The sequence below is a fragment of the Salvelinus alpinus genome, chromosome 36 (assembly GCF_045679555.1).
Source record: "Salvelinus alpinus chromosome 36, SLU_Salpinus.1, whole genome shotgun sequence".
In the NCBI taxonomy this organism is placed as follows: Eukaryota; Metazoa; Chordata; class Actinopteri; order Salmoniformes; family Salmonidae; genus Salvelinus; species Salvelinus alpinus.
In genome coordinates this window covers 20,355,342-20,498,511 of record NC_092121.1, presented here as the reverse complement: position 1 = coordinate 20,498,511, position 143,170 = coordinate 20,355,342, and the positions used below count along the sequence as shown (strand labels likewise).

General features: G+C 44.3%; 7 protein-coding genes, 1 long non-coding RNA gene and 3 pseudogenes across 20 annotated transcripts; 7 read left to right on the top strand and 4 right to left on the bottom strand.

The window, feature by feature from the left end:
* Positions 1-2,157: 2,157 nt before the first annotated feature.
* LOC139564775 (tumor necrosis factor receptor superfamily member 16-like) lies at positions 2,158-44,415 on the bottom strand. Its single transcript, XM_071384568.1, has 6 exons — positions 44,204-44,415; positions 38,751-38,913; positions 29,370-29,732; positions 11,628-11,865; positions 10,039-10,232; positions 2,158-2,758 (listed from the first exon to the last, which is right to left on the bottom strand). Exons 1-6 carry the CDS (start codon positions 44,240-44,242, stop codon positions 2,712-2,714), a joined length of 1,044 nt encoding a protein of 347 aa, XP_071240669.1. The 5' UTR covers positions 44,243-44,415; the 3' UTR covers positions 2,158-2,711.
* Positions 44,416-55,743: 11,328 nt separating this feature from the next.
* LOC139564776 (uncharacterized) lies at positions 55,744-59,367 on the top strand. The gene is made up of 2 exons (XR_011672827.1): positions 55,744-55,950; positions 59,111-59,367. It is a non-coding gene; the product is annotated as an uncharacterized lncRNA (long non-coding RNA).
* A 2,079-nt stretch (positions 59,368-61,446) lies between these two features.
* On the bottom strand, positions 61,447-65,898 carry LOC139564868 (uncharacterized; annotated as a pseudogene).
* A 5,000-nt stretch (positions 65,899-70,898) lies between these two features.
* Positions 70,899-73,908, top strand: LOC139564747 (migration and invasion enhancer 1-like; annotated as a pseudogene).
* Positions 73,909-74,094: 186 nt separating this feature from the next.
* On the top strand, positions 74,095-76,616 carry LOC139564746 (migration and invasion enhancer 1-like; annotated as a pseudogene).
* Positions 76,617-79,635: 3,019 nt separating this feature from the next.
* LOC139565131 (band 3 anion exchange protein-like) lies at positions 79,636-91,186 on the top strand. The gene is made up of 20 exons (XM_071385234.1): positions 79,636-79,773; positions 83,400-83,486; positions 83,633-83,688; positions 84,257-84,360; positions 84,475-84,521; positions 84,627-84,792; positions 84,984-85,192; positions 85,347-85,389; positions 85,755-85,939; positions 86,098-86,305; positions 86,548-86,751; positions 86,892-87,040; positions 87,255-87,449; positions 87,639-87,884; positions 88,091-88,180; positions 88,328-88,494; positions 88,576-88,817; positions 88,963-89,132; positions 89,612-89,785; positions 90,172-91,186. Exons 2-20 carry the CDS (start codon positions 83,460-83,462, stop codon positions 90,247-90,249), a joined length of 2,760 nt encoding a protein of 919 aa, XP_071241335.1. The 5' UTR covers positions 79,636-79,773; positions 83,400-83,459; the 3' UTR covers positions 90,250-91,186.
* Positions 91,187-91,898: 712 nt separating this feature from the next.
* LOC139565132 (nucleolar transcription factor 1-like) lies at positions 91,899-113,793 on the top strand. 8 transcript variants are annotated; one of them, XM_071385241.1, is made up of 22 exons: positions 91,899-92,039; positions 92,959-92,995; positions 94,949-95,001; positions 95,196-95,368; positions 95,522-95,605; positions 95,788-95,943; positions 96,116-96,180; positions 108,054-108,180; positions 108,318-108,428; positions 108,548-108,681; positions 108,796-108,937; positions 109,041-109,082; positions 111,340-111,438; positions 111,642-111,797; positions 112,022-112,168; positions 112,274-112,384; positions 112,472-112,560; positions 112,668-112,857; positions 112,960-113,007; positions 113,137-113,205; positions 113,305-113,415; positions 113,529-113,793. In XM_071385241.1, exons 3-22 carry the CDS (start codon positions 94,965-94,967, stop codon positions 113,646-113,648), a joined length of 2,211 nt encoding a protein of 736 aa, XP_071241342.1. In that variant the 5' UTR covers positions 91,899-92,039; positions 92,959-92,995; positions 94,949-94,964; the 3' UTR covers positions 113,649-113,793. The 8 variants fall into 8 exon arrangements, with proteins under 8 accessions (XP_071241342.1, XP_071241340.1, XP_071241338.1 ...); XM_071385237.1 differs by having other exon boundaries at positions 91,927-92,039; positions 94,949-95,046; XM_071385236.1 differs by having other exon boundaries at positions 92,022-92,039; positions 92,898-92,995; positions 94,949-95,046.
* Positions 113,794-116,327: 2,534 nt separating this feature from the next.
* Positions 116,328-126,551, top strand: LOC139565261 (ataxin-7-like protein 3). 5 transcript variants are annotated; one of them, XM_071385445.1, is made up of 14 exons: positions 116,328-116,664; positions 117,031-117,110; positions 117,251-117,363; positions 117,493-117,625; positions 117,727-117,898; positions 118,019-118,119; positions 118,225-118,247; positions 118,837-118,882; positions 121,909-121,946; positions 122,035-122,103; positions 122,240-122,283; positions 123,938-124,009; positions 124,373-124,509; positions 124,601-126,551. In XM_071385445.1, the coding sequence occupies exons 3-14, from the start codon at positions 117,313-117,315 to the stop codon at positions 124,795-124,797; spliced, it is 1,083 nt and encodes a 360-aa protein (XP_071241546.1). In that variant the 5' UTR covers positions 116,328-116,664; positions 117,031-117,110; positions 117,251-117,312; the 3' UTR covers positions 124,798-126,551. The 5 variants fall into 5 exon arrangements, with proteins under 5 accessions (XP_071241546.1, XP_071241545.1, XP_071241547.1 ...); XM_071385444.1 differs by having other exon boundaries at positions 118,225-118,283; positions 124,601-124,883; XM_071385446.1 differs by lacking the exon at positions 123,938-124,009 and having other exon boundaries at positions 118,225-118,283; positions 124,601-124,883.
* On the bottom strand, positions 125,000-131,785 carry LOC139565262 (transmembrane and ubiquitin-like domain-containing protein 1). The gene is made up of 3 exons (XM_071385449.1): positions 131,483-131,785; positions 128,888-129,453; positions 125,000-128,767 (listed from the first exon to the last, which is right to left on the bottom strand). Exons 2-3 carry the CDS (start codon positions 129,436-129,438, stop codon positions 128,398-128,400), a joined length of 921 nt encoding a protein of 306 aa, XP_071241550.1. The 5' UTR covers positions 129,439-129,453; positions 131,483-131,785; the 3' UTR covers positions 125,000-128,397.
* A 146-nt stretch (positions 131,786-131,931) lies between these two features.
* LOC139565184 (ankyrin repeat and SOCS box protein 16-like) lies at positions 131,932-134,939 on the bottom strand. Its single transcript, XM_071385331.1, has 7 exons — positions 134,622-134,939; positions 134,023-134,399; positions 133,537-133,804; positions 132,969-133,377; positions 132,713-132,796; positions 132,347-132,460; positions 131,932-132,253 (listed from the first exon to the last, which is right to left on the bottom strand). Exons 2-7 carry the CDS (start codon positions 134,354-134,356, stop codon positions 132,068-132,070), a joined length of 1,395 nt encoding a protein of 464 aa, XP_071241432.1. The 5' UTR covers positions 134,357-134,399; positions 134,622-134,939; the 3' UTR covers positions 131,932-132,067.
* A 31-nt stretch (positions 134,940-134,970) lies between these two features.
* LOC139565183 (homologous recombination OB-fold protein-like) lies at positions 134,971-140,019 on the top strand. Of its 2 annotated transcripts, none has more exons than XM_071385329.1 (10): positions 134,971-135,125; positions 135,324-135,374; positions 135,607-136,677; positions 136,814-136,897; positions 137,041-137,175; positions 137,794-137,902; positions 138,764-138,849; positions 139,024-139,152; positions 139,305-139,500; positions 139,603-140,019. In XM_071385329.1, the coding sequence occupies exons 1-10, from the start codon at positions 135,114-135,116 to the stop codon at positions 139,653-139,655; spliced, it is 1,926 nt and encodes a 641-aa protein (XP_071241430.1). In that variant the 5' UTR covers positions 134,971-135,113; the 3' UTR covers positions 139,656-140,019. The 2 variants fall into 2 exon arrangements, with proteins under 2 accessions (XP_071241430.1, XP_071241429.1); XM_071385328.1 differs by having other exon boundaries at positions 134,972-135,125; positions 136,811-136,897.
* Positions 140,020-143,170: the final 3,151 nt, after the last annotated feature.

Below are 143,170 nucleotides of genomic sequence, written 5' to 3'. Positions count from 1 at the left end.
AGTGGTATTATGCCAATCTGTTGGTCCACTGGGTCCTACTGCACTTCCATTGTGGAGCAATATGAATCACACTGCTGTCAATAATATTGTGTGAAACACTGTGTGTGTGAAGCCACTGGATATGTCACAAGCAGAGAGAGGCCTCCAGGGGGAATATAGTGTGGGTGTGTTGGTCTGTTTTCTATTTAAAGCCTCAAAACTCACTACTATGAGAGCGTCTTCCCTACTGTATCTTTGCTACACCAGATTATCTCTCTCTGTTTCTCTCTCTCTCTTGCTATCTACCTACATCTACATTCAAGCATCAAACCACACCAAAGGGACCCTGAGTAATCACATGTCCCTGGGAATCAAACCTGGACTTACAGTTAGCGTAGCTACATTGCCAACATCTAATACCCACTGCGTGATCAGTATGCTGCGTGCCAATATAGATACATACAAAAGTGATCAAAGGCAACAAATACATAAAGTTTATCATCAGAGAGAGTGTGGTGGGGGGGGGGGGGGGGGGTGTCTAAGTGCTTCAGACCACTATTGTGATACAGTAAAATGTCACTGCTCTCTCAGACAGATGAGAGGTGAGCAATGGTAATGTCACATTGTTGCCACTTTAAAAGCGTCCTGTATGTCTCTGTGCAGTACAGAACAGAGGGATCCAGATGAGAGCCAGCTGACTGAGTGAAGCTAAATGAACCTGAAACCCTGAGGTAAATATACCTGCCTGTCAGGAATGTCTCCCTAATGGCCCCTGTGTTTACTCCCATACCTCTACCATACCATACCGCAGCAGACACATTAGCGCCACCGCACACTCTTTAGCACACACACATATCTGCACGTGAGTGTGTGTGTGCAAGTGCTCGTGTTTATTTCAGTGAGACGGAAGTCTCTGACGAGTGTCCCATGTCTCCACTCATTAGCAAGTACAATATAATGGATAATTAAGGGGAATCTTGAGTATAGCCTACTATACAGTGTTTGTATATATACTCTGTATACTATTTCTAGCCAACTCTCGTCAGTCTACCATGGAACAGCCTCGAATACTGATACTGCAGAGCCTCTTTCTGATGACGTCACAGTTCCATTTTTGGCAGTTGGACATCACATTACGTGTCAGGTCAATGAGTCAGCAATGTTCAATAGTCCAAAAATGCTCCTCATATTGCATATCACAGCTCCTGGGGTAATGGAGCTGCACTGCTGAGGAAGCCTTGTAACTCAAACCACTAAGAGAGGCAGATGCGCCACAAACAGACATGAGAGAAACATCTAGAATCTGTTACATTCAAAGCATGAATCATTCCAACAGAATCCTGGAGTCCATGTTGGATGGAGAAAAGGAGTCAAGTGTGTCAGAAAACAGAGGAGGAATGGTGTATCATGTTGTGGTGACGGAATGATGGAATGATCCACAGCCAATGAGAATAGGAGAGCACAGTAATCAGAGGCAACAGTATAACAACAACACAAATGTGTCAGTCCCTGTACACCTTAGGAATGTCTGTGGCTGTGGTAAGAAAAAGGATAGGAGATTTTGGAGTTGGTGACTAATGCTGCATTTAGACGAGGGATGCAGAAACCATCATACAAGAAGAAAGCAAGCCAGGACGACGGTATGGTTGCTATGGTGATTTCGGTAAACAAACAGTGCAAATCAACATCCGGAAGAAAACAACGCTACGACAGACAACAAAAGTTTAAATATTTTAACTCTGGTGGCATGTCCCGTCTACTGTGGCGGCTGACGGTATTTACCGTCGTGCTCTCATTGAAAACAATGACATCCGAACGCCGTCTACCTCGTACCATCTAAACGCAGCATAACCGTTCCCCCACTGAGTTATGGTGAATAGTATCCCACTGTTATCTATCAGACAGGATCACATGGAGGATTACAACAGGCTGCTGAGGTCTGAGAAGACAGTCTGGAGGTGTGACGGAGTCACTGAGAGACTACTGCAGGACTAGCCCTGAGAACACACTAGGATAGGAATAGATGGAGGGATAGAAAGAGGGACAGATAGTTACACGCTGAGAGAGAGAGAGTACAGACAAGGGGAGAGAGGGGACAGAGAGTTTATCTACCTCTGAGGCACAAACATTTGATGATGTGAGTGAGTAGGGGGGAATCGGGGGGTGGATGAATAATAATTTTTGCAAATGGTCAAAGGAAGTTGGCAGTGAACTTACGGGGACACATGATAAAACTCCTTCATGGGATAACATACTAACACACTTTTCATAATGATTGGTCAACACCAGCTGACAGAAAAGACAGAGACCAGGATATCTAACACAGTGATGCTTCTTGGATTATGGGTGGTAGTGATATTGCAACTTTAGTGACTTGAGGCAGACATTTGGTGTTGGGGTTGGTGTTGGTGTTAGGGTTGGTACTGGCGGAGAGGTTAAGTGTTCAAAGACACACTGGCAGAGTTGGGTTCTGTGTAGAGATACTGGGTCAGCCTCTGATGCTCCAGTCTGTCCAATAAGGGTCCATACTGGGACAAGAGGCCAGTCAGAAACCAGTGGCCACCCTTGGTGAAAAGGGGCGATAATGTCGTCAACTTCCTTGTTGTATACAAGAAGCCCACTCAGTCTGTACTCTTATACTGTAGGTCCATTCCCACAGCAAGGTTTCCATGGCAACCCCACTTCCCCCTCTCCTCCTTTTCCTCCTTCCTGTCAGCGGCTTCTCCTCTTCCTCAGACCTGGGGAGGAGGTGAGTCAGGTCCCCCATCCACCCTCACCACTGAGAGAGAGAGAGAGAGAGAGAGAGAGAGAGAGAGAGAGAGAGAGAGAGAGAGAGAGAGAGAGAGAGAGAGAGAGAGAGAGAGAGAGAGAGAGAGAGAGAGAGAGAGAGAGAGAGAGAGAGAGAGAGAGAGAGAGAGAGAGAGAGAGAGAGAGAGAGAGAGAGAGAGATTAAAAACATATATGATCAGTGGTGAAGCATGCAGATGTTCTCTGGTCGTATGAAGTAACGCAGTATCAGTGGTCAGCGGTCTTTGATGCTGTGTCCACTCTGACACACTTTGCCCTGTAGGGGGCCTTGTGAGGTCACAAACTCATCAACCCCTCCAACTGTTTCACTGAACTCATTACTACAGGGAGTGAGGAAGAGGGACAAATGTCCCCTTTTCCCACAAGCCCTCAACCTGTTGTCAATTGAGGGGTGCCATGGAAACGCTTCCGGAATGCAGAGGCGTTTTTTAGAGGAGCTCCGAGCTCACTGGTTGTTTTCTTGTCTTGATCAATGCACCCCTGTGCCAGCCAGAAGAGAGCTCTAATTCTAAAGGTTCACAAGAAGGGCTTTTTTGTATCAACCACGCTATGACATCATCAGGCCTGTTTAAGTGTATGTGGTGCACAGAGGCGGAGCTCGGCGAAGCCTGCTACAGTCGATCTTCTCTCATTCTACAAACATTCCATTTCTTTCTGAAATCCTCTGGCTCTCCTTTAGCTCTCGTTATTCATGTTGATTCTCTCCAGAGCACGTCATGCAGTCTGTGACTTGTTCTCCTTCCTGTTTAGACAGCCATCCTGCAGGCATGACAGACACCGCAGACAGACACTGCAGACAGACACTGAGCAGTCTAGCTGAATCATTCTGTCTTTTCATACTTGTGTTCCTCTTCAGGATCTCCACTTTGAATGGTTCATGCAGCCCTCCCTAGACTGCAAATGTAAACCTACTGAGGCAGTTGGTGGCTTCCTTGATAAATATTGTTGACACAGAAAATCTAATGGTAGCTTTAAATGGGAACCACTGTTTCACCCATTCCAATTCTAAGCTATTGACCAGTCTTTATCAGATGAAATTCTACTGGGCATGTTCAGAATAGTCGATCTAACAGTCGATCTTCCATTAGCATGTTCAGCCGATGCTGATTTAATTTCAGGCCACTCCGAAGCTTTAAAAGATAGCTGATTAAGACTGCGATTGAGATCGGTAGTGAATAGGCAATCAACTGCTCTCCTCTTAATGGCAAGAATGGAATACAGGATACATGCTGATTACCTTCTGTTGCCCCAGGGTCATTTGACCAGGACCCCTCATACACTACCTGTCAATCAGCCGGCAGTTACATGTACCTCATTGCCTCTGGCACCTTGAGGCGTCTCACATTCCTCCTCACATTCGATTACCCTCTCTGTGATGTGATTTTGCTTAAACAGGGACTGTGATTTGTGGTTGTCTTACCTACCTTAATTGAATGCACTGACTGTAACTCTGTCTGGATTAGAGCGTCTGCTAAATTTCCAAAGTGTACATGTAAAATGTAAATGTGACTTGGCCCTAGCTTCTCTGTCTGATTGTCACACTTGTACCCCTCCCACCACTGACATCCCTCTTTCTTTTAGAACTGAGTCAATACAGACTCAAGTTATTCTATTTTACTCAGTACAGAGGTCCTCACTACAATATGTTACATTTATTCATGATTAATAACAATAATGGATTAGCATTTATATAGCTATTTTCATTTAGTCTCAAAGTGCTTTGGACAAAGCAATACGTCAGTATTTGTCCTGCTCTAAAGCTTTTGCTGTCTACCTCATCCACATCCCAGGGCTGCCTCCTCAACAGAAAGGGTTTTACTCCTTACTACACCAGCTTTATACTGCACTAACTACTCTCCTACCCCACTAGCTACTCTCCTACTCTACTAGCTACTCTTCTACTACACTAGCTACTCTTCTTCCCCACTAACTACTATCCTACCCATCTAGCTACTCTTCTACCCTACTAGCTACTCTCCTACTCTACTAGCTACTATCCTACTCTACTAGCTACTCTTCTTCCCCACTAGCTACTATCCTAACCATCTAGCTACTCTCCTACTCTACTAGCTACTCTCTTACTCTACTAGCTACTCTTCTACTGCACTAGCTACTCTCCTAACCATCTAGCTACTCTCCTACCCTACTAGCTACTCTCCTACTCTACTAGCTACTCTTCTACTACACTAGCTACTCTCCCACCCCACTAGCTACTCTCCTACTCTACTAGCTACTTTTCTACTACACTAGCTACTCTTCTTCCCCACTAGCTACTCTCCTACCCCACTAACTACTATCCTACCCATCTAGCTACTCTTCTACCCTACTAGGTACTCTCCCACCCCACTAGCTACTCTCCTACCCCACTAACTACTATCCTACCCATCTAGCTACTCTTCTACCCTACTAGCTACTCTCCCACCCTACTAGCTACTCTCCTACTCTCCTAGCTACACTCATACCCCACTAGCTACTCTGCTACTCTACTAGCTACTCTTCTACTACACTAGCTACTCTTCTTCCCCACTAGCTACTCTCCTACCCCACTAACTACTATCCTACCCATCTAGCCACTCTTCTACCCTACTGGCTACTCCTCTACCCCACTAACTACTATCCTACCCATCTAGCTACTATTCTACCCCACTAGCTACACTCCTATCCCACTAGCTACTCTCTTACCCCACTAGCTAGCTACTCTCCTACCCTACTAGCTACTCTCCCAATGCACTAGCTACTCTCCTAACCATCTAGCTACTCTTCTACCCTACTAGCTACTCTCCTACCCCACTGGCTACTCTCCTACCCTACTAGCTACTCTCCTACCCCACTAGCTACTCTCCTACCCCTCTAGCTACTCTCCTACCCCTCTAGCTACTCTCCTAACCCACTAGCTACTCTCCTATCCCACTAGCTACTCTCCTATCCCACTAGCTACTCGCCTACCCCACCAGCTACTCTCCTACCCCACCAGCTACTCTCCTCCCCCACTAGTTACTCTCCTACCCCACTAGTTACTCTCTTACCCCACTAGCCACTCTCCTACCCCACTAACTAAACTCCTACCCATCTAGCTACTCTCCTACCCATCTAGCTACTCTTCTACCCATCTAGCTACTCTTCTACCCTACTAGCTACTCTCCTACCCATCTAGTTACTCTCCTACCCCACTAGCTACTCTTCTACCCTACTAGCTACTATCCTAACCTACTAGCTACTCTCCTACCCCTCTAGCTACTCTCCTAACCCACTAGCTACTCTCCTCCCCCACTAGTTACTCTCCTACCCCACTAGTTACTCTCTTACCCCACTAGCCACTCTCCTACCCCACTAACTAAACACCCTACCCATCTAGCTACTCTCCTACCCATCTAGCTACTCTTCTACCCTACTAGCTACTCTCCTACCCATCTAGTTACTCTCCTACCCCACTAGCTACTCTTCTACCCTACTAGCTACTATCCTACCCTACTAGCTACTCTCCTAATGCACTAGCTACTCTCCTACCAATTTAGCTCCTCTTTTACCCCACTAGCTACTCTCCTACCCCACTAGCTACTCTCCTACCCCACTAGCTACTATCCTACCCCACTAGCTGTTCTCCTACCCCATTAGCTACTCTCCTACTACACTAGCTACTCTCCTACCCTACTAGCTACTCTCCCAATGCACTAGCTACTCTCCTACCCTACCAGCTACTCCTCTACCCCACTAACTACTCTCCTACCCCACTAGCTACTCTCCTAAAGCACTAGCTACACTCCTACCCCTAATAGCTACTTTCCTACTACACTAGCTACTCTCCTACTACACTAGCGTTGTACTACACTAGGTTTAGCCCACTGCCCCTCCAACCTGGGACGAGCAGACTTTGATTGACAGTTTCCGTGACTATCGTTCAGGTAGAGAATGGGATCAGATTAAGGACAGAGGCACGATGATGAGAGATGAGTGAGAGGTTTGAGTCCCATTGAAATTTTAAACACCCCTCTGCCCCTTGAGGAAGGAATACTCCAGCGTAAAGGGGAAGGGGCCTCAGAGGGAAAAGACAGATTGCTTTTTAAAAGATCACCAGATTGCACTGGAGAGTAGAGAAGACTTATTATAGATGTCTGTAAGTCTTTTGGGAGTTCTTACCCCAAGGCAGGGACGCGGGGAGTCATTTTGAGCTTGTCAATCAAAGCACAGGGCATCTTTTATAGATTTTCATATTTCACTTGAAATCTTAATTGACTTGTTTTGACTGGGTATGACACCGTCTACAAAGACTGCTGTGGGCTTTTCAGTCATACTGTATGTGTAAAATATGGTTCATTTGAAAAGGGAAATCCATGTGATTTTATGGATTTATTGTACATATTCTCACCCCCTTGGGTGTTTTATATTTTAACAAGTCCCCATTTACTAGTGGAGTAGCTGCCCAACCCACAGCATGCTGTGTGCAGTACTGTATTTTAATGGCTTCTGCGCCAAAAGACAGCGCTAACGCTAATTAGCAGACATTAAACACTGTTGCTGGATCAGATTTAAACAGGCAGGGGGATCGGGCCTGGCCTCCATCACACAACACCTGCTAATGAGCCAATCACACACAGAAACAAGGGTTAAAGGGGCGGGCATCTACTTAATGACCCAATCACATGCTAATCCCCAGGAAAAGATGCCCCCTTTTCTCCATTATACTGAGGCTTTGCATTTCTGAGTGGGGGGAAATGAATAGAATTCCCACAACGCAAAATAAAACAATAGCAGCATTTCCCAGGCTTCCCAGACATCACATGGGCATGGGTATGCATTTAGGTTGTGGGTAAGATCCAAAACAGCAGAGGTCCAGGGTCAGATCAGGTGATGGTGCATAAGTTAACTCACGATTCACGAACATAACTTTATAATTGTCTTCTGAACTACCTCATTACTATTCATAACGTCTTCAGTTATGCATTCATGACTGCATAGAGAGAGACGCTGAGTCACTGGATGTGTAGGGCCCCTTAGGCTCTGGCTCAGCACTTAGGAGGTTGGAAAAACAATCTCTTCACTCTGTAGTTGGTCTCCTCTCTTCCTTTTGACGACAAAGCTCTCTCTATCACTCCTCTGAGGGGATAGAAACTGTGCCACGCCACTGAGACTCCAGAGAGAGAGAAATAAAGAAAAGGGGAGATAGAAAGGGAGGGAGAAAGAGTAGATATGTAGAGAGACACAGAAAGAGAGAGATAAGTTGAAAGAGCTAAAGAGATGGAGAGAGGAGTAAGTAGAGCATGGTTCTCCTCAGTATAAGAGGACTGACTGTGTCTCTGCCATGGATTTCTGAATTAAAGGAAGATAGGTTGCTCCAGGCTCTATAGAGAGACCACTTCACATTCCTGAAGCTCTTGCTTTTGTTTTCACTTTCTTGTTCCGGTTAAAAAGTTGCTCTCCTCCTTCACGACCATTCATCATGTATTTCCCACAAGGCAGTGGTGCTGTCTCCCACAGAATACTGGACCACTCTCTCTCTCTCTCTCTCTCTCTCTCTCTCTCTCTCTCTCTCTCTCTCTCTCTCTCTCTCTCTCTCTCTCTCAATTTCAATTCAATTCAATTCAAGGGGCTTTATTGGCATGGGAAACATGTGTTAACATTGCCAAAGCAAGTGAGGTAGGTAATATACAAAAGTCAAATAAACAATAAAAATGAACAGTAAACATTACACATACAGAAGTTTCAAAACAATAAAGACATTACAAATGTCATATTATATATATGCAGTGTTGTAACAATGTACAAATGGTTAAAGCACACAAGTTAAAATAAATAAACATAAATATGGGTTGTATTTACAGTGGTGTTTGTTCTTCACTGGTTGCCCTTTTCTTGTGGCAACAGGTCACAAATCTTGCTGCTGTGATGGCACACTGTGGAATTTCACCCAGTAGATATGGGAGTTTATCAAAATTGGATTTGTTTTCGAATTCTTTGTGGATCTGTGTAATCTGAGGGAAATATGTCTCTCTAATATGGTCATACATTGGGCAGGAGGTTAGGAAGTGCAGCTCAGTTTCCACCTCATTTTGTGGGCAGTGTGCACATAGCCTGTCTTCTCTTGAGAGCCATGTCTGCCTACGGCGGCCTTTCTCAATAGCAAGGCTATGCTCACTGAGTCTGTACATAGTCAAAGCTTTCCTTAAGTTTGGGTCAGTCACAGTGGTCAGGTATTCTGCCACTGTGTACTCTCTGTTTAGGGCCAAATAGCATTCTAGTTTGCTCTGTTTTTTTGTTAATTCTTTCCAATGTGTCAAGTAATTATCTTTTTGTTTTCTCATGATTTGGTTGGGTCTAATTGTGCTGTTGTCCTGGGGCTCTGTGGGGTGTGTTTGTGTTTGTGAACAGAGCCCTAGGACCAGCTTGCTTAGGGGACTCTTCTCCAGGTTCATCTCTCTGTAGGTGATGGCTTTGTTATGGAAGGTTTGGGAATCGCTTCCTTTTAGGTGGTTGTAGAATTTAACGGCTCTTTTCTGGATTTTGATAATTAGTGGGTATCGGCCTAATTCTGCTCTGCATGCATTATTTGGTGTTCTACGTTGTACACGGAGGATATTTTTGCAGAATTCTGCATGCAGAGTCTCAATTCTCTCTCTCTCTCTCTCTCTCTCTCTCTCTCTCTCTCTCTCTCTCTCTCTCTCTCTCTCTCTCTCTCTCTCTCTCTCTCTCTCTCTCTCTCTCTCTCTCTCTCTCTCTCTCTCTCTCTCTCTCTCTCTCTCTCTCTCTCTCTCTCTCTCTCTCTCTCTCTCTCTCTCTCTCTCTCTCTCTCTCACTCACTCACTCACTCACTCACTCACTCACTCACTCACTCACTCACTCACTCACTCACTCACTCACCCACCCAAATATCGAAGGCTGGGTCACATGTAGCATGGGTAAAGGGGTATACATTGGTAAAACACAGATATCAGATGTAAATTGTGTAGACTACTCATCCTTCCCTCCTTCATAACCTCCCATGTTAAGACTTCTTTTGTGACATTTCCAAAGTCGTATCTAAGTATGTACACACAACGGGATAATATCTGAGACTCGCTATGTACAATAATAAAATATGTATCCTAAATTCACTTTGTTACCACTTTCATCTCTCACTTGTATATGCCTAGTCCAGCTAGCATAGAATCTCCTAACAGACCCAACAGGTGAACACACAGACATCCATTACAGCATCTAGCTAAGTGTACAGTGTGTGTTGTAGGGTAACAGTGTAACAGTGTTATGGGAGCTCACCTATCTGTTCCTGTCTCTGTGTCTGGACCTGGGCCTGGGCCTGGGCTGCATGCTGCTGCTCCTGCAGACTCTGGCTGTCCACTGAGATGCCGCTGTCGCTGTGCAGCTTCTCCCCCTCCGGCGTCACCGTTTGATTGGCTGCTGTGGCTTGGTGGTTGTTAGCCGGCTGTTTGTTCTGCTTGCAGCTGTTCCACCTGGGAAGGTGTGAACGGAGAAGAAGTGAGTCATGCCCGCAACACTGTGTTCCCAGAAGTGGTTTAATTGATGTGATGCAAGTAATGGACGTTTTGTGGTTGGGATGGTCATCAGGAAACGTGGAAGGGACGAGGAGGGATCAGTCATCAGACATCTCTGAAAGTCTTCCAGTAAACCTAAAGGACCAGCAGGGAAACAAGCCTTCTGGCCTCATCGTGGTTTAATCCTCCGTCATTTTTACTGTAATGTTGTCTCTGGCTGGAGCAGCCTCCTAGTCCTAATGATCTAATCAATCAGTCAATCAAAGCCTTTTAACAGACAGTGTTGGACCTGTTTATACAGTGGAAGGAGACAGATATTAAAGTAGACCCGTAACTGTTTGTGTTGACGAAGTAGCCACTCGGATTTCAACTGGACTCCACTTTACAATCGATACTGGATTTGATGATGAGCTTGTTTACTTGGTACATGGTGTGTTTGAATCGGCGTGTGTGTGTATGTGTTGTGTGCAAATGCTTGTGTGTGTATGTGTTGTGTGTATGTGTGCGTGTGTCTGTGTGCGTCATTTCTAATGTTTAATATGTCACTCACCTCTGTCAATCCTTTTACTCTGAGTGTGTGACCTTTGAAATGCATTATGGTGTGTGTGTGCGTGTGCGTGTGTAATCATGTGGTGTAACTGAATATTTCACCATACAGTCGCTCTCTATCTGGCTCCCTGCCTTTCTTTAGCCATGGGCTACATCACTCAAACACCATCCTGCCTGTCATTCCCCTTCCCTGACTAGTCAACCTCTCTGTCCTAGTTCACTCTCTCTCCCTCCTCCAGCCTGAGCCCACTGTCTGCATACATGTATCATCCTCCCTGCTTTGTCTCTGGTCCTATCTGTGTGATAGCTGCTTCTATCTGTGTGATAGCTGCTTCTATCTGTGTGATAGCTGCCTCTATCTGTGTGATAGCTGCTTCTATCTGTGTGATAGCTGCTTCTATCTGTGTGATAGCTGCTTCTATCTGTGTGATATATTCCTATATCTGTGTGATAGCTGCTTCTATCTGTGTGATATATTCTTATATCTGTGGGATAGCTGCTTCTATCTGTGTGATATATTCTTCTATCTGTGTGATAGCTGCTTCTATCTGCGTGATATATTCTTATATCTGTGTGATAGCTGCTTCTATCAGTGTGATATATTCCTATATCTGTGTGATAGCTGCTTCTATCTGCGTGATAGCTGCTTCTATCTGTGTGATAGCTGCTTCTATCTGTGTGATATGTTCCTATATCTGTGTGATAGCTGCTTCTATCTGTGTGATAGCTGCTCATATCCTATCCTACCTGTGCTCATATCCTATCTCACTGCTTTGTCTATGCTCCCACTCCATGGCCCCTCACCTTTTGAAGACGATGTAGGCCACCAGCCCCACCACCACAGCAGCCAGGATGGAGCAGTAGATGGGGATGAGGTTCTCGTTGAAGCCCGGTCTGATGAAGTGAGGGCTGGGCCGGGCCGTGGTGCTCTCTCCCCCCGGGGAGGGGCTGCTGGAGCTGTCTGGTGGGAAGATGTCTGTGAAAGAGGGGGAAGACCGGTCCGGGGGAAAGGTGGGAGACGTGTAGGACGGGAAGAGAGGATCTAAGGAGAGTGAAGGAAGAGAGGTAAAAAGAGAGAATGCTATTATATAAGACAGGAAAAGGTCATTTTCATATGAGGTCATTATTTTACGGTAAGAATGTTTTATTAAAATAAATCACACACTTAACCAGTAGTAATAAGAGCCAGTTTAGGAATACATTATCATTGGCTAAGCAACCTACATCAATTCTCCTTGGAACCAGCACATTGTACTGTAGTTAGTACACCAGTATATCAAAAAGAGAATTTACAATGGGGACCAGGGAAATAAAAACAAACAAAAAAGATATGTTTCCCCATAATGAAAAAATAAAATTTCATAAACTATAACTGTATACATCCTTCTTCAAGTAGTTCTGAGCCTGGGTTTATGATGATGTCCCTAAGCAGATGTTTGAGTGACAGTGCACACATGTGAATGCTTGTTCTTATAGGCAGATGGGCTCCGGTAAGATGCTATCTGGAGAAAAAGGGGGAATGCTTCGAGAGGAGGAGGAGGAGATGGGAGGCAAACTGTCACTTACCCACATAATAACCCAAGCCCAGCAGCACATCATGACTCTCTCACCAGGGCCGCATCCCAAAGGGCACCCTATTTCCTACATAGTGCATTACCTTTGACCAGAACTCATAGGGCTCTATGAGTAGTGCACTATTATATAGGGAATAGGGTGCCATTTGGGATGCATTCCAAGTTCTTCTCTATATGGGAGCATGACTGTGATCTCTGTACATAACATGACACACACACACACACACACACACACACACACACACACACACACACACACACACACACACACACACACACACACACACACACACACACACACACACACACACACACTGTCTCTCTCTCTCTCTCTCTCTCTCTGCTACTGGAGGGGTCTGGTTTTCATCAGGCTTAACTCACTAAAGAGGAGACATTTTTATAAATTGTCCCATTTCCTCTCTCTCTTTCTGTTTCTCTGTAAATTGCATTAATGATCAACTGCTATTTTCCAGTGTGCCAGCAACACCATTCACCATGGCTGCCCAGAGGCCTTCTTGCTTCTGCTTCCCTGGCAACGTACATACAGCACAGGACAACTCAGTCATGTTCTTTGTAGTGGTTACCCTGTTATCTGCTGTGTCACGCACTCCTACTGTGTATGTTGTGTAATAAAACTGTTATGCTTCAAGCATTAGATGTAGCTACAGTATGTCTGCCAGTATCCACACCCCGAGGGGAGTATGGTGGATGGTGGAGATGGGTCTTGTCTCTCTCTGTGGTGGTGTGGATATGAAGGAGTAATCCCCAACAGAACAGAACCCCATGCAGGCTTCCTCAGCCCTCAAATAATATGATTTTCCTGTGTTTTATAAACACCGGGTCAGATCTAAAAGTCGGAAACTTTCCACAGGGATGTTGGTCTGTTGACATCAGGCAGGATGGGTCCATGGACTCATGCTGCTTACGCCAAATCCTGACTCTGCCATCAGCATAACGCAACAAGAACCGGGATTTGTCGGACCAGGTGACGTTTTTCTACTCCTCAATTGTCCAGTGTTGGCGATCGCGTGCCCACTGGAGCCACTTCTTCTTGTGTTTAGCTGATAGGAGTGGAACCCAGTTTGGTCGTTTTCTGTAATAGTCCATCCGTGACAAGGATTGACGAGTTGTGCGTTCCCGAGATGTCGTTCTGCACACCCCTGTTGTACTGCGCCGTTATTTGTCTGTTTGTGGCACGCCTGTTAGCGTGCCCGATTCTTGTAATTCTCCTTCGTCGTTGCTTATCCACAAGCTATTGTCGCTCACAGGACTACCGTTGACTGGATTTTGTGTTTGTTGCACCATTCTCTTCGTAAAAAGCCCAGGAGGCCAGCTGTTTCTGAGATACTGGATCCGGCGCGCCTGGCACCGATGATCAAACCAGACTCAAAGTCACTTAGGTCACTCGTTATGCCCATTGTAACATTCAGTCGAACAGTAACTGAATGTCTCGATGCCTGGCTGCCTGCTTTAGATAGCAAGCCATGGCCAAGTGACTCACTGTCTGTAGGAGCCATCCATTTTTTGTGAAACGTGGTGGTGTACCTAATAAACTGGCTGGCGAGTGTATCTTTCCACACTATGAGTGAGGTTGGTATAATACTGTGAAAATTATGATAATGCCATTTTAGTGAAAGAGCTGTTTGAAAATACTGCCTGAAATTTCTGCCTGTTTTGGTGGCATGGAGTTTTGACATCACCAGGCTGTAAATTAGTTAATAAACCAATAAGAAAGAGTTCCAGCTTGTTTTCAGTTTCCCCCACCCCACTTGAGAAATTGCTCTTTGCTAAGAAGCTATTTTTCTTTCTTTTTGACCATTTTAATTCAAATTAGGGTACATTTGTTAAATTCTGCAGCTTGTTAAGATTCAGATATCTCCTGGCTGTTTCCTTGGCGATGACAGGACATTCCTTTGTCCGTAGGGAGGGATAGGTTTACTGAAACTGTAGAGAATACCGTTCCACACTGGACATTCCCTGCTCACAGCCACGTCACACCAAGACACAAAAATAAAACTCAACCTATTTAAAGGCATGGTATCGATTTCAGGGAATTCTTTTAGGCCAAGGTCAGGTCACAAGTGTGTGGCCAGTAGGAATGGTAGTCACGTTTCCAGTCTGTCAGTCCCAGTGCAGGTGTAACAGAACATGCTTGAACTTTCAGGAAGTGCGCTTCTCCTTCCATCTCTATTCACCAATCAGTTACAGTCAGTTTAGCATTATGGTGATAAAACAAGAGGATCCCAAAGATGAGATTTCCACAATCACTTCAAATTCCCCTCTTTCCACTTTTTCCACTGTGTGAGTCATACAGTGCATGCAGCGACTATGTCAGCCATATAATTCTACAATGACCACACACACACACACACACACACACACACACACACACACACACACACACACACACACACACACACACACACACACACACACACACACACACACACACACACACACACACACACACACACACACACACCATTTATTCACACCTTTGGAGACGGTGTGTGTGAGTTCTGATAGCAGTGTCCATTTCATCCGGTACCGTACGGATGGCAATCTGGGGTGATCACAGTAAGTCAGACTGACTCAACACTCACTGTCACCAACACAAACTTTTTATTTTCCTCCTTCCAGCTGTATCTCTTTTTTCTCTCTTTCTTTCTATATTCCTCTGAACCCCTTGCCCTCTTTCTCTCTGCTTTTCTCTCATATCTCATGCTTACCTGCATGTATGCATCAGCCCTGTGCTGATCTAGAAGGTAAGGCAGTTAACTGGGAAATAAACCTGCGGCCCCAGTGCCTGTCTCGGTCTCGGTCGGCTAAGCGTGTTACCCAAAGGCGGCCGTGGTTTAACTGTTTTATTTCAGCTTCAATGGATTTTAAAACGTCTCTGAAACAAATAAAACTTCCCTGAGCTTTTATGAGCTCAGGCTCGTGAATAACTGTTTATTAGGGGGACTGGAGGAGGATAGAGAAATGCTATTTTATTTGGCATTTTAGTTTTTTTATTGTTAAGTTAACCCTATATAATGCCTTCAGAAAGTATTCATACCCCTTGACTTACTCCACATTTTGTTGTTACAGCCTGAATTCAAAATGGATTAAATAGATGTTTTCCTCACCCATCTACACACAATATGACAAAGTGAACACGTTTAAAAAAAGAAATTTGCAAATGTATTAGAAAATGAAATACAGAAATATCTCATTTACGTAAGTATTCACACCCCTGAGTCAATACTTTGTAGAAGCACCCTTCGCAGCAATAAACATTTGCAGGTCTTGCCATAGATCTTCAAGTAGATTTAAGTCAAAACTGTAACTAGGCCACTCAGGAACATTTACTGTCTTCTTGGTAAGCAACTTTAGTGTAAATGTGGCCTTGTGTTTTAGTTTATTGTCCTGCTGAAAGGCAAATTCATCTCCAAATGTCTGGTGGAAAGCAGACTGAAGTTTCCTCTAGGATTTTGCCTGTGCTTAGTCCATTACATTTATTTTTTATCCTGAAAAACTCCACAGTCCTTAATGATTACAGGCATACCCATAACATGATGCAGCCACCACTATACTTGAAAATATGGAGAGTGGTACAGGTGATGTATTGATTTGCCACAAACATAACACTTTATATTAAGGAAAAAAAGTTTTCTTTGCCACATTTTTTGTAGTATTACTTTAGTGCCTTGTTGCAACAGGATGCATGTTTTGGAATATTTGCATTATGTACAGGCTTCCTTCTTTTCACTCAGTTAGGTTAGTATTGTGAAGTAACTACAATGTTGTTGATCAATCCTTAGTTTCCTCCTATAACTGCCATTAAACTCTATAATTGTTTTAAAGTCACCATTGGCCTCTTGTTGAAATCCCTTGTAACTGAGTTAGGAAGGATGTCTGTATCTTCGTAGTGATTGGGTGTATAATTACACCATCCAAAGTGTAGTTAATAACTTCCCCATGCTGAAAGGGATATTCAATGGGATATTTAACCCATCTTCCAATAGGTGCCCTTCTTTTTGCGAGGCATTGGAAAACCTCCCTGGTCTTTGTGGTTGAATCTGTATTTGAAATTGACTGCTCAACTGAGGGACATTACAGATAATTGTATGTGTGGGGTACAGAGATGAGGTAGTCATTCAAAAATCATGTTAAACCCTATTATTGCGAACAGAGTGAATCCATGCAACTTATTATGTTACTTGTTAAGCACATTTTTACTCCTGAATGTATTTAGGCTTGCCATAACAAAGGGGTTGACTACGTATTGACTCAAATACATTTCAGCATTTCATTTTTAATTAATTTGTCCAACAACAAAAAAAGTATAGAAACATAATTCCACTTTGACATTATAGGGTATTGTGTGTAGGCCAGTGACAAAACATCTCAATTTAATACATTTTAAATTCAGGCTGTAACACAACAAAACATGGAAAAAGTCAAGGCACTGTATTCCCTCCTTGCTTCCTTGCAGTCAAGTTGGGGTGGAGGACAGTTATCAAACACAGCACACGCACAATGACCTCTTTATCTATCAGAGAACACTCCCCCACTGTCTCATTACGGCCCATCTCTATCTGTCTAGGCCTCTTGTAAACACCACACACACACACGCACACACACAGTCAGACACTTCTCTCTCCCCGGATGAAATTATTCAAGTTGGCGTTCTGCTTTCCATAGAGAGTGAGAGTTAATAGGGAGAGTGGGGGTAGAGAGAGTCAGAAAGGGACAGTATTAGGAGAGTGTATGGGAGAGTGGGGGAGAGAGGAGGAGATGGGGGAGTAGAGAAACAGAAGCGCTGCTGTAAAGTGCTCTGATTAGCAGGAGTAATTACACTGCAGCAGTGAAGCACTGAATGACCCACTCCTCCCCTCATCCCTTTTCCCCCTCTTTTCCCTCGGCCTAACCCCTCAAGGCTGCTCGGGGAGAAAGGGAGGAGGGAGAGAGCGGAGGTGAAGAGAGGCTGAGAAAGAGAGAGTGGGGAAGAGATAAGGAGGGAGAGAAAGAATTTCTCCCTCTATCTAAGAAGGGTCTGTAGGTGATAAACTGAGTCATGAAAAGCTAAACTTTAGTGTTTAAGGAATTGTGCAATAACCCTGTCACACACAGTCTGCACACTCACCGATACACACAACCAACCGCATGGTGGAGGAGAGAGACAGCTGAACTGAGAGATGAAGAGATGAACAGAGAGGGATGGAGAGAGAGAGAGATGTGAGCTGAGAGAGAGAGATGTGAGTTGAGAAAGAGAGAGAGAGAGATGTGAGCTGAGAGAGGATGAGAGAGATAGAGATGTGAGCTGAGAGAGGATGAGAGAGAGAGAGATGTGAGCTGAGAGGGAGAGAGATGTGAGCTGAGAGGGAGAGAGATGTGAGCTGAGAGAGAGAGATGTGAGCTGAGAGAGAGAGATGTGAGCTGAGAGAGGATGAGAGAGAGAGATGAGAGAGACCCCTCCTGTCTCAGCCTCCAGTATTTATGCTGCAGTAGTTTATGTGTCGGGGGGCTAGGGTCAGTTGGTTATATCTGGAGTACTTCTCCTGTCTTATCCGGTGTCCTGTGTGAATTTAAGTATGCTCTCTCTAATTCTCTCCTTCTCTCTTTCTTTCTCTCTCTCGGGGGACCTGAGCCCTAGGACCATGCGTCAGGACTACCGGGCATGATGACTCCTTGCTGTCCCCAGTCCACCTGGCCTTGCTGCTGTTCCAGTTTCAACTGTTCTGCCTGCGGCTATGGAACCCTGACCTGTCCACCGGACGTGCTACCTGTCCCAGACCTGCTGTTTTCAACTCTCTAGAGACCGCAGGAGCGGTAGAGATACTCTTAATGATCGGCTATGAAAAGCCAACTGACATTTACTCCTGATTATTATCTGACCATGCTGGTCATTTATGAACATTTGAACATCTTGGCCATGTTCTGTTATAATCTCCACCCGGCACAGCCAGAAGAGGACTGGCCACCCCTCATAGCTTTGTTCTTCTCTAGGTTTCTTCCTAGGTTTTGGCCTTTCTAGGGAGTTTTTCCTAGCCGCCGTGCTTCTACACCTGCATTGCTTGCTGTTTGGGGTTTTAGGCTGGGTTTCTGTACAGCACTTTGAGATATCAGCTGATGTATGAAGGGCTATATAAAATAAACTTGATGATGTGAGCTGAGAGAGAGAGAGAGATGTGAGCTGAGAGAGAGAGATGTGAGCTGAGAGAGAGAGATGTGAGCTGAGAGAGAGAGAGAGATGTGAGCTGAGCGAGAGAGAGTGTCTAAGTCTGTGTGGGTCCTGCTGCAGAGTGTTCGGTGCTCATAAAGGTTACCCAGCGAAACCCTCTCTCTCTCTAATCATTCTCTCATTGTGAGTGATTGCCACTTGGAAACAGCTGGATATGAAGGGAGTATGTGAAAATGCCTGCCGCAGCTACTTAAACACACATGCACACACATGCACACACATGCACACACACACACACACACACACACACACACACACACACACACACACACACACACACACACACACACACACACACACACACACACACACACTGTGTCAGCAAGATTGAAATCTAGTATCACACACATTGACTGAGTTAGGCCTAGATTCAATCAGATCAAGCGTTAACCGCCGAAGTCTGGATAATTCTTTGCAAAAACGGTTTGAATGGTCCACTGGCTCCCAGAGGCAAGATTTAGATTGGATGTTACATTTCAAGAACCCTTCCCCACACGCCCGTAGAAGGGGTGCTGTGTGTTATGTGCGTCACTGTTATCCATCCAGTAGTTGTGGCCTATGCTAGTTTCAAGTTATGAAAGGTGGCCGACAGTCTGCGATTTATTTTCATTGAAATTGAAAGTGGATTATACTGGTAAAGTCAAACATCACAACACGTTCTAAACCACTCTGGTGACAGACTTTTTTCCCTGTCTCCATTCATCACATGGCTGCTTGCTGCACTTTGTTACCACCGCAAATATCGTAAAGATTGCCCATTATATTTGATTTTGTAAGGACCCAAAAAACTGAGGCAGTGGGAGAACCTAGAAAGTAAATACAAAAACAATGTATTATTAGCTAGCTAGCTGGCTACAGTAGGCCACTTGTAGGGTAATGCCAGGTGTGCACTACATGACTTAACATGTAGTGGCTGAGCCTCAGCCACATGTAGTGGCTCAGCCTAACATGGCTGAGCCTCTCACACTAAACGACCGTCTTTCCTGTAATATTTTGTTGTCTTGCCAACATAGTGGTGCAATACTAAACCATGTGGCACAGACAGGGGTCACACACTAAACCATGTGGCACAGACAGGGGTCACACACTAAACCATGTGGCACAGACAGGGGTCACATACTAAACCATGTGGCACAGACAGGGCTCACACACTAAACCATGTGGCACAGACAGGGGTCACATACTAAACCATGTGGCACAGACAGGGGTCACACACTAAACCATGTGGCACAGACAGGGGTCACATACTAAACCATGTGGCACAGACAGGGGTCACACACTAAACCATGTGGCACAGACAGGGGTCACACACTAAACCATGTGGCACAGACAGGGGTCACATACTAAACCATGTGGCACAGACAGGGGTCACACACTAAACCATGTGGCACAGACAGGGGTCACATACTAAACCATGTGGCACAGACAGGGGTCACACACTAAACCATGTGGCACAGACAGGGGTCACACACTAAACCATGTGGCACAGACAGGGGTCACACACTAAACCATGTGGCACAGACAGGGGTCACACACTAAACCATGTGGCACAGACAGGGGTCACACACTAAACCATGTGGCACAGACAGGGGTCACACACTAAACCATGTGGCACAGACAGGGCTCACACACTAAACCATGTGGCACAGACAGGGGTCACACACTAAACCATGTGGCACAGACAGGGGTCACACACTAAACCATGTGGCACAGACAGGGGTCACACACTAAACCAGGTGGCACAGACAGGGGTCACATACTAAACCATGTGGCACAGACAGGGGTCACACACTAAACCATGTGGCACAGACAGGGGTCACACACTAAACCATGTGGCACAGACAGGGGTCACACACTAAACCATGTGGCACAGACAGGGGTCACACACTAAACCATGTGGCACAGACAGGGCTCACACACTAAACCATGTGGCACAGACAGGGCTCACACACTAAACCATGTGGCACAGACAGGGGTCACACATTAAACCATGTGGCACAGACAGGGGTCACACACTAAACCATGTGGCACAGACAGGGGTCACACACTAAACCATGTGGAACAGACAGGGGTCACACACTAAACCATGTGGCACAGACAGGGGTCACATACTAAACCATGTGGCACAGACAGGGGTCACATACTAAACCATGTGGCACAGACAGGGGTCACACACTAAACCATGTGGCACAGACAGGGATCACACACTAAACCATGTGGCACAGACAGGGCTCACACACTAAACCATGTGGCACAGACAGGGGTCACACACTAAACCATGTGGCACAGACAGGGATCACACACTAAACCATGTGGCACAGACAGGGCTCACACACTAAACCATGTGGCACAGACAGGGGTCACATACTAAACCATGTGGCACAGACAGGGGTCACACACTAAACCATGTGGCACAGACAGGGATCACACACTAAACCATGTGGCACAGACAGGGCTCACACACTAAACCATGTGGCACAGACAGGGGTCACATACTAAACCATGTGGCACAGACAGGGGTCACACACTAAACCATGTGGCACAGACAGGGGTCACACACTAAACCATGTGGCACAGACAGGGATCACACACTAAACCATGTGGCACAGACAGGGCTCACACACTAAACCATGTGGCACAGACAGGGGTCACATACTAAACCATGTGGCACAGACAGGGCTCACACACTAAACCATGTGGCACAGACAGGGGTCACACACTAAACCATGTGGCACAGACAGGGCTCACACACTACAAGATTCCTCACTTGGTCGTGAGGATTGTCGATTGCACGTTCTATGGTATATTGGTGATCACACAATTGAATGTGCATCCCGCCACCTACTATGCGGGAGAGAAACAGGATTCCCAAAAAAACTGAACAAACTACCCAAAAATAAATAAATAAAATAAAATAAATCAAAACGTTTTGTTAAAATATAAAACAGATCTGATCCCTACACAGGCTCAGGGGGAACCTGGAAGGGCAGGTCTTCCGGCGCCAGTACCCCTTGAAAGTCTTCAGATGTAAAATCCTTAAGTCAGTTTGTCCAGTTTTCTAGACTTCTTTGAGACTTGTGCTGTATAGCTTATAACTGTGGAAATGAATGCAACAAATTCCACCCTTTTAACCCACAGGGTATCTTTTGTCTGGAAGCAAACATTTACTACAGGCTGTGGTGTATCCAGTACCATATCTTCACTTATGCTGCTCAGGTCAATACAATTCTGGTCTGACCAATCGGATTCCATGCTTCAAGATTGCTTCGATCACGTGGACTGGGATATATTCCGGATAGCCTCAGACAACAACATTGACGTATACGCTGACTCGGTGAAGGAGTTTATTAGCAAGTGCATCGGAGATGTCGTTCCCTCTGTGACCATTAAAACCTTCCCTAACCAAAAAACGTGGATTGATGGCAGCATTCGCACGAAACTGAAAGCGCGAACCACCGTTTTTAATCATGGCAAGGCGACCGGAAACACGACCGAATACAAACAGTGCAGCTATTCCCTCCTCAAGGCAATCAAACAGGCAAAGCGTCAGTATAGAGACAAAGTAGAGTCTACAAAGTAGAGTTGCAATTCAACGGCTCAAACACGAGACGTATGTGGCAGGGTCTACAGTCAATCACGGATTACAAAAAGAAAACTGAACTAAATGACTATTGCCCCGTAGCACTCACTTCTGTCATCATGAAGTGCTTTGAGAGACTAGTCAAGTATCATATCACCTCCACCCTACCTGATACTCTAGACCCACTCCAATTTCCTTACCCCCCCAATAGGTCCACTGACAATGCAATCGCAATCACACTGCACACTGCCCTCTCCCATCTGGACAAGAGGAATACCTATGTAAGAATTCTGTTCATTAACTACAGCTCAGCATTTAACACCATAGTACCCTCCAAACTCGTCATGAAGCTCTGGGTCTCGACCCCGCCCTGTGCAACTGGGTCCTGGACTTTCTGACGGGCCGCCCCCAGGTGGTGAAGGTAGCAAACAACATCTCCACCCCGCTGATCCTCAACACTTGGGCCCCACAAGGGTGTGTTCTCAGCCCTCTCCTGTACTCCCTGCTCACCATGACTGCCTGGCCATGCACGCCTCCAACTCAATCATCAAGTTTGCAGACGACACTACAGTGGTAGGCCTGATTACCAACAACGACAAGACAGCCTACAGGGAGGAGGTGAGGGCCCTCGGAGTGTGGTTTCAGGAAAATAACCTCTCACTCAACGTCATAAAAGCAAAGGAGATGATCGTGGACTTCAGGAAACACCAGAGGGAGCACCACCCTATCCACATCGACGGAACCGCAGTGGAGAAGGTGGAAAGCTTTAAGCTCCTCGGCGTACACATCACAGACAAACTGAAATGGTCCACAGTGCCTCAGGAGGCTAAAACACTCACAAACTTTTACAGATGCACAATCGAGAGCATCCTGTCGGGCTGTATCACAGCCTGGTACGGCAATTGCACCGCCCTCAACCGCAAGGCTCTCCAGAGGGTAGTGCGGTCTGCACAACGCATCACAGGGGGCAAACTACCTGCCCTCCAGGACACCTACAGCACCCGATGTCACAGGAAGGCTAAAAAGATCATCAAGGACAACAACCACTCGAGCCACTGCCTGTCCACCATAATGCCACTTTAATAATGTTTACATACCCTACATTACTCATCTCATATGTATATACTGTATTCTACACCATCTGCTGCATCTTGCCTATGCCGCACGCCATCGCTCATCCATATATTTACATGTACATGTACATATTCTTATTCATCACTTTACATTTGTGTGTATTTGTGCGTATAAGGTAGTTGTTGTGAATTTGTTAGATAACTTGTTAGATTTTACTGCATAGTTGGAACTAGAAGCACAAGCGTTTCACTACACTTGCATTAACACCTGCTAACCATGTGTATGTGACCAATACAATGTGATTTGATTTGACTTGTTTTCTCAATTATTTTAATTGCCTACACATAGGAGATTTGATTGACAGCTCTAACTTTTGCCACCTTCTTCACCTTCACAGGGCACTCCAGGAACTCAGGATCATGATCCCCACCACAATTGCAGCACCATCATCTTTCTACACACCATTCTTCAGAATACTCTGTTCGTCTGCACACTGTTGAAACGTCTGCACACACTTGAAACATGGCCAAATCCTTTAATATTCTTACACTGCAGTGGTTTGGGGACGAAAGCTTCCTACATAACCAAACTTCACATGCGTAGGTGTTTGCTCTTTATCAAAAACCAACAGAACCGACAGACTTTCTTCTATTTCTCCATTCCCCCAGCGGTTCAGACGCCGGGCACCAACCACACCAGGAATTCTCTTCAGGTATTCAACCTGAACATCCGTCGTCGCCCCTGAGATGACTCTTTTAACGGGTGCTCTACTCTGAAGTTCAAAACATTAAAACTTCTGTTGTCCGGATTCTTTTGAGTCCCACTGCAATCTTCCTCTGCTCTTCAGAAATACAATGAATCAAAATACGCCATTTTAGACACCTCAAACGGGTTTCCCACATATGCATCCTTACTCAACAAACGCATCCCAACAAGAAGCAATTCATTATCATTCACTCCAATTTTAGACAATTTCAACTACTGTTCTCCATTCAGAACATTCGTCTTCACCAAATTTGCTCAACGCGCTGCTTGATTCCAACTCAGCATCCACTTCCGCCATCTTCCCACACTCTAGTCGACACATTGAAATGAAAGTGGACATGTAAACATTAATGACAGATAAACCAATACATGTATTGACCCAAATTACTTATTGATATTGGTATGAGTGGGTTCATGTTGTTTTATAGATCTACACAAGCTGCGGTTTGCTATGTAGAGTTGATGAACTAGACTTTCCATTGCAATAATGATGTCATTTCAGTTAACGTAGCTACAACAAGCTTTGGCTCAAAGCAGCCTCATAAATGTTTTCAGTCAGACATTCATGCCACACAGAGTTGAAATGTCTAGCCAACACTTCAGAGCTGTAACGATTTAACGCTTTGGTTAAAGGCAAGTATAAATGCATACCAGTAGTAGTCATCGTTCCTGCTGGAGAGTCTACACATTCTGGGTGACGCGAAACAATGTCAACATCTCACTGGCTTCTTCTCTGGCGAGCTCTCATTGGCTATTGCTGATCACAGTTCTAAAAGCTTGTTGTTGCACATTTCACACTACAAGAGCATTGCAGATTTTGCTCTGGTAAAATCAAACATGTTTGAAAATATCGGGCTGTCTGGGACTGCCTGAAGACGAGATCGGTAGCCCTCAGATTGCGTCTCTGACCCGTTCAAGTTAAATGAGCGTTGGTGACGGCCGCACGCCCTGAGGAGGCAACGACATGGGGATTTTGTCTCAGATTTCAGGGACAGCTAAAACTGTGTAGTGTACACCCGGCATCACTCAATGGAACTGATAATTAGCTGACTTTACACACTGTTAAGCTAAGTGAATTAAATGTCCTCAACTAGCAAACTTCCTATTAGCTAGCTATCTTGATGTAATCATTGTTAATTAAAAACACAGTCTCCAAATGCATTTGTAAATAATAACCATGGAAGAGGGTGAAATTGAATCTCCAGCTGTCAGTAAAGGGAAAGTGTAGGCTACTGGACAGGGCAGGTCATTTTGCTGCAGGACATTATGAAAAGATTGTCCAGTTCCAGTATCTAGAGGGGAAAGGTTTGAGGACAGCGAGATAATAGCAACATAATATTCTGTGTAATTGAAGTATAATGAAGCCTGTTTCTTTGTGATGTTTTCTGTCTTCAGATATGGAACGCTGTGAAAGCCTGTTTGTGTCACACCCTGATCTGTTTCACCTGTTTTGTGATGGTCTCCCCCCCCTCCAGGTGTCGCCCATCTTCCCCATTATCCCCTGTGTATTTATACCTGTGTTCTCTGTTTGTCTGTTGCTAGTTTGTTTTGTTCATAAAACCTACCAGCATTTGTTCCCCTGCTCTTGCCTGTTTTCTTGCTCCTGTTTTCTGGTCCTTCCCGGTGTTGACCGTTCTGCCTGTCCTGACCCTGAGACAGCCTGCCGGTTTGTACCTTACCCCACCGTTCTGGATTATTTACCCCTACCTGCCCTGACCCTGAGACTTCCTGCCGTTCTGGACCCTTTACACCCTCTCTGGATTATTGACCACTGCCTGCCTTGACCTGTTATTTGCTTGCCCCTGTTGTTGTAATAGACTTTTGTTGCTTCGACACAGTCTGCATCTGGGTCTTACCTAAACGTGACAGTTTGCCGATGAAGAGAGAGGTCCCAATGAAGGTTCCAAGAGACTAAGGGTATATCCTATATGCCATGGGTCATTGTGGCTAGCTACTTCTTGTCCCTCATGCTAGCCTTTACAACCAAATATCACTTCAGAAATGTCAACATTTTAAATATTGACATGGCCAGCATTGTAGACCATTTCTTCCCTCTTGCTGCAGATTTAACTGATCTAGAAATAACATAGAAATGCTGTGAAAACCAGCGTGTTGTAAATGTTCTCAAATGTTTTGTCACCACTTCTTCTTTTGTAGAATTTTTTTTGTCCTCATGCACAGTTGCTACTAATCTGGTGAGCATCAAAGTTGTCCTCATAGACCACCGGGGTGTCTTGGGAACAGAACAGTCATGGCAATGGTTCGACGGCGTCCACATGTTTCCGTGTGACCTTATGGGTCCTTTCACATGCCAGAGTCCCCCTGACACACCACACAGGGCAAGGTCACCCAGAGCCACCCCATACTGTCACTACTGTCCCTAGCACTGTCCCTAGTCCTGTCCGTGGCCAGCGGAACACAACACAGGGTCACAGAGAAGAAGACAGAGCCCCGAGGTCAGAGGTGAGAGGCGCTCTGGTTGTGTGCTGTCTTTATCTCCACTGCTGGTGGTCCTCTATATGGTACAGCACAAGGCTGCATTGTACCCTACTGTACATCACTCATAATAGAAGGCCTGACATAATGTTCACTCACTGTATGAGGCACACATGGTGCGGTTTGCCTGGATTTCTGCAGTCCATATGACTCTCTGACTCTCACACAACGTATGAGTGATATAAGTGATATTCCCAATTCTCATATTTAATACTTTATTTTTTAGAGTCAGTGAGAGAGGGAGAGAAAGAGAGAGAACACTGTATATAGACATAATATGACATTTGAAATGTCTTTATTCTTTTGGAACTTCTGTGAGTGTAATGTTTACTGTACATTTGTATTGATTATTTCACTTTTGTTTATTATCTACTTCACTTGCTTTAGCAATGTTAACATATGTTTCCCATGCCAATAAAGCCCTTGAATTGAATTGAGAGAGAGAAGAAGGTAGTGAGGAAAACAGAGAAGGGAAGAGAGGACACAATTTCTTACACTTTCATGTCTGGACTGGTTCATGTGACTATGAATTGGGAAGGTTCTGGACTGGTTCATGTAATTATGAATTGGGAAGGTTCTGGACTGGTTCATGTGATTATGAATTGGGAAGGTTCTGGACTGGCTCATGTGATTATGAATTGGGAAGGTTCTGGACTGGTTCATGTGATTATGAATTGGGAAGGTTCTGGACTGGTTCATGTGATTATGAATTGGGAAGGTTCTGGACTGGTTCATGTGATTATGAATTGGGAAGGTTCTGGACTGGTTCATGTGATTATGAATTGGGAAGGTTCTGGACTGGCTCATGTGATTATGAATTGGGAAGGTTCTGGACTGGTTCATGTGATTATGAATTGGGAAGGTTCTGGACTGGTCCATGTGATTATGGTGCTGGGACATGTGTCCTCTTTTTTCCTCACTACCTTCTACTCTCTCTCTCTCTCTCTTTCGATCTCTTTCTATCTCTTTCTGTCTCTCTCTCTCTCTCTCTCTCTCTCTTCTCTCATTTTAATCTCCCTCTCTCTGAACAGAGATGTCCCTGGCTGATCAGAAGCAGGTGTTTCTGCCTTTTTGAGAACACAGAAACAGCTGTCAGTGAGGAGGAGGAGTCTGCCTCCTAAATGACACTTTACTCACTATGTAGTGTACTACCTTTGACCAGGACACGCTACGGGCTCTGGTTAAAAGCAATTCACTATATAGAGAATAGGGTGCCATTTTGGACACAGCCTATGTGTGGGCGAGAGAGTGTTTTCTCCTCTCCTGATCTTTCTGGGTTTATCTTTTCTCAGTCTGTTTCACAACTAACTGAGAACTGCCAGCCGCGGCCAAGAGATGACAGAACATTAAAAGAAGAGCGATTTATGACCCCCATCTGCCTGACAAGCATCTCCAGCACAGTGCAGCAGGTGTCCACGGATATCCCACTTGCATTTGCAACGTGGCATTTCTGGCCCAGGCAGCATCCAAGTCCAGCACACAAACCTCACCCAAGTCCCCCATCCAAAAAGTAACTAATCCTAGTAAGTGTCCAAGTTCCAAATTCCGAACCTAATATCAAAACCATTACGGAAATCTTGTTCCCAAAACCCAAAATTAATGTACATGATCAAAAAACAATATCAAGCCTGGTTTTTTATCACCTTTACGAAACCTTGGAACATTCTAGTCCTACTGTACCAAAGGTCATCTGGAGGGGGCGTTAAGGACCTCTGTTATAAAGTTGATAATTTCCTTCATACAGTATATTTACTGGAACTCAAACCTGCTGGTCCCATAGACCTAACCCAGCCTGTGGAGCCAACACAGGTCCCATAAACCTAACCCAGCCTGTGGAGCCAACCCAGGTCCCATAAACCTAACCCAGCCTGTGGAGCCAACCCAGGTCCCATAAACCTAACCCAGCCTCTGGAGCCAACCCAGGTCCCATAAACCTAACCCAGCCTGTGGAGCCAACCCGGGTCCCATAAACCTAACCCAGCCTGTGGAGCCAACCCAGGTCCCATAAACCTAACCCAGCCTGTGGAGCCAACCCAGGTCCCATGAACCTAACCCAGCCTGTGGAGCCAACCCAGGTCCCATAAACCTAACCCAGCCTGTGGAGCCAACCCAGGTCCCATAAACCTAACCCAGCCTGTGGAGCCAACCCAGGTCCCATAAACCTAACCCCTGTGGAGCCAACCCAGGTCCCATAAACCTAACCCAGCCTGTGGAGCCAACACAGGTCCTATAAACCTAACCCAGCCTGTGGAGCCAACCCAGGTCCCATAAACCTAACCCAGTCTGCTACCAAAGCAGGGAGCTCCATATCTTGTAGCCCAAGCAGCAGTGGACCTCCCAGAGGCTGGGCTTATTATTCACTGACATGGCTGATTTCATGCCACGTCCACCCTGCTGGATTGACAGCTTCCTGGGTATGTGCTCCAGTGCTGCAGCCTGCCCTGTAGTGCATCTGTGTTCACCGTGCCCGCAGAGGGAATACCTGGCCTCTAGTTAGAGCGTTTGGAGATTATGCACTGTCTCTGTGTTGACACTCCACCACTTCTTGACCTCTGTGACCGCTGTTCTGTTTTTTCTGCCGTCTGACAATTTGGCCTGCATGGCCCTCTGACCCTGACTGTAGAACAGACACATGTGGAAGTCACCCCTGTTGACCTCCTAAATTCACATGAGAAAGAAAACATTGTGATAGAGACATACAGGCCTTTACTATACGACCCTGATAGGACAGGAGGGCAAAGGTTACCATAAGTTCCCAGACGTTACTGCTACTGGCTAGCGTGCAGGTTGTGTGTGTGTATGTTGCTGTGAGTGTGCGTTGGTTCTCTTACTGTGGCAGAGGGAGTCGCTGACGGGGGTGCAGGCGCTCAGCTCCACCTCGATGCCCTCATCACATATGGTGCAGGGCAGGCAGGGGTCCAGGGAGCTGTCCCGGTCGGAGTAGGTGTCGTCTATACACTCCTCACACACCGTGTCGTGGTTGACCTCGCAGTGTGCCAACACGCCCTGGCCCGCCAGGCACACCGTGCAGGGCTCGCAGCGCCCAGACACCTCATTCAGGTAGTAGTTGTAGTCACACACGCAGATGGCATTGTTGGAGTCAGTGCAGGGCGTCTGCATGCGCATCAGACCTGTACACATGGTGCAGGGGATACATGTGTCTGTGTGGCTGTAGCTCTCTGAGTAGGTCTCACCTGGAGGAGAAGAAAGAAGAAGGGGATAGAGAACAATGAGGGGAGGATGAGACAGAGGGGTGAAGGGGAGGGGGGATGGAGGGAGGGAGGAGAGAGGAAAAATGTATATGAGGAGGAGATGAGAGAGAGACAGTCAGTCTAATGACATGAATCATGTTTACTGCTGCTGTGTTCATCGAGAGGGGGGACACAGTGATCCAGTGGGCTCTGGATGATTTGTGTTCTGAGACATGAAAGGTGCTCTTGTTGAGGAAGGAGTCTGAAGCCCGCCGCGCTCATTACTAGATTGATCTCTGTGTGGACTGTACCGACTGTACTGTAATCATATAGCTCTCTACTGCTCTGAACAGACGACGAGATGGCCTGTATTCAAAGTTAGTATTCAAAGTATTCAAGCTGGGTTTGGCACAAATGATCACTGATCATTTGATGCTTGGCCACTCTTCATCATTTTAAAGTATGTTTCAAGCTATTTCTGAAAAGAATACATAAGTCTAACAATATTGAGATGAATAAACTTAGCGCACGCCATACGCATGTTTCCCATTGTAATTCAGACTTGTCATGAAAGTGTGCGTGTGTGAACAAGCATTATAACTCTGCCAGGAAAACGCCCTCCATTCACCTGACTATAACACCCTTCAACACCCTTTATTTGCTGCATGATTTGGAACTGTTGGAATTAGGCCATGGGACGGCAGTTTCTAAAAGAAAGAGCAATGGCGAATTTGATCACATTTCTGTAGAGGTGTGGGCAGAATGTTTTAGTGGCCAATTGTTGTGGACTTGTCAACAATGTTTTGATTTCAATTCCAAAAATAAAACACATTGATTTTTGTTCTTCTCACTAACAGCAAATGGTTGCATCTTGTTATGATATGTTTTTATGAATAAGCGTGTCCTCATATCCCCCATTTGCACAACATACTTACTTGCCTGCTTGCAATACAATATTACAACTAATAGAAAATGTGCGTGGAGGAAAGCACATTCTCAAGCCAAGTTCACTTTTTATAAATGACAACTTTTGCGTCCAAACTGGCGCATGCATGTTTTGTGGTATATTTTGTAGCTACGCAATGTTTATAAAGGAGGCCCCTGATGACTATTTGCTGAGCCAGTTGTAGTTGTCTTTATGAAGTTCCATTAGTAGAATGTGCTCTTCAGGAATGTTGGTGCTAGAAGTTGAGCCATGAAGGTGTTGACCCCAAACTGGGTTATTCTCATGCTGAGAGTTCTTAGCGGTACAAAGTCATCCATTAATATTGCATGTTCTTATAGAATTTTTTTCAGATATAATTGGAACCCTGCTGAATTATTCATAGAGTCTGTTATTTTCGTGGCTGTAGGAGATGGGAGTGATGTTTTGCGGGAGAGGAGCAGAGGGAGGATGAGAGAGGAAGGGAGGAGAGGGAAGAGATGAGGAGAGGAGAGGAGAGGAGAGGGTGGAGAGGAGAAGAGGATAAGAGAGGAGAGGATGAGAGGAGAGGAGGAGATGGTGGAGAGGAGGGGCAGGCTGGTTTGAATAACAGAACAGCAGGATCCCAACAGGATATAGGGTTCCCCAAATCCCTCTGTACTCCTGTGTGATGCTCTTCTAAATGGGGAACAGGAGAGAGGAGGCATCTTCTGCAATCTGTTCAATGTAGAGCTTTAGAGGCTTCCCTTGCTATTAGAAACAGCAAGTGATGCATGTTTTTGTGTGTCTGCATCTGCGTGAGAGTACCGTGTGTGTGTGTGTGTGTGTGTGTGTGTGTGTGTGTGTGTGTGTGTGTGTGTGTGTGTGTGTGTGTGTGTGTGTGTGTGTGTGTGTGTGTGTGTGTGTGTGTGTGTGTGTGTGTGTGTGTGTGTGTGTGTGTGTGCACATGTCTGTGTGTGTCTGTGTCAGGACGAGCAGTGAGAAGTGTTGGATGGCAGTTGTTGTTGTGTTCAGTAAGAGAGAGAGAGCGTATTGCTGGTGTGAAAAGCCCTGCAGCAATGTCCCAGCACTTGCCTTGCCTTGGAAGCTCCTCCAGCATCTAAACACTAGCACAGGCTGAGCCTAATATCTCTAACACCTTGTAAACAGCAGCACAGCTTACTACCTGACAACACAGGGTGTCATCTCCCTTACTTTAAACACAGTGGAAACAGAGAATGTGAGAGGTAACGACATTGAAACATTAGTGGAGGATAAACAGAACAGGATTGGATAAAACAGGCTCATACTGTGAGAACAGGATTGGATAAACCAGGCTCATACTGTGAGAACAGGATTGGATAAAACAGGCTCATACTGTGAGAACAGGATTGGATGAAACAGGCTCATACTGTGAGAACAGGATTGGATACAACAGGCTCATACTGTGAGAACAGGATTGGATTAAACAGGCTCATACTGTGAGAACAGGATTGGATACAACAGGCTCATACTGTGAGAACAGGATTGGATAAAACAGGCTCATACTGTGAGAACAGGATTGGATAAAACAGGCTCAAACTGTGAGAACAGGATTGGATGAAACAGGCTCATACTGTGAGAACAGGATTGGATAAAACAGGCTCATACTGTGAGAACAGGATTGGATAAAACAGGCTCATACTGTGAGAACAGGATTGGGTAAAACAGGCTCATACTGTGAGAACAGGATTGGATAAAACAGGCTCATACTGTGAGAACAGGATTGGGTAAAACAGGATCATACTGTGAGAACAGGATTAGATAAAACAGGCTCATACTGTGAGAACAGGATTGGATGAAACAGGCTCATACTGTGAGAACAGGATTAGATAGAACAGGATGTATTAAACAGGATCATACTGTGAGAACAGGATTGGATAAAACAGGCTCATACTGTGAGAACAGGATTGGATAGAACAGGATTGAATAAAACAGGCTCATACTGTGAGAACAGGATTGGATAGAACAGGATTGGGTAAAACAGGCTCATACTGTGAGAACAGGATTGGATTAAACAGGCTCATACTGTGAGAACAGGATTGGATAAAACAGGCTCATACTGTGAGAACAGGATTGGATTAAACAGGTTCATACTGTGAGAACAGGATTGGGTAAAACAGGATCATACTGTGAGAACATGATTGGATAAAACAGGCTCATACTGTGAGAACAGGATTGGATTACACAGGCTCATACTGTGAGAACAGGATTGGGTAAAACAGGATCATACTGTGAGAACAGGATTGGATAAAACAGGCTCATACTGTGAGAACAGGATTGGGTAAAACAGGCTCATACTGTGAGAACAGGATTTGATAAAACAGGCTCATACTGTTAGAACAGGATTTGATTAAATAGGTTCATACTGTGAGAACAGGATTAGATAAAACAGGCTCATACTGTGAGAACAGGATTGGATGAAACAGGCTCATACTGTGAGAACAGGATTAGATAGAACAGGATGTATTAAACAGGCTCATACTGTGAGAACAGGATTGGATAAAACAGGCTCATACTGTGAGAACAGGATTGGATAAAACAGGCTCATACTGTGAGAACAGGATTTGATAAAACAGGCTCATACTGTTAGAACAGGATTTGATTAAATAGGTTCATACTGTGAGAACAGAATTAGATAAAACAGGCTCATACTGTGAGAACAGGATTGGATAGAACAGGATGTTATTAAACAGGCTCATACTGTGAGAACAGGATTGGATAAAACAGGCTCATACTGTGAGAACAGGATTGGATAAAACAGGCTCATACTGTGAGAACATGATTGGGTAAAACAGGCTCATACTGTGAGAACAGGATTGGATTAAATAGGCTCATACTGTGAGAACAGGATTGAATAAAACAGGCTCGTACTGTGAGAACAGGATTGGGTAAAACAGGCTCATACTGTGAGAACAGGATTGGATTAAAGAGGCTCATACTGTGAGAACAGGATTGGATAAAACAGGTTCATACTGTGAGAACAGGATTGGATAAAACAGGCTCATACTGTGAGAACAGGATTGGATAAAACAGGCTCATACTGTGAGAACAGGATTGGATAAAACAGGCTCATACTGTGAGAACAGGATTGGGTAAAACAGGCTCATACTGTGAGAACAGGATTGGATTAAACAGGCTCATACTGTGAGAACAGGATTGGATAAAACAGGCTCATACTGTGAGAACAGGATTGGATTAAACAGGCTCATACTGTGAGAACAGGATTGGATAAAACAGGCTCATACTGTGAGAACAGGATTGGATAAAACAGGTTCATACTGTGAGAACAGGATTGGATAAAACAGGCTCATACTGTGAGAACAGGATTGGATTAAACAGGCTCATACTGTGAGAACAGGATTGGATTAAACAGGCTCATACTGTGAGAACAGGATTGGATTAAACAGGCTCATACTGTGAGAACAGGATTGGGTAAAACAGGCTCATACTGTGAGAACAGGATTGGATAAAACAGGCTCATACTGTGAGAACAGGATTGGGTAAAACAGGATCATACTGTGAGAACAGGATTGGATAAAACAGGCTCATACTGTGAGAACAGGATTGGATTAAACAGGCTCATACTGTGAGAACAGGATTGGATAAAACAGGCTCATACTGTGAGAACAGGATGTTATTTCCTCTGGGTTTCCAACTCCAACCATTTGAGGTAACACAGTGAAAAACATTGACAATGGTCCAAAATTGGTCCAAAAAAGACCATCAAATAGTAAATATACATTCATATGATTCATAAGAATCAGGGAACATGTGACAGGGCAATGGAGAGACCTGAGGTTGAGTTCCCTCCACTGACAGGTGGTAGCCCAGGTCCAGTTTGGCAGTGAGTGTTTCAGATGGTGGTCTGGTCTCTTTATATGGCTCTGGCTAGAGGTAGCAGAGCAGCTCTGACATTGACTGAGTGAGCGGGGCCTTCGATCTGGTGGAAAAATAACTGACCTTAGGGTAAATAATGATTTGAAGTAGGACTCAGATCCTTTGTTTTCTTTTCAGTCAGGCTTGACGGTACAACCTTTCCTCAACCTCCCCAATTATCCCGCAGTGCAACAGGCCTCTACCTAATTTTAGCTCGCATGCATAAATCCCTATGCAGTCATTGTATATAAACATGTCTAAACGTGACCGTATGCTCCAGAACCACGCACATGTTGGAGGGAGGGAGGGAGGGAGAGAGGGAGGGAGGGTAAAAATCAGTTACCATGCCCGTCACCACCTGAGACCATGCAGAACATTAAGGTTAGCAAGATCTTTCCTCTCTTCCTGAATATGATCCTCATGGTTCCTGTCAACCTGACCACCCTCCTCTAGATATCTAGCAGTATGATCCTGTCAGCAGTTAGTGATTGAAGGCTGATGGATGTAGTGTAAATGTGCCAATTCAGCCTGAGAAGGCCCCTCCTCTCACATCGAAGTGTTTCGACCCCATTAGATTAGCATCATTAATAATGCAGGTCTGGACATCCTTAAGTTTCTCCTGTGTCCATCCTCTTTCATCTTCTCCATTGTCAGCACTATCCTGCTGTGTTCTTCTAGGGGACCGTGGCCAATGGCCATTTCCCCACTAATGTCAGACAGCTTTCCTTCCTTAACTCTTTTCATTCTTCTGCTATGCTAACATAACATACTGACCTTTCACTGGCTCTTGTTTCTCTGTAGGGCTATACGTTAAACGTTCTGAAACCTGCATGCCGGTTTCTATTTGTCTTTTAAAACTTGAAACATTTATTTAACAGTGTGTAATTATCGCCACGCTTCAGTGGTCTGCTTGGCTCGACCCCAAGGTTTACAACATCTGTTTAGGGTATTATTAACGTTCCTATAATGCTATTATTAGGATGTTAAAAAGCGAAGTCATATCTGGTGACAGTTATGTGTTATCCCTCATTAGCTCACCTAGTGTTGTTCTGGGGTCAGTGGAGTAATGCAGTAGTTTCCGCTGTAGGAGCCACAGAGGACTCTCAAACTAATTTCTCCTCATTCCCCCCATTACCCACTGATCCACAATCAGTCAGTCCTCTTTTACACACTCCATTGACTAAGGAAGCTGTGGTTCTCCTCTCTCTATGTCCTTCTCTCTGTCTCTCTCTCTTTCCCTCTCTCTCTCTAAATCCCCATTCAGTCAGAGAACTTTCTAAACGCTTTATTGACTGGCCTTTTCTCTCTCCATCCCCACTGATCCCCAGTCAGTTGCAGCCCCCTTTGTGACGCTTCACTGAGAAGCAGCTCTGGATGTGCTGTGTCCCATGACAGGCAGAGAGAGAGAAAGTGGAAATAAATTATTTAGCGGTGCTGACGTTGGCAGGCGTCTAGACCTGAAAGGATAGGGCAATGAGGAGGGGAGGTGTTTGCGGGACAGGAAGTAGAGTATCCAGAGAGGAAGAAGAGGTAAACAAAGATGCACCCATATTTACCATGAAACAGGAAATGGATGCTCAGAATTTTTTTTCACCTTTTAAAATATTAATACCTGCGCTTTATGAAATACTGCTTCTATCTACGTATATAGCTTTGTTATTCAGGTAAAGGTCCGTGTTTTCAGCCACTGACATCCATTTATAACACTCTCAGGCCCTATTTTTGTTAGTGTTTCAGGGATGCATCAAGCACATTAACATTTTATTGGGACTAACAAAAACGGACAGGCAGAGAACAATTGTAAATTGACTCAAATTGTCACAAACTAATGCGATTCTGCTGAATTGTGGAATGTTTACCACATTATTGATACCATGTCTGTATCGTGGCTCAAGATAATTGTTTTCTAGGGCTTCCCGAGTGGCGCAGCGGTCTAAGGCACTGCATCGCAGTACTAGAGGTGTCACTACAGATCTGGATTCGATCCCGGGCTGTATAGCAGCTGGCCGCGACAGGAGACCCATGAGGTGCGGCTGACTTCCGGGTTAAGCGAGCAGTGTGTCAAGAAGCAGTGCGGCTTGGTGGCGTCGTGTTTCGGAGGACGCATGGCTCTCGACCTTCACCTCTCCTGGGTCCGTACAGGAGTTGCAGCGATGGGACAACACTGACAACATTGTTTTCTGCATCCCTGTGTAGGATATCAAATGGGCGCAGCGCACTGGTAGAATTAGTCTGTTTAAATGTGTAAAGATGCAGTCATGTAACACCATGCAAGATGAATGAGCAGACCCTGCTCTTTGGTGCTTGATGCTCCCTCAGACCAGTTTTTGTCCCCGTTACAGCCGATGAGTCACATAAAGACTGGTAGGGAATGAGAGTGGAGCGCTCAGTAGTAGTTTATCATTTCCCATGAAAAAAGTGACAGCATTTATACATTTTAATTTATAAATGAAGGACTCTTAGGGCAGGGTTCAGTCAAACCTTAGAATACAAGTCCATATTAGGATGTCTGCTGCTTTTGCAGAGAAGCCAAGTGGCTCCAGTTTCCTGCTGTAATCCATCACTTTGTGTAATTTGCTGATAATAATGATGAATTAGTCTCCATTCCTCATCCCCTCCCTTCCAGTTGTTCTTTTACCTCTCTATGTACACTGTCTGGTTGGCTGTTCACCACCTGACCAGCTGCTGTGGATGAGACTTTGATCTTAAACTGCCAAGTTCCAGGAATGTTTGGAGGTTACATTAAATAATATGTGCATACCATGTCTTTACACATTGTTGGGCAGCAGTTCACAGGCATCCCAGGTCAGTGTTGTGTCTGTAGGAGCTTGTTATGGTAATACTATATCAAGCAGCAACACAGGCCATCTTCTGACTAAATTACTTAATTGATCTAATTTTAGACCTCGTCTGTTCTGTGTCCTGCTCAAATTGTGTTGGAAGACACTGGCATTTCTGGGATTTGTAAAGGACCTCAACTGAAGAATACTTTGTCTGTGAATTGTCACAGTTGTGAAAGAAGATCCTATTTGTACGACTCAGTCAATAGAGCAGACCTGACACCAATCACGAGTCACAATGCACTCTGACATTCTGCTCATCCACCACAACCATGCAGTGACCTTTGAGCACTACATTTTGACTTATAGAAGTGCTGTAGAATCCAGCTGACTCTCTCTGGATTCTATTTCTATGCTATGCAGTGACCTATGAGAACTACACTTTAACTTCTACTATGCATCTTAATTACTGTAAAGGACAACAACAGAAAGAGAGTGAAAATGGTGAAACAAACCCTAAGATGAAGTGTATATGTATGTTTGCATAAAGGCTCTTCCTCTCTGTAGGACGTTCTAGCACAACATTGGCACCTCTCCCGTCCCATTTATCCTCCCTCTGAATCAGTGCTAATGGGTTTCAGCCTGAGTTGTAAGTGAACACATTTGGCCCCACTTACAGCCATCAAACATAGGAACCCCTGCCTGTTTATAAAGAACACTTTGCTATTAAAGCAGGGACAGAAGGCTTTTTTTAGTCATCTGCAAATTGGACAGTAACATTTTTGTTCAGGCTTTTTTCTGTTTTGATTGGATGGTTTTAGACGGTGGGGTATTAATGTGTAAATTGCCGTTGGTGGTGTAAATGAGTGCATATAAGGTGAAATGTGTAGTTCAGGGATTTTTCTGCCATTGAAATCATTGAGGTGGTTAAGTCCAAACAGTGTAAAAAAAGTAATAATATACCCTATATATACTTTTTAAAATACATTTTCGGGATATAAAAACACTTTTAGTGTGTACTTAAATGACTAAAACCAGACATAAAGTGTGTAAAAAAGATAATGGACCTATATATTTTTTTATAACATTGAGAACTAACAATCCCCAAAATAAAAACTAGACAGTCAGGGAGAATTGAAAATTCTAAAAACAATGAATTTAGCATTATAGATGTTGTTATTATGTTTGAGCAAAAGAACACAACATTAGCCATTCTTTACCCCGCCAAGATGGGAGCTTCTAAAATTATAACGCGCCGACGGGCCAACCGCGCCCCCTGCCATGCCTACCACCTAAGCCCCTTTTTGATCCAGAAGAAAACCTCTAGTTGTGCACCTGAAAATAGCTGTGTGTGCGTGCCTATGTGCATGTGCATAATACAGTATGTCTGTATAGATGTGTACATTTGAAGGATGAACTCACTGTCTAGGCACTGGGCGCAGACGGTCTGGTTGGCACCACACCTCCTCACCACCCCCTCTCCAGGTGGGCACACCTCGCAGCACTCTCCACCCTTGGTGTACTGGCCTGACTCACAGGGCACCTGCACCGCCCGCTCCGTCTTAGAAGCCACCAATACCCCAACCTGGCACAGACAGAGGAACAGACAGAAGGGTGTTAAAGCAGAGGTCACCCATAATACTGGCTCATAGAGGGGAATGTTTTGAAGGCAAAAATGACAGCCAGATGCGTATTACAATCATGTTCCTAATCTAACCTCGTATCATGATTCGCAATAAATAATTTTGTCTACATCTAAATCAGAGACAAATTCTTCTACAGAGCAATACATTGTCCCATCCTCAGAGAGCCTTCAAAGGCACATAAAGGCAAGCCTCAAGGTGCTCACCCATGACTGGTCCAAGTAACACCTTTAAACATATGTGCCTAATGCACAACCTCGTGTTGCATGTTAGCACTTCAATATATCCTCCCCATACACACACACACCCATGATTGCACACACATACACACACACACACACCCATGCATGCACACACTCGTGCACCCACACACATGCACACACACACACTTCCCCCCAGAATTCCTGTTCCGATCATCCATGTCCAGCCCACTGCCCTTCACACTGAAGCTGTCAGTCTGCAGGGTGTTTACAAAGTCTCCTGAACCCATTCATTTATAAGGAGAAGATCTACCTTTGTTTTTCTAAAACTTGATTTGTGTTTTCTTCCCCATAGGGGTTAATCTCTTCCTTATTTATTCGCTTGTAGTGCAAATGTTAGTTGAATACTGCTGGCTGGAGCATACTGCAAGTCCAGGCGGGACTGTTTCGGGAAGTAAAGCATTTGAGGAGCTTAACTTTTTCTTTAAGGCCAAGACAAACGGAGCTGTCTACAGGGCTATTGGTCAGACTCATTACTGTTGATGGAGGGCTTGGGAGAGTTAACGTCCTTGTTTTTCATTCTAATTGCTAGGTGTGGTAAAAGACAGATTCCTCTCTGGAATTTGCATAACAAGTCCTCATATTGCGCAACTTAAAACTATAAATTCACACACGCACGCAAAGGCATACACACATGCTGCTTCCTGCTACACACAATCTTCTCTCTGTCTCTTTATTTCCACTCTTTTTCTCACTGCCTCTCTCCACTCTCCCTCTCTCTCCCCTTCGCTGTCACTTCCTCTCTCTCACTCTGATATAAATGCCAAACAGCTTCACAGGCACAGGACTAAAGCATGTTTTCATACATACAATACATTTAACTAAGGAAACAATAATGTGAAGCACATTCTGAAGTCATAATCATCAAAACCATTAGACTGAAACGCTTTAATGTTTAATGCCTCACATTTTACTAAGAAAAACTGCTGGTCTCTCTCTCACTGAGATGCCTTCTCTCTCTCTTTAACTGTCCCCCTCTCTCCCCCTCCCTCAGCCCCTGCTTTCATTCAGAAACAGATGCACTGAGAGCAGCCGCCAGCACAGCTCTCTCTATCTCTCTCTCTCTCTCTCTCTCTCTCTCTCTCTCTCTCTCTCTCTCTCTCTCTCTCTCTCTCTCTCTCTCTCTCTGTCGATCGACTCTCATCCGCTCTGTACATTTCTCCCTCTCTCTCTTCCCTCTATCTTCTCTGTATTGTCCTAAAGCACACCGTTGCCTCGTTTTGTAACACAATCCAATGATAAAACTGAGGAGGAACAAATGCAATTTCAGAATCCCCCCCCCCCCCCGTCCCCATCCCCGTCCCCAGTGAAAGTTGCGCTTGTGACCCCTCTACTCTTGGCATGTCTCCCTCTGTTGGAGAATTGCCCAAAGCATTGTTAAACCACACATCAGCATATTTTCTTATCCTTACTAATTTATGCAAACCTTGGCTCTAAACCTCTGTTTTTATTTGAATATAGTCTTACACTATAATCACCAGGTCGGGGAATTGTGAACTTGGAATGCTGCCCAAACCCCCAAGTTTATCTGTATTTGTGTGCATCTTGTCAGTGAAATAAACTGGCAATTTACCAGCTTCACCTCTGATAAGGAGCCTGCTACTCTCAACATGATCTGAGTGACTGAAAGGTGCTGCATGGTCAATCCGACGTCTGCATTGGCCGTGCAGCATTTAGGGTGATATGGCCTCTGCAGAAGTCAGGGTATTCATACTTCTTGAGCTTAGCGGAGCAGCGCAGAACTGTTGTGAAGGAAGTTGTCAAGGAAGTCAGTTTGTGTTTATACAGGACCTCCTGACCTACAGTGGAAGTGGGAAGTTTACATGCACTCATGTTGGAGTCATTAAAACTTATTTTCAACCACTCCACAAATTTCTTGTTAACAAACTATAATTTTGTCAAGTCAGTTAGGACTGTACTTTGTGCAGGACACATGTAATTTTTCCAACAAATGTTTACAGACAGATTATTTCATTTATAATTCACTGTATCACAATTCTAGTGGGTCAGAAGTTTACATACACTAAGTTGACTGTGCCTTTAAACAGCTTGGAAAATTCCTAAAATGATGTCATGGCTTTAGAAGATTCTGATAGGCTAATTGACATAATTTGAGTCAATTGGAGGTGTACCTGTGGATGTATTTCAAGGCCTACCTTCAAACTCAGTGCCTCTTTGCTTGACGTCATGGGGAAATCAAAATAAATCACCAAAGACCTCAGAAAAACTATTGTAGACCTCCACAAGTCTGGTTCATCCTTGGGAGCAATTTCCAAACGTCTGAAGGTACCACGTTCATCTGTACAAACAATAATACGCAAGTATAAACACCATGGGACCACGCAGCCGTCAAACCGCTCAGGAAGGAGACGCGTTCTGTCTCCTAGAGATGAATGTACTTTGGTGCGAAAAGTGCAAATCAATTCCAGAAAAACAGCAAAGGACCTTGTGAAGATGCTGAAGGAAACAGGTACAAAAGTATCTATATCCACAGTAAAATGAGTCCTATATCGACATAACCTTGAAAGGACGCTCAGCAAGGAAGAAGGCACTGCTCCAAAACCGCCATAAAAAAGCCAGACTACGGTTTGCAACTGCACATGGGGACAAAGATCGTACTTTTTATATAACTGTTTGGCCATAATAACCATTGTTATGTTTGGAGGAAAAAGGGGGAGGCTTGCAAGCCGGAGAACACCATCCCAACCGTGAAGCATGAGGGTGGCAGCATCATGTTGTGGGGGTGCTTTGCTGCAGGAGGGACTGGTGCACTTCACAAAATAGATGGCATCATGAGGTAGGAAAATTATGTGGATATATTGAAGCAACATGTCAAGACATCAGTCAGGAAGTTAAAGCTTGGACACAAATGGGTCTTCCAAATGGACAATGACCCCAATCAAGGTATTGGAGTGGCCATCATAAAGCCCTAACCTCAATCCTATAGAACATTTGTGGGCAGAACTGAAAAAGCGTGTGTGAGCAAGGAGGCCTACAAACCTGACTCAGTTACACCAGCTCTGTCAGGAGGAATGGGACAAAATTCACCCAACTTATTGTGTGAAGCTTGTGTAAGGCTATCTGAAACGTTTGACCCAAGTTAAACAATTTAAAGGCAATGCTACCAAATACTAATTGAGTGTATGTAAACTTCTGACCCACTGGGAATGTGATGAAAGAAATAAAAGCTTAAATAAATCACTCTCTCTACTATTATTCTGACATTTCACATTCTTAAAATAAAGTGGTGATCCTAACTGACCTAAAACAGGGAATTTTTACTAGGATTAAATGTCAGGAATTGTAAAAAACAAATGTATTTGGCTAAGGTGTATGTAAACTTCCGACATCAACTGTACCTATCATCAACCAATCATGTCAATGAGGAGCTATACGGAGCCCTCTGCATTGTCACAAAATTTGAGACGCGCACAGCGACGCGGTACGGAGCTCATTTTTGTCTCTGCGTCCCTCCCCTCCGTAGACTCCGCAATTGCATCACACCATCCATACGGAGCCTCCGACCACATTTTCGGATCAAGCATAAATTGGCTTTAAGTCTTTAACTCAAACGTGTAGAATAAGGCAATGCCCTCACACACACACACACACACACGCAAACACACACACACACACACACACACACACACACACACACACACACACACACACACACACACACACACACACACACACACACACACACACACACGCAAACACACACACATACACACACCAGGTCACATTCCCAGCCTTGAGATGCCTGCTTTGCACTCTCCCTGATTTCATAGTCAATTAGAGACTATTTCTGAATCTAATTCTACAAACATGCTCTATACTACCACAATGTTGTAAAGAAGCTGTCAAAACAGACTGCTCCTGAGTAATGTAGAGGGCTGTTCACATGGTGAGTGAATGAACAAGCCTTATTAGACCAGCAGGTCTTGAAATATCAGGAGGATTAGCCTATGACAGCCACTCACCAAATAATAGCAAATAGTTTGTAATCATCCCCATCACCATTATCATTATCATCACCCAACTATTGAAAATTCACATGCATGTCATGAATTGCTCAAAACTTTCTGAACTTCAGATAAGTCACTACCTCCACTTCAACAGAAGCCTACTGCCAAAAAAAAGAGAAAATATGGTTATTTTAGGATTTCATAACAGGTTCATGCATTAAAACTGTCATTAGATCACATACGGACTGAAATGTTAAGGGTTTGATCAGTCATCAGTAAATGGCACAGATCTGTTTCATATATGCATACTCAGTGTTGGGGAAGCTACTCTGAAAATATATTTTACCAAGCTACCAATTACTTGACACTGGAAGAAGTTAAACTGGGTATATGGGTGAAGTAGGCAATCATTTTCTTTTTTTCAGCATGAGACCTGCCTAATTCTCACTTGAAACGTTCGTTTTTTTGTTTCTCGTGCTAAATGACACATTCTGTTAACATATGACCTCAATTGCAATTTATCTATGGCATTTCAGGTGCACATATGAACGTTTTTTAAGAACTAGTTTGAGAACAGTTTTTGAATGGATGGACCTGCTATGAAATCCTACATTGTAAAAGGAACCTTGGGCTACGGCACCTGCCTATGAAAACCTTCCAGGATGGTTGTTCTATAAAGGATTCAGATGAAGAGCATGGGGAACTATAACTGTTATTAGAAAACACACATTCCGGTTTATTATGATCAGTTCTGAGATGAGGGGGGGGCTGATAAGCACCTTCCCTCCAGCAGTTCTCCTCAGATTAGTATCGTGACTAATTTGCCAGCATTAGATGGAGAAATACGAGGGACAGTGCGGGGATCCCCAGTCCAATACAACTACAGTGTTATAACGCAAAGTAATAAAATGCAAACAATGAACACGTTTCTCCCATGCTACCTATTCAATCAAAATGAAATATATCTTTATGAAATCAGAGTTATAAATCATGCCATTACTCACCACTCCAAACAACATCACCAATGATAAGGTACCCGCCATGCTTCGGTTTCCTACAGTGTCATAAACAAATAGACTATACTAAATGGATACTGCAAAGGAACATACAGGACGAATTGTTCATTTTAATTCCAGTGGCAATTCTTTATCAATGAGTCCGCAGTCAATTCCCCATGCTCTTCGCTGCCGTGTAGCGTTCGAGACCTTTTGAGAGTGAGATGCGTCGCATTGGCAGGTCACTGGTGCGTGCGTGCAGCGTTCCGGCGCAGGCTGACTGTACTGAGCGCTATCCAGCAGTGCACTGCGGAGGCAAGAGTCGTGCACGAACTGAAGAGAGGCACGTCCACTCTTTCCTGATTTACCCTGTGACTTCTACAGTAGACGACTTGGACGATCTACACCTGGGATCATCAGCTAGATTCAGACGCGCGTCAACTTTTTCTTGAGTGGAAGGTTGGGGAGCAAGAACAAAATTACAAATCATTTGTAGACTTCAGATTTACCGCATTAATAAGCCCAAACAGATATAATATTTGACTAAAACATAATAATTCCAATCCTTGCATGTATTTGCATATGGTAATGTGTCTCTATATTATGCATGGAAATACTTGGAAACAGATATTCCAAATTAAAATAATTTGGAGCTGATTTACATTGTTTTATGTCCAACAATGAAAATGCAACAACAAAAAACACCTGCAGTACAAATTCGGCACTCGGGCCGGCAGTTGGGGGACCCTGATTTACATAGACATGGATCAACTGGAGTCACTTTTCTGACACTTCATCTATATCTCGCTCTCTCTCTCTCTCTCTCTGTGTTTCTCTCTATCGCTCTCTCTCGCTCTCCAGCTTTCCCTCCAAATCGTTGCATTGCATGTTGTTTGCCAAAGAAAGCATCCCCGGAAATCTACCTGAAATCTACTGGGCAGATGCGTTTTTCACATGCAGTTTTATTGGTCATTACTAATTTATGTGGTCTGTATTATTGCGTCAACTTTATATTAATGAATGAATTTAATGAGCTGGTGCACACCCCAAAAGTTGGTAGAGGTGCTGGCCAACGGCGAGCAAACTAAGCAAAAAAAAAGCGTTGCATACTCTATATACAAGCTCCCGGTAATGTATTGGGTAAACCACCAACGTTTTGTCATCACTGTGCCTTCTTCAGGGTCTGGTGTCAAGCACATCATCATTATAGGCACAGCTTGATTCTTGCGCTTTTTACATGTTTACGTAATAGTAGCCTATAGCCTACAATATTTACCAGATGCACCCCAAAAAATTATTTATATACAGTATATGTAGCGAACAAAAGAAGTGGGAAGCAAATCCAGGCGTGAAGGGCAAACACCCTACGCAACGCGCCAATAGGGTTAACCCACTTGGTGGGAATTGTAAAGTGGCTCATATATCGAGGACCGCCATACTGCCCCTTTCGAGCCGGTAGGCACGTCGACTTTCTTTCAAACCCCTTCACAAGTATCTCTGCCTTTCGATGGCCCAACGGCCGCCATCCGACTTGACACCAACGTAGCGAACAGAGGGAGCGGCAAGCGAATCCTGGTCTCCGGCGTGAAAGGCAAACACCCTATGCAACGCGACAATAGGGTTAACCCACTTGGTGGGAATTGGAACATGGCTCAAAGAGCTAGGCTTTTTACCAGCCACACCACAGTATCTTACACAATATAAGGATGCACCACAAGAGGGAGACTGCTTCACTTGCATAGTTGGTCATCCCTGAAGTAACACCACTGTGAATGATCAGGCTATCAAGGTAAGACAGTTCAATGAGGGATGTGCACTTTCAAGAAAGAAACAACTGAATTAATATTGACTCATGTTTTACAATCCATTTTATAACATCATTTCATGTCATGTAATTTCATACCAAGGCTTACAACCGTTGACCTACCACTTGTACATATCGTACCATGACACAACGCCATATGGTAAGTGAATAGAGTGAGAGACAGTGTGAATTTTCAATTGAGCCATTATGCTCATACACACACCTCTGGGATATGTTCTGTATTGAACCTGTCCATCAAAGCAGATCACATGGTCCATTATGTGGAGTTTTTGGACAGGCTCCATAGTCCTTGATGATACACTAAATTTGGGAAGGCCACTGAAAGACCACTAATGCACGTCTGAGTTCTATAATTGTGTTTACTGCTCATTGAGGTATTTACACTTAAAGGCAAACTAGTGTTGATGGCTATTGATCTCAGACAATTTGGCCAGCAGAAGCCACCAATCAGGTTGCAGCACACTGAACCTGCTACCGTCACGTCCCACCTCCACTATAACCTTATTGTCCCCCTGACCCTGTCTGGCTCCACCCCTTCTGTACCTATCAGCTGAGGGGGTCTGCGCTACTCTATGGGCCCCCTTGTATTGGCAGGCTGGTTGGGTTTCACGGTTGAGATCTGAATACTCTCCTTTATTGATCTCTGGACACATCAATGATCCCACATCCTCCATCCTCCCAGAAGACCAGCCCCCACTCCTCACACCCCCACGTCCCCCATCCAGAGGACACGGACCAACCAGTCAATTTAATCTAAAACATTGCATAGGAAATACACAAGTAAGAAAGTCTTCTACTGTGTCACTGACCTTTACAGATGGTGTCACTCAAGTTGTTTTTTGTTTGGATGCATGTAGCCACAATATGACTCTTAAGACTATATTATTATCCATTATGGTAGGTGGTAGGCCTACCATAGTTTGTTGTCATACACTTGGTTGGTTTGTTAAGATGATTGTCATGGCAACTTGCTAATGGATAAACAGTCCATTGAAAGAGGTGATGATGAATATGATGGTGATTACATGGTTATGGAGGTGTATAGAACTTCTTGCTGAACAACTGGCCATAAATAGCAAATAGTCAGTGAATGAGGGCTCTTTAAGTAGTGTTATGTATATGCTGCTGGTGTGCTGACAAGGCCTTCTATGAGTCATACATTATTCTCGCCCCACATATCATGTTCCTGTCCTTATGATTAGTCAGCATACTGTAAGCCAATGTCATTCCACTCGGCAAGGTCACTCATAAAATATACTCTTGATAAAGATTTGATGAGGCTGAACGTTTTAAAGGTTTGAATTGGTAAAGTAGCTGAATGGCCTATTCATTAGATTAAGTCATGAAACATGATACGTTTCTTAAAGTACCTTACTGTATGACTTTGCCTCATACAGTCTGTTACAGTTTGGTATGGTAACATGGACAGTCTCACTAAGAAGACACTAGAGAGGGTTGTGCTGAAAGCCTCAAAGATTACTGGTTGTCCTGGGACCTTCCCTCTGTGAGCTTTCTGTACACCAAGCGCACCTCCAAATGTGCAGAGAAAATCATCAATGACCCCTCCCATCCATCCAATTACCTCTTTCAGCCCCTCCCCTCTGGTAGACGCTACAGGCCATTGACCACCAAAACTGAACGTTTTAAAAACAGTGTTTTTCCTGCAGGAGTCAGAACTTTGAACTCCCTTCGATAATATAGAGCTACACTAGAGGGCCAATGGTATGTGGACACCCCTTCAAGTTAGTGGATTCACCTATTTCAGCCACACCCGTTGCTGACAGATGTATAAAATTGAGCACACAGCCATGCAATCTCAATAAAAAGACAGTGGCATTAGGATGGCCGGTACTGAAGAGCTCAGTGACTTTCAACGTGGCACCGTCATAGGATGGGACCTTTCCAACAAGTCAATTTATCAAATTTCTGCCCTGCTAGAGCGGCTCCAGTCAACTGTAAGTGCTGTTATTGTGAAGTGGAAACATCTAGGAGCAACAATGGCTCAGCCGTGAAGTGATAGGCCACACAAGCTCACAGAACAGGACCCCAGAATGCTGAAGCGCGTAACTCCTAAAAATCGTCTGTCCTCGGTTGAAACACTCACTACTGCTTTCCAAACTGCCACTGGCAGCAACATCAGCACAAGAACTGTTCGTCGGGAGCTTCATGAAGTGAGTTTCCATTTCCTAGCAGCCACACACAAGCCTAAGATCACCATGCGCTATGCCAAGCGTTGGCTGGAGTGGTGTAAAGCTTGCCGACCATTGGACTCTGGAGCCGTGGGAACGCCCTCTGTGGAGTGATAAATCCCACTTCACATCTGGCAGTCCGACGGACGAATCTGGCATTGGCGGATGCTAGGAGAACGCTACCTGCCCCAGTGCATAGTGCCAACTGTAAAATACAGTGGAGAAGGAATAATGGTCTGGGGCTGTTTATCATGGTTCGGGCTAGGCACCTTAATGCTACAGAATACAATGGCATTCTAGACAATTCTGTGCTTCCAACTTTATGGCAACCGTTTGGGGAAGGCCCCATTCTGTTTCAGCCTGACAATGCCCCCGTGCAGAAATGGCTTGAAGAGATCAGTGTGGAAAATCTTGACTGGCCTGCGCAGAGCCCTGACCTCAACCCCATCGAACAACTTTGGGATGAATTGGAACGCCGACTGCGAGCCAGGCCTAATCGCACAACATCAGTGCCCGACCTCACTAATGGTCTTGTGGCTGAATGGAAGCAAGTCCCCGCAGAAAAGTTCCAACATCTAGTGGAGTTAGAGCCTAGCAGCACAGTATACTGGAGTTAGAGCCTATCAGCACGGTGTGTACTGGAGTTAGGGCCTATCAGCACAGTATTTGGTATTTTTTATATTTTATTAGGATCCCCATTAGCTGTTGAGAAAACAGCAGCTACTCTTCCTGGGGTCCACACAAAACATGAAACATTACATAATACAGAACATTAACAGACAAATTATGAGTTAGGGCCAATCAGCACAGTGTGCACTGAGGCTGGGACCGGGCAGGTAGAGGCTGATCTAAGAGGTGGACTGTTCCCTATGAGGTCACAGCCTGGTGTGCATTTCAACATGGAGTGGAGAGAGTGGACACCACATGTGTGTATCTATTGCTAAGAAGGGAATAGGCTATCACCTGAGAATGGTTACAGAAAAGACCAACATCTAAAAACAAGAAATATGGTTCCCTTACATTAAAGAGTGGCGGTTCAAACAGTTTGTAAGTATAGATAGGTGGGGGGGCGGTGGGGGGGGGGGGGGGGACTTTAGCCAAGACTGCAGCAGGGGAGCATTTGTCATTGGCCAGCCATCTTTGTGTTGTCACATTAATTTAGGCATTTACCGTAACCCTGACAGATTCCTGGAGTTCTGTGTTCAGATCGGATGTCAAGGGTTCAAAGAGGATGATGAAAAGGATGCACAAAATGATGATCCCATCAGGACCATGATAGACATGCCCCCTCTCCCCCTTAAAGTGTTATTATAGGAACCACCTTCAGGTGGAGTTGTTGATTGCTTAGAAACCTGAAGATTCTGCATCGTTCTGAAATCTCTTTTCATTAGAACATCAGGTTAGGGGGGGTTCATAGCCGTGCTCCCCCCTCAATCATAATGTGATGCTAAGTGCATTAGTTATGTGTTAATTAGCCTTCTCGTTAATGGGCTGACTAATGATATCCATTCTGTTTTGGTGCCTGCGGTCAACAAGTCCAAAATCACAGATGACTGTATCTCTCCCTCTGTTTCTTTTAGGGAACATTCCTTTGTTCTAGTTATGTGTGTGCATGCATAACTCTCCCCTGTGAGTATTTTGCTAGATTGAGTCATGTTTACTATGCTTTGTACTATGCTGAATTCCTCTAACTGACATGGACAGTGAATTCAAATGACAGCTCTGTATAAAATCAAAGGGAAAAAGCAAAATGCATACAATATGTTATACAGCACCCCTCGTCATGCATTGTGTGGCTATACTGTATCTTCAAAGTGTAAACTCATACCTCATGTCTCGAGTCACAGTCCTCCTCTGACATCTGTGAGGCCAGATGAAGTTGGGCTGGGGCTGGTAGGAGGCACTAACCATGACCAGACATTGACCCAATCTACCCCTTGACTCTGTGGCTCAGAAGGGAAAGCTAGTGCAGTTATGGGTCATATTATAGCTCCCTGAGATGCTCATTCTATCTGGGAGGAGACAAGGGAAACCACTGTCCAAGCCCAACCACTGTCTCCACACAGCCCGTGATGGTGCAATGTGTTTACACTGACTCGACCCACGCACTCACTAACACCACCTTTCTCAGCTCACTAACCCAGCATCCACAATACTAACATAAACAATGGGGAGGTGTTATGTAATGGTCCTGAGTGGTTGTAAAGTCCCTCGACCCTGTTCCTGGTTACAAGCCTGGCGACAGGCCCGTGTCACCCTTCCGGCTCACGCCCGCTCCCCTGCTTTTATCTCTTAAGGCAGCAGCACGAAGCCAAACAGAATCAGTGGTCAGGGTTGTGGCAAGGTGCACTGAGGCTGGGGAGACCAGGTTGTAAAGCACCTGACCTGTTAGAGGGGATGATCCTGAGGATATCACAGGGAAGTGGCCATGGCTCCGTGTTTGTACAGGTGATAGAGACAGACCTGTCTATTACAGTATGGTCTATCTGGCCATTAGAGCATTGAGGAGTGAGAGGGTGTCAGACAAATACAGACGTGGTGGTCCTCTGTTGGCCCTGAGGATGTGGTCTGAGAATTCAGCAAACAGGATGGAAGTCCAGTGTGCCCCTGACATCCCCCAGATGTGAGAAGGATGTTGTCTGTAAGCAGGCAGGTCAGCTAATAAACACAGCATCCCGTTTCCACTGGTGGGATAGATGCTAGGTTGTTCATGTTGTGTGTGTAGACTAGAATGGAAAACTCCCCACTGGGAACACGCTGGTTGAATCAACGTTGTTTCCATGTCATTAAAATGGAATTACTTTGAACCAACGTGGAATAGATGTTGAATTGACATCTGGGCCCAGTGGGTCCTGCCTCCCTTCTCCTACTGATTGTACAGAGTGTCGTAGAGCACATGGGGGCACATGTAGGAACCCAACCTGGTGGATGGATGCATAGCAGTATTTTGCAACTGGACACACCACCACATACTGGCAACAGAAAAGAGAGGGGTGATTATTTTTAGTGTCCCTCCTGCTCTCCTCTCTCATTCTAATCAGTCTGGTTGAGCTACTAGCTCTAATCAGCTAAATGGATGGTCTGCTCTGGGTGAATATTGATGATGTTGGGAGATGGGGACCTTGAAACCTCCCCTGGGGTCTTCTCGGGGGGAGGGAGATTATTATTGCATATTGTTGTGGCAGAATTAGAATTTTCCGCAACAATACTGTTATTATTGTATTGTGTAAAATGGTGTGTATAACATTTCAAGAACATAACGTAATATATTTTATTATGAGTATATCAGTATCAGTAGTTTGCTATTTGCACTATGATATGGTTTCATTTATATCTCTCAATACATACAATATGTATTGAGGGGAGGGGGGGGTGTCACGTTCGGGCGGCGTTCGGCGGTCGACGTCACCGGCCTTCTAGCCATCGCCAATCCTCTTTTCATTTTCCATTTGTTTTGTCTTTGTTTTCTACACACCTGGTTTCAATTCCCCAATTACATGTTCATTATTTAACCCTCTGTTTTCCCCATGGTTTTTGTGCATGTTTGTTTTATGTATTTCGGTCCTATTGTGTGGGCTTGGTATTACTACATGTATATGGTAATTTTGAGTAAAGTTACTTTTATTACTCATCTCTGCTGTTCTGCGCCTGACTCCTCTGCACCAGCTACACCCAGATATTTTACAGGGGGGGTTAAGGCATCACAGCTATTTTGTTCTGGACACACGCAGCTAGTCATGTATTCAGCATATCAAACAGTGGAATGATCAAAGTGTCTTAGTGTATGTGAGAGTGCATGGGAACTAAGCCAGGAGACCATCATTTAAACCTCTCATCCTCTGTATGAGTGTCCTGGGATCCTTAACAACCACTGAGACCAAGACCTCCACTGGATGTCTTCTTCTTATCTGTTAAATGGACAGCACCAGGGGGGGGGGGGGAGTTGAAAGAAAAAGCAAACGAGGGAAGGAGGAAAGGAGAAGTGTTAACACAGAATATCTTAGTGATGAGTATTGACAGCCAGGCACAGAGAGGGACTAATCTGATTGGTTGGTGGCCTGGTATTGAATAGCCATCAGTGATAACCTGATCTCCTCTCTCTTCCTCCCTGCTTCCTTCCCTTCCACAATGTGATCTGAGCTCAGGCTCTCATTGAACTCTGCAGGCACTGCACTTCCTCAGCTCCATTCTATTGAATAATATTTACAAATTAATTATTACATTTAATAGGATAATCAAAGTGTGTGCCTGATCCAATGAAATAAACCATATAAATAAATAATACACCAATTGTGAAATGGCAATCCCAAGAATGCTTACTCATGAATCCAAAAACATCCAAACACAAATGTAGGCCTACATTATGTTGATGTGTGTGCTTCAATATGTATTTAGTTTGTTTGTGTGTAATTTTACTAGCCACCCAGGGCGGATGTGGACAGATAAATGTGTGCGTGTGTCTGTCTGTGTTGTGCATATGCTTATTTGCACGGGTCAGTCTGACCATATTGTTTGCCTCATTGGCAGTGATCAAGGCCTTTAACCTTGTTCAGTCAAGCAGCACACATGGCTTCAAGCTAATGTCCTGGAAATCCCCAACAAGCAAACAAGGAGAAAATAAATGTTCTGTGTGTGTGTGTGTGCGTTTGCATGGGTGTGTGTGTGTTTGTGTGCGTGTGCATGTGTTTGCGGGTGTTTGTACAGTACGTGCCATGCAAGCGTGTATACAGGATGTGTTTGTGGCAGTGTGTGTGGCATGCTTATGTCTCTATGTTTTTGCAAATGGATGCTAGAATTTGCACTTGAACTCTTTCCCCTTTCTCCTCCTCCTTTCTCCTCCTCCTTTCTCCTCCTCCTTTCTCCTCCTCTCTCTAACTTGCTGTATTTTCATCATCTCTCTCTCCAATCAGCAGCCCAATAAACCTCGTCATAGACAACCTTAGATGCTGCATCCCTACAGGCTCTACTGCATCCCTACTGCTCTTTGTGTCCCTTATCATTCCAGCCACAAAGCAATAGCCTTGCTGTTATATCATCACAGTGTCCACTCTATACAAACCCCATCCGTATCAGAATTGTTTACAGGTGAAAAAGACAGTCCAACAACAATCACAGAAATATCCAGACATGCCATTTCATAACAGGAAGGAATTCATATTAAGTTAGGTAATTTGTAAGAGCACTCTATCTGTGGCCACAGCTCTTGAGGCAACAGGGCAAGTTTTTCCATCCCACTGCATCTTCATCCAGTAATACATGATGAGAAGTAGAGTTTATTAACATGTCTGAAGGTTCAATAGAGCTCAGATAGAGGTAAACCCAGTCCTCATCGGCTAGGAGAGGGTCTTCTCATAGCCTTCTTCTCAGTGGATTTGTAGCATCAACCCTGTCATAAGTTGTTAATGTACAGTATGTAGCAGAGCAATGTTTGAGGTTCATGATTTAGCAGGTACCAGTCCCTGAGAAACAGACGCAGATTCAAAATGAACTGGAACTCAGTTTCACTGGTGCCCAATTATTAGCCTTAATTGTTTCCTGCAACTTTATACTTGAGGTTTCCCTCGACCTGGGATTTGCAGGTGGGGGCAGGAGGGGTTGGGGAAGGTTCAGTTCTTGAAAAGCTAGATAGTAAAAGTAAAATAGAATTTTCTTGGGCACATACACATGGTTAGCAGATGTTATTGCGAGTGTAGCGAAATTCTTGTGCTTCTAGTTCCGACAGTGCAGCAATATCTAACAAGTAATCTAAGAATTCCACAACAGCTACCTAATACGCACAAATCTAAGTAAAGGAATGGAATAAGAATATTTAAATATACGGATGAGCAATGACAGAGCGGCATAGACAAGATCCAATAGATTGTATAAAATACAGTATATACAGTTGAAGTCGGAAGTTTACATACACCTTAACCAAATACATTTAAACTCAGTTTTTCACAATTCCTGACATTTAATCCAGTAACAAATCAAATCAAGTTTATTTTACTTCGTACATCAGCTAATATCTCGAAGTGCTGTACAGAAACCCAGCCTAAAACCCCAAACAGCAAGCAATGCAGGTGTAGAAGCACGGCGGCTAGGAAAAACAATTCCCCGTCTTAGGTCAGTTAGGATCACCACTTTATTTAAAAAATGTGAAATGTCAGAATAATAGTAGAGAGAATGATTTATTTCAGCTTTTATTTCTTTCATCACATTCCCAGTGGGTCAGAAGTTTACATACACTCAATTAGTATTTGGTAGCATTGCCTTTAAATTATTTAACTTGGGTCAAACGTTTTGGGTAGCCTTCCACAAGCTTCCCACAATAAGTTGGGTGAATTTTGGCCCATTCCTCCTGACAGAACTGGTGTAACTGAGTCAGGTTTGTAGGCCTCCTTGCTCGCACACGCTTTTTCAGTTCTGCCCACAAATTTTCTATGGGATTGAGGTCAGGGCTTGGTGATGGCCACTCCAAAACCTTGACTTTGTTGTCCTTAAGCCATTTTGCCACAACTTTGGAAGTACGCTTGGGGTCATTGTCCATTTGGAAGACCCATTTGCGACCAAGCTTTAACTTCGTGACTGATGTCTTGAGATGTTGCTTCAATATATCCACATAATTTTTCCTCCGCATGATGCCATATATTTTGTGAAGTGCACCAGTCCCTCCTGCAGCAAAGCACCCCCTCAACATGATGCTGCTACCCCCGTGCTTCATTGTTGGGATGGTGTTCTTCGGCTTGCAAGCCTCCCCCTTTTTCCTCCAAACATAACGATGGTCATTATGGCCAAATAGTTATATTTTTGTTTCATCAGACCAGAGGACATTTCCCCAAAAAGTACGATCTTTGTCCCCCACGTGCAGTTGCAAACTGTAGTCTGGCTTTTTTATGGCGGTTTTGGAGCAGTGCCTTCTTCCTTGCTGAGCGTCCTTTCAAGGTTATGTCGATATAGGACTTGTTTGACTGTGGATATAGATACTTTTGTACCTGTTTCCTCCAGCATATTCACACGGTCCTTTGCTGTTGTTCTGGGATTGATTTGCACTTTTGGCACCAAAGTACGTTCATCTCTAGGAGACAGAACTCGTCTCCTTCCTGAGCGGTATGACGGCTGCGTTGTCCAATGGTGTTTATACTTGCGTACTATTGTTTGTACAGATGAACGTGGTACCTTCAGGCGTTTGGAAATTGCTCTCAAGGATGAACCAGACTTGTGGAGGTCTACAAATGTTTTTCTGATGTCTTGGCTGATTTCTTTAGATTTCCCCATGACGTCAAACAAAGAGGCACTGAGTTTGAAGGTAGGCCTTGAAATACATCCACAGGTACATCTCCAATTGACTCAAATGATGTCACGCCCTGACCTTAGAGAGCCTTTTTATTTCTCTATTTGGTTAGGTCAGGGTGTGATTTGGGTGGGCATTCTAGTTTTCTATTTCTTTGTTGGTTCCCAATCATGTATGCCTCTGTATGGTTCCCAATCAGAGGCAGCTGTCTATCGTTGTCTCTGATTGGGAATCATACTTAGGCAGCCTGTTTTCCACTCTAGTTTGTGGGATCTTGTTTTTGCACAGTAGCTGTTTAGCCCTACAGAACTTTACGTTTGTTTATATTTGTTTTTTTTGTCGGTGTTTCAGTATTAAATATCATGAACACTTTCCACGCTGCGCTTTGGTCTCATTCATTCAACGACGGTCTTTGGTGATTTATTTTGATTTTCCCATGACGTCAAGCAAAGAGGCACTGAGTTTGAAGGTAGGCCTTGAAATTCATCCACAGGTACACCTCCAATTGACTCAAATTATGTCAATTAGCCTATCAGAAGCTTCTAAAGCCATGACATCATTTTCTGGAATTTTCCAAGCTGTTTAAAGGCACAGTCAACCTAGTGTATGTAAACTTCTGACCCACTGGAATTGTGATACAGTGAAATAATCTGTCTGTAAACAATTGTTGGAAAGATTACTTGTGTCATGCACAAAGTAGATGTCCTAACCGACTTGGCAAAACTATAGTTTGTTCACAAGAAATTTGTGGAGTAGTTGAAAAACGAGTTTTAATGACTCCAACCTAAGTGTATGTAAACTTCCCGACTTCAACTGTACATATGAGATGAGTAATGCAAGATATGTAAACATTATTAAAGTGGCATTATTAAAGTGACTAGTGATCCATTTATTAAAGTGGCCAATGATTTCAAGTCTGTATGTAGGCAGCAGCATCTCTGTGTTAGTGATGGCTGTTGAACAGTCTTATGGCCTTGAGACAGAAGCTGTTTTTCAGTCTCTCTGTCTCAGCTTTGATGCACCTGTACTGACCTTGCCTTCTGGATGGTAGCGGGGTGAACAGGCAGTGGCTCGAGTGGTTGTTGTCCTTGATGATCTTTTTGGCCTTCCTGTGACATCAAGTGCTGTAGGTGTCCTGGAGGGCAGGAAGTTTGGCTCCGGTGATGTGTTGTGCAGACTGCACCACCCTCTGGAGAGCCCTGCGGTTGTGGGCGGTGCAGTTGCCGTACCAGGCGGTGATACAGCCCGACAGGATGCTCTCAATTGTGCATCTGTAATAGTTTGTGAAGGTTTTAGATGACAAGACACATTTCTTCAGCCTCCTGAGGTTGAAGAGGTGCTGTCGCGCCTTCTTCACCACTCTGTCTGTGTGGGTGGACCATTTCAGTTTGTCCGTGATGTGTATGCCAAGGAACTTAAAACGTTCCATCTTCTCCACTGCTGTCCCGTGGATGTGGATAGGGGGGTGCTCCCTCTGCTGTTTCCTGAAGTCCACGATCATCTCCTTTGTTTTGTTGACGTTGAGTGAGAGGCTGTTATCCTGACACCACACTCCGAGTGCCCTCACTTCCTCCCTGTAGGCTGTCTCGTTGTTGGTAATCAAGCCTACTACTGTTGTGTCGTCTGCAAACTTGATGATTGAGTTGGAGGCGTGCATGGCCACGCAGTCATGGGTGAACAGGGAGTACTGGAGGGGGCTGAGAATGCTCAAGCTTAATGATGAGCTTGGAGGATACTATGGTGTTGAATGCTGAACTATAGTCAATGAACAGCATTCTTACATAGGTATTCCCCTTGTCCAGATGGGATAGGGCAGTGAGCAGTGTGATGGCGATTGCATCATCTGTGGACCTATTGGGGTGGTAAGCAAATTGCAGTGGGTCAAGGGTGACAGGTAAGGTGGAGGTGTTATGATCCTTGACTAGTCTCTCAAAGCACTTCATTATGACAGAAGTGAGTGCTGCTGGGCGATAGTCATTTAGTTCAGTTACCTTTGCATTCTTGGGTAAGCCAAGCGGTCTCTGTTTCAGGCCAGGTGCCAACCAATCACAGCTGATTTATTGCCAACACACAACCCCCCACCCCACCCCACCACCACCCCACTTAAGTGGACCTGATGGACTTTCCCTGGACCAGCAAATTGAGTCCCACAGGGATAATTTTATGGATGATAATAATTTTAGGAACTGTGCCTGACCACAAGCCTTATCCTGTTCCCCCAATAGAATCCTTCTGAATCCTTCTGGGTCCCATGGCATATTTTGAAAGCTTCACTATTGTTTGTTATTATATCGATCTAAATTAATTTTTTGTAGATAAACATAATGACAGTTGTCTCCAGCAGCTTTTTAATACCAGCTTGTTTTTATTCATATGAAATCAGAGAGCATATGGCCCTATGCATATTAAGATGCACTCTTTATGGGGTATAGAAGTTCAGGCCTCCCCCTGATCTACAGTGTACCACCTCAGACAGACATCGACCCTTTGGGGGGTCATGACATTGGAGCATGGAGAGGGGAAGGGAAGGATGGCTGATTATTTTTCACAAAGTCTAAATCATCCCTCTCTCTCCCTCCCTCCATGCCTGCTTCTCTCCCTACCCCCTTTTCCCATCCTCTCCCTCCACCTGGAAAAATAGCAGGCGGTAAAACGTGATCCCGTGTGTGTGTGTGTGTGGGGGGGGGGGGGGGGTCGCTGGGCTGGTCGCTGGGCTGTCCTACTAATGGAGATGAATGTGGGCTCAGGACTGTCTCCTGGGCCAAACGGCCACTGCACCGCCATCACGCTGAGAGATCCATTTCTCTCCAGCTTCCGTCCAAGCTGCAAATCTTTTTTAATGAGTGGGGAGGGCTGAGACTCACAACTGGAGCTGTAAGATTGGGGGGGGGGGAATAGAGAGAGGAAGAGAAGAATAGTGACTGGAGGACTATCCTATGCTGAGTCGCTAGAACACGCTAACATCTGCTTTACAGGGATGGAGTATTTTCAACCTAACTTCCGTTTCCCCTGAATATCGGAAGTGGGAACTTCGCTCAGACGTCTTTCTATGCCTGCTACGTTAGGCTATTGGAGGCTAAAGGAGGATGGATGATAAAGCAAGAGAGCGAGAAAGAGAGGGAGGAGTGAATAAAAGGGGGATTGATATTCATGAGGGAATAATGCAGTGAGATGCAGAGAGAGACTGACAGAGATAAAGAGATCATGATTGCAAACAAGTCACCTCTTTGGCTCACTGTGGGAGGAAGCCTTGCAAACACCAAATCTGCTCATCACCACTTTCCCTTCCTCCTCCCTTTTACACTCTTAGAAAAAAAAGGTGCTATCTAGAACCTAAAAGGGTTCTCCGGCTGTCCCATTTACATTTACATTTAAGTCATTTAGCAGACGCTCTTATCCAGAGCGACTTACAAGTTGGTTCCCCATAGGTGAACCTTTCCACAGAGGGTTCTATATGGAACCCAAAAGGGTTCTCCTTTGGGGACAGCTGAAGAACCCTTTTGGAACCCTTTTTCCTAAGAGTGGAGTTTACATCTGTTGTTTGAGAGCCATGGTTCATATTACAACATATTAAAACATCCCATATCCTCTCTGTTTACCATTTTGTACTTACTCTCCTTTCTCTCCAGTCCAGGCTATGCTGGGATGGCAGTCACAACCCTCTCTCCCATTGGCCAGTAAGGTGGGCGGTGGGGAGATGCACTCTGAACACACCAGGTGGGACCCTCCTCACTCTCTCCAAGCACTCTGGGGATCGCTGCATAATGCATGCTCCCAGAATGGAACTTCTAGTCTGAGTAGGGAAAAACACACCAGGCCAGGGAAGAGACTGGATGCCGAGGCTATGTGTCAAAAATAAAACAAGTGCATTTATGCCCCAAGAGCCTCACTTTGTGGCTGTGGGATTTCTTTACTCTAAAATAACCCAGTGTTGCTATTAACAAAGGTGAATATTGGATGTTGAGAGTTAAACTAGAGGTTGACAAAAAAAACAGTATTGAGAGGAAAGTACAATTGTCTGGCTGGTTTTTGGCCTACGTTTCAGCAATTCTACAATGTCTGAGTATCAATATTTTTTACAGTACCGCCTATCTGGTGTATGTGATAACAAACCATATATTTTTTCATCAATCTGTCAACGTTGTAACCTTGTTCAGAGGGTCAACAAAAAATAGAGGGTCAAAAAAATAATAGCGTGGCAAAAAAATGTTTTTTATGTCTTCCCATTTCTGGATTTCAACAAAAATTGCCCTATAAAAACACTTTACTTTGAGGTTCTTACATGTTGGCTTTAAAAGTAGATAGAGATTGACCTTGACTGCACCAGGCTTTGCAAAGTGTTTACTTACCCAGCCAGATATCTATTAGCCGCTGTATGTGTCTGTGTGACTCATCTCTCTGGCTCTTGGGCAAATTCTGAAAGGGTTTAGAAATATAGCCTTCCAGCTTTATGGTATTCTCAGCTAACACAATGTCTGGTCTGCCTGAACCAACTTCCTGTTTTTCATTAACTGGAGATTGAAGGTAATTTAGGACATGCTCTGTTTCTGCATATCTCTCTCTCACTCTCTTGCTCTCCCCCTCTCTCTCCCCTCACTCTCTCTTGTGCAGTCTCTCTCTCTCCCTATTCCTCCCCCTTTCTCTCTCACTCTCTTTCTCTCTCTTTCTCTCTCCCTCTCACACACCTGAGCATGTTGCAAGATGGAGAGCAATTGTGAATAGCACCTGAAGTGTTTCCTAACCATGTGACCTGAAGAGGAAAAAGTCCATGCCCTTATTTATGAACAGTAGCTACCCAATGTGAAGACCTACAGTATTTCCCTTCCAGTTGTGAATCAGCCCAGTTCTACTGTACATGTTCTGCTTCTGCTGTAGAGAGATGAGTCATCAGCCAGTGGGCTGAGGCTGGGGCTGCAGCACCTGCAGACAGTCACCACACCACAGCACCTGCAGACAGTCACCACACCACAGCACCTGCAGACAGTCACCACACCACAGCACCTGCAGACAGTCACCACACCACAGCACCTGCAGACAGTCACCACACCACAGCACCTGCAGACAGTCACCACACCACAGCACCTGCAGACAGTCACCACACCACAGCACCTGCAGACAGTCACCACACCACAGCACCTGCAGACAGTCACCACACCACAGCACCTGCAGACAGTCACCACACCACAGCACCTGCAGACAGTCACCACACCACAGCACAGTCAGACAGTCACCACACCACAGCACCTGCAGACAGTCACCACACCACAGCACCTGCAGACAGTCACCACACCACAGCACAGTCAGACAGTTTTTCATCCTCAGCTTACCCACCACCTAAGAGGGTCACGGCTCTCAGTCTTTGTTGCTGTCAATTCTTTTTACATTGACTCGAACAAGTCATTCCATGAGCAAACACAAAAAAAGAGTCGCCCCTTGGATGGTATGATATGTTTCATGATGTAATATGTTACTTTTATGGCATGACACGTGCTGTCATCTGGACCCTGATATGTCTGTCTTTATACAAGCCTCATAAGATAAATAAAATTATCATCTAGGAAATTATCAACAATAACTGATTTAAAATGACTGGTATCTTGCATAAAAATGGAGTGAAATATTTCATGTAGTGAATAGATACAGTAACCTATGCAGGAGACCAACCCCCCCACAATTGCTTGTCAGAGGGCTCCCCCTTGTGGAAACACATGACATCATGAAGTTAATATACTGCCTCACCATTAGCATTAACTCCATCAATAAATCAATACTGTTAATTAGTTGTTACCTGAACAATGATGTTAGGGCATATTTAGATAAAACAAACCAATCTATAACTTATCATTTATGTTATTGTTGAACATCTCTCCTCTAGCAACTTTCCTCCACTTCTGCCTCCCCTGCATCAGAGGGAACAGCAGGCTTTTGTGTTGCTTTACTTTTGTCCCTGAGTTCCTGTATGATGTCACAGCTGTGATCCAGACTCTGTCTGAGGTCCAGCAAGTCTCTGCAAGCCTTCCAGGATGTCCAGCTTAGACAGCTTCTTGTCAATGGATGACAGCACCTCCTGGTCACCATTATTTACAAGATCCTCCCCAACATCATTCAGCTCTGGGCTGTTGCTGGTGAGACAGTCCTCCTCCTCTACTATGAAAGACCCCATGGTTTTCTTCCACACCATTTCAAAATAGGAGTCAATGAAGGATTCAAGCTCCTCCAAATTACTGTTCCCCCATTGGTCAATCAAGGCCTGCAGGCCTCCTGTTCTGGCAATCTCCTTGAGGGTCCTGTCCCTCAGCCTGGGGTGTCCAAGGGACTGTGTATCCACAATGTCTTCCTGTTTCTTCACCAGCATTCTTTCTGGTTCTTTGGGTTGCTCGACCAGGAGGAGAGCTTGGTGTCCTGGAGAGAACAGGGTGACCGGTTTTCTACCATTCTGTCCATTCCATCTCAGATGATGGCTCTGAGTAGGTCCAGTGTGGAGACAGTCTGGGAGGTTCACCACTAGCATCTGTCTGCCCCCCATGTTCCACATCAGCCCCTCCTGATTCCCCTGAAGCACACTGGCCATGCAGGACAGAAACCCCTCCACATCCAGGATGGAGTGATTTGCTTTAGTCCACCATCCTCCGCTGGCCTCTGGTAGTGCCAACTCCTGTCCACCAAAGTCTGGGGCTCCTGAGTCATCTGGGGTTAGAATGTCCTCTGAACTAGCCACCTCACACACTGCAACACAAGAGAGAGCTCTGTCAGAATAAATACATCATGAAATTATGCACTGTAAGTTCTATCTAATGTGCATCAGTCTTGCTTACCATCATGAAAGGGAGCGTCTGTGTGGTTTGCTACAAGGACCTCTATGCCCTCTCCCATCACTCCATCCATCTCTGGCTCCTGAATCACTGTGAGACTCTTCCCAACCTGTTCTCTTCTCTGTAGAACCTCCAACCTCTCCTCCACCAGCATCTCCTCTATCTTCTGTAGCAGCTCAGTGACCTATGCACCAGTTCCCTGGCTCTTACTGTCCAACACGTGATATCTGTTGCCACACTTCTCGACAAGCCTCTGGAGGGGCTCTCCCTCACTCTCAATGCGCTGCTCGATGGTCGTGTCCCCCAGCCAGTCTCCAAAGGTGAATCGGACCATGGTTCTATTCCATACTTTCTCTCCGAGCGCCTCCAGGTGTTTTACTGCTGTTCTCCAGACAGTGTGGCTGAAGGAGGAGCTCACATTCACCACCACCAGGACCACAGTTACCCCAGAGGCCGAGGGAGACATCAGGGAGCCAGGAGCCACTGACAGCCAGCCTGGTGGGTCCAAAACTGTCACAGTCTTACCCCTGACCTTTCCTTGTCCTTCCACACAGTCAGTGGCATGGCACCCTACTTTAAAGTGCTCTCTGCCCAGGATGGTGTTTCCAGCAGAGCTCCTGCCTGTGTTGCGACCACTCAGCAGCATTATTCTCAGCTCTGAGGGACAGTAGAGCTCCCCTGTCACAAACAAATAAGAATACTGTCATGTATAACACGTCTGCTGTGGACATAAAATGTATGAATACAAAGTGTTTCATTCACATTGTCAGATTTAAAGCTCTATGAACGAATGGAAAATGTTCATCCTAAATATTTCACACCAATATGAATAGAATCAGACACCTAAAGTGCATTTTGAGAGAGATTGATTTAACTCACCTAATAGAGATCTGGCAGTCTCTCTTTGTTTCTGCCTCCTCGTCAGTCTCTCCCCTGCTCTTTTCTGTTCTTCCCTCCTCTTCTCCTCCAACTCCTGCAGAATGCCACCCTCAATCTTACAGTAACAACTGCTGTTGCATGACATCAGTTCCTCAATCTTTCTCATCAGTTCCGTAACCTGAAATCCTGAGTTGCTTCTATTGTTGAGGACATGATACCTGTCGCCACACTTCTCCACAAGCCACTGGAGGGCCTCCCTCACTCTCAATGTGCTGCTCGATGGTTGTATCTCCCAGCCAGTCCCCAAAGTTGAACAGGACGATGATGTGAGCCCAGACTGTGTCTGTGATGAGCTCTAGGTGCTCCTGCACAGCTCTCCTGTAGGTCTCTGTGAAGGACCGGTCCACACGCACCATCAGCAGGAGGGCATGTGGACCAGGGGAGCAAAGAGATACACTACACACTATCTCCTGTCTGTCAAAAACAGGACTATCCTGAGAGAAGTAATTCATCCACCAGCCTGGAGTGTCCACCACAGTGACTTGTCTCCCAGCAACATCCCCTGCTCCCACCATGCATTGCGCTGTTCTCCTTCTGACCTCAAAGCTTCCTCCTTGACCCAGGATGGTGTTTCCTGCTGAACTCTTCCCTGAGCCCCGAGCTCCAAGCAGCACGACTCTGATTTCGGAGAGATGACATGACTCCCCTGGTAGAAAAGAAGGAAACAATGCAACATCATAATAGATAGTGCTTTACGCTGTCATTTTTTACAAGGAGCACATGTGCGCCTAAGTTGGAAAATGTAGGAGCACAATGAGAAATATTTGTACATTTTTTATTTCACCTTTATTTAACCAGGTAGGCCAGTTGAGAACAAGCTCTCATTTACAACTGCGACCTGCCCAAGATAAAGCAAAGCAGTGTGACACAAACAACAACACAGAATTACACATGGAATAAACAAAAGTACAGTCGATAACACAATAGAAAAAGTCTATATACAGTGTGTGCAAATGGCGTAAGGAGGTAAGGCAATAAATAGGCCATAGTAGCGAAGTAATTACAATTTAGAAAATTAACAAGGGAGTGATAGATGTGCAGATGATGATGTGCAAGTAGAAATACTGGTGTGCAAAAGAGCAAAAAAGTAAATAAAAACAATATGGGGATGAGGTAGGTAGTTGGATGGGCTATTTACAGATGGGCTGTGTACACCTGCACCGATCGGTAAGCTGCGCAGATTGCTGATGCTTAAAGTTAGTGAGGGAGATATAAGTCTCCAACTTCAGCGATTTCTGCAATTCGTTCCAGTCATTGGCAGCAGAGAACTGGAAGGGAAGGCAGCCAAAGGAGGTGTTGGCTTCGGGGGTGACCAGTGAGATATACCTGCTGGAGCGTGTGCTACGGGTGGGTGTTGTTATGGTGACCAGTGAGTTGAGATAAGGCGGAGCTTTACCTAGCAAAGACTTATAGATGACCTGGAGCCAGTGGGTCTGGCGACGAATATGTAGCGAGGGCCAGCCGACGAGAGCATACAGGTTGCAGTGGTGGGTGGTATATGGGGCTTTGGTGACAAAACGGATAGCACTGTGATAGACTGCATCCAGTTTGCTGAGTAGAGTGTTGGAGGCTATTTTGTAAATTACATCGCCAAAGTCGAGGATCGGTAGGATAGTAAATTATACGAGGGTATGTTTGGCAGCATGAGTGAAGGAGGCTTGGTTGCGAAATAGGAAGCCGATTCTAGATCAATTTTGGATAGGAGATGTATAATATGAATCTGGAAGGAGAGTTTACAGTCTAGCCAGACACCTAGGTATTTGTAGTTGTCCACATTTTGAGGTAATAAAGCTAGAATCCTTCATTTTTGTATTACAGGTCTCACAGCAAAATATTTTGGCACATATGTGAGTAAAATGGTCACACTGTAGAGCCCTGATAGAACAGAAACATTCTAAAATCTACTGTTGGCAATATGGCAAAGCATTGTGTCCTAAGAAGCATCTCAGTGATAACTCACCATTGAGCAGAGATCTCTGTTTCTGCATCTTCATCAATCTCTGCTGAGCCCTTTGCTCCACTATCCTCTTCTTTTCCTCCACCTCTTGTAAAAGCAGTCCCTCCATTTTAAAATAGCTGTCACTATTTTCTATCACCAGTCTCTGCATCTTCCTGAACAGCTCTGTGATCTGATTTCCACCTGGTCCACTCTTCAAGTTGAGGCAGTGATACCTATGACTGCATTTCTCCACCAGCCACAGGAGGGCCGTGCCTCCTCTCTTGACTTGCTGCTACATGTGCATGTGTCCAGGCCAGTCACTGCAGGTGAAGACGACCATACAGTGACTCCACACTCTCTCACTGAGGAGGGCCAGGTGCTCCTCTACAGCCCTGCGACGCTTCTCACAGAACACTGAGTGTGCCTTAATGACGATAAGGAAAATATGGGGTCCCGGGGTGCACAGAGAGACACTGCGCACTATCTCCCTTTTCACCAGCTGAGGCGTGTCCTGCACCTTGAAGTCACACCACCAGCCAGGTGTGTCCACCACAGTAATCCACCCACCTGCCACCTCTCCCACCCTCCTAGAGCACGTGGTCCGCTCCTTGATGACAAACTCCTCCCTGTCCAGCAGCACATTGCCCACTTCGCTCTTCCCAGAGTTTCTGCCGCCAAGAAGGACAACTTTGAGGTCTGAGAGAGACACAAACAAGAGACATGAGAGACCGAGTTACTGTTCATGCTAGTGCACATTTTGTGTTATACTGCCTGACATTAGGCTTCCATTTTAAAGGGACTGTCATTCCCACAATGATTAACGAATAAATTGTAAAAAAAACACAGTCACAAGTACATACACAAACACACACACGTACAGTCACAGGTACACACACAAACACACAAGTACATAAACAAACACACACATAGTCACAAGTACACACACAAACACAAACATGTACAGTCACAAGTATATATATAAACACACACACATACAGTCACAAGTACAGTACATACACAAACAGACACAGATAGCATGCATGTGTGTATTACGCCACTATGAAACTACTGATTACGTGGTGTATTCACAACTTGATCAGATGTCTGTCACATGTTGCTTTATCGCACACAGTATTATGTACCTGCTGCACACAGTATGTACCTGCCACACACAGTATGTACCTGCTACACACAGTATGTACCTGCTACACACAGTATACATACAGTACATGGGGATATCATAAAAACATGAATAGTTGCTATAAGTAATGTTAATGTTGCCTAGAAATATCAGTACACACACCACATTGATAGAAGAGGGCAGTTAATCATCTTAACTTACATTAAACTGGCCATGTTAGGGTTAGAGTAATACTTTTACACTGATTGATGCTAAAGTTATTAAAAAAACTTCACAAGCCATGTGTAAATTGTCCTTTATATACCGTACAACCTTTTTCTCAAGTTGATATGTAAGACAATTGAGATGAAAAAACTTACCACATGTTGATGAATCTCTGGTTGCCATTTCTCTTGATCTTAAGCTTTATCTGTGCTTAGTTTCTCCCCAAAATTGTTGCAATCCAACTCATTTTAGTCATCATGTCAATGCCCAATAACACTCCTTTTACTTCTGGCTTACCACAGTCCTTTTACTTCTGGCTTACAACAAGTTCCTGAAAGACTGGGGTGTAGCTTTTACTCTGAAGGGAGTGGACAGTTGCCTTGATGACTTGTGATGTCTTTATGAGTCTGAAGGTGGGCAGTAATAAGCAGTAATAATATTGTGTTTATAACCAAATGGGAAGATGGTAATTACGAGTTGTGAAGTTGTAAATATGAATTGAATGCATGAGAATTAACTGAGAATAAAAATGGGTTTAGTAGAAAGCAGATTATTCAGTAGACATTCCTATCGGTCCTAGACTATGGCGACATCATCTATATAAATGCAGCTGCCACTTCATTAAAGCTGTTAGTTGCACATTGCGATTTATTACGGGCGACAATTTTAGTACTCATCACTGCATTCTCTACTAGAATGTTGGTTGGCCCTCTTTGATGACACGTAGGTTGATATATTGCTATGTTTTAATTTATAAAGCTCTTTTACAAAAAGACCCACTGTACTTAACATCATTACTAAACTTTAGACATACGAGTTACCACACCCAGTTTCAGGGACGGCTATCTCTGGAAATTCCTTTGGTCTCTACTGAGTTTTCTTGCACCTTAATTGTGGAACAATTGGCCTCTAGGCCAATTCAGAAATCTGATTGAGGACCTTACTGATGAATGTGTTTGTTTTTTATGACTGTGTTTTTCTTTCTGCTTGCATTTTGCATTTATATTTGGATGTGTGTATTTTCTGTAATTTATGTAATTCAGGGCTAATCTGTAAAATAAACCTTGGTCTCAGTATGACTCACTGATAAAATAAAGGTTAAATTAAAAAAATTACTTCCGAAATGCTGGTATCAAGGTACTTTCCTTAGTAGGTGATGTCTGAGTTCAGCATGTGGGAGAAGTTGGAGCTCAGGGATGACAGACGAGCTTCCCAATAGTAATTACCAGTTGGAGGGCCATTCAACTGGATTTTTACCAGTCGTATATGTGGTAAATACTACTTTCCCACTTGGTTATGAATGCAGCATAAGTAAGGAGCCAGCCATTTGTTGCAGTTAAAGAGACATCAACAAGCCACTCCTCTGAGTCAGCATGCCTTGCAAAGTAAAAGATAAGGAAGACAAATACCCAACTTTATGACATGACTCATCCGTCTGAGTTTGTCATCTGCCCAGCCCACCTTTGTCATTGATGCAGTACATCTGTACAGTTATTATCTTATGTTGACCTGCCCATGACTGAGAGGTAGTATATACATCATGTTGTTAAGCATGTCTTAATGAATTGGTGCAGTCTGATTCCGATAGGTAAAAACTGCAATCTTGCATACCAAACATTAATTTTGACAGCATTCCTAGAAAAAAAATGGCAAACTATGCAATGGACAGACAATTGTCCATTGTTTTAAAATACTGCTACTGCAAATTTTTATTTTATTTTATTTATTTAACCTTTATTTAACCAGGTAGGCAAATTGAGAACACGTTCTCATTTACAATTGCGACCTGGCCAAGATAAAGCAAAGCAGTTCGACACATACAACAACACATAGTTACACATGGAGTAAAACAAACATATAGTCAATAATACAGTGGGAAAAAAAAAAAAAAAAAAAAAAGATTAAAAAAAATATATATAAAAAAATACGATAAAAATGAAAAAAAATAAAAAAAAATAAGTCTATATACAATGTGAGCAAGTGAGGTGAGATAAGGGAGGTGAAGGCAAACAAATATATGTATAAATAAATAAAAATATAAAAGGCCATGGAGGCGAAGTGAGTACAACACAACACAACAATGGAATGGTTGGTTTGCAGTGGAAGAAAGTGCAAAGTAGAGACAGAAATAATGGGGTGCAAAGGAGCAAAATAAATTAATAAATAAATACAGTAGGTAAAGAGGTAGTTGTTTGGGCTAAATTGTAGATGGGTTATGTACAGGTGCAGTAATCTATGAGCTGCTCTGACAGCTGGTGCTTAAAGCTAGTGAGGGAGATAGGTGTTTCCAGTTTCAGAGATTTTTGTAGTTCGTTCCAGTCATTGGCAGCAGAGAACTGGAAGGAGAGGCGTCCAAAGGAAGAATTGGTTTTGGGGGTGACTAGAGAGATATACCTGCTGGAGCGCGTGCTACAGGTAGGTGCTGCTATGGTGACCAGCGAGCTGAGATAAGGGGGGACTTTACCTAGCAGGGTCTTGTAGATGACCTGGAACCAGTGGGTTTGGCGACGAGTATGAAGCGAGGGCCAGCCAACGAGAGTGTACAGGTCGCAGTGGTGGGTAGTATATGGGGCTTTGGTGACAAAACGGATGGCACTGTGATAGACTGCATCCAATTTATTGAGTAGGGTTTTGGAGGCTATTTTGTAAATGACATCACCGAAGTCGAGGATTGGTAGGATGGTCAGTTTTACAAGGGTATGTTTGGCAGCATGAGTAAAGGATGCTTTGTTGCGGAATAGGAAGCCAATTCTAGATTTGACTTTGGATTGGAGATGTTTGATGTGAGTCTGGAAGGAGAGTTTACAGTCTAACCAGACACCTAGGTATTTGTAGGTGTCCACATATTCTAAGTCAGAGCCGTCCAAAGTAGTGATGTTGGACAGGCGGGCAGGAGCAGGCAGCGATCGGTTGAAGAGCATGCATTTGGTTTTACTTGTATTTAAGAGCAGTTGGAGGCCACGGAAGGAGAGTTGTATGGCATTGAAGCTCGCCTGGAGGGTTGTTAACACAGTGTCAAAAGAAGGGCCAGAAGTATACAGAATAGTGTCGTCTGCGTAGAGGTGGATCAGAGAATCACCAGCAGCAAGAGCGACATCATTGATGTAAACAAAGAAGAGAGTCGGTCCAAGAATTGAACCCTGTGGCACCCCCATAGAGACTGCCAGAGGCCCGGACAACAGACCCTCCGATTTGACACACTGAACTCGATCAGAGAAGTAGTTGGTGAACCAGGCGAGGCAATCATTAGAGAAACCAAGGCTGTCGAGTCTGCCAATGAGGATGTGGTGATTGACAGAGTCAAAGGCCTTGGCCAGGTCAATGAATACGGCTGCACAGTATTGTTTCCTATCGATGGCGGTTACGATATCGTTTATGACCTTGAGCGTGGCTGAGGTGCACCCATGACCAGCTCTGAAACCAGATTGCATTGCGGAGAAGGTGTGGTGGGATTCGAAATGGTCGGTAATCTGTTTGTTGACTTGGCTTTCGAAGACCTTAGAAAGGCAGGGTAGGATAGATATAGGTCTGTAGCAGTTAGGGTCAAGGGTGTCCCCCCCTTTGAAGAGGGGGATAACCGCAGCTGCTTTCCAATCTTTGGGGATCTCAGACGACACGAAAGAGAGGTTGAAGAGGCTAGTAATAGGGGTGGCAACAATTTCAGCAGATAGTTTTAGAAAGAAAGGGTCCAGATTATCTAGCCCGGCTGATTTGTAAGGGTCCAGATTTTGCAGCTCATTTAGAACATCAGCTGACTGTATTTGGGAGAAAGAGAAATGGGGAAGGCTTGGGCGAGTAGCAGAGGGGAGGGCAGTGCTGTTGTCCGGGGTAGGGGTAGCCAGGTGGAAAGCATGGCCAGCCGTAGAAAAATGCTTATTGAAATTCTCAATTATAGTGGATTTGTCGGTGGTGACAGTGTTTCCTATCTTCAGAGCGGTTGGAAGCTGGGAGGAGGTGTTCTTATTCTCCATGGACTTTACGGTGTCCCAGAACTTTTTTGAATTTGTGTTGCAGGAAGCAAATTTCTGCTTGAAAAAGCTAGCCTTGGCTGTTCTAACTGCCTGTGTATATTGGTTTCTGGCTTCCCTGAAAAGTTGCATATCACGGGGGCTGTTCGATGCTAATGCAGAACGCCATAGGATGTTTTTCTGTTGGTTAAGGGCAGTCAGGTCAGGAGAGAACCAAGGGCTATATCTGTTCCTGGTTCTAAATTTCTTGAATGGGGCGTTTTTTGCTTCAAAGTTGGATTGCAGTGTCACCAATAACGACCCAAACCTCACCTATATGTCTATAGTATTTGCCATTCAAACATATTATCAATCATCTCAAAGAAGGGAAGAAGAAAGGGAAAGGATGGATGCATTTCAAAACTATTGGAACAGGTCCCTGCTAGTATTTTCTTCCTGCTTTTTCTCGCTCCTCCCACCTCTGGTTACGCCAACCAAAAGCATTTCTCTGCTCATACGCTTTAGCTAGCAGGTTAGCCTTTTTAGCATCTGTGTTACACAATCGTGTCTTTAGGTCAAACCTGAATCAGCTTATCGAGAAGAAGGAACTAGCAAGCTAGCTAGTTTCTTCAACAGCCATGGGTGTGCAAGTCAAAGTCGAATACTGGTATGTTTATTTTCCATTTATTGGATTTTTTGCCTTTTTTTAAGCAACTCCCATGCGTTTTAGCTAGCTACTGTAGCTACAGTAGCTAGCAGCTCGAACCAGCCACTTTCATAGCGCAGTGTACCCACTCTTCTATTATGAAACGGGCTATGTTTTATGCTAGCTAACGTTAGTTGATGAATGTTTACCTTAGACATTGCTTGGACATTTTCCCCCAACTACTTTAGGGATAATTATTCATCACTAAGCCATGTTTTTGTTTTGTCGTTGTCTTTAGCGGTGGATGAGGGTACGAGCCCCGCTATCAGGAGCTCGCGCGGGTTGTCACCGCGGAATTCACTGAAGCGGAAGTGTCGGGCTTCGTAGGAAGGCAAGGTAAGTTGGTCCTTTCCACATAGCCTACTACAGACAATACAGGTATGTACAGTGTTGGTAAGTACACTAATAATGTGAAGCATTTTGACATCGTTACATGTTCTTCTATACTCACTGGACAGTTTATTAGAGGTGTGTGTCACCCTCATGCCGGGTTAGTGCAAAGGCTGAGTGAGTAATGACAGTGGCACTGCCACACGGACCCCCCTTTGCCTCCAGAACGCCCTGAAATATTTGGGGGAATGGATTCTTCAAGTCAGACACATTCCAAAAGGATGTTGGTCTACACTGATGCAATGGCATCATGCAGTTGCTGCAGATTGGATCGTGGTACACCACCGCCATCAGCCTGTACCATTGACACCAGACAGGATGGGTCCATGGACTCATGCTGCTTACGCCAAATCCTGACTGCCATCAGCATAAAGCAACAGGAACCGGGATTCGTCGGACCAGGTGACGTTTTTCCACTTCTCAATTGTCCAGTGTTGGCGATCGCGTGCCCACTGGAGCCGCTTCTTCTTGTGTTTAGCTGATAGGAGTGGAACCCAGTTTGGATGTCTGCTGCAACAGCCCATCCGTGACAAGGATGAGATGAGATGTGCGTTCTAAAATGCTATTCTACACACCACTGTTGGCACCAACAATCATACCGCACTCAAAGTCACTTAGGTCACTCGTTTTGCCCATTCTTCTAACATCCAATCACACAGCAATTGAATGCCTCTGCCGGTCTGCCTGCTTTATACAGCTAGCCACGGCCACATGACTCACTGTCTGTAGGAGTGAACCATTTTCTGGGTGGTGTACCTAATAAACTGGCTGGTGAGTGTATGTCTCTACTATATTCTCAGACTACATTGTTTTCCTTGATTTGATGCTTTTGTTTCTGCAGGCAGTTTTGAGATTGAGATCAATGGGCAAGTAGTTTTCTCCAAGCTCGAAACAAGCGGCTTCCCATATGAAGACGACGTAAGTTGTTAACTTCTTACAAGGCTGTCATTTTAATGTCTGACACACTGTGTGTGTCAACTGCCAATGACTACCCATAATGACACAAGATGTCTTGTCCCCCTGCAGATCATGGACGCTATACAGAAAGCCCATGATGGCAAGCCAGTGGAGAAGATCACCAAGAGCCGCCCGCCTTGTGTCATCCTGTAGATCTCCTCTCCCTCTATTCTCCAACCCTGCCCTCTCCTGACAGCACCATGCTGAAGACAGGACAATGCGCATCCATCACTGCCACTGTCATTATTCACTCAGCCTTTGCACTAACCGGGCATGAGGGTGACACACAACTCTCTGTTGAAACTACACTAGCAGAGTTGGACTAAGACCACTGTCTTTGATTTAGAGTACAACCTGTCGTAAGGTTTTGTTGTGCCTTCTCTCTCCCCTCTCTCTCTGCTCCCATTGAGGTGTTCCAGGACATTATATGATTACTGTAGACCAAAGCTGAAAGGTTTATAGTATGATGACCCCAGTCCTGGCAGCTCCTATGTTATGGGATCAGAGAAATGGAGGAGACCGTAAGATCGAGGGGCAGACGGGTTGGGGGGAGCACCCTATTATATTCCAGAAGCCTCATTGCCTGGCAGACAGTTACTGCCTGATTGTTCTAATTCCTCTCAAATAATACAGCACCATCATTGGCCAGACATAAATAAAGTTTTGATGAACGTAAAAGATAAATGTTATTGAGTACCAAAAGCAAGATGGGAAGGAGCTCAATTATTTTCTGCCCTCTGAAAATAATTCTATCACCTAGCTCTAAGCATCATAAGCCCTGTTTCCCAACTTGTATCCTGTACCCTACTATGATGATGAATGTGCTGCTTGAACCTGTCAATGCAATGTTTGTCAATTTATTTAATAAGATGTGTTCTAAAGTGGAGACACTTTAAACAAGGTTGAAGCTTAGATTTTTAACTTTTATTTCTCTTTAAAACTAGTGTATCTCAATGTCGGAACTTGGATGTAATCAGGTTTTGTCCATCTTATAGCTAATCTGCCTGGAGCATTCCAGGCAGTGTCTTTAACAGTGAACTATATCTCTGTTTTGAACTGTTCTCTTTAGCCGAAACGTGAGAAACACTGTAGTATCCAAACCTCTTGTGAATTTGCAATTGTATACTGCCACTGAATCATAGATAATGCATTTTCATTGACTCAGTGGCTTTTATATATGATCAGCTTTACTATTAGTAGAGCTGACCTTGCAAGTCGATAAATCCTTCGTTGTTTTGAAAGCCATCTCTCACTGGTCTGTTTATGTGCACAGTTTATTGAATATCATCTCTGAATACTATTTTTTTTCTGTTTCCCAAGGCTGTCAAGTATGATACCCATTAGGAGAACTTCTATCACAAAATAAAGTTATGGATTATTTAACTGTATAAATATGTTAGTATTGCCTTAATGTGTCATGCTCAAAACTACTTAACATGCTTTTTCTTCTCTTTGTTTCACTTCTGTAATAACTACTCAACTCCATTAGAATGGAGAACATGTCCGTTCCAAAGGGCTATGTGACAACATATTACCATATTATTAGAGTGTTGGCTCATTCACAGGTCTGAACTCTCCATACAGTACGTCCCCATGGCAACATAGCACCTCAGGTGTGTTACTCAGGTCTCGGTAATTACTCTCTTGTTGATGCTCACATTCAGACATCGAATGCCACTGTCATGTGATCATTCTATGGGGGGAACAGCTGTAGGCTACACCCACGCTGTAATGTCAACACAGAGCCAGCCATGACAACTGCAGTAGGAAGAGAAAAGCCTTTGGAGCAAGAAGCATCTTGGTACGTTTCATACATTGCGCCTGCCTTGATCAAACCCTGTTGACTGGCTACAGTAAAGTGTGTCCGAGTTTTTCTTCCTGTATTGAATGTGTTAAGCAGGTTTGCTGTCAATTTTAATTAATTAGATTCAGGAAGTAAACTGAAATTGTAATTCCACATTGAATAGATGTTCAGGGCAATTTGAATTTTTCTTCCTGGATTAACTGGTGTTCAGCTCAAAATACCACTGCCATCAAGCTAGCTATGTACTTCTGTTAACTGAAATGTTTCCAACTCACTCTGAGTAGGAATAGATCCTCTCAGATATGACATTTTGTGGAGGTGTTGTTCCTGCATGTTATGGTCTTGACATGGAATCCAATACCCTGCCCAGCTATATTATTGTCTCAATACACGTTTCAATGTTTTTCTAGAACTTATCCATTACTATAGAAAAGGATAGAAACTTCAAATAACTCAGGATGATGAGCCTTTGGTGTCTCGATTGTCAATGGTTTTTGTTTTTGCAATGTTTTATTGTTTTACATGAAAAAACAGTTAACTATCGTGTAGTAACTTGCCTGTTTCAGTTGATCACTGGTCCAACCCTACCTGGGACAGTAAACCTGAAATCCAATATACCCTATTAGACTTATAACTAAGGAGGCAGGTTACGATTGCTGCTATTGTATTTTCATATTGAGGTTTCTTACTCCTCCAACCTCAGTCATCTGGGCAAAACACCTTTACATCAGCGAAGCACAATCAAGAAGAAAGGAGTGAGAAGAAGAATCTGGGTCAAAAGCCATGGGTGTGGTGCAGATCAGAGTGGAGTACTGGTAGGTTTATATTCATTTATATCTGGGAGGATGCGTTTGTTTAACAAAGAGGCTGGAAACTATGGAAGTCATGGAACATTTCCATTATGCAAACTATGGAAATATGGCAACTGCCATACCTTTTAACATTCAGGTATGTTGTATGTTTTTATGCCGTTTTAATTATTCATCACAGTTTTGGTTTTCTATCACTGTTTCAGTGGCCAATGAGGGTACGAGCCCCGCTACAAGAAACTTCAGCAGGCTGTCGCTGTGGAGTTTCCTGAGGCGGAGGTGTCGGGCTTTGTAGGACGAAAAGGTCAGCTGTATAACCAATCAATCACATTTATTTTATAAAGCCCTTTTTACATTAGCAGTTGTCACAAAGTGCTATACAGAAACCCAGCCTAAACCCCCAAAGAGCAAGCAATGCAGATGCAGAAGCACAGTGGCTACAGTGAAATGTATTGTTGTCATATTTACCTATTCTTTTTGGTAAAATACCAGTTTTCATACCTGTTTTGTGTATGTGTCCATCAAGGTTAAACCTACATTTGTTTTGAAGAGAAGTGTAATGCTGTTGTTTCTGCAGGCAGCTTTGAGTTGGAGATCAACGGGGAGCTGGTCTTCTCCAAGCTGGAAACAGGTGGCTTCCCCATGGAAAAGGATGTGAGTAAAGGAAGCTTTCTCCTCTGAAGTTGCAGAACTGTCAACTTCAGACAGTTTGTTTACATCACTGAAATTGACACAAATATTTTGAAATTCACACAAATGGTCTCAACAATGTGTATGCCCCTTCAGGTCAGGGACGCTCTCCAGAACACCTATGATGGCAAGCAAGTGGAAAAGTGGACCAGAAATCGCCCACCTTGTGTCATCCTGTAGATCTCAGTTCCCTCCATCCTCCAACAGTTATCACTCAGACCAATGCTGCTGTCTGTCACCACTCACACAGCAGAGACTCCTTTCTGTTCCTTCTCTCTCTCTGCTCCCATTGCAGTGTTCCAGGACATTATATGATTACTGTAGCCCAAAGCTGAAAGGTTTATAGTATGATGACCCCAGTCCTGGCAGCTCCTATGATATGGGATCAGAGAAAGGGAGGACATGTGAAGTCTGGTTGGGTGGAACTTCCTTACTCCAGATCTTCCATGCCTATCTGTTTACAGCACCATCATCAGCCAGATAAACGATCCATTTGAGCTGCTGAAGCCTGTCTCGCGTTGTGTTACTGTGCATTGATCTCCCATATTGCAACTGATGCTTTGCAATTAGCTTTAAGTAGAACTGGTCAGTTGAGTAGATGAATTGCTCGTTATGGTAATGAAGGCCACCACCCACTGGTCTGTCTGCTACACTAACGAGACATCAGCCCATGTTCATCACACGCCATTTGAATTATCATCGCTGAATACTGTTATTGATGGCTGATGACAATGTTTGATACCCACTGAGAGGACTTCAATCTCAAAATAAAATGACATTGTTTGTTTTCTTCCTAATTGTTGTCATGTTCAGAACCCAGGCTTTACTGGCAACACAGGAGGAAGGAGGAGACCGCAACCCATACAGACACTTGTTTTCACTGAGGCACATTTGTACACTAGAGGGTGACACAGGCAAAATCCTTTGCCTACAGTTTTCTATTACTTGCCATACTCAACTCAGCGTTAAACAGTCCTATTCTGTGAAGTGATATTTGCTGAATTAGTTTTCACATGTATCTGACTTCTACAGTATTTTCTGCGTTGTGTACTGTCTGTTAAATTCCTTTTGCTTGGTTGATGGTTTTCCACTTTGGCCCTTTATGAGTTTCTGCTCCTTGGGTGGTAAGTGGCTGACACTGGCTAGGTGGGTCCAGGGTACAGGCTCTGGTAAGGAGTGATAATTCATGCAAGCCTGCTTGCTCTATGCCTGATAGAGCCTATCGTCTCAGTCTATGAGCTCCATAGTACTGTCACCGTCTCTGCCGCCCATTTTGTGCCACACAATTCCCCCAACAGAACTTTATGAATTGAAGCATTCAAAATTAGCATTGTGCAATTCATATATGATTGGGTTGCCATGATAATTTTTGCAATAGACCCCTCCATACCAGTCAACAATAATTTCTCAACTCTGTGAAGTATGATTTTTTTATGGTGTTATTGGTTTGTCATATGATTTGTTAGAGGAGATTCCCTCCTGCATCGGATTCGATCAATTAGGAAGCTGGTAAGTGACTGTATGTCACAAGAAGGATGCAACCAACAGCCTCTTAAGTTTGTCAATATTGTAGCTAATGGCCGGGAATACATTGCTCCTTGCGGGGATTGAACCGAGGACACCATGACTCCCAAGACAAACAACCCCAAGAGAATTATGTCCTCATCTATGTTCTGCATATTACGTACGATAATGCTAAAGAGGTACAGTACAGAGGCATATGGACACAGCAGATGCACCTCAACTATTAATGATAACCGCCCTGTGCCACAGCAAAATTGCAATTTTCTCTATCCCTGTCCGTCTCCCTCTCTCTCTCAGGCTTCTCCCCTTTTGATTTGTCCTATTATTTATTGTTTTCTCAGTAATTCAATACCTTTGATACTCCCTCAACAAGACACACTATTATCATTCCCAGAATGCTTCAGTTCCTGCTTATAACATTTCATTTACATATACATAACATAAAAGGCTGATCAGATCACATGTTCACAATGAGTACATTACAATACCATTTAGCTCTGAGACAGGTGCCATAAATTGAATGGGAAATAGCATAGGCGCTATAGTAAACGGGGAAAAATTGTGAATGCAAAAGCCCAAGTGCAGTGAACATCTAGAGCCCTGAAATTCAACTCGAAGCCTTGAAGACAGTTCCACTCCATTTTTTCATTGTTCCCCTCTAATAAGGGACCGATTTAGACCTGGGACACCAGGTGGGTGCAATTAATTATCAGGTAGAACCGAAAACCATCAGGCTCCGGACCTCATAGGGTAAGAGATGAGTACCCCTGCTCTAAAGTAAACACATGGGTGTGGTCCACTGCTTATCTAGTAACCCCTCTGTCATGAGCATGGATGAACACACTGTCATATTTCTAATTTCCAATTCATGCTTTTCACAGATTGATTCAGCATTAATTGACTACTGGCAAGAATGGTGGTGGAGCATCAATAACATTTGCGTTTAAAGTAACAACAGTTGTTGAGTGGTAACAGGGGATGTTATTGATTTCCTCAAAGTTACCTCGCCAAAAAAAAGAAAGATCCAACAAGCATTGAGCCAGTTAATAAAAATTTATTTCAACCGGGCTATACGGTTTTTCAATTACAAGGGCCAGCATTTACAGTAGTATAAACATTTTGTTATTTCCCTTACAGGAGGTGCACAAAATAGAGAAAGTTCCTCACGCAAAACTGGAGAGATCGTTCATACAGGTATTCAGATACAAACACAGATACAGTATGTTGTGTGTTTTGTAGAATCAGAGCAAATGGAAATATAGTTAAATATTTCAATCTCTGTTCATCTCATTACAAGTCTGGATGGATGTTCCTCTCCTGTCTCATAGAGGTATGGTACAGGTCACCCACAGACCCCCACCATCAGGCTCTCTGTATTTGGATACACAATATATATTTACTTGTTTCATTGTATGTTGCTGTCATGAGTTTCTAGTGTTTGAAAACCAAGACCCAATCAAGGCCCTAAATGGATCAAGGTTGATCAGATGATCTGAACATTAAGCCACAGGATGATGGGGGAGTTACAGTAGGTCATACAGTATGGCATGTGTCAGTGGGGGCCTGGGTAACACTTTATTTGGATAGTCCATTTGTAGATGCTATACGGACTATCTACAGACTATCAGTAACATTTCAACTAACTATCTACTAACCCTAGCTCTAACCCTAACCTTAACCATTATCCTAACCCTAAACTTAACTCTAACCCTAACCTTACTCTAACCCTTATTCTTAACCTAACCCTAACCGTAATCTTAGCAAGGAGTTGCTTATTAACAGATTGTTGATAGTATGACCATCTGTAGACCATCTACTGATGGAAAATCCGGACTGTCCAAATAAAGTGTGACCGAGGCCTGGTCATAAGTTTGGCAGCTCTTAATGGAAAAGGTTATTTTTAATAATAAAATCCACTCAAGGTCATCATGAAGGGGAATCCCTCCTTTCATAGAAGGGAATCCCTAGTACGTAAACAAGAGGACGTCAGAAGTCAAGATGCTCACGTCCTGATAGAGTGCCCCCCTTGCATACCCCCTTTCCCCTCCATGCAGGGTGAAGCTGGTCCTGTTGGTCCATACAGGTTTGGTCTCTCTGGCACCCTGTGTCCTGACTTGGCAGCATTCCAAACAGAGAGGGCGGAGGGGAGAGAGGAGGGTTGGGATATCCCTGGCCCAAGGTGGGCCACATCGATAGGGCTGTTTGTCTGTCACACAGGCCTTATCTCTCTATCCCCTTTGGTGCTGAACGTAGTACAGCGTTTCTTGCCCCGGCGTACTTTCAAATGGGTGTTCCCTCCATTTCTCTCTTTCTCTCTCTCTGCCTCTCCATCAGCCCCAGGTCACTCTATCATTGGGTACGTTTACGTTAGCATCGTGGCGATCAACCTATTTCTACTGCCACAGACTAGGCTGGATCACCTTTGTGCAGGTAAGGGTGTGGCTTCCCAGGCCGGGGGTCCTTTACTGGGGGTCTGTCATTGAGGGGGCTTGGGGGTCAGTGGTATTGAGTGGAGTACAGGTGAGAAAAGGTGGGGATTTGAATGAAACATGCGACAGACAACTTTATTTAACTTTCCATGTATCTGAGGTTTATACTAAAATTGTATCATATATGCCTATCAGTGAGAATACATTTTTGGAATGACATAGCTGCAAGTTGGAGTTTGTCTTTCTACAACCCAAGTCTCTCAATTAGTCTGTTGCTAACTAACCGTACAATGACCCAGGTGCTTTTTTTCTTGTTTGTAATTGGTACAAAAATGACTGTAAAATCTAGCATTATGTGTGAGTTGTATAGTACAATTTAAGGTCTGTAGTGTTTGGTTGTGGACCGTGATGTTTCAAATAACAGCTAACATCACACTTCTCTTCATCAGTTTAATTAGTGATGGTATATGTGAAGAAAGTTGACTTTTTAAAGTTTTCCCGCTCACCTTAATTTAGTGGTCGACGGAGGTTTAAAAAACTCAGGGTCACAAGGTTTGAGAGACTTTGGCGGTAGTGAACAGTGTCTTATCTGCCCATCAGCCTCTGTTGTTCCAATGTTAAACACATTTGCATAGTATTTCTAATCAACATTGTTTTATGTGTATTTGGAGCACTACATATTCATTGTGTAACCAGATATATGAAGACACAATTTTAAGTTAATACACATTAAAATATTCTACTTCTCACTTTACACTTAAAGATTTGTATTGCCTGTCATTGTACCACCAGCCTTTTTTTTCTTTACTGTTTTTGGAGTAGAGTAGATCTGTTAAATAGTTGTTACAGTATGAATTGTAATATTGTAAGTTACTGTAATAGATGACTAGAGCACTAGGGTGTCTGTCTGGCCTGAGGAGGGCGTAAACCAGAGATAAGACTCTGTGAGTCTCCTACTCAAACCACTGCAAGGGCCACACTGTCTCAACGGCTGACTCATGGTTAGGAGCCCGGCTCATAGGGGCTGTGACATGAGCTGGTGGTATCTTGATTAAATGGGCCTCAAAATGTGTCATAAGTCTGTTTATAAGGCTTACTTGTGTAGAAGTTCATATGCCCTGTTGGTTGGGCTTGTGACACATTGTGACCAATTTGGGTTCACTGTGTGTATGAGTAGTCCATGAAAACATGACAAAAACAGTCCATTTAGAGTTGACACCAGATTACCCCAGATAAAGTTTACCCCAGATTAGCCCAGTTAGAGTTTACCCCAGAGTAACCCAGTCAGAGTTTACCACAGATTACCCCAGTCAGAGTTTACCACAGATTACCCCAGTCAGAGTTTACCCCAGATTACCCCAATTAGAGTTTACCCCAGATTAACCCAGTCAGAGTTTACCCCAGATTACCCCAATTAGAGGTTACCCCAGATTACCCCAATTAGAGTTTACCCCAGAACACCCCAGTCAGAGTTTACCCCAGATGAACCCAGTCAGAGTTTACCCCAGATTACCCCAATTAGAGGTTACCCCAGATTACCCCAGTCAGAGTTTACCCCAGATTACCCCAATTAGAGGTTACCCCATATTACCCCAATTAGAGTTTACCCCAGATTACCCCAGTCAGAGTTTACCCCAGATGACCACAATTGGAGTTTAACCCAGATTACCCCAGTTATAGAACTGATGCAGGGGCAGTTGAGTCTCAGGTATTCCCAGAATTATTCTTCAGGCCCAGGGCCATAAGCCCCTCCCCCTCCCCCAAAATGGTCAAGATAGAGCTGAGAGGTGTAGACTAGAGCAAGGTCTTATTCGATGTCACTGTTGAACCATTGATTGTGACATTAGAGGGAATCCCCTAATATCCCCCCTCTATATGAGAGCGGGCTGGCATTCCTTAGCTCTTCGGAGACTAAGTCATTGGTATGTTTATATTTATAAGGCCATACTGAGACAGCTCCCTTTTCACCTGTGTACCTACATTGTCCAGCAGAAAAATGACAACTATCGCCTGCGCTGACTTGCATTGTTGACTGTGCCTTACACTGTGCCGTACAGAGATAGAGGAAAAAGGTTCATTGTTTTTTAAATATTTTTTTTATTTAACCTTTATTTAACTAGGCAAGTCAGTTAAGAACACATTCTTATTTACAATGACGGCCTACCAAAAGGCAAAAGGCCTCCTGCGGGGATGGGGGCCTGGGATAAAAAAATGTATTTTAATAAATACAATAGAAATATAGGACAAAACACACATCACAACAAGAGAGACACAACCCTACATAAAGAGAGACCTAAAACAACAACATAACAAGGCAGCAACACATGACAACACAGCATGGTAGCAACATAACATGACAACAACATGGTAGCAACACAAAATGGTAGCAGCACAAAAACATGGTAGAAACATTATTGGGCAAAGTCAACAGCACAAAGGGCAAGAAGGTAGAGACAACAATGCATCACGCAAAGCAGCTACAACTGTCAGTAAGAGTGTCTATGATTGAGTCTTCGAATGAAGAGATTGAGATAAAACGGTCCAGTTTGAGTGTTTGTTGCAGCTCGTTCCAGTCGCTAGCTGCAGCGAATTGAAAAGAGGAGCGACCCAGGGATGTGTGTGCTTTGGGGATTTTTAACAGAATGTGAATGGCAGAATGGGTGTTGTATGTGGAGAATGAGGGCTGCAGTAAATATCTCAGATAGGGGGGAGTGAGGCCTAAGAGGGTTTTATAAATAAGCATCAACCAGTGGGTCTTGCGACGGGTATACAGAGATGACCAGTTTACAGGGGAGTATAGAGTGCAGTGATGTGTCCTATAAGGAGCATTGGTGGCAAATCTGATGGCCGAATGGTAAAGAACATCTAGCCGCTCGAGAGCACCCTTACCTGCCGATCTACAAATTATGTCTTTTTTATCTAGCATGGGTAGCATGGTCATCTGAATCAGGGTTAGTATGGCAGCTGGGGTGAAAGAGGAGCAGTTACGATAGAGGAAACCAAGTCTAGATTAAACTTTAGCCTGCAGCTTTGATATGTGCTGAGAGAAGGACAGTGCACCGTCTAGCCATACTCCCAAGTACTCGTATGAGGTGACTACCTCAAGCTCTAAACCCTCAGAGGTAGTAATAACCCCTGTGGGAAGAGGGGCATTCTTCTTACCAAACCACATTACCTTTGTTTTGGAGGTGTTCAGAACAAGGTTAAGGGTAGAGAAAGCTTGTTGGACACTAAGAAAGCTTTGTTGTAGAGCATTTAACACAAAATCCGGGGAGGGTTCTCTGGCCCTTCCATTTGGAACAAGCTTCAAGAAGTCCTGGAAATTACAAGAGCTCCTACATTTAAATTTGTTTAAAGCAAGGGTAAACACTATGATATCAAATGAAGTGAGGGGCTGTCAGTGTTTTGACCCTTAGTTGCACGACACTTCCCTAAACCATGTTGTTGCTCAATGTGTACATTTATTTTTTTAAACTGTAGTGTTTTGCTTTTTTGGCCAGGTCTCTCTTGTAAGAGATTGTTCATTTCAATGGTAAAATAAATGTCAAATGCATGTCTGTATTTCATGTGTCTAATTCTAGTGTGTTTGTGTTTATTAATTTATGTCAATGTGCATTCACATTACAGGGTATGCACAAACGTTGCTGAAAGTTTAAGGACAGACGAAGCAAGCACTGACACACTCCAATGGAGAACGATCTGTCTTTTGGAGAGGTGGATAAAACACGTTTTTATTGCAATAATGCAGTAAATGGAATGGGGAAATATGAGTTGTCAATTCAAAGTATTTGTAACATTTTATTTACATCTTTTACTTTGACCCCCCCCCCCCCCCCCCCTCTCTCTCTGATTCCATCCAGGATGTCATGTCCTATGAGGAGGAGAGTGACTCTGCTTTCCCATCTCCGATCAGACCGTGAGTGCTCTCCCCTCTTAAAAGTTCATTTTTTAAGTCGAATTAGCATTTCCTCATACAAAAAGTCCAACCTGAACAATATTAGAAGGAATTAAATGAATGGGTGAAAGAGTCTAAAACAAGATTTTGTGAATGCAGCTACATCAAGTGGTTGTCTAGATTGTCAGTGAGAGTGATCAGAAGTAGGCCTACTGTAAATGATTATACAACATCACCCCCCACTGGTCTAAACCAGCATGACGTCCTTATCTGAGAAGGCAGGACTGATAATGCAGAGCTTGCCCAAGTCTCTCACTGAAGTCACCAATCTCTGGTAACACAACCAGCGAATGATTCTGAGACTACAGAATATACAGATGTCATACAGGCTTTTGCTGCCCCTTTTGGCCAGAACACTAAACACCAGGAGCTGCAGGTACTTCATGAAAGAAAGGAGCACAACCTGGTCTGTTGTCTGTAAGATCTGGTGAGACATGGACAGGTGTTGAGGAGCAGCACACCTGCGTCCCGTGCCTCCCCTCACTAACCTGGTTCTCCCCCCTCCCCCTCCCTCCCCCTCCCTCCCCAGGACCCCACCAGGCCACAGTGGCAACTATGACCTGGAGCAGAGCAGGCAGGAAGAGGACAGCGACCAGGCCATCCAGAGCATCGTCATTCACACTGACCCAGAGGGTGAGCACTAAACGCTCATCAACACATTCTCTCTACTCCCCTCTGTATGTCTCTCCTACACAATTACACCTCCAATGGAGTGCTAGGACTGAACACTACCTCTCTGTATTTCAGCCTATCTGAACCTGAACACCAACGCCAACACCAGAGGGGATGCTCAGGTAAGCCCCATTTGGGGTATAGCTTCAAATAAACGTATTCCTAGTATATTGACAAGGAAGTTGCCATTTTGAACCTGAGCATGATGTTGTGTGTGTGTGTCTCAGGCCTATGTGGAGCTGAATGAGCTCATGGGCAGCAGCTGGCAGGAGACTGGCCGCTGGGTGGGCTATGAGGAGAATTTGAACCCAGCAACGGGCAAGTGGGGCCCCTCCCACGTCTCCTACCTCACCTTCAAGAGTCTGATCCAGCTTCGCAAGATCATGAGCACAGGTGACTATCTGAACAAATTCACTGTGTTTATCACTCAATCTATAATAATTTCTTGACATAATCTGGATAATTTCATATTAGCAAATGAATCTTTTCACAGAGCCACCATATGAAACCGTATTTCCAACAATAGATGGCAGGCAGCAACAGGCCATGTTTGACCTATCCCAAAACTCTGTCTGTGTGTTCAGGTGCGATCATTCTGGACCTGCAGGCCAGCAGTCTGTCTGCTGTGGCTGAGAAGGTTGTGGATGAATTGCAGAGCAAGGGTGAGATCCGTGCCACTGATAGAGATGGCCTGCTGAGGGCTCTACTGCAGAGACGCAGTCAGTCTGAGGGAGCTGGAGCTCGACCCCTGGGAGGAGACATCGAGATGCAGACCTTCTCTGTCACCAAGCAGGTAACACTAGGCTTAGGATCTATATCCCACTGCTAAATCTACATATCATTCCAGCACTTCATGACTTCATTCAACCTCTCTTCCTCTTTCTTTGATAAATCTATCTTTCTCTCCCAATATCTCACCAACTGACCTTCCTCCCATCGCTTTTCAGAGAGATACAACTGATAGCGTGGAAGCCTCCATTGTCCTCTCAGGTAAGTCGTGTGTGTGAAAAGTGAAATACAACTCACCACCAACTTTTAAAATGTATTTTATTTAACTAGGCAAGTCAGTTAAGAACAAATTCTTATTTACAATGGCGGCCTACACCGGCCAAACCCGGACGCTGGGCCAATTGTGTGCCGCCCTATGGGACTCCCAATCACGGCCGGTTGTGATACCTCCTGGAATCGAACCAGGGTGTCTGTAGTAACGCCTCTAGTACTGAGATGCAGTGCCTTAGACCGCTGCGCCACTCGGGAGCCCAACTGGATACTCTGCCTGATTTGCCTATTCAACCATTTATTCTAAAGAATATGGAGACTGTAATCTAAGCTCTATGTGTGTGTGTTTGTTCCAGGGGTGATGGACTCCCTGGAGAAGCCTGCCGTGGCCTTCGTCAGGCTGGGGGACTCTGTGGTGATAGAGGGGGCCCTGGAGGCCCCTGTGCCGGTGCGCTTCGTCTTTGTGCTGGTGGGCCCCAGCCAGGGAGGAGTGGATTACCATGAGAGTGGCCGTGCCATGGCTGCCCTTATGGCTGACTGGGTGAGAAAATAGGAGTGGAAAGAGGGATGGGACTTATTAAGGCCAAGGAGCGCAAGGGGAGAGGGGAAGAATGAAAAGATGCTTCATAGTATCTAGATTAATGTTTTCAGTGTTTTACAATAGCTAACCATGCTCTCCCCATGTCTCCGGTCCTACAGGTCTTTAGTCTGGAGGCTTACCTAGCCCAGACTAACAAGGAATTGACCAATGCCATCGCTGATTTCATGGACTGCAGCATCGTCATCCCGCCCACTGAGATCCAGGACGAGAGCATGCTCCAGCCAATCATTGACTTCCAGAAGAAGATGCTGAAGGACAGACTCCGCCCCTCTGACACCCGAATCATATTTGGTGGCGGGGCCAAAGGTCAGTCACACAGACTAACCCTGTAGTTACAACTAATCTAAATCTACATATAACTTGTTAATTCAATTTCCAAATTAGGGATTGTTTACACTTGGCCTACATTTCCTTCTAATATGATTTTCCAAATAAAATTGATATTTAGAAAATGCAGAGATTCTGGAGATTCTAGTCTAAACCCATCCAAAACACTTGCTCTGTCTGTGCTCATTTTGAGTCATTATTTGTTTTGTTTTTGTATCCAGCTGATGAGGCCGATGAGGAGCCAAGAGAAGACCCACTGGCCCGGACAGGCATTCCCTTCGGCGGGATGATAAAGGACATGAAGCGGCGGTACCGCCATTACATCAGTGACTTCACAGACGCCCTCGACCCCCAGGTCCTGGCTGCTGTCATCTTCATCTACTTCGCTGCCCTGTCCCCTGCCATCACCTTCGGAGGCCTGCTGGGTGAGTTCATGTCTGAAGGAGGGACCCACCTAGTATCATAGAGGACAGGAGCACTGACTGACTCTATATAGGATTTGTGGGTAGTCCTACATAACAGCGGTTATAATCATGACCTTCATCCCCCTGACCTCTGCCTCCAGCCGATAAGACGGAGCACATGATGGGCGTGTCTGAGCTGATGATCTCCACCTGCGTCCAGGGCATCATCTTCGCCTTCATCGCAGCCCAGCCTACACTGGTCATCGGCTTCTCTGGACCACTGCTGGTGTTTGAGGAGGCCTTCTTTGCGGTATGTATCATAGAACTTTCACATAACAGCTCAGTGAGCCCTAGCTATAACCCCTGATGACAGTATGCTGAGCCATCACTGCTTCATGTCCTCAGGATGTCAATCATATTAGACATGATTTGCATTGGCTATTATGATAACTATGAATTTCAAAGTTACAATGCAAGTACATCATTAACATAAACAACTTATTTTTATAAATCCCATTGTCTAGTTCTGCAAATCCCAGGAGATTGAGTACATTGTGGGCCGTATCTGGGTAGGCCTGTGGCTGGTGATCATCGTGGTGGTTATCGTGGCCGTGGAGGGCAGCTTCCTGGTCAAATTCATCTCCCGCTTCACGCAGGAGATCTTCTCCATCCTCATCTCCCTCATCTTCATCTACGAGACCTTCAGCAAGCTCGGCAAGGTACCACACATCACTCCACCTCATCTCCTCACATCCATCCCAACATTCACAACATCCCATCCTAAGCACTTTTTTATACCTCAACTGTAAATACAGAAATAAAACCTGTCTTTCTCCTTTCCTTCACACCCCTCCTGTCCTCCGCTGCTAATTAATCTACATACCTACTTTTCTTCTCTTGTTATTCAGATCTTCAAAGCTCACCCTCTGGTTCTGAACTATGATTACTTGAACGACACCCTGGAAAACCCTTTCCACCCGGTGGTCAAGGAGCACATAGAGTATCATGATGATGGCAACACGACAGTGCACGAGGTCGTACTTGAGAGGGCCTACCCCAACACCGCCCTGCTTTCCATGTGTCTTATGTTCGGGTGTTTCTTCATCGCATACTTCCTCCGTCAGTTCAAAAATGGCCACTTCCTCCCTGGACCGGTAAGAGCTACAGCTGTTTTCAACAGTGATGACTACTGTATATCTGTGAGCAAAGCAAACTTTTAACAACCTGGTGCTTACACAGTATGTTACTGCTGGACAGTATTGAAGAGAGATGAATCAGGATAGGGTCTTTTAGGGCTGGAGAGCCCCCTCTGTGTTCTGTGTGTGATAGCCTTCACTTCATATGTTTTCCCTATCACCAGATTCGTCGGATGATTGGAGATTTTGGTGTTCCCATTGCCATTTTCTTCATGATCGCTGTGGATATCACCATTGAGGATGCCTACACTCAGGTTAGTGATTTATAGGTTTGTGTTGCCTTGACTAAAAGGTGATCTCGGTGGATAACATATTACTCTATCCTTAAACTGTTTCATGTAAAAAGGGATATCTATTAATAGATTAAATACAGCATATGTATTTTGTGTGTCCCCTGGCAGAAACTTGTGGTGCCCAAGGGTCTTATGGTGTCCAACCCCAATGCCAGAGGCTGGTTCATCAACCCCCTGGGAGAGAAGAAGCCTTTCCCCGCCTGGATGATGGGGGCGTGTTGCGTGCCAGCCCTGCTGGTCTTCATCCTCATCTTCCTCGAGTCCCAGATCACTACGTTAGTAAAATTGTCTTCATGTCCATAGTCCCTCCACAACCGTCAAGCCTCCTAACATTGTTTGACCTATGACCTTTCTAGGCTGATTGTGAGCAAACCAGAGAGGAAGATGGTGAAGGGCTCTGGTTTCCATCTGGACCTGCTCATCCTGGTCACCATGGGTGCCATCGCCTCCCTGTTTGGGGTGCCCTGGCTGAGTGCCGCCACCGTGCGTTCTGTCACCCATGCCAACGCCCTCACTGTCATGAGCAAGGGACCCAAGCCTGAGATCGAGAAGGTGCTGGAGCAAAGGATCAGCGGCATGCTTGTGGCCGCCATGGTCGGTAAGTGCTACCATATAGGCTACTGAGATTTAGCTGATGCAGTCAATCCCGACGAACAGACAGAACACTGGGTGTCTAAAGAAAAGGTAAGCACAGTCCTTTGTTGAGCTCCTAAAAATGTCTGAGAAATGTTTGTTGTTCCCAGGTGTGTCCATTCTCTTGGAGCCTATCCTGAAGATGATTCCCATGACGGCTCTGTTTGGAATCTTCCTCTACATGGGTATAACCTCACTCAGTGGGATCCAGATGTGGGACCGAATGCTTCTGCTTATTGTACCCAGGAAATACTATCCTGCTGACGCCTACGCACAAAGGGTATGCTGCCTTTCTCCACCCCCCATTTGTCCTCCTTTCTGTTTCATCGTTTTATATCATTATTTAATTTATGAAACATACCAGACAATTCCTACACAATAACACACTGTGGCAATCACAACGTAATTATCTGAAAAATCATAAATTACCTTTGCACTTACAAGTTTTACACCATAGTAAATATCAGGAGTGCAACTTTGGTTTTAGAAGTGGGGGAGACATAATTTTGTATTTAATTTTTATACAATCCGATAAACACTCCAAACAGCCTACCCGACCACTCGGAGGCGTCCGCATGGTCCTAAAGCACACCATTGCCTTGTTTTGTATCACATTCCAAAGATAAAACTGGGGCGGGCCAAAAATGCTATTTCAGAATGTGCCCGTCCCCAGTGAAAGTTATGCCCCTGGTAAACATATGTATATATCCAATGTGTTGCCCCTGTCTTAACCCTCCTTCTCTCATCTCCTTACTGCAGGTAACTACTATGAAGATGCACTTGTTCACTCTGATCCAGATGGTGTGTTTGGGAGCTCTCTGGATGGTGAAGATGAGTGCCTTCTCCCTGGCTCTGCCCTTTGTCCTCATCCTCACCATCCCCCTGCGCATGGCCATCACTGGAACACTCTTCACTGACAAGGAAATGAAATGTGTAAGTGGCACACAAATGTTTTAATGTGGTTAACTACAATCACAACACATGCATATGTTTTGGGTAGGAGCCTGGTCCCAGGTCAGTACCTTATGTTGTCATGCCGATGAGTGGTCAGAAGATTTAACTAAATCACATACACATGAGAACAGTATGGACCTGATGGAATCTGCAGAGAACATTTTCAAAATACCCATTCAGCTGTTGATCAATAGAATGTCAGTATAGCTATTCATTTTCTACATATTGGGTTCAGTTTCATTTCTATTGGAAATGCTATCTTTCAAATCATTTCAGGAGGTTTAGAATAAATTCTGCCTCTAATAAATCAGTGTGACTCAACTAAACTGTGTGTTTCTCTAATGAGACTGTGTGACCTGTTGTAGCTGGATGCCTCTGACGGCAAGGTGAAGTTCGAAGAGGAGCCAGGAGAGGATATGTACAACGAGTCCCCGTTGCCATGAACACCTGGACACGACCTTTCACTTCTCAACTCGCTACGAGGATCCAGTAAACTCAAACAATGCTTTAATAGGGACCGGTGTCTAACACATTTATTAGTATGTGCCATCAAAAAATATTCTTTAGGAAAATGTATTTTTAGCCAACTGTCCTGAAACCTCATTGCAATTGGGTATGTTTGTGTGCCAAGCTAAAATGAAGGTCTCGGGTAAGCATTCAAACATTTTTAATGACAGGTAGCCTAATATTCTACACTATTAATATGAGAATTAACATTTATCTCTCAAATACCCAAATAATGCCAAAAATATAATCCCATCAGTATTAGGCAGATAAATAGATAAATGCAATATTATAAGTCACACGAAAATACTTTTCTATGGGACTGTTATTTTAGCCTTGATTCTGTAGCCTATTTTATACCCTAGTTACATCACTCTCCTTTGTTACAGTTTGGTTTTATGCTTCATTGTGTGCTTATTGAATGAAAGTCTTATGTAGATTACCTTTTGTTCTTGCTGTTTTGTTTAGTTGCAAGCTAAAGTGTGAGTATGGAGTTCAAATCATCTTAGTTCTATTGTTGGGTGTCCAGTGGTGTCACTCATTCAGTTCTTATACCTAAATACATATTTACTTCAGGATGTAATGCTTTCGGGATTGCAAAGGTGAGGGATACATATAGGAAAATGATTGATTAATCACTGAATGAATTGTAACAATATAATGATGATGTGGGAGAGAAATGTGTAAATATGACATATGAATCACAGCAATAAGATCGGACTATAGGCCTATTGCACCATTTTTTAATTGATCAGGGACAGGTGTAAAAGGACAGCTGTATATTTGGTTTATTGTATGTTGATGTGTGTTTGAATCACTGTACAACTGCTGTTTTGATTTTCACCCAACCAATTAAAGACATTTTAAACCCTTTAATTTCTTAATTTGAGACATTCCATCACTTTATTCATCAATGGTAGGAGGGCTGACAGTGCTGGTCCACAGGAGCACTGAGAAGGGCGCCACTCCAACGCGGTTTAACGAGGCTGTGCGCTCATTGGAAAGTCATTTGGTTCCAATGGATCTGGCTGGCTGGATTGGATGGCTGGATTACGCCCCCAAACTGACAAGGTGGAGTTGGAAGAAATTACATGAGTGGGAAAATGAAACCGTCAAATAGGCTACTCGACTTTGCAAATGGGAGCACCACTAAAAGTATAGGCCTATCCATGGAATACAATTCCAGTATCGTTTTCGCAATCTGTCAACAGAGTTAGCGCTGGCATGAATATATGTTTATGACACTTTTTTTCTCAAAATGTTCAGTAGGCCTTAACACTGCAGATTGTTATTAAATGTTATTATGCTATAATTTGTGAAATTACTTTGATGTAACAACAGCTAACTAAAGTTCCACTTAGATATAGGCAGCTGTCTGGGACAAATAACTTTTACTAAAGTATCGGTAGTCTAAAAGATTTGCACTCGCTCATTGTCCTCGTTTGGCAACGGCGGGTCGGAGAGCTAAATGTGGAAAAATAGTATGGCTGTGGGTGATGCGTTGGGCAGCGGGGGAGAGATCGAAAATGCGGATGTCTTTGCTAAGAGAAATGGTCGGATCGAGAGAGCTACGCGTTGAGTGGAAGGAGAAAGCAAGTGAGATGGAGGCGGGGGGAAGTTCCCATCTCTGCGGGGACTGGAGCGCCTGTGCCCTGGACCGGCGGCGCAGTGCTGGCTAACATTCAACCCAACCCCTGTTCCACAACGAGCTCGACTCACGCTGAGACAGGTAAGGCTCACAGCCACCTCCGTCAATTCGACTGCTCAAAAGATATATAAACAAAAATATTTACACAAACAATTTACGCTCTATGGTTTATTTTCTCCCTTGAGTAATTTTAAAATTACACCTCATCTTGAATGCCTTGTGTTAGCAAAACACTGACTGCTGTAGGGTAGACCATTCCGAGGTCGCCATACCCGAATTTCCTCTCCTTTACCACGGGTAAGAAATGCGAACTATAGGGTCTAAATAATATGGTAGAAATTGATAACATTTACATTGATTATGGACCACCGTCAATTTGGAATTTAATTCACCAATGTATCTTATTTTATGCTAAGAATTGACTATTTCCGCGCCGAGACCTCCATGCGGTTGTTGACAGAACCAGCCGCCTCTCTGGTTAGCCATCATGGATCTCAGTTTAATATCTCACCGTGTGGGCTCGCCCTCTATCTCGCTTGACAACCATCATTGCCAACCTGCGAAAACCAGTCTCTGGTATTGTTATAGTTGCCTATGATTCTGGTGCGGGGCAGGTTAGTTGCACACCCAGGCTTACTTTAAACCCCATTTCTTGCTAAGCATGTAGTGCGCCATATGAGCTTGTCACGGTCGGTATCCTAACTGACTCGCGCTTTGCCTGTAGCATGGCGGCTCTGGAACCATCCTCGCGCCAGTGAACCATTTGCAATCTCGGATGTACAAATATTTCATTCTGTGTGGTGTCAATTTGATACAATGTAACCGCGGATTGAAACCTTGTGAATGATGATAGATTGTAGTTGTGTATCCTCATTTAAATTCTGAAGATTAGCGAAGATTGTTACCATTTATTTCCCTTTTTCTTCATTCGTGTGGCTGTCTTCATGACCCATCCTCGCCACACGGCTACAAAACCTGGTTTACCCGTGTTCAACAACAGCTGAAAGAAAAGTCGGGGTGGATAGAACCGTTTCACGGTGAGTTTGTATATTAAAATCGTTGTTTTTCAATAAACACAACAGTGAATTTGTCTGTCTGAGATGAATGATTTTCTAAACATGATTCTCTTTCATGGAGACGAGGTCAGTGTTCGGGTCGTTTGGAACTGGATTTTTTCCTATGGGTTAATGCAAAACTAATAACGTTAGGCCAATACGTAATATTTTGAACGACCAATTACAAATACATTTATCTAGTTAACGTTACCTGCAATATTGATGTAAATGTATATACAAAATAAAAACGTAAATCATTATCCATGGTGAATCCCCTGAAGTTAGCTAGCTAGCATAAAAGTTGACTGGTCTGGTGGTGGTTTTCATATTTTAAATTGACAGTAGCTAGCTACTATACCCTTTTAAACCTTAAAATGTATAGATTATTGTAATTTGATTATTTTCGCAGGTGGCCACCGTGTTGGCTAACATATTGCTGTAAATTAATGTAAATCTGATGGTTGCTAACATAATATAGCTAGCGAATTAGCAGCTAGCTAACCATTGCATTGAACCAGCGTAGTGCGGTTGCAGCTAGCTAGCGCGGTCGTTGGCTCGGTTGGAGTTTGTGGACCCCACAAACCGTCTTATCATACCAGGATAGTACTTTTAAATTTCCCATAAACTGCATTGATTTATTGGGACACTAGCTATCTATGTCCAACCACTGTTTTAAACGCATCATTAGACCAGCGATAATTGTATCCCCCCTTAAACACACTGGCAATCCAACACAAGCTCGTGCGTACTATATCACCAAGAACGGGTAAACAACAGGCGGGGTGCTGACTGCAGAGTCGACATCACATATCCGAAATCGGTTACGCCTCGCGCAAGAATGTCCTGCTTTTTCGAGTCTTTTTCGGTTTGATTATGGTTGCCCGCTTCGATACTAAAACGATTAAAACATAGAAACGGGTCTCTGAGGACTATGCCCAACAATTGAATTTATTATAAAGCGTAATATGTATCCCTCTTTGGCCCCTCACAAGAGTCGGCCGATAGAGATTCAAGACGGAGGCAGGTTTCAATTCCAGCTCAATGTTGGTAGTGTGGTTTTGTCGAGTGGTTCATTTGGTAGTATTGTTCCCTGGCCACCATTCCCCTTCGTTGGAGACCGAAAGCAGATCTCCCGTCCATAGTCAGCTGGTTGCCTACAGCTGCCTCTAAATGTTCGCTTCCTCCTTCTGTGGAACCTCCCCACCACCACTCCGAGAAAATCCTCCATTACCGACCGACAGAAGACATGGTCGACAGAAAGCAAAATGAGTTGCTACTTTAATGTAGAATAAGCGAGCCTATTTTCCAAATCGACATAGAGAACATTACCAGTCGTTGCCTTTTGCGGTGTTATTTGAGATGTGAAACCGTCACAAACTATAGCCTGTCTCACCGTGTAGCGTAAACGTTTAGGGGCGGTGTAATAAACATTAATAACCATCATGTCGAGGTCGATTTTAATTTCTAGTATTTTAAAAGGCTGGAATTTCTTACCTAATATCTTGTTTTGAATGATTAAAAGCAGTCTAATAATCAATGTCCAATAAATCTTGTTTTCACTATCACATTTTACACACATATTTTAATATGCAAGTCGATATACTAGTAGAATTATATACATTTTTAACCTCTAACCTATGCCATTTCAAATGTGTTTAATCACCAAGCATTATTTTTTCCACATATTTCCTAATATCACAAGGCATAGCATTGGCCAAAGTAGTTTTCTGTTACTTTCTCACATTTGCATGCATTAGGTGTATGCATAGGTAACTTGGCTATTATGTATCCTGTGTAGATTTGATTTTTGCCGGCACAGTAGTGAGAGTAAATTGTTGGTAAGATTAACAATGACTCACTGCACCTTGTATATTATTCACAGCCATTAAAATAAAGGGATAGTGTTTTATTAGGATGTGTTTTGTTTATGTGTAGGTTAAAGAAAGTACAGATGAATGGAGAAATGGACGCGTCCACTAAAGACCAAGGTGAGATCATAGTCAATCAACGTGAGATCATAGTAGTCAATCAAGGTGAGATACAGTCACAACATGGAACTTCTTCCTTGCATCCCCTTCAGAATATTGTGCAAAATGGAGAGATTCATGATTTTTTTTCACTTCAGCCAGGATAATGGTTGCAGGACAGGCAAGCTGATGTGTGTGTTTTTGTGTGGCTATAGTGTGGACGCAGGACGACCTTCTGAATCTGCTAGAGGCCATGAAAGTCAATCTTCCCCAGAAGGACCTGGCCAAGTACAAGACATCGGAGTCCCATTTGGACTGGGAGAAGGTGGCCTTCAACTCATTCACAGGAGAGATGTGCAAACAGAAGTGGAACGAGGTCTCCAAAGTGGTACGCCATGTCTCTTTCATGCTATACTGTGGACTGGGGTATTGTGTATTTGAGAATAAAAGTGGATTTCCAACTCTTGTCAGTTCAATAGGTACATACTGCATCTTGCCTCTGCAATGCGTTTTATGTTGTTGTTCTGTGTCTTTGGTTCAGATCCGTAAATTTCGCACATTAACAGAGCTGATTTTCGATGCCCAAGACTTCATCAAGAACCCGTATAAGGGCAAGAAGCTGAAGGTGAGCTGCATATCCTCTTTTTATGATAGACACTATCAGTTGATACTTTCACAGGTGACACATTATTTTCTTAGCAAATTCAGTCATCTGATGACTGATTTGACTGTCTCTTTGTGTGTAATTTTACTCATATTTGGTATTGTTCTTTCGAATGTTCTTTTGTTTTATTTTTCACCGAACAGAAGCATCCAGATTTCCCCAAAAAGCCCCTGACGCCATATTTCCGCTTCTTCATTGAGAAGAGGGCCAAGTATGCCAAGCTGCACCCTGAGATGAGCAACCTAGACCTCACCAAGATCCTCTCCATGAAGTACAGAGGGCTGCCTGACAAAAAGAAGGTCAGAAGCAGGGAGAGAGTGGGAAGGAAAGGAAGAGATGCAATTAAAGGGAGGGATATAGTGACGTTTGGGATGGGGGGTAAATATGTTCTCCCTGGTAGATACAATTTATTTGAACTGAGTAATTTGCTGACGTTGCTCATGGTCGACTGACTTGTTTTTTTGACAACAGAAAAAATATCTAGAAGACTTCCAGAAAGACAAAGAAACGTTTGGGCACAGCATGTCAAAGTTCAGGTAAGGTTCAAATTTAGGTTATCTGCAACTGGAGAAAATATATATTTGAAGTGGGGGGATTTCTCCATTGTGTTGAATGTGTTTTAATTTGCTTGATGAATATGTTTATTTTTATTTAACCTTTATTTAACTAGGCAAGTCAGTCAAGAACAAATTCTTATTTACAATCACGGCCTACCAAAAGGCCTCCTGCTGGGACTAAAATATAAATATAGGACAAAACACACATCACGACAAAAAACAAAACAACACTACATAAAGAGAGACCTAAGACCACAACATAGCAAGGCAGCAACACATGACAACACAGCATGGTAGCAACACAACATAATAACAACATGGTACAAACATTATTGGGCACAGACAACCGCACGAAGGGCATGAAGGTAGAGACAATAATACATCGCACAAAGCAGCCAAAACTGTCAGTAAGAGTGTCCATGAGTCTTTGAATGAAGAGATTGAGAATAAACTGTCCAGTTTAAGTGTTTGTTGCAGCTCGTTCCAGTCGCTAGTTGCAGCGAACTGAGAAGAGGAGCAACCCAAGGATGTGTGTGCTTTGGGGATCTTTAACAGAATGTGACTGGCACAACGGGTGTTGTATGTGGAGGATGAGGGCTGCAGTAGATATCTCAGATAGGAGGGAGTGAGGCTTAAGAGGGTTTTATAAATAAGCATCAACCAGTGGGTCTTGCGATGGGTATACAGAGATGACCAGTTTACAGAGGAGTTTAGAGTGCAGTGATGTGTTCTACTGATCACCCCAATCCACAGAAGTAGAGACAAATTTGACCCCAATAACTACCGTGGGATATGCGTCAACAGAAACCTTGGGAAAATCCTCTGCGTTATCATTAACAGCAGACTAGTACATTTCCTCAGTGAAAACAATGTACTGAGCAAATGTCAAATTGGCTTCTTACTATATTATCGTACGACAGACCACGTATTCACCCTGCACACCCTAATTAACAAACAAACCAAAACAAAGGCAAAGTCTTCTCATGCTTTGTTGATGTCAAAAAAGCCTTCGACTCATTTTGGCATGAGGGTCTGCTATACAAATTGATGGAAAGTGGTGTTGGAGGAAGGTAGCCTAGTGGTTAGAGCGTTGGGCCAGTAACCGAAAGGTTGCTAGATCGAATCCCCGAGCTGACAAGGTCAAAATCTGTCGTTCTGCCCCTGAACAAGGCAGTTAACCCACTGTTCCTAGGCCGTCATTTTAATAAGAATTTGTTCTTCACTGACTTGCCTAGTTAAATAAGGAGCATTGGTGGCAAATCTGACGGCCGAATGATAAAAACATCTAGCCGCTCGAGAGCACCCTTACCTGCCGATCTATAAATTATGTCTCTGTAATCTAGCATGGTCATCTGAATCAGGGTTAGTTTGGTAGCTGGGGGTGAAAGAGGAGCAGTTATGATAGAGGAAACTAAGTCTAGATTTAACTTTAGCCTGCAGATTTGATATGTGCTGAGAGAAGGACAGTGTACCGTCTAGCCATACTCCCAAGTACTCGTATGAGGTGACTACCTCAAGCTCTAAACCCTCAGAGGTAGTAATAATACCTGTGGGAAGAGTAGCATTCTTCTTACCAAACCACATGACCTTTGTTTTGGAGGTGTTCAGAACAAGGTTAAGGGTAGAGGGTAGAGGTTGGCCGATTTTAATTAGGGCCGATTTCAAGTTTTCATAACAATCGGTAATCTGCATTTTTGGACACCGATTATGACCGATTACATTGCACTCCACGAGGAGACTGCGTGGCAGACTGACTACCTGTTATGTGAGTGCAGCAAGGAGCTATGGTAAGGTGCTAGCTAGCATTAAACTTATATTATAAAAAACAATCAATCTTAACATAATCACTAGTTAACTACACATGGTTTATGATATTACTAGTTCATCTAGCTTGTTTTTTTAATTTTTTTTTATTTTATTTCACCTTTATTTAACCAGGTAGGCTAGTTGAGAACAAGTTCTCATTTGCAACTGCGACCTGGCCAAGATAAAGCATAGCAGTGTGAACAGACAACACAGAGTTACACATGGAGTAAACAATAAACAAGTCAATAACATGGTAGAAAAAAAGAGAATCTATATACAATGTGTGCAAAAGGCATGAGGTAGGCAATAAATCGAATAATTACAATTTAGCAGATTAACACTGGAGTGATAAATCATCAGATGATCATGTGCAAGAAGAGATATTGGTACTGGTGTGCAAAAGAGCAGAAAAGTAAATAAATAAAAGCAGTATGGGGGGTGAGGTAGGTAAATTGGGTGGGTAGTTTACAGATGGACTATGTACAGCTGCAGCGATCGGTTAGCTGCTCAGATAGCTGATGTTTAAAGTTGTTGAGGGAGATAAAAGTCTCCAACTTCAGAGATTTTTGCAATTCGTTCCAGTCGCAGGCAGCAGAGAACTGGAAGGAAAGGCGTCCAAATGAGGTTTTAGCTTTAGGGATGATCAGTGAGATACACCTGCTGGAGCGCGTGCTGCGGGTGGGTGTAGCCATCGTGACCAGTGAACTGAGATAAGGCGGCACTTTACCTAGCATAGCCTTGTAGATGACCTGGAGCCAGTGGGTCTGACGACGAACATGTAGCGAGGGCCAGCCGACTAGGGCATACAGGTCGCAGTGGTGGGTCGTATAAGGTGCTTTAGTAACAAAACGAATGGCACTGTGATAAACTGCATCCAGTTTGCTGAGTAGAGTGTTGGAAGCTATTTTGTAGATGACATCGCCGAAGTCGAGGATCGGCAGGATAGTCAGTTTTACTAGGGTAAGTTTGGCGGCGTGAGTGAAGGAGGCTTTGTTGCAGAATAGAAAGCCGATTCTTGATTTGATTTTGGATTGGAGATGTTTGATATGAGTCTGGAAGGAGAGTTTGCAGTCTAGCCAGACACCTAGGTACTTATAGATGTCCACATATTCTAGGTCGGAACCGTCCAGGGTGGTGATGCTAGTCGGGCGTGCGGGTGCAGGCAGCGAACGGTTGAAAAGCATGCATTTGGTTTTACTAGCGTTTAAGAGCAGTTGGAGGCCACGGAAGGAGTGTTGTATGGCATTGAAGCTCGTTTGGAGGTTAGATAGCACAGTGTCCAAGGAAGGGCCGGAAGTATATAGAATGGTGTCGTCTGCGTAGAGGTGGATCAGGGAATCGCCCGCAGCAAGAGCAACATCATTGATGTATACAGAGAAAAGAGTCGGCCCGAGAATTGAACCCTGTGGTACCCCCATAGAGACTGCCAGAGGACCGGACAACATGCCCTCCGATTTGACACACTGAACTCTGTCTGCAAAGTAGTTGGTGAACCAGGCAAGGCAGTCATTAGAAAAACCGAGGCTACTGAGTCTGCCGATAAGAATATGGTGATTGACAGAGTCGAAAGCCTTGGCCAGGTCGATGAAGACGGCTGCACAGTAATGTCTTTTATCGATGGCGGTTATGATGTCGTTTAGTACCTTGAGCGTGGCTGAGGTGCATCCGTGACCGGCTCGGAAACCGGATTGCACAGCGGAGAAGGTACGGTGGGATTCGAGATGGTCAGTGATCTGTTTGTTGACTTGGCTTTCGAAGACCTTAGATAGGCAGGGCAGGATGGATATAGGTCTGTAACAGTTTGGGTCCAGGGTGTCTCCCCCTTTGAAGAGGGGGATGACCGCGGCAGCTTTCCAATCCTTGGGGATCTCAGATGATACGAAGGAGAGGTTGAACAGGCTGGTAATAGGGGGTGCGACAATGGCGGCGGACAGTTTCAGAAATAGGGGGTCCAGATTGTCAAGCCCAGCTGATTTGTATGGGTCCAGGTTTTCCAGCTCTTTCAGAACATCTGCTATCTGGATTTGGGTAAAGGAGAAGCTGGGGAGGCTTGGGCGAGTAGCAGCGGGGGGGGCGGGGCTGTTGGCCAAGGTTGGAGTCGCCAGGAAGAAGGCATGGCCAGCCATTGAGAAATGCTTGTTGAAGTCTTCGATTATCACGGATTTATCGGTGGTGACCGTGTTACCTAGCCTCAGTGCAGTGGGCAGCTGGGAGGAGGTGCTCTTGTTCTCCATGGACTTTACAGTATCCCAGAACTTTTTGGAGTTAGAGCTACAGGATGCGAATTTCTGCTTGAAAAAGCTGGCCTTTGCTTTCCTGACTGACTGCGTGTATTGGTTCCTGACTTCCCTGAACAGTTGCATATCGCGGGGGCTCTTCGATGCTATTGCAGTTCGCCACAGGATGTTTTTGTGCTGGTCGAGGGCAGTCAGGTCTGGAGTGAACCAAGGGCTATATCTGTTCTTGGTTCTGCATTTTTTGAACGGAGCATGCTTGTCTAATATGGTGAGGAAGTAACATTTAAAGAATGACCAGGCATCCTCAACTGACGGGATGAGGTCAATATCCTTCCAGGGTACCCGGGCCAGGTCGATTAGAAAGGCCTGCTCGCAGAAGTGTTTTAGGGAGCGTTTGACAGTGATGAGGGGTGGTCGTTTGACCGCAGACCCGTGGCGGATACAGGCAATGAGGCAGTGATCGCTGAGATCTTGATTGAAGACAGCAGAGGTGTATTTGGAGGGCAGGTTGGTCAGGATAATGTCTATTAGGGTGCCCATGTTTACGGATTTAGGGTTGTACCTGGTGGGTTCCTTGATGATTTGTGTGAGATTGAGGGCATCAAGCTTGGATTGTAGGACTGCCGGGGTGTTAAGCATATCCCAGTTTAGGTCACCTAACAGAACAAACTCTGAAGCTAGATGGGGAGCGATCAATTCACAGATGGTGTCCAGGGCACAGCTGGGAGCTGAGGGGGGTCGGTAGCAGGCGGCAACAGTGAGAGACTTATTTCTGGAGAGATTAATTTTTAAAATTAGAAGTTCCAACTGTTTGGGCATAGACCTGGAAAGTATGACAGAACTTTGCAGGCTATCTCTGCAGTAGATTGCAACTCCTCCCCCTTTGGCAGTTCTATCTTGACGGAAAGTGTTATAGTTGGGTATGGAAATCTCAGAATTTTTGGTGGCCTTCCTAAGCCAGGATTCGGACACGGCAAGGACATCAGGATTGGCAGAGTGTGCTAAAGCGGTGAGTAAGGCAAACTTAGGGAGGAGGCTTCTGATGTTGACATGCATGAGGCCAAGGCTTTTTCGATCGCAGAAGTCAACAAATGAGGGTGACTGGGGACATGCAGGGCCTGGGTTTACCTCCACATCACCCGAGGAACAGAGGAGGAGTAGGATGAGGGTGCGGCTAAAGGCTATCAAAACTGGTCGCCTAGAGCGTTGGGGACAAAGAATAAAAGGAGCAGATTTATGGGCGTGGTAGAATAGATTCTGGGCATAATGTGCAGACAGGGGTATGGAGGGGCGCGGGTACAGCGGAGGCAAGCCCAGGCACTGGGTGATGATAAGAGAGGTTGTATCTCTGGACATGCTGGTCTCAATGGGTGAGGTCACCGCATGTGTGGGGGGTGGGACAAAGGGGGTATCAGAGGTACGGAGAGTGGAACTACAGGGTCCATTGCAAACCAAAACAATGACAATGAAAACTAGCCTGAACAACAGTATGCAAGGCATATTGATATTTGAGAGAGACATACAATAAGGCATAAAGTGATTGCAGGTCTTGATTGGGAGAGCTAGCTAAAACAACAGGTAAGATAACAGCAGCAATAACAGGGTGCTAGTCTGACACAGCAACAACAGGTAAAAAATGGCGATGACTAGGCAGAGAGGGTCGGATTAACTACACACAGATCCTGAGTTAAAGCACAGAGCCGACAGATAAGACACAAATAAACAGAATGGAGTACCGTGAATTAATGGACAGTCAAGCATGCATCAGCTATGTAGCCAAGTGATCATAGTGTCCAGGGGGCAGCCGTAGATGGAGCAGAGGAGGCCTCCACTAAGCTAGCACGCGGCGTGTAAAGTTAGTAGCCCGGGGGGTGGTCTGCTCAGACGGAGGGGGTCTGCTCAGACGTGGTTGTGTCGACAGAGAATCCAAGCCAGATGGCGATGGCGAAAGAGAGGTTGTGAATTGTAGAATAGTGTTTGCTAACTGGTGCTAGCTTCGTGGCAGTGGCAGTGGCACTAGCTCTTCAGCTAGCCGGCAGATGGGCCTAGCTCGAGGCTAGCTCAAGGCTAACTGGTGCTTGCTTCGGGACAGAGGTGTTAGCCAGTAGTAGCCACTCGGTTGCAGCTAGCTAGCTGTGATGATACGGTGTAATTGTCCAGAGCTTGCGTCAGGAATCCGGTGATGTGGTAGAGAAAAAGCAGTCCTATATGCTCTGGGTTGATATCGCGCTGCAGCTAGCCGGCAGATGGGCCTAGCTCGAGGCTAGCTCAAGGCTAACTGGTGCTTGCTTCGGGACAGAGGTGTTAGCCAGTAGTAGCCACTCGGTTGCAGCTAGCTAGCTGTGATAATACGGTGTAACTGTCCAGAGCTTGCGTCAGGAATCCGGTGATGTGGTAGAGAAAAAGCAGTCCTATATGCTCTGGGTTGATATCGCGCTTGCAGACTGACAGGTATCGGCCCGGTATTGAAGCTGGCTGTGTCCGAGTTAAGGGCGAAGACCGCAGCAGTGGCTAACTGACTACTAGCTAGTAGCTAGTTATCTGGCCAGCTTCTGATTGGGGTTACGGTTCAAAAGTATATAAAAAATAGCAGGTCCGTACCACATTGGGTGAGGCGGAATGTAGGAATGTATATTCAGTTCCTAGATGGAAAGTGAAATTAAAATAAATACGAAATGTATACGAAAAATACGAATACTATTTACACGGGACAAGACAGGACAAAGACACATCCGACTGCTACGCCATTCTTGGATTATTGTGCTGCGTTGCATATAATCGATGCGGTGCCTGTTAATTTATCATTGAATCACAGCCTACTTCGCCAAACGGGTGATTTAACCAGAGCATTCGCAAAAAAAGAACTGTTGTTGCACCAATGTGTACCTAACCATAAACATCAATGCCTTTCTTAAAATCAATACACAAGTATATATTTTTAAACCTGCATATTTAGTTTATTGCCTGCTAACATGAATTTCTTTTAACTAGGGAAATTGTGTCACTTCTCTTGCGTTCTGTGCAAGCAGAGTCAGGGTATATGCAGCAGTTTGGGCCGCCTGGCTCGTTGCGAACTGTGTGAAGACCATTTCTTCCTAACAAAGACCGAAATTTATTAGCCAGAATTGTACATAATTATGACATAACATTGAAAGTTGTGCAATGTAACAGCAATATTTAGACTTAGGGATGTCACCCGTTAGATAAAATACGGAACAGTTCTGTATTTCACTGAAAAAAATAAAACATTTTGTTTTCTAAATGATAATTTCCGGATTTTACCATATTAATGACCAAATGCTCGTATGTCTGTGTGTTATTATATTATAATTAAGTCTATGATTTGATAGATCAGCCTGACTGAGTGGTGGTAGGCAGCAGCATGCTCGTGAGCATTCATTCAAACAGCACTTTCCTGCATTTGCCAGCAGCTCTTCGCTGTGCTTCAAGCATTGCGCTGTTTTTGACTTCAAGCCTATCAACTCCCGAGATTAGGCTGGCAATACTAAAGTACCTATTAGAACATCCAATAGTCAAAGGTATATGAATACAAATGGTATAGAGAGAAATAGTCCTATAATACCTAAAACCTCTTACCTGGGAACATGTTAAAAGGAACCAGCAGCTTTCATATGTTCTGAGCAAGGAACTTAAACGTTAGCTTTTTACATGGCACATATTGCACTTTTACTTTCTTCTCCAACACTTTGTTTTAGCATTATTTAAACCAAATTGAACATTAATTATTTATTTGAGACTAAATGGATTTTATTGATGTATTATATTAAGTTAAAATAAGTGTTCATTCAGTATTGTTGTAATTGTCATTATTACAAATATATATATAAAAATCGGCCGATATAATCGGTATCGGCGTTGGAAAAACATAATCGGTCGACCTCTAGTAGAGAGCTTGTTGGACACTAAACGCTTTGTTGTAGAGCATTTAACACAAAATCCGGGGAGCTGAGTATAAGACTATCATCTACATATAAATGGATGAGAGAGCTTCCTACTGCCTGAGCTATGTTGTTGATGTAAATTGAGAAGAGCGTAGGGCCTAGGATCGAGCCTTGGGGTACTCCCTTGGTGACAGGCAGTGGCTGAGAGCAGATTTTCTGACTTTTATACACTGCACTCTTTGAGAGAGGAAGTTAGCAAACCAGGCCAAAGACCCCTCCGAGACACCAATACTCCTTAGCCAGCCCACAAGAATGGAATGGTCTACCGTATCAAAGCTTTGGCCAAGTCAATAAAAATAGCAGCACAACATTGCTTAGTATCAAGGGCAATGGTGACATCATTGAGGACCTTTAAGGTTGCAGTGACACATCCATAACCTGAGCTGAAACCAGATTGCATACCCGAGAGAATACTATAGACATCAAGAAAGCCAGTCATTTGATTATTATAGTTTTTCTAACACTTTTGATAAACAGGGCAAAATAGAAATAGGCCTATAACAGTTCGGATCAGATTGATCTCCCCCTTTAAATAAAGGATGAACCGTGGCTGCCTTCCAAGCAATGGGAACCTCCCCAGAAAGGAGATACTGGTTAAAAGTTGAGAGATAGGCTTGGCGATGATAGGGGTAGCAGCCTTAAAGAAGAAAGGGTCGAAACCATCTGACCCAGATGTTTTTTTGGGGTCAAGTTTAAGGAGCTCCTTTAGCACCTCGGACTCCGTGACTGCCTGCATGGAGAAACTTTGTAGTAGGGCAGAGGGAAAAGAGGGAGAAGCATTAGAGATAGTCGCATTAGAAGGGGTAGGAGATGAGGAAATGTTGAATGGGCAATGAGGCATGGCTGAGTCATAGGAATCCTGACTTAATGAAGTGGTGATTTAAAGAGCTCAGCCATGTGCTTGTCAGTAACAACCACATCATTACATTTACATTTAAGTCATTTAGCAGACGCTCTTATCCAGAGCGACTTACAAATTGGTGCATTCACCTTATGATATCCAGTGGAACAACCACTTTACAATAGTGCATCTAACTCTTTTAAGGGGGGGGGGGTTAGAAGGATTACTTTATCCTATCCTAGGTATTCCTTAAAGAGGTGGGGTTTCAGGTGTCTCCGGAAGGTGGTGATTGACTCCGCTGACCTGGCGTCGTGAGGGAGTTTGTTCCACCATTGGGGTGCCAGAGCAGCGAACAGTTTTGACTGGGCTGAGCGGGAACTGTACTTCCTCAGAGGTAGGGAGGCGAGCAGGCCAGAGGTGGATGAACGCAGTGCCCTTGTTTGGGTGTAGGGCCTGATCAGAGCCTGAAGGTACGGAGGTGCCGTTCCCCTCACAGCTCCGTAGGCAAGCACCATGGTCTTGTAGCGGATGCGAGCTTCAACTGGAAGCCAGTGGAGAGAGCGGAGGAGCGGGGTGACGTGAGAGAACTTGGGAAAGTTGAACACCAGACGGGCTGCGGCGTTCTGGATGAGTTGTAGGGGTTTAATGGCACAGGCAGGGAGCCCAGCCAACAGCGAGTTGCAGTAATCCAGACGGGAGATGACAAGTGCCTGGATTAGGACCTGCGCCGCTTCCTGCGTGAGGCAGGGTCGTACTCTGCGAATGTTGTAGAGCATGAACCTACAGGAACGGGTCATCAACATTAAGGGACATGGGCAGCTGTGAGGAGGGTTTATTCTCCATGTCTTTAACTGTTTTCCAGAGCTTCTTGGGGTTAGACCCATAGAGAGAGAACTGCTCCTTAAAGTAACTAACTTTGGCCTTCCGGATAGTCTGAGTGCATTTATTTCTCATTTGCCTGAACGAGAGCCCGTCAGCCTGAGTATGCGTGTGCCGAGCCTTTTGCCTAATGCAATTCTTGAGGTGGAGTAACTGCAAGATCATGGTTGAACCAGGGGCTGAACCTGTTTTTAATTCTCATTTTCTTTGTGTGCGTGTTTGTTAACAATACCACTGAAAATATAAAAAAAGAAGGTCCAAGCGTCTTCGACAGGGGATCAAGCTGATTTTATATACCATTTTAGAGGCCAGTTCATGAAGGAAGACTTGCTCATTTTAAAGTTTTTTAGCAATTGACACATCAGGACAGGTCGTTTCACTGACCAGCCATTAAGAACACTGTAAAACAGTGTTCATTAAGGTCATTACAGAAAACACAAGACTGATACCTATCAGGATAATTTGTGAGGATAACATTGAGGAAAGTAGCCTTTTCTGGGTGTTTGGAGTCATATCTTGTGGGATTGGTAATAATCTGAGAAAGATTTAAGGAGTCTCGTTGCTTTAGGACATGGTCAGGTGGTTTAAGCATGTCTTAGGGCAGTTAGGGTACAGGCCGGTGCTGATGGAGGACGATAGCACTCAGCAACAGTCAACAAAAAGCTTTTTGAAAGTTTTAATGCTTAAAACCAGCAAATCAAATTGTTCGGAGACAGACTTGGTGGAGACAACCAAGCACTGAAGGTGATCCTTGGTAAAGATTGCAAAGGTTATAACCAGAAAGGTTAACATCAGTATTCAAAACACTCTTCCTTAACCACGTCTTAGTAATGACAAACACATCTGGAGCTGTGAACCCACACTTTCAATTGATCAATTTTAGGTAATTAAGCTTCTAGTGTTAACGTGCAGAAAACCCTGGCTTTTACGAGAGCAGAAATCAGTGAAGCAGATAGCAGAGCACACGTCAGAATTGGGGCTAGCAACAGTAGATGGGCTAGGGTGTACATGCTCATTTCCAGATGTCATCAACAGTAATACAATCAAGGCACAGCATATTACAGGGAGAGCTCTGCAGTGTTGATTTATGACACCTGAATGTGCATCAGATGGCAACAAGACCCTATTGTACAGCAATTTCATCAGGTAACATGAATGCAAAGCCGGGGAGAGGTGGTTAGAATAGGATGGAAGGTCAAACGTCGGTGTAGCCAATAGAGTCAGAGTCCCGAGTGTGGGAACAAACAGTCTGTCCCACGGTTTGGTAAAGAAAGTTTGTAGTGAACAAAGCATGCAGGAGTCATGAGGCAAATAGAAAAATGCACAAGAAAAAAATAAGCCATTGTAAGTTCAGAGTAACTCGCCCCAACAGTGCGTGTGTGCTGGAGGCGAGCGAAAGCTCAGGAGAGGGAAGTGTGGTGGGGGTACCTGTACCAGACGGGGAGACGGGCCAGGGCAGACGGTGAACAGATCGCCAGGTGGAATCCAAGCAGCATTGCAGCAGGCAATGCCCACTTGGGAGAAGCTTTTATTTCTGGAAGCAGATTTCTTGTAGAAAATGCCAGTGAATGGTCTTTGAACAGCAGGAGGGGGCTTCAAAGGGCGCTTCAAAGATTCCTGCCACTTGTTGGGCCCAAAGTCCTCTACACCCTTTACTTCACACCTCAGTGCTAATTGAAGTTGTATTTGGTCTGTCCTTGCAAGCCCGGCAGCCTTAACTCAGCATTCAGTCCCCATGAAGTAAAATATCATTGTAATGTACTTTTTAAATCTTTTTTTCTTGTTCTTGGTTTTCAAAATAGAATCAGACCAAATACTACTCACTCAGTTCCCGGTTGGACGGTATCCTCAGGTCTCTGCTGTTTGTTTGCTAGAGCACCCTCCGTATAGTTTGGAAAAAGGAAACCTTGGTAGCAGTAATCTCTCTGGTTAATTTTGGTCAAAATTAGGCTTTAGGTTCGAAGACCATGCTGTGGAGGGTAGCATCCTGCATATGTCCCTGCTGAAAAATCTAAGTTTATCTAACTCCAAGTCTTTCCTTTTGTAAAAAACATGTTGAAAAATGTGAGAGCTCACATGCAGCTGTCTCTCTCTCACAGTAGTCATTGGGTTTCTGTGTGACTATAGGGAGGACCATCCCGACCTGGTGGAGAGCATGGCAAAGAAAGGTTCTAATGTGCCAGAGAAACCCAGGACGCCTCAGCAGCTATGGTACAGTCACGAGAAGAAGGCCTTCCTCAAAACACACGCAGACGTGAGTTACGCTTTTCAGGACCGTTTGTTAGCACCTACAAAAACACAATGTTCACACTCAATGCTAACATGCTAAAGTTGAACTATGTCCATCTGAAGCAACATATATGTTCTTGAATCTATAATATCTGTTACTAGGCGACCACCAAAGATATTAAAGACAGTCTTGGGAAGCAGTGGACACAGCTGTCAGACAAAAAGAGACTCAAGTGGATTGCCAAGTCCCTGGAGATGCACAAAGCATATGAGGTGAGAGCATCCTCAAATATGAGGCACAAGACTCTGAAGATGGCCAAATTACTGCCTGACTTGTATTTCCAAGAGGGTTAATAGATTTTTAACCCGTGACCCCTGTTTGTTTTTCACAGGAGGTGATGAAGGGCTTCATTGAGACTCACCCAGAGCTCAACATGAGCAACGAGGACATCGTCAAGTCCACCCTCACCAAGGCTGAGAGACATCTGAAGGACAAATCTGATGGCAGGCCAGACAAACCACCCCCGTCAGTACTAATCCCCACCAGCACACTTTTAATCTTACCACTGGGTGATCACACCGTTAACTGGACATGGTGACAAGGGTTGTGACCGTGTTGTGTATTCTGTGTGTGTTTTAGGAATGGTTACTCCATGTTCTGTGCTGAGTTGATGTCCAGTATGAAGGACGTGCCCAGTACAGAGCGCATGGTCATGTGCAGCCAGCAGTGGAAGCTGCTGAAACAGAACGAGAAGGACGGCTACCAGAAACGCTGCGAGCAGGTCTGTACTTCACTAGCAGGTGGACTGTTCACTCCATTGTTTACTTTTTGGACATATTGTCAGAAGTCTTAAGTGCTCAGGTTTTCACAATTCTGTTTTTCAGAGAAAAAAAGAATACGAAGTCGAGATGAACCGGTTTCTTTGTGTAAGTTTGTTTTTCTACATGTATGTGTGTGTCTATATACAGTTGAAGTTGGAAGTTTACATGCACTGACACGGAACCCAAACCGGCTGCGCGCGTGTGCCATCGTGCATACATTTATTTTGTCCCCCCACACCAAACGTGATCACGACACGCAGGTTAAAATATCAAAACAAACTCTGAACCAATTACATTAATTAATTTTTAAAAGCATTAAACATGTATGGCAATTTAGCTAGCTTGCTGTTGCTAGCTAATTTGTCCTGGGATATAAACATTGAGTTGTTATTTTACCAGAAATGCACAAGGTCCTCTACTCCGACAATTAATCCACACATAAAACGGTCAACCGAATCGTTTCTAGTCATCTCTCCTCCTTCCAGGCTTTTTAATCTTTGAACTTATATGGTGATTGGCATCTAAACTTTCATACTATTACCACGACGACCGGCAACACAGTTCGTCTTTCAATCACCCACGTGGGTATAACCAATGAGAAGGCACGTGGGTACCTGCTTCTATAAACCAACGAGGAGATGAGAGATGCAGGACTTGCAGCGTGATCTGCGTCAGAAATAGAAAGGACTTCTATTTTAGCCCTTGGCAATGCAGACGCGCGCTAGCAGTGTGGGTGCAATAATTGAATAACATAGATTTCTAAATTTATTTTGGAGTCATGAACTTGTTTTTCAACCACTCCACAAATTTCTTGTTAACAAACTATAGTTTTGGCAAGTCAGTTAGGACATCTACTTTGTGCATGACACAAGTCATTTTTTCCAACAATTGTTTACAGACAGATTATTTCACTTATAATTCACTGTATCACAATTCCAGTGGGTCAGAAGTTTACATACACTAAGTTGACTGTGCCTTTTAAACAGCTTGGAAAATTCCATGGCTTTAGAAGCTTCTGATAGGCTATTTGACATCATTGGGTCAATTGGAGGTGTACCTGTGGATGTATTTCAAGGCCTACCTTCAAACTCAGTGCCTCTTTGCTTGACATCATGGGAATATCAAAAGAAATCAGCCAAGACCTCAGAAAAAAATGTGTAGACCTCCACAAGTCTGGTTCATCCTTGGGAGAAATTTCCAAACGCCTGAAGGTAACACATTCATCTGTACAAACAGTAGTACGCAAGTATAAACACCATGGGACCACGCAGCCGTCAAACCGCTCAGGAAGGAGACGCGTTCTGTCTCCTAGAGATGAACGTACTTTGGTGAGAAAAGTTCAAATCAATTCTAGAACAACAGCAAAGGACCTTGTGAAGATGCTGGAGGAAACCGGTACAAGTGTATCTATATCCACAGTAAAACGAGTCCTATATCGACATGACCTGAAAGGCCGCTCAGCAAGGAAGAAGCCACTGCTCCAAAACGCCATAAAAAAGCCAGACTACGGTTTGCAACTGCACATGGGGACAAAGATCGTACTTTTGGAGAAATGTCCTCTGGTCTGATGACAAAAATAGAACTGTTTGGCCATAATGACCATCGTTATGTTTAGAGGAAAAAGTGGGAGGCTTGCAAGCCGAAGAACACCATCCCAACCGTGAAGCACGGGGGTGGCAGCATGATGTTGTGGGGGTACTTCACAAAATAGATGGAATCATGAGGATGGAAAATTATGTGAATATATTGAAGCAACATGTCAAGACATCAGTCAGGAAATTAAAGCTTGGTCGCAAATGGGTCTTCCAAATCAACAATGACACCAAGCATACTTCCAAAGTTGTGGCAAAATGGTTTAAGGTCAACAAAGTCAAGGTATTGGAGTGGCCATCACAAAGCCCTGACCTCAATCCGATTAGAAAATTTGTAGGTAGAACTGAAATGGCATGTGCGAGCAAGGAGGCCTACAAACCTGACTCAGTTACAACAGCTCTGTCAGGAGGAATGGGCCAAAATTCACCCAACTTATTGTGGGAATCTTATGGAAGGCTATCCAAAACATTTGACCCAAGTTAAACAATTTAAAGGCGATGCTACCAAATATGATGTGATGAAAGAAATAAAAGCTGAAATAAATCATTCTCTACTATTATTCTGACATTTCACATTCTTAAAATAAAGTGTTGATCCTAACTGACCTAAGACAGGGAATTTTTACTGGGATTAAATGTCAGGAATTGTGAAAAACTGAGTTTAAATGTATTTGGCTAAGGTGTATGTAAACTTCCGACTTCAACTGTATCTAGTGAATGAGAGCAGAGGCAGTATGTATGTTATTTACTCAGTGTCTGTCTGTCTGCAGAGTATATCAGAGGAGGAGCAGCAGCGTGTGCTGGGGGAGCAGAAGATGATTGGCTTTAAGAAGGGCAGCGGGGGCAGCAAAAAGAAGAGCAGAGCAAAGGTAAGTCCCACAATGTGTCAGTATCACTCACCTCATCAGCTCCACATATTTCACAATAACAATCATAAGGAAGTATGAAATGGAGATGACTGTAATTTTATCAATCTCAGACAAAATAGAAATTGACTGTAGTATGCATTATTTCAGAGGGGATCAATAAAGTTGTATTGAATTGAAAAAAGCTCCCATCGCTTAAATTGCAGCCTAGCCCAGAGAAGCCCAAAAGGCCCATCTCGGCCATGTTCATCTTCTCTGAAGAGAAACGTCCCAAGCTGCAGCAAGAGCGACCAGACCTGTCTGACAGTGAGCTCACCAGGCTGCTGGCACGCATGTGGAACGAGCTCTCAGATAAGAAGAAGGTACACACACCCCAGTTTAATACACACTACCATAGTGCAGCTGAGGGAGGGTTCTGAGCAGTAAGATGCAGTATATAAATATCTATGGTATAGAATAAAATGCAGTTCAATGCATGACCGCATCAATTATATGGCATCGGCTTGTGTCGATGAAAGGGGATTACTGGTTTCAGCCTCTACCTGTGATTGTTAGTTAAATAACTGACGTTGTCTTCCCCCTGTAGGAGAAGTACAAGCGTCTTGAAACGGTCTTGAAGGCAGAGTCTGTGAAGAAGGGACAAGAGGAGCGCAGCCGGCTGCCAGACACCCCCAAGACTGCACAGGACATCTGGCAGCAGAGCGTCATAGGAGACTACCTGGCCAGGTTCAAGGTGGGTGACACAACTATGGCCTTGGAACAGGACTGCCTTTTAAAGCATGTCAACTCCTTCTCCCCTTGTCCTGACTATCTACCTCATTCTTCCTGTGCTTTACAGAACGACCGGCCAAAAGCCCAGAAAGCCATGGAAGCCACTTGGAACACCATGGAGAAGAAGGAGAAGATCATGTGGATCAAGAAGGCAGCTGAGGACCAGAAACGATACGAGGTAAGTGGAATCCAATGTGTCTGAAAGGCAGAGGCCCCAGACATTTAAGTGTCCATTGAGACTTACTGGCACTCTTTTTGCTGACAGAGGGAACTGAGTGAGATGCGCTCTCCTGCAACCATCATTGCTTCAGGGAAGAAGATGAAATTTGATGGTGAACCCAAGAAACCCCCATCGTGAGTGTATTTCTGATGGAGTGCTTCTGTCTGTGTTTTTGATAAGCTTACTTCACTGTGTTCAACTATAACTATATTGATCTAGGATTTGTAAATGTACCTTTCAGGAATGGCTATCAGAAGTTCTCTCAGGAGATGCTGTCCAACGGAGAGCTGAACCACCTCCCTATGAAGGAGCGCATGGGGGAGATCGGGGGCCGCTGGCAGAGGCAGCCCCAGAAGGAGAAAGACCGCTACAAAAAGATCGCTGAGGAGAAACAGAAGCTGTACAAAATAGAGCTGGAGCGGTGGCTGGCGGTACGCCATCTTTGATTTGTTGCCGACACTAAGTGCATTTAACATCCTAGCAATTGGGTGCCTGTAATGACCTGACTAATTAAAATGTCCCTGCTTTCACAGAGCTTGTCCTCACAAGAAAGAAATGTGTACAAGGAGTACAACTCACAAGTAAGTTGTCCGTGCTATTCTATTATGCCTTAGAGTGAGAGTATTCACAAACTCTCCCTGTAGTTGCTGGCAAATGAACATGTAAACAAACTGAGTGTTAATCCTATTGTCTCCTATTGTCTTCCTCAGAAAAGAAAAACCCCAGTGAAACCAGGAGGCACTGCAGCTAAAGTTAAGGCCAAGGTAACCAAGAAGTCGGTAAGTCCCAGCTCTGTTCAGTTTATCATTACCACTCTACTTTTACTACTCTGCTCTAAGTCAAACATCATTCATCTCTGGCAATCAATCTTCCCCCAGGACACAGAGGAGGATGATGACGAGGAGGAAGAGAAGGAGGCTGCCTCATCAGATAACGATTCGTCCAGTGCAGAGGACAGTGAGGAGGAAGATGATGATGATGACGACGATGTTAGTTTTTAGACTTGTGTGAAATTCATCATTGCTGTTGGAAATTATAATGGTGCCCTTGACTGACATGACATGAGGCTAATGTTCTTGTTGTGCGACACCTCCTCTTGCAGAATGAGGAAGACAACGATGATGACGACGATGAGGAGGCGGAGGATAAAGAGAACAAGTCGGAAGGGAGTAGCAGCAGTGATTCGAGCTCAGTGGAGACGTCGGACTCTGATTCAGACTGAAACTGGTCCGTTGTGACCCAAGAGAGACTGAGCAGCGCTGAGCCAAGAGTTCAGGGAGCGCTGCCACTGTGCCGGCCCTGCTCTCCTCACAACCCACCACCAGAGGGAGCCCCTGCCCCACCATGTCCATTTCTCACTCGCTTTCTCTCTTCTGTGTTTCTTCATTGGTGTTCTGTACAAGGAGGGTGAAGACCCTAACACCACCACATCATGACCTTCATCTGTTATTCCTCCAACCCTGCCTTGACCTGCTCCCCTGCCCAGCCCACACAACGCTGGGTTCAGGTGGGGACATTTGGCTTCCTTTCTATATTCTGTGGCTAATACGTTTCTATTAGCTGTTTTTTGGGTGACTTGATTTTGGCCCCATCCTGTTTTGTCTGTGTCTGTCAGATGCTAGAGGCCACGGTTGTGAAGGGGTGAGTTGTGAACAGGCCTCCTAGAGCCAAAGAACCTATTTGTCTGTGGGATTATTTTGGGGTGGGGGGTGCAGGGGACCAAATAATTGCACTCTTGAGAATGTTTCCTTTAGTCTTTTGTTCTTCAGCGCCTCTCAACTTTCTTCCTGCTCTCAATGTGTATGTTTTAATTAGTAGGTTCTTAACGAGGTGGTATCTTCAGGAAAAATTAAGCCATTATGACTGTCTCTTGTTGTTGCTGGAAATTTAGAGGAGATGTATTCATCCACAGTTTTAGTTAGATTTGGATGCATTTAGAAAAATGGCTTTTACCTGTCTTTGATAGGTATTCATGTTCAAAGGTGACTGACAGTCTATTTATTTATGCTACATAGAAATGCGTCCAAGCTTTTTTGGGGGACAATTTCAAGGGTCTTTGTGGAGCAAGTCCAAGACAATTCGGTTTGACTCATGTTGATTCTCATGTTGATTTTTCAGTTTAGATTTGTTCATCCACTGGCCTGTTGAACAGAATAAATAATGAATGTTTCTTAGTGGTATCAAAGGAATATATCGTTTATCGATTAAGAGTTTTTGCTTGCCACTCTTACAGAGTAGTTATTTTTGCCCGGACTGCAGATATGAGATTTAATTCCAAACAGACTATGTTGTACAATTTAATATTGGTTTTGATTTCTTCCTTGAACCACTGTTTTACACTTCTATTTGATCTAAAGCTGATTTAATGAATTTGTTTTAATAATGTCGAGGGCTGTGGTCAGTTCCATTTGAAATCAGGGATAGATTTATTTTAAATAAAATAAAATTGACACCAACCCCGATATTCTTTTACTCGAAGTATCCCAAAAAAGCTTTGCACTTAATGTAAGCCTGTCCCATACTTCCTTTGATCAACAGTCAACTGTTCAGCCCCTTCATGTGTTTGTGTGAGAGCGACTGCATTGGTGTGTGCTGTCTGTATCTTGTTTGACTGTGGCTTTGATTATCTACCCTTCTCCATGTGTTACTTCTCCACTCCCCAAGGATTAAAAAACATTTGCTTGGTGAGAGAATGGGCTAGACGGAGTTCCTAAACATGTGTCTTACATCAGTCGCATGCTTTTAAATCCTTGAGGGGCAGTGAACAAGTTTGCACTTAGGGGAGAAGGGTACAGAAACCGACTGCAATCTGTGAAGGATGTATGTGCCTGCGTGGTGTAGGAGGCATATCTCATCCCATTACCACACAAATACCTTGATGTAGATTTTTTTTAATGCCCTTATCTCAAAATGATTGAAGCCGAGTCATGTGTGGTCCTGTTGGTTACCAGCACAAGGCCAGCTGCGTTAGACCACCCACTGGACAGGTTATGTCATAACTTTAACTTGTTTCCAGGACAGTACAATGGGTTAACAATGGCCCCAGTTTTAAATGGGACTGAGTTAGTCCATTTCTAAATCTCATAATTGTTGACTGAATAACACCAGCATGGTGGGCTATATATGATTTGGTGAAGGGAATGTGGGAAATGTTATGGAGGGTGGGATACTGGATTCGGGAAAAGGGATTTGGGGAAAAGGTGTTGCCAATGGGGATACAACATACTGTTGTATGGTATTTGTAAATATTGCTTTTTTTGTATTGTGTGGAATTACTTTGATTTGTAGTTGGATTTATTTGGCCAAGTCTTGTCAGTGGCTCCATCTGAGGCGTGAGTCCATTGCTTGCAGGGGAAACGTTTTTGATTGTATTTGTCCGTTTTAGTTATCTCTCCCCATGTTGGTTTCTTTGTATAAATGACTAAATGAGAACGGCTTTACAGATTTGTACTGCTGATCATTTGACACATTTTTGATGTTTTCTATAGCGGAGGGTGTCATGTCCCTGCTATTTAAGCATTTGGCAAATAAACTTGGTCTTTAATAAAGTATACATATTGCATTCATTATTTTTTTTACATATGATTGTAGGTGTTATGTGATGGATGTTGAAGACAATTGCCTACTGAAAATGGATAATGGACCACCTCAAATAATATGTTCGAAATGCCGACCAAACAATAGTGTCCTAAATAAATGGATAAATTAGAATTTCGTCAGAAATGTACAACTAGCTATACCCTAATCTGGTTTGGTTGTTTCATGAGAAATAATCGATAAACGATCACCGTGATTATTTCACCTCTTCCCTTTCCGTCAATAACATAAATGGCCACTCGCGAGAGGGGGCGGATCCAGACATCCGATTTTTTTCTTCTATTTAATTATTGCATATCCAATTATAAATTAAATGTATGCACTTAAGTACAGTCACTTGAGTTGATTAGAAGTTCATTTCCTTTCTCTGCCATTTTCCCCCTACTTTAGGCCAAGTAATACGGCACGGCGAACCTCGGTGATTGTTTAGTGAGGTCTGTTAGGAAGGAAAATGGCAGCCTCTTTTTACATTTTCTTATCATTTCCCTTTGACTGCTCTGCTGGATCACATTTTAATGACTAGCTAATAGCTACAACAACATGTATCATCCTAGCTAGATACAATGTAGCAAAATAATCTCTTGTCAATGTCCAGCTAAACTGTAACGGCTAACGGTTCAATCATAGATTGGTCGTTGATGGTGAGTGCGAGCTGACCAGTATGATATTTTCTGTAAAGAAATCATTGAAATAATTGTACGTACCCTTATTAGTAAGATTATGTACAATGAGCTGATTTGTTAGCTAGCTATGTTTTTGCTATCGGTAGCAGATATTAGGAAAATATTTGTTTTCAGTTGTTACTGCGTTCTATCCTAGCTAATATCGAACGTTAGCGCAAGCTAGCACGTAGTAGCTAGCCGTGTCTTAATGCTCACTCTAGTCTCTAGACAATACAACTGTTCTGGCTTTACTTTCGTTTTTGTTCTGGTTCTGTCTTGTATTGTGTAGCCGCGACACCAAATTGACTAATTCAGTGAAATGTATTTGTTTATTTGTTTCAACAGCTAACCAAAACAATATCAGGCAGTCACCTCTGCCAACTATTGGCGAAGAAGAGGTCTCAACTGAGTGTCGGTGCTCCTTTGTAAGTGTTGATTCAGTCTCACTCTGGGACTTTTGTGGGGTTTTGTCCAATAAATGGATAATCTCTTGTCTCATCACTTATTTTTTATTGTTTGAATTAGTTATTTTAAATCACTAAATGTGTGTATTTCCTGTTTTCAGCTCTGTTGTCCCCCATAGCTGTGCCATGTAGAAGGCAGTGATTCGCCCTTAAACTTTTGCAAATGAAAATGGAGGATATGTCTCTGTCGGGCCTGGACAACACCAAGCTAGAGGTGAGTAGTGGACTACACTTTCACCATCCTATCATGTTTGGTGGTAGTTGTCCTGCTTTAAAACAGGAAGTTGCTCATGTAGTTTCCTTTCCTTTGTGACTCTGCTTTATTTTTTGCTGCCCTCCACAGGCCTTGGCTCAGGACATCTACTCGGACCTGGTGGAGGACGCCTGTTTGGGCCTGTGTTTCGAGGTGCATCGTGCTGTCAAACAGGGCTACTTCTTCCTGGATGACACTGACCAAGAAAGCATGAAGGACTTCGGTTAGGACCTAAGTGCTTTCTCCTGGGTCTGGTTATCTGGTTCATCTCTGCCTTTAATTTGTTAGTTTATCTTTCATGTATGTTCTCGCCTTGCTCCGTAGAAATCGTTGACCAACCAGGAGTGGACATTTTCGGGCAAGTGTACAATCAGTGGAAAAACAAGGAGTGTGTGTGTCCCAACTGCAACCGGAGCATTGCTGCGTCCCGCTTTGCCCCTCACCTGGAGAAATGCTTGGGCATGGGGCGCAACAGCAGCCGCATCGCCAACCGCAGGTCAGCAAGGGGCACTGGACATGGACAGTGGACACTACACTACAATGTGACAGAAAACAAACCAATACATTCCTCAAGTGAATGGGCAATTCTGATAATTTTCTTGATATTGGTCTACAGAATAGCAAGCAGTAACAACATGAACAACAAATCAGAGAGTGATCAGGAAGACAATGATGACGTCAATGACAATGACTGGTCGTATGGCTCAGAAAAAAAAGGTGAGAATTTAACAAGTGTGAATCCCTGTCTGAATGTTTTTTTGTGACTGTAGCTGAACAAGCACATCTATGCTTGTCTTACTCCCCTCTATTTTCCCTCTGCAGCTAAGAAGAGAAAGTCAGATAAGGTATTTTTACATTCTTTGAAACAACATGTACCTTTGGTAAGTTTCATTGCTGTGGAGATATTTATTCATGTTTTGTATGTTGTGTTTTTGTCCACATGTAATTGCAACGGGGCCAATAGATAAAAAAATAACCTTAAGGATTTCTGGTATCCCTCTGTCCTTTCTGCTAGCGCCGGGATGATACCAGTATCGCATTACTCGTTAGTATCGTGGCAAGGAAACTTCTTTAGGAAAACATCCCCAATGTTGGAAACAAACATCATTAAGTTGTTATCCAGTCACATTTATTTATTTTACAAGCTATCGTGCAAATTTTACAAACGGCAGCTTTTTAAAGGACCAAATAGTTTGCTCTGCTTTGTGTTTGATTTTTTTTGTTGCCATACTGGTATTGTCACAGACCTACTTTCTGCTTACAAGCATGGCAAGGATGAACATTTTAGATTTTTTTTTACAAATTCAATTGGATCAAGGGGTGTGTGCTTCACTTTTCCTGTTGCATGCTTCGCTAGTTGTTTGTGATATGTTAATCTAGATCAGTGTGAATCTAAATTGACAGTTCTTCTCTTTTTGTGTATTATTTCCTTAGAATCCAAATTCACCCAGGAGATCAAAATCTGTAAAGCATAAAAATGGTGAGTATAATGTAAACTCACCCCATTCCGTACAAATGTGCGCAACCGCAACATTCAAACGAGGCTACAAAGAAAACTAATGGGACTGTAGCGACAGTGTTGACTTCAAAATCGGGGGTGTGAACTACGTTTCTATTCAAGCGTTAATCAACATGGTAATGGCTCTATAGTATTGGAGAAAAGTAGAAAAAACAGACCCTCCGTTACATCGTGACGTGTCTGTAACGTACAGCACGCATAAAGCAACTATTTATGTCTTACAATCTCTCTCCACCAGGTGTAGCACTTCATCCTTTAAAAACAAGAAATTGACAGTGACGGGGGGATACCTAGTAATTTTTTGCGTCATCATTGCATGCGATCATCATTCTCAAAGCCGCTGTTTACTTCTAAGATCACTTTAGCGCCGCCCTAAAAACCCGATTCAAATTCGACACAAACCTTCAAATAGGTATGTAATGACACATTATATAAACTCTTTATAGTGTTTTATTTACATTTTAGAGGCGATAAGGTGATAAGTTGGACAGATCGAGTGAAAAAAAAGCAATTTTCCCAAACAACATCTCCTTCTCACTATCACGCATTAGTTTTGCTTCCCCACCCGCCATTTTTTTAAAGACCCGACGGAACTCATTGCCTTGTTGAATTATGCAGAAACGGGCAGCGTGGGGGTCATGTAATTGATTCTGTTGGAAAGGGGAGAAATTGTGCTTTACAATGGTATTGACATTACAGTTGATCTGGAAGTATTACGTTTTTGGTGCGCTAAAATAAGGTCAATTGTAAGGACCAAGGTGATGTACAAATGTGAGTGAGTTTACATTACCTCTTAGAACCCATGTAAGATGCAGGTGAAGTGACAAACTATAAGCTGTGTGTCATTTACATTTACTGAATCCTGACTGCATAATGCATTTCCCTTCTGGAATGTAAATATTTTCCAATTGAAACACATGATTAGAATGGCATTTTTCTTTTTGAATCCTAGTGGCAATCAGTAGTTAAAACAATAACAAGGCATTGTCCCCGCCCCTTATTCTGTAAAAAGCTGAGGGATTGTGCTAGAATTTTTTTTACCACTCAAATGAATAGAAAGAGCTATGGATGCAAGGACTGACCATCGTGATATCAAAGTTATAGTTTTGAGGCTGTATAGTGTTTTGTTAACAAACATTGGAGTACAACAAGTTCTGATGGGGTATGACAGTTTAAGTTATATTCTTCAAGAATCAATAGGTACATATCATTAATTTATAAATCCTAAAATGGATGTAGCAACTGCAGATTGTCCCTTTTTAAAAAAATGTAATTTGTCAATATAATTTCTCAATCAGCATTTATTTTACTGAAATTCACACTGATATTCATACTAAATTGCATATATTTATGCTTATACAATGCATTCTGATATACAGAATATTATATGTGTATGGTGTTTTGGTTGTCGGGAGTTGTGGGAATGTTCTAGAGTCCAGACTCTCTGTAGCCTTGAAATGGAAGTGTGTAGGTGAAGTCGAACATAGAGCCCACTCCTGAATACACCCAATTTATGGCCCTACTTTGTGTGTGTTTGTGTGCGTGAAAGTTTTAGAGTAGTTGATTGAATGGTTGGGGATGTTTTACACTCTGGTCGTTTCAGTATGGCTGGGGCCAAAGCCTTGTTGCAGATCAGGAAGCTCCGTGCGTGCCGTTGAGAGATGATGCATTTCCTCAGTGATCGGAAGGGGCTGATTACTGCCAGGCCAGCTCTATAATGCCCTCCCCCACTTCAATGTAGGGTCAAAGGTCAACCCGAGAAGAATCTGGGAAAGAACCCTGCCGCTTTGGGGATAGTATATCAGGAAAAGTGTGCCTGGAGTTTGAACTTTCATTCCTAAGGAAATTAACCTTGGCAGAGACCCAGGGTGTCTCCAAAATCCTCTATTGAGAATGTTAATGTGGCCTTCTGGATTCTTCACGATAGATGGCCATTGAAGGAGTCTGCTGCTTAAATCCAGGTCAAAAGCACAATGTTAGCAGAATACAGACGTAGTACAGTATGAAAAGGATCAGAAGCAGCATTGAAGATGAGGATAAGCAATTAAGATATCAGGCAAAGGCCGACTCTTTGTGCTCCACAGTCTCCTGTTTGCTTGATGATTTTAATTTGACATGGATCATGGTGCAAAGCTAATGAGCTGAGAATGACTTACAGGAAGCTGACAATTGTGTGCAATAAATCACAGTTCAGCCTCCAGTTTTCAGTTCTTTGTATGTAATATATCAATTTATTTTCTGTATTGTGTTATATATTGTTTAACTAGTTCAACACTTGAGTGAAAAAATCATGTCAGATGATAGTCTGGTCCCGGTAATGATAGACTACAGTCAGGTCTCTAAAGCAGACCAGCTGCTTATCTCTTAGTTTCTCAGGTGACTCAACAAGTCCTCTTGTGCATTATCCTATCCATTATCTACTTGACATATTCATGCTTTTGTTTGCATTTATTTTGTATTTTTGTAGTTTTGTATCATGTCTTCATTGATTCTTGATTTCCTGATTGTCCATGTTTCTTGTGAAACGGTGCTGCTATCTTCTATGGAGCGTCAAGGATGTTCCAATGTAATAAATGACCTGAACTCAATCCACACCAGTTTGATCGACCTGTCATTTGTGGCTTTGGCCCTTAAAGTGCTGCTCAATTTCAATCACAGATTGATTAAACCATTCAAATATATTTTGCCTTATGCTTATGCATAAATATGCTTGCTTTTGCAGCACGTATATAATAATCAATTATGATCTCTTACCTCACTGGTCAATAGCTAGAGAGACCTTTGCTTCATCCCGTCATAAACTGTAAATTTTACGTATTTTTTCTCAGACATAGGAATCAATTGTTTGTGACATGTAATATTGTGGATATTGCACTAAATGTAATCACTGCTGTATTTCATGGTTGGTGGTGGTTGTGTGCATCATCTGTGTCTTTGGGAGTCAGTGGCAAGTAGACTGATAGATCATATGCTGTTCTCTTTTTCAGGGGAGCTTAGTAATAGTGTCAATGCAGATCCATACAAGGTAACCAGAATCCATTTTTCTGATGGTTCACACCTACATATCTATTAGTGTCTTGATGTCTGTTATCGTTCTCTCTCCCTCACTGCAGTACAACTATAACACTGGCATCAATTACGAAACTTTAGGCCCTGACGAACTGAGGTCTCTGTTGACAACAGTGAGTCATTTTCATTTATCCATTCTACCATCCATCCACAAGTCTAACTGTATATTGGATCACATCTAAAATCTCAAGACATTTATCAGCGGTGTGTATGACTGGCTTCTCTAACTACACTGCCCCCTGTCTGCAGCAATGTGGAGTGATCTCGGAGCACACCAAGAAGATGTGCACCAGGTAGGGATTACTCTGCACGCAGACACAGCAAATGCACCTCTAATAGTCTTGTCATTTCCACCTAACGTCCTATCAGCTACACGGAGTGCGCACACATACCTTTATCACACAAACTCATTAATACATTTTGTTTCTCAAGCGCTGGCACTAGATGTTAGCTTGAGTCAAATTTGCTGATTATGATCATGAGCCATTCAGGGTTGTACTGTGCCAGACAGACATCTTCCTGGAAGTTTGATGTCAATGTCAGTATGTCCTGTGTCCATCCCTCAGCCTGCCCCTTACTATGGACCTTACCAGGTTCTCAGAGGTGTTTGTTAAACTAGCTAGTCAGGAAGGTCTTCCGTGACTTGAATGACGTGTGTTCCGGACAAGTGGTAAACCTGTGGCCCAACTCAATTATGGAGGCTGCCAACAGACACTCATGGTTACTGTTCTGGATGTTGTTTCCGTGAGACCTTTAACATGATCAGTTTCATTGGTGTGTTGTGATCATGTGTAGTTGGGACTGATTTTTGGGGTACACAAGTGGCAACTCTATGATTCTCAATTATTTTCCATTTCCTTTATAACATACAGTATTTATTAGATGATTGGGTCAGTTATTGGCTAATTTTCTTTTAAATGTATACTGAACAAAAATATAAACTAAACATGTAAAGTGTTGGTCCCATTTTTCATGAGCTGAAATAAAATATCCTAGAAATGTTCCATACGCACAAAAAGCTTATTGTGTGTATTAATGTGTTTACATCCCTGTTGGTGGGCATTTCTCCTTTGCCAAGATAATCCATCCACCTGACAGGTGTGGCATATCAAGAAGCTGATTAAACAGCATGATCATTACACAGGTGAACCTTGTGCTGGGGACAAAAGATTAGTCACACAACACAATTCCACAGATGTCTCTAGTTTCGAGGGAGTGTTCAATTGCCAGAGAATGTAATGTTTATTTCTCTACAATAAGCTACCTCCCAACATCATTTTAGAGAATTTGGCAGTACATCCAACCGGCCTCACAACCGCAGACCACGTGTGACCACGACGTCAGCCCAGGACCTCCACATCCGGCTTCTTCACCTGCGGGATAATCTGAGGGGGGAGGGGGGGGTAATGAAAAGTATTTCTGTCTGTAATAAAGCCCTTTTGTGGGGGGGGAAACCCATTCTGGCTCCCTACAGTCGGACCTACAGTCGGCCCACCCATGCCTGCGCCCCTGCCCAGTTATGTGAAATCCATAGATTAGGGCCTGATTTCCTTCTATGAACTGTAACTCGGTAAAACCTTTGAAGTTGTTGCATGTTGCGTTTATATTTTTGTTCAGTATAATACCAAACTGTGTAAAATTAGTGAAACAATTCATATTTGATTGGACTAAACAACAGATATTTTCCAATTGGACTATGTAAGACCCTGATTGGACACTGCCTGCCTTACGTGGTGAGAGACTAACTGGACACTGTCAGTGAGCAAACATTAATCTCTAACCTCCAAACGCTGACACCTGACCCATCATCTGATTGGTCACTGGCAGTGTCTGTTTCTGTCTCTCTCCCACTCTTGTCTCTGCCGTGGCCCTGAGTAGGCGGGGCCACTGTGCATTGTGGGCAGGTGTTTCTCAGGTGTTTGTAATGCCACGTTGTGTCCCTGCCAGGTCCCAGCGGTGCCCCCAGCACACGGACGAACAGAGGAGGGCCGTCAGGGTGTTCCTCCTGGGGCCGTCCGCGTGAGTGTGCCCCTCCCCCGCCCCTCAGGCCTCCATTGGTTCTGACTGGTTTATTCCTAGAACTGATATATTTTATCTTGATTGGTGCCTGTGGTGTCCCTAAATGTACAGGTGTTTGCTTGAGGAGTTGTATTGAATGACTATGTATTTATTGTGGATGTTTTGTGCCAGTTAGATGGACAAGCCTTATCATTGAGGGTGGACTATGTTAGTTAGCTACTGTATGAGCACTCATGGGGCCAACTGTATGGCCTGGATGTGTACTACAGTAGGTGTGCTGTATGGCAGATTGAATGGCTCCACCATGTGTCCTGCTGCTGTCTCAGTGGCTGGTCTGATCTGAGCGGCTGTTGTCTCTGTCAGGTCGTCTCTGCCCGATGCAGACACGATGGTGGAGAGTGACTGCTACGACGCCTCAGACGGACAGGTTCTCATGAGTCGCCTACAGTGGGACGGGTCCTCAGACATCTCCCCCTCCGATTCAGCCTCCTCCAAAGCCAGTAAGAGAACCGAATTCAGGTCTACATTCTGTACGTTCATTACAGTGAAAGTCGGTCTCATCTCATGCCCTGCTCTCGATCTCTCTCCCAGGCACCAACAACTCAGACTCTAAGAAGCCCAAGAAGAAGAAGACGTCTCTTGGCCTAAACAGCACAGGAGGAGGGGGCGGCAGTGAGAGTGGAGGTGGCAGTAGCTCCCAGAGTAGTCTAGTAGGCCTATCCAACAGAAAGAAGAAGCCCAAACTTCCTGTTCCCCCTGCCCCCAGTATCTATGACAACCTAAACTAGGGTAGTCCCAGTCTCCCCCCCCCCCCCCACCGTACCCAGGAAGGTGACTGGAGGGTGACATGGAATTCTGAACCAAGCTTCATCCAGAAATCCAGCTCCCCAGCCTGTCAAGTCATGGTCTCATACCTAACAGAGGTGCAGATGATAACCCATTAACTCACATCCACTCACTCACACATTAATATCAGCTCTGATTAGCCCAGGGGTTGTAACTTCTCTTTATTCATAAATGGACACAGCACCCCTTCATTTGAACACAATTCTTAGTTGTTGTTGAAGACAATATTTTGCAATTCCAGTTATAAAGAAACATGGGTCATTGATTGTTCACTTTAATTGTTTTTTTGTTAATCAGTGATTTAGGATTCAGACATGGACCAATCACACCGCTTTTTTGCACTCTGATCTGTTTTCTCCTGAAAACAAAACATTGCTTTCTTTTTGACTCTGTCTCTGTTTAGGAGGGGACTTGTGGACTAATTGCATCACCTTACGACTACAGCTTTGTTATTAATGTGGTGGGGGATGTCAGTGCCATCTTGTTGTCTCACCAGTATTGGGGTACTTGATGGTGACTTTATCCGTACTAGCATTTTATTGCACATTGGTGTATGTGTGGGTGCATGTGTGTATGAATGTTTGTTGTGTAAAGTTGACTGTTTTCCATGTTGTGGGCCTGTGTGTGTGATTTAATTTGTTTTCAGATTACTATGCATCTCTGAATGTGCCATTGTGGTTGAATCAGTATGTGTTATTTAGAATATTTCACTTTTTTGGTTTACATAATGTCTGCACTCAGTAAATTGTAAATGCAGATGTTGACATGTATCATGGAGTGAGCCAGTGTGTTTTTGTATACCGATACATGTGGTATGATGACCTATGTAAAAGAATCATGATTTAATTGGATACTGTATACATACATGGTAACCTCTCTACCATACACAGCTTAATGCTAAACAGTGCTTCTTCCCTGTCTATCTTTACTGTTTCATACTCAGTCTGAAGTTTCTACAACCTGCTTCTGCTGCAAATCACAATATCGCTCTATACAAGTTGTAGATCTCGCATTGCTTCCTGTTGAATAATGCTATAGTATAGTCAACCTGCTTTTTTTCTCAATAATACTCTAGGTCAATCTGCATCACTTGACTTGCTTTCAAAGTCTGTCTCTGCGCTTGTAGGAATTCAAATCCGCCACCACTTGCAACAGAAGTGCCATGGCTGTTGCATGGGATATTTCAGACTGTTATTCTTGCCATTTTCAGTTTTACTCTAGCTAACGAGTTAAGTTTGATATATATTGTTATTCATTCCTGTTTGAGAGGCCCACCAGACTATACTTGCTAGGGAGAATCTTATATACCCTGAGCTTTCATTTAGAACATTAGGCCAGTGAGTAAGTATGACATCACTTTAATGTGCCCTAAAAGAATCAACCTTCAAGTGAAAAAACACCTATTTTGGGTATGGCTCATTTCATTTGTCCCTCTTTACTGACAGGATAAAGAACGGCTTGTATTTCTAATGCTGCGTAACTGTTTATTTGTGTGTCTCTGAACAATATGAGTGTGGACAAATGACGCAATAGAAAGTGTCTTCACAAAACAAAAACTTTTTTCATGCACGTGTGTGTGCAAGTGCAAATATGTCAACTGTATATTAATGTGATGCACAGCTAGGTTTTCTTTATATCTCAGTTTCTCATGTGTACAGAGGTTTCTTTGTCTGAGTAAAATGAAGTGTCATTCAGATTTCTTGCGTTTTGTCATTTTGTCCAATATCAGACATACTACCTCTTTACACAGGGACTGATTGGTACGAATGTCTTTAAATCTGAAGCCAGAGGAAAACAATCGAACTTAAGGGATAAAGACATTTCCCTCTCGTCTGTGTCAAATTCCCTAACAGAAATCCTGTGTCCGATGTGGTTTCATCACATTCATTCTATGTACAGTAAATACATATTTACAGTATTTTCCAAACCAAACATGTTGCTTATTTTCATGCATTAACTTATATGGTTTAAAATAAAAGATATTAGTCTAGAGTAATTCAAGCAACAAAAATCCTTACAAACTGTTTTGCCTTGCAATAAGGCAGTCGTTACAGTCCACAATAACTAAGGTGAAAGCTCATTCCCAAAGAACTGGAAAGAAAGTAGAAATAGAACCACCACTCCATACATATTAAGTGGTTTCAAAGTTGCTCTAGAGTCAAGTCTTTAGTTGTATAATCTTCATTTTGTTTCCGTTGCAAATGAGGAAATGAATTGCTTGTTCAAACACGTACTACAAAAAGACAAAACATTTCTGGAACGTTAACATGTATATAATGAAAAGAGTATGGGGCCATGATGTGAAGAAATGCATTATCCTAGGTCTAGATTCAATCAGATCAAGTGTTAACCGGCGATAGCTGACACGCATAGCTGAATTGTCGGCGGTGTAACGGCGTTGGAGCTGTCAAATCGGTGAGTGGCTGCTCTTGATCATTATCACGAAGCCACGCCTGTCCTACTTGCATTAGAAGTTCAGAACGAGAACGTGTAGGCTAGATAGAAATTACGCTCAAATTGAAAATTAAAATAAAGATTTCTAATCAGCCTCATCGAGGTGTAGATTACAACTCACATTCCATTGTTCGAACTTGTAAACAAGGCTCCGTGGTATTTACTTAAAGCAAAGCACGGTTTCGACTGCTACAGTTTTGCAGTTTAACGGACGCTCAGCCCAGAAGGACAATTTCCATACACGGCCACATAGATAAGTCAGATTTCAAAATTCCTAATAAGACACTTAGGTCATCACCTTTGTGCACAAAACATCCATTGAATTATTCAAATATTTGTAGCTGATGCCAACATTTTATATTAATCTGTCTGCCATGTTTTTGGATGACGTCTGCCCTGCTCCCTGTGCGCACTGAGTGCTAGTGTGCATATGATGTTGGTCTGTATAAACCGGATTCAATCCGGATATAGACAGACATGAATTGGCGTATGCGAACGTGAGTAGATAACCTTGAAAACAAAAGGCGGACATCATGGACGCAGTCTCCAGTTATTACACCTCAGTGGATTTGACAGCACTAACACAGTTCCACCTCCCACACAACTTCTATACTTATGTCGGCTAAAGCGGATCTGATTGAATAGAGACCCTAATTTCTGAGAACAACCTAACACAGAACAGGCTATGTGAAGCCAAACTGGCCAGAAGATATTGCTGACACAGTGGACCAAGCAGCCTGTGGTCCTGGGTGTGATGCTGATGGTTCTGCCCTATAAAGGACCAACAGGAGCTGGACCCACTCAATGTTTTTCTGAGAAGCAAAATTACAGCTCAGTATTATCTCTGCTTCATACTAACAAACACACATTCCAGATAACTTGAATCTCTGCACATACAATCAATCTCAAATTATGCTATTTGCTGGTGCATGCACAAACACAGGCACACCCACTCTTAGGATTCCAGTTGAGCTCTATGGTGTCTGAGGCAGAGGCCCCCTGACTCCATTCATCCTCCTGACACAGTTGTTATTCCTTCTCATTCTCCTTCCCAGATGAGGGCCCTTCCATCCTGCCTCCTCTCCCGCTCACCGGCTGTGCATTCCAAAGATGAGGAAGCTGAAGAACACAGTGACTCCCACCAGGGAGATGGTAGCAGGGGCGGTGAAGAACTGACGGTAGTTGATGCGGAAGTACCAGACCACGGCTAACATCACCACGAACACAGGCACCACCAGGCTGCTGGTGCTCAGAGCCAGGCCTGCAGCCCTGATTCCCCCACTAGCCCCAGAGCGAGCTGCCTCCTCTGGGCTGGCCTCCCGCAGCACCTGGGACACGTGGCAGTGGATCACACTGTTGTGAGAGATGTTGAGGGAGAGCAGAGTCCGTTTGGGATCCTGAAGCAGCTGGCCCTGGTAGATCAACTTGATCTGACGCTCCCGCCCTGAGAAGTACTTACTAGAGGGGAGAAAGAAATGTCTCTGTAAGACTGTATGGGAGAGACATGCATGTTCAATAAATCAAAAAAGAAGGTTAAACACAGAAAATGTATAATGAGAGCTGCCATATCATACTAACCTCTTCAGTAGACCCACTGTATCCTGGGGACTCAGGACTGCCACCTCTTCTGTGTCATTCAGGAACTTCAAACGAACCGTAATGCTGGTGCAGGAGACCACTGAGCTCAGCTTCTGAACCTTCTCTTCTTCCTCATAGTCATCCTCTTCCTCATCATCTTCATCATCATCATCAGGCTGGTATGTCTGAGGTTTCTTCCCCTGGATATTCAACAGCAGGTCAACTCCAGCCCCCTCTCCTGTTCCCTCACCATCTTCCCTCTCAGACCCAGGCTCCCCCTCCTCTGGCTTGTTCTCCTGGGAGGGTGGAGGTGTTTGCTGCTCTGGGGTGTCTGCACTGGGTGGCCCTCCACTGTAACTGTCATGGCCCCCCAGCCCGATTAGAGAGGCGTGGGCTCCGACTGTAAGTATGGTGCTCAGGATGTGGTCTCCCCGATCTGCCACTTGCGTGGAGAGCCAAGCCAGGACCAGGGCCAAGACCAGAAGTAACACACCGCTTACTGCAGCCACCTCGTCTCCCATCCCGTCCATTGTCAGTGCACACACCGCCATCTCTGTGCTTAGTGTCTGTTGAAAAGCAAAAGAGAAGTGAAAATAGTGCATAGATACATATGAGTAGAAAGCCTATGAGCAGAGACCTGTATTACAACTGTCAGGGACAGAGACCTGTATTACAACTGTCAGGGACAGAGACCTGTACTACAACTGTCAGGGACAGAGACCTGTACTACAACTGTCAGGGACAGAGACCAGTTTTACAACTGTCAGGGACAGAGACCTGTACTACAACTGTCAGGGACAGAGACCTGTACTACAACTGTCAGGGACAGAGACCTGTTTTACAACTGTCAGGGACAGAGACCTGTTTTACAACTGTCAGGGACAGAGACCTGTATTACAACTGTCAGGGACAGAGACCTGTATTACAACTGTCAGGGACAGAGACCTGTATTACAACTGTCAGGGACAGAGACCTGTATTACAACTGTCAGTGACAGAGACCTGTACTACAACTGTCAGGGACAGAGACCTGTACTACAACTGTCAGGGACAGAGACCTGTTTTATAACTGTCAGGGACAGAGACCTGTATTACAACTGTCAGGGACAGAGACCTGTACTACAACTGTCAGGGACAGAGACCTGTACTACAACTGTCAGGGACAGAGACCTGTTTTACAACTGTCAGGGACAGAGACCTGTATTACAACTGTCAGGGACAGAGACCTGTATTACAACTGTCAGTGACAGAGACCTGTATTACAACTGTCAGGGACAGAGACCTGTATTACAACTGTCAGTGACAGAGACCTGTATTACAACTGTCAGTGACAGAGACCTGTATTACAACTGTCAGGGACAGAGACCTGTATTACAACTGTCAGGGACAGAGACCTGTATTACAACTGTCAGTGACAGAGACCTGTATTACAACTGTCAGTGACAGAGACCTGTATTACAACTGTCAGGGACAGAGACCTGTATTACAACTGTCAGTGACAGAGACATGTATTACAACTGTCAGGGACAGAGACCTGTATTACAACTGTCAGGGACAGAGACCTGTATTACAACTGTCAGGGACAGAGACCTGTATTACAACTGTCAGTGACAGAGACCTGTATTACAACTGTCAGTGACAGAGACCTGTATTACAACTGTCAGGGACAGAGACCTGTATTACAACTGTCAGGGACAGAGACCTGTATTACAACTGTCAGTGACAGAGACCTGTATTACAACTGTCAGGGACAGAGACCTGTATTACAACTGTCAGGGACAGAGACCTGTATTACAACTGTCAGGGACAGAGACCTGTATTACAACTGTCAGTGACAGAGACCTGTATTACAACTGTCAGTGACAGAGACCTGTATTACAACTGTCAGGGACAGAGACCTGTATTACAACTGTCAGGGACAGAGACCTGTATTACAACTGTCAGGGACAGAGACCTGTATTACAACTGTCAGTGACAGAGACCTGTATTACAACTGTCAGGGACAGAGACCTGTATTACAACTGTCAGTGACAGAGACCTGTATTACAACTGTCAGTGACAGAGACCTGTATTACAACTGTCAGGGACAGAGACCTGTATTACAACTGTCAGGGACAGAGACCTGTATTACAAATGTCAGGGACAGAGACCTGTATTACAACTGTCAGGGACAGAGACCTGTACTACAACTGTCAGGTACAGAGATTAAGTGCTACTTCAAAGCAACCGTCTATAGTTTCGTAAGTGATGGCCTGGCAATATTGTCACAAAAGTTAGCTAGCAAACCGTAGCTAACCATCTAACTAATGTCAACCCAGTTAAAACATGTCACTAATGTGTTTACTACTACATTGTGCATCCGTTGAAGAACTAGCTAGATACAGATGAAAAGTGTTTTTCAATGTTTATGCTAACGTTAGAAGACATATTGGTAGGTTACTAGCTAGGTATTAGGTAAGCTAGCTAGCTAGTAATAGCAACAAGGACGACCTTCGTTTGCTAACTTTCACTACATTGTCAAAATGCTTTCTATAGATGTTCTTATTAAATGCACACACCAGTTATATGCGCATTTGAATATAAGAGGTGCGCTTACCTGCTATGTAGTCAAATCATGTTTGACGACATGCTACCATGCTAATTTAGCCACAGCCCCGATAATAAAACTGGAGTAGAGGGCCACATAAACACAGATGACGTTACGCCACCAGCACGTAGGTCGGTTGGTGTTTTCAGGAATCCTTGGGACGTCCAACTCTTGTGTAGCTGGCACGCAAACGGGCACAAGCAAGGAAACAAATACATCTAAAATACTAAAAAGTGGCTTCCTCTCCTCGCATTCTCTCTCCTTCATGTGCTGAAAATAGAGTACAGATGAAAGCAATAGTATACCTGTAGTGGGTGGTTGCTTTCACCTGTGCAGATGAAGCAGCCTGGGAAGTAGTTGAGAGTCATACATTCTGAGATGTCTTTTCATTCCTACCAATCGTCCATACAAATACAATTCATACAAGAACATAAATTAGTTCATAAAAATAGTATCCATTTTCATAGGCAAAATAGAAAGTTGATTTATTAATAAATTAATACAGAAAACACAAATTATTGCAACCATTCTTTTAGTTATTGTAAATGCAAATCATTCTCTCTCTTGGCTTCTGTCCCATGTGTTCCACTTTATTCACCGGATCTCCCCTTCATTCCGAAGTAGTAGATACTCCATCAGAGAGCTGGGGATGTCCAATCTACTGATAGCTGCGTCGATACCTTTTCCTAAGTGGCGGCGCAGAGCACAGCGGCACAGGTGCTGCAGGGAGCGGGGCTGGCTAGTCATCTGCCTCACAGAGTCAAAGAAACCCTGGTGCGTCTGGGGACAGAGAGATGGTGAGGGAAAGGGAAGAAGGACATTAGATGGTTCAGGCAGTGAAGGAGAGAGCTGAAAACGGAGGAAAGAACAAACCTCATGTATCTCAAGAGGGATAGACTGCATCCATTCCTCACAGGAAGGGACCACAGCATAGCAGTTCAGCATTACCTCCAGAGTGGCAGGGGAGAGGAGGCAGAGCTTCAGCATCTATATGGAGGAAATCTGTGGGTTATTATTATTATTATCATGCCCCCCAAAATATTTTGTCTACGTAGAATTGCAGGGAATTAGCTTTAAAACATTTTCATAGCGCCACCAAATGAAATAAAATCAAGCTTTTGCTGGTGCACATTTCATCCCAATAAAATATAATTAAATGGGCCCAAATGCAGCCTCCAACTGGCATTTTTACACCCAGCTTGGCCCAACTCACTTTTCCAATTGCCCACCCTGACATACCAAGCTTTTACCGGCCTTGGCCCCGTGGTTTAGGAGGGAGCGTGCTACAGCCTCAGGATGCTGGTCTGGATAGTCCTCCACCACCTGCAGACAGGAGAAGGAGAATACGTCTGTCTTATCTACCACTCACTGATTATGAAAATTATAAATATAACTAAATAACCTTATGTCCAAATGGATCTTACACTTTGACCACAGAACTCTCCTTAGCTCCCTCTGCCGCCCCCCCCCCAATATGGCCCACCCTTAACCCCACCTGTAACAGACAGTCCATGGGTGTGTATCCTGCACAGTTCTGCACATCTGCTTTGGCTCCATGTTGTAGCAACATTTCTGCAATGCGTGGGCTGCAGTTACTACAGGCGTTGTGTAGAGGTGTGTGGTGTTTCCTGCCTGCAGTGCAGGGGTCAGCCCCAGCTCCCAGCAGCATCTGGACCACGCGGAGGTACCGCCCAGCCTCGGCAGGCCTCTCAGCCCCAGCACAGGCTGCATTCAGGGGGGTCTCCCCCTCACGGTTCCTGGCTGACACGTCAGCTCCATGGGACAGAAAGAGCTTCACATGCTCCTCCAGACCCCGACGAGCCACCACATGGAGGGGCGTTAGCTTTGTTTCACTGGTGAACACATTGACCTCTGCCCCACCCGTCACCAGCAGCCCAGCACACCTGAAGAGAGTAGAGACACAACCTCATGATCTTATCTTTCATTAGCACCCACATCAACAGACCCACCTGCCATATAACTTTTGAAACATTCCTTTATCTATAAATAATAGAAATGATCACCAGGCATAGTGTCAGTATGGCTAAGGCGCTGTCACTCACTGAAATGTCTGGGCTGTGCTGCAGAGGTGAAGGGGTGCACTGCCGTCTTCTGCCAGCAGGTCAGGGTCTGCTCCGTGGGCTAGCAGCAGCTGGACACAGCTGTCATACCCACCTATACAGGCATCATGCAGGGCTGTGCTGCCACCAGGGTCAGCATCCACCTCCGCCCCTCGAAACAGCAGCTCCTCCACACAGCCTGAGTGTCCCTTGCTGGCTGCCAGACGCAATGCAGATGTCTGCTTGATCTTGGAGCTCATGGTCCACATCCCTGTCAGAGGGACAGAGAGTATGTACATTATTTACCTAGCAGATGCTCATAGCCAGAGAGGCTTAGGTATCTTTAGAGGATAGAATAAAGAGAGTCGATGAGCAGTGATTGGGGAATGATTGGAAGATCTATAAGAAAGGCACAGATAGGTCTAACAAAAAGACAACAGTGAAGCATACAGTAAAAGTGAGTTTATATTCTCTGCGTTTGGCACCTACCCAGCTCTGGAGCCCACACCATCTCTTCATGTACTGTTTCCATCAGTGCATTGACCATGCAGGGGTCCTTTAACACAGCATGCACTCCCTTCATGTCCCCACACATGAATGTGTTGTGGATTGTGGTGTCTCTGCATCGGGCCTCATAGACCCGGATCTCCTGGAGGCCCCGCTGCTGTCTGGGAGGGGGTCTGGAGGCCCGGGACACAGGTGGCCGGCTCATGGCCCTCCTGTGAGCCAATGCCTGCCGCTTATCCTCCCACTCCTGGAGCTCTTGATCCACTTTCAGAGAATGCAAGGCGGCTGAGCTGAAGGCAAATGTGTCCCTGGACATGACACCCAAAGCTGGAGCAGAATCTCAAGCAACCCACTGAGGTCTTTGAGCAACACATTTGAAACAGTTCCAATTTTAGTTGCTTACAGTGGGCACAACATGACTCAGTGCAGCAAATTTGACTTAGACACTGACTAAAAACCTACTGTTATGGCCAATATTAAACGAAAATCAAGACAGAGACAACAGAGACAACAATTTATTTTGTCTTTGAAGATTGCATTTACATAGTATCAATGTTGTGTGAATATAGAATTGTACTCACCTTGAACTTGTAACCACTGTGAATTCAGAATTTTTTCATGTGAACTCAAGTAAGTTACCATACAAAATATAGTACATTTGCTGTTGTGGATAATGTAATTTTCTTTCGACTACTTCATGACCTGTTTTACAGACACGTCCAAATGTCCTTTCACAAGATATTGTTGCCCCTATACAAGTTTAGTGCCTGTTATAAATAGAACGCAATCTGATATTCGGGGAACTGCATTAACTGAGATAGTCAGCAGGTGGCGACAAGTGACGACCCATCTCGCGAACGTCACGCAACGTAAACATTGATTACGTAACTACGTTCTACTTGAACGTGGCGGTGCCAATCTCACATTTACAACACCTTGCTTTGCTTGAAAAGTTACACTTTTTTTACGGTAGCAAGTACTGGATGGCTGAATTAAATTATATCTACACTTTCGATTGATCTTATGTATCAATGTAAATAGACAGTTAGAAAAGACATTCGACACGAGATCGCATGACTGCTATGGTAAGAATAGGTCATGTTTGTTTGCTAGCTCTGGTCCTCAGGTCGGTGGCTGCCACAAGTTAACAAATGAGAGAAGCTTCTAGCTAATTTGGCACGTAGCTAACAGTGTTAGCCAGCCATCTAGTTGGCGAAATGTAATTTACATCTAGCACTTTCTTAGTTGATGCTATATTTGAAGATGTCTTTCTTATTCGACAGACTTGCAAGTGGAATGGATTATTTAACGTTGGGGAGGACTTCGATGATGAGGTGCTGCAAACTGATTTACACAGTCAATGATTACCACCTGCTGATATGATAGTTATGACAGATTATAGCCTTCTGTATAAATTCTCAGATTGACATCACAAGTAATGTAGAGTACTGATGTGAAACGATTTATTTATGAATTTATATTACACCTCTAGCTTTCTTTGAATATGAGTTATACAATTTTGTGTGTGTGTGTGTGTGTGTGTGTGTGTGTGTGTGTGTGTGTTAGGATCTACTTGAGATGGACTGGTCCGCTCCATCAGTGTCTGCTAGCACAGTGTCCTCTGCAGCACAGTCCTGTTTCCTCCGTTCAACTGCAGCATCAACTCCTGCTGCCCCCTATGGCCAGAATAACTCACATCAACCATCCACAGAAGGCATACTTGCCCATAGGGGCCTGTCGAATGGCCCAGGGTCAGAGAATGCAACACCAAGCAGTGTAGGACAGTCTGCTGCTTTGGGTTTGAGACAGCTCTCTACATCTAAACCATTGCCCTCATTCCCTCTTCCCCCTCTCCACCTTCCTACACTGAGTAGGGGACCGTGTACAGTTACCCAACAGAGCTCCTCACCAGCTCAACAGATGAAGTCAAACACAACAGGACAGCAAGAGGCCCCCTCGCCGCAGGATGACTTTGATGATTGGGATGTTGACCTGGCAGACCTAGATGAAAGTGAACCACAGATGAGCACTTGGGCTCAGGTCCGAGAAACTGCTCCAGCTGCAGATCTAACCAAGCCCAGCGATGACTCTGTAACCCCAGCCAAAAGACTACGGCCCACAGCCTGTGGTGGTGCTCAAACCGGGCCCAATGTGGGTCTGAGAGGATTCAGTACCTCTAACCAAACGTCTGGTCTTCCCATTAGTAGTATACTCCACAGGTCCTCATTCCCTGGCCCCTTCCCCTCTCCACACCCTGATCCTAGTGCTACTTTCCTCCTAGCTCCACCCCAGAGCCCAGTGTTTCCTGGCCTCACCATGGCCTCCAGCCCCTTCCCCAGGCCTGTGACCCCTAGACCAATCAGAGTGCTTCCTTCCCAGGTACAGAGGCCCTGGGCTACACCTCTGGCTCAGGGACGCAGCCTTTTTGACCCCATCTCCCCAGCCCCCTCTAGTAGGTTTGGTGGACCCGTGCCTTCCCCCAGTCTCACCCCCCGTTCCCTCCACACACCCGTCTTCACTAACCACTTGATTCAGCTGGTGTCCAACTCCAACAAGACCCCCCAGAGACCCCGTTCTGACCACATCCGGCCCAATACCCGCCGCTTCCCTGGGCCTGCAGGAATCCTACCACAACAGGTGTGTCTCTTTCTGCTTCTGTCCCGACCTGCCTCTCTATCTGTTTATTTGTAGTCTAACTAATCTCAGCAGTCAGCAATGTGCTTGGTTGTGATATTTAGCTACTGCAGGGTTCCATTCTCTCTCCTTAAAGCAGCTCCATGGGCAGAGCCTGGATGACATTGTGGTGGCCATTCCTCAGACACCTGCACATGGGGCCGTGGCTCGACCGCCCAGTCAGGTACTGCCTATACAGTGTAGCCTATACATTTACAGAATGTATCATGATATTAATTAACCTTTTTTGCCCATTATTTATTATATCATGTTGCTTTATGAACATGTGATGTGTCTGTGTTTGTGTGTGTAAAAAAACCTGTCCAGGTTCCCAGCTCTCAGACTGAGGAAGAGGATTTCAGTGGAGGTCCGTGGGCAGCGATGAAGGCAGAGATGGGATTGGACGAAAGGAACTCCTCCTGTTTTCTGCACTCTTACAGCGTGGCCATGGTACTCCGCAAGGTGACCAGCACATTTAGCGTTATCCAATTTACACAGCCTATGGTAGCTTAAATGGCATGAAAGGTGACTGAAAGGCTAACAGTGTTCAGGCGGTGCGTGGCTATGTACCCTTCAACAATATGCATAATTTAACATAACATATTTAATGTTAGAAGCTTTAAATGCCATATCATCTGGTGCAAAAATGTAACACTTGCGTAACACCGTTTGCATAATTTGACTTCATGAGCATGTTTTTTTGCACCCAGGGCAGCCTCCCTGATAGAAGTTGATGGGGTGTTTTTCTCTATGTTAATGGCCCTTGTCTCTGTGGTGGAGGTCTATCAGTATAATCAGGACAAATGACAGGCCTGTACCTGGGGTGTTAGTAGTTATTATCCCAAACATGATCACACATTAATCATCTTAATGGTTATTCTGTTGTTTTTCCACAGTCTTAATGTGCCACTGCTAATGGCAACTCTGCATGAGTAATTGAGCTGTTTAATTAATTAAAGTTAATGATTGGCAGTTGTTTGAACTTGTTTTGTAGTGCTCTAATACGAAGGTCTCTCTCTGTCTCTGTCTCTGTCTGTCTCTCTCTTACTCTCACTCTCACTCTCTCACTCACTCACTCAGGCGGCCCTGAAACAGCTGGCGAAGAACAAGGTTCCCAACATGGCTGTGGTACTAAAGAGCATCCTCCACACACACGCTGATGCCAAGGCTGTGTTCAGGGATCCCACAGGTAAGGCCTACTGGTGGTAAGGTTGTGCTTGTAGGTATAAGTGGTCACACAGCCATTGCAGTGAGTGTGTGGCTGGCGGTTTGTGTGTACACCACTGAGAATTCACCTGAACTCGCTTCACACACCATGTGATTCAGTGGAAGACATCTGGTTTGTATCATTGTCCCTAGGCCCCTCTTTCCTCCATTTTTCTGTCTCTTTCTCTCATTTTCTTGCAGTTCCTCTATTTCTCTCTGAGTACTGCTTGAACCTAGCAGGTCCTCATGGCCTCAGGAGAGCCAGCGTGAGGACTCCTGAGCAGATCTATTAAAGTAGATACTTAACCTTAGTGCTGTGCTTATTAGTGATTCTATCATTATGGATCAGCATCAAATGAACGGGTATTAGCTACATGCTGATCACCACGGACTATTAAGTCTCAGTCATCTGTGCATTTCCTTCCTGAAGTGTGGCCCTTGGTGCTACCTGTCAACAGATTACCCCTGGAGGGGGATGCACTGATTACTACACTGTTGTCATTAGTAGGAACAATGTGATCAGTGTGCTCCATGTGGTATGAATCAATCACCGTGCTTCTATACCTGCATTGCTTGCTGTTTGGGGTTTTAGGCTGGGTTTCTGTACAGCACTTTGAGATATCAGCTGATGTAAGAAGGGCTTTATAAATACATTTGATTTGATTTGACATGTATTTTATACAGCCATTTTTACATCCACAGTTGTCACAGAGTGCTATACAGATACCCAGCCTAAAGCCCTAAAAAGCAAGCGATGCAGAAGCACAGTGGCTGGGTATGCTGTTTTGCTCTGACTGCACTGGTAGAGCACAGTAGTAATATGTGTGTGTCTGACTGACTGTAGGAGAGATGCAGGGCACAGTGCACCGGCGCCTCCTAGAGGACAGACTAGGGGAGCTCAAGACAGGGGCGGTACTGCTGCTCAAACAGGTAGGACTTCCACACCTCACTATTTACCAGTGTTTCATTGCAAAACATTTGTTGGATTCTTCAAAATGTTTGAGCTACTCACAATATAATCACAAAAAGAAATTGTGTGTGTAAAGTTGATATTTTTTGCACTGTGTTAGCTGTAGACCCATAATTAGTTGTCTCTTCATGAAGGTGGGTGTGTTCTCTCCGTCCCACCGTAACCACTACCTGAACGTGACACCCAACAACCTCCTGAGGATCTACCCTCCTGACGGCTCGACTCTGTCCTCCACACAGACCCAGCTGCCCCCACTCCACCTGGTGAGAGACCACGACCAAGGCCTGGAGGATATCTTGTCGTTATCCTAGGCTGTTGGGAGTTTGATGTAACAATGACAAATCATTGATGAGTAAAACTTGGTGTCTTGACAGATGTTTTGAATTTGTTTGTCTAACTCTACTGTTGAATGTAGGAGCCAATGTTGGAATCACCTGATCAGTCCTCCAGTGTCCCAGGAGCCCCTGTGTCTCAGATGGAGTTGTTCTATGATGATGATGATGATGAAGAGGATGTTCGGGCCCCACAGGTCTCTGCAGACTCTGGTGCTGGCTCCTCTAGTGTTCCACAGGGCCCGCCTGCTGCACCACTGGACCTGTCCTGGGACGCAGGTGGGACTTGGATATGCATAATAGTGTATGATCTTGGTAAACCAATCAGCAGCTCCACCCTGTGTGTTTGTTTGATTGAATTTGTCTGTCTGTGTTGTGCAGATGACCTTGATGAACTTCTTGGGGAGTTGCCTGTTGAGTCCTACTGCCTCTGACACCTGCCCACCTACCCCTTACGGATAAGGTACATTTATACAGGGAGATGTAGGACAACTCAACCGTCACTTAAATGTGAATTTGAGTTTGACGGATTCTGACCGCACGTTGGATGCCTTTCTACTTGATTCCCCCGGAGAATCTTGTCGCCTGAAGTGCTATCATTTTGTGTTTGGTGTGCTATGACCATTAATCGCTCCGGTATAAATTGCATGTCGGCCGTGTGGAGGGGAAAACTCTGAGGTGTTGGGAACTGGGACTGTCGCTCCCGCGTCTCCCAAATTTGAATGAAGCTTCAAGCTTCACTACCCATACTGCTACGGCTACATCCCCTACTGCTACGGCTACATCCCCTACTGCTACGGCTACATCCCATACTGCTACGGCTACATCCCATACTGCTACGGCTACATCCCATACTGCTACGGCTACATCCCATACTGCTACGGCTACATCCCATACTGCTACGGCTACATCCCATACTGCTACGGCTACATCCCCTACTGCTACGGCTACATCCCATACTGCTACGGCTACATCCCATACTGCTACGGCTACATCCCCTACTGCTACGGCTACATCCCATACTGCTACGGCTACATCCCATACTGCTACGGCTACATCCCATACTGCTACGGCTACATCCCATACTGCTACGGCTACATCCCATACTGCTACGGCTACATCCCATACTGCTACGGCTACATCCCATACTGCTACGGCTACATCCCATACTGCTACGGCTACATCCCCTACTGCTACGGCTACATCCCATACTGCTACGGCTACATCCCATACTGCTACATCCCATACTGCTACGGCTACATCCCATACTGCTACGGCTACATCCCCTACTGCTACGGCTACATCCCCTACTGCTACGGGTACATCCCCTACTGCTACATCCCATACTGCTACGGCTACATCCCATACTGCTACGGCTACATCCCATACTGCTACGGCTACATCCCATACTGCTACGGCTACATCCCATACTGCTACGGCTACATCCCATACTGCTACGGCTACATCCCATACTGCTACATCCCATACTGCTACGGCTACATCCCATACTGCTACGGCTACATCCCATACTGCTACGGCTACATCCCATACGGCTACGGCTACATCCCATACGGCTACGGCTACATCCCATACGGCTACATGCTACGGGTACATCCCATACGGCTACGGCTACATCCCATACGGCTACATGCTACATCCCATACTGCTACGGCTACATCCCATACTGCTACGGCTACATCCCATACTGCTACGGCTACATCCCATACTGCTACGGCTACATCCCATACTGCTACGGCTACATCCCATACTGCTACGGCTACATCCCATACTGCTACATCCCATACTGCTACGGCTACATCCCATACTGCTACGGCTACATCCCATACTGCTACGGCTACATCCCATACGGCTACGGCTACATCCCATACGGCTACGGCTACATCCCATACGGCTACATGCTACGGGTACATCCCATACGGCTACGGCTACATCCCATACGGCTACATGCTACATCCCATACGGCTACATCCCATACGGCTACATCCCATACGGCTACATCCCATACGGCTACATCCCATACGGCTACATCCCATACTGCTACGGCTACATCCCATACTGCTACGGCTACATCCCATACGGCTACATCCCATACGGCTACATCCCATACGGCTACATCCCATACGGCTACATCCCATACGGTTACATCCCATACGGCTACATCCCATACGGCTACATCCCATACTGCTACGGCTACATCCCATACTGCTACGGCTACATCCCATACTGCTACGGCTACATCCCATACTGCTACGGCTACATCCCATACGGCTACATCCCATACTGCTACGGCTACATCCCATACTGTTACGTGCTACGGGTACATCCCATAGACAGTCATCCCCCTGTTTGAAGACCTGCTGGCTGATGTTTTGTATATTTTTTTACTTCACAGTGCAGTCTTCTCTAAATCATAGCTAACTACTGTATGTGCACATAATGTCTTGTAAAACATGTATATATTAAAGAAGACTTCTGTTCAATAATACACTATACACAACTGAACAGGAACAGTATATGGAAAATCAAATATTACAATTAAATGTCCATTTAAACCCTGGCTTGATTGTTCTACACTTCTGGTTTAATTGCATCGTGGTGGTGTGCTGTAATTAGGCACCGGTGTTGCAAGATTTCATTGGAGAGTATCCTGCTGTTCATAGCCATTGTCACTTAATTGGAACTGCAAATCTTTTTTTCAATTTAAAGTTTTTAAACAGTTTTCTTGTCTTTCAGTCAACTAACACTATTTTAAACATTGATGGCGCTGATGAAACGTGGCGTGAACTGAAGTATCAGCCTGAAGTGAATGACCTTAAATAGTCCAGGAGCCTTCTGACTGTCATTCTGTACCATGCTCTTCTTTCTCCATTTCTGTCTTATTGCTATTTCCTGTGTCTCTCCTATCCTCTTCCTCTGGCTATGTTCTGCTCCAGCCTGTTCACCATGCATTACAATTGTGTAGAGACTTTAGGGGAGGGATTTTCTGGGGTTTTAGTCTCTGGAGTTAAATCCTTTTTTCCTGCTTGGCCAAATATATTCATCCAGCTCTGTCTGGTGGAGCCCTGGGCGGCTGGGACAGTCACAACCTGACAAATGGGGTCTTATCTGGGCTAAACCAGCAGGATGGGAGGCCCACGCCAAAACTTCACCACCACCAACCTCTGAGGCATCACTAAACAGCCTTACTTTCTGTACTACCCCACCCACCCCTCCAAACTTGACTTGTAGACAGACTGACCTACAATTAAAATCACCTTGCATCCTAATTAACTACTCAATATTGACCAGTCAGTCAACATTTTCCCATGATGCATCACTGTTTTGATGCTCTCGAACACGACCATGGTCTTTTACCTGTGGAACTTTTGTTCATATATCCCATTTTCCTTACCCGAACATGTACTACCAGTAGGGGGCAGTGGCTCACCCCCCCACTGCTGTGTTATGCCTTACAGGCAGTGCCGGTGTGTATGTAAGACTTATTAAAGTCTCAGCTGGTAAGATCTGAGCTGTTGGAGGGTAAACTCTACTGTCGTCTGCACATGTTCCAATTATATATAGGTGTAACAAGGTGGGTCTAGCCGGCTCAGGTCCAGTGATGTACTTTGTATTCCCATGCTGAAACCAGATGTGTGTGTATGCATACTACCGTTCAAAGGTTTGGAGTCCCTTAGAAATGTCCTTGTTTTCCATGGAAACATACATGAAATGAGTTGCAAAATGAATAGGAAATATAGTCAAGACATTGACAAGGTTATAAATAATGTTTTTTAAATTTTTATTGAAATAATTGTGTCCTTCCAACTTTGCTTTTGTCAAAAAATCTTCCATTTGCAGCAATGACAGCCTTGCAGACCATTTGTTGAGGTAATCTGAAGAGATTTCACCCCATGCTTCCTGAAGCACCTCCCACAAATTGTATTAGCTT

Excerpts from the sequence above, each read along its gene's own strand:
- LOC139564775 (XM_071384568.1), bottom strand. The coding sequence starts at position 44,242 with ATGGCGGGTACCTTATCATTGGTGATGTTGTTTGGAGTG. Across the intron at positions 29,733-38,750 it reads CTGCGCCCAGTGCCTAGACA|GTGAGACCTACTCAGAGAGC; the intron begins GTGAGTTCATCC and ends CTTCTCCTCCAG. Across the intron at positions 2,759-10,038 it reads ACAGAGACAGGAACAGATAG|TGGTGAGGGTGGATGGGGGA; the intron begins GTGAGCTCCCAT and ends TCTCTCTCTCAG.
- LOC139565131 (XM_071385234.1), top strand. The coding sequence starts at position 83,460 with ATGGAGAACGATCTGTCTTTTGGAGAG. Across the intron at positions 85,193-85,346 it reads CCTTCTCTGTCACCAAGCAG|AGAGATACAACTGATAGCGT; the intron begins GTAACACTAGGC and ends ATCGCTTTTCAG. Across the intron at positions 88,818-88,962 it reads GCTTGTGGCCGCCATGGTCG|GTGTGTCCATTCTCTTGGAG; the intron begins GTAAGTGCTACC and ends TGTTGTTCCCAG.
- LOC139565132 (XM_071385239.1), top strand. The coding sequence starts at position 94,965 with ATGAATGGAGAAATGGACGCGTCCACTAAAGACCAAGGTGAGATCATA. Across the intron at positions 108,682-108,795 it reads AGGCCAGACAAACCACCCCC|GAATGGTTACTCCATGTTCT; the intron begins GTCAGTACTAAT and ends TGTGTGTTTTAG. Across the intron at positions 111,439-111,641 it reads AAAAGAAGAGCAGAGCAAAG|CCTAGCCCAGAGAAGCCCAA; the intron begins GTAAGTCCCACA and ends CTTAAATTGCAG.
- LOC139565261 (XM_071385444.1), top strand. The coding sequence starts at position 117,313 with ATGAAAATGGAGGATATGTCTCTGTCGGGCCTGGACAACACCAAGCTA. Across the intron at positions 118,284-118,836 it reads TGAAACAACATGTACCTTTG|AATCCAAATTCACCCAGGAG; the intron begins GTAAGTTTCATT and ends TTATTTCCTTAG. Across the intron at positions 124,010-124,372 it reads TTCCTCCTGGGGCCGTCCGC|GTCGTCTCTGCCCGATGCAG; the intron begins GTGAGTGTGCCC and ends TGTCTCTGTCAG.
- LOC139565262 (XM_071385449.1), bottom strand. The coding sequence starts at position 129,438 with ATGGCGGTGTGTGCACTGACAATGGACGGGATGGGAGACGAGGTGGCT. Across the intron at positions 128,768-128,887 it reads ACAGTGGGTCTACTGAAGAG|TAAGTACTTCTCAGGGCGGG; the intron begins GTTAGTATGATA and ends TCTCCCCTCTAG.
- LOC139565184 (XM_071385331.1), bottom strand. The coding sequence starts at position 134,356 with ATGTCCAGGGACACATTTGCCTTCAGCTCAGCCGCCTTGCATTCTCTG. Across the intron at positions 132,797-132,968 it reads CCATGGACTGTCTGTTACAG|GTGGTGGAGGACTATCCAGA; the intron begins GTGGGGTTAAGG and ends TCCTGTCTGCAG. Across the intron at positions 132,461-132,712 it reads CCAAGGCCGGTAAAAGCTTG|ATGCTGAAGCTCTGCCTCCT; the intron begins GTATGTCAGGGT and ends TCCTCCATATAG.
- LOC139565183 (XM_071385328.1), top strand. Across the intron at positions 137,176-137,793 it reads TGGCCATGGTACTCCGCAAG|GCGGCCCTGAAACAGCTGGC; the intron begins GTGACCAGCACA and ends TCACTCACTCAG. Across the intron at positions 137,903-138,763 it reads TGTGTTCAGGGATCCCACAG|GAGAGATGCAGGGCACAGTG; the intron begins GTAAGGCCTACT and ends GACTGACTGTAG.